Source organism: Rhinopithecus roxellana, chromosome 10 (assembly GCF_007565055.1).
Source record: "Rhinopithecus roxellana isolate Shanxi Qingling chromosome 10, ASM756505v1, whole genome shotgun sequence".
Taxonomy (NCBI): Eukaryota; Metazoa; Chordata; class Mammalia; order Primates; family Cercopithecidae; genus Rhinopithecus; species Rhinopithecus roxellana.
The window spans coordinates 82,645,984-82,757,325 of NC_044558.1; the positions used below are offsets into that span (position 1 = coordinate 82,645,984).

General features: G+C 50.5%; 3 protein-coding genes and 1 pseudogene across 7 annotated transcripts in view; 2 read left to right on the top strand and 2 right to left on the bottom strand.

Annotated features, from left to right (window-relative positions):
• Nucleotides 1-3,250, top strand: part of ABCB9 (ATP binding cassette subfamily B member 9) — a 45,412-nt gene extending 42,162 nt beyond the window's left edge. Inside the window, exon 14 of the mRNA XM_010368373.2 lies at nucleotides 2,069-3,250. Coding sequence (XP_010366675.1) covers nucleotides 2,069-2,329 — 261 coding nt within the window. The 3' untranslated portion in view covers nucleotides 2,330-3,250. The remainder of the gene's footprint in view (nucleotides 1-2,068) is intronic.
• A 36,402-nt stretch (nucleotides 3,251-39,652) lies between these two features.
• On the top strand, nucleotides 39,653-73,183 carry VPS37B (VPS37B subunit of ESCRT-I). 3 transcript variants are annotated; one of them, XM_030939834.1, is made up of 5 exons: nucleotides 63,985-66,267; nucleotides 66,785-67,021; nucleotides 67,124-67,295; nucleotides 69,922-70,004; nucleotides 70,882-73,183. In XM_030939834.1, exons 2-5 carry the CDS (start codon nucleotides 66,806-66,808, stop codon nucleotides 71,371-71,373), a joined length of 963 nt encoding a protein of 320 aa, XP_030795694.1. In that variant the 5' UTR covers nucleotides 63,985-66,267; nucleotides 66,785-66,805; the 3' UTR covers nucleotides 71,374-73,183. The 3 variants fall into 3 exon arrangements, with proteins under 3 accessions (XP_010366673.1, XP_030795694.1, XP_030795693.1); XM_010368371.2 differs by lacking the exons at nucleotides 63,985-66,267; nucleotides 66,785-67,021 and adding an exon at nucleotides 39,653-39,866; XM_030939833.1 differs by having other exon boundaries at nucleotides 63,985-67,021.
• Nucleotides 41,643-41,720, bottom strand: LOC115900240 (annotated as a pseudogene).
• A 2,224-nt stretch (nucleotides 73,184-75,407) lies between the features above and the next one.
• Nucleotides 75,408-103,569, bottom strand: HIP1R (huntingtin interacting protein 1 related). 3 transcript variants are annotated; one of them, XM_010368370.2, is made up of 32 exons: nucleotides 102,403-102,613; nucleotides 89,571-89,634; nucleotides 89,062-89,204; nucleotides 88,818-88,874; nucleotides 87,693-87,773; nucleotides 87,200-87,276; nucleotides 86,828-86,889; nucleotides 84,195-84,335; nucleotides 83,425-83,482; nucleotides 83,265-83,340; nucleotides 82,987-83,127; nucleotides 82,784-82,845; nucleotides 82,492-82,564; nucleotides 82,229-82,412; nucleotides 82,048-82,136; nucleotides 81,844-81,960; nucleotides 81,666-81,767; nucleotides 81,177-81,371; nucleotides 80,120-80,267; nucleotides 79,942-80,028; nucleotides 79,425-79,532; nucleotides 79,177-79,313; nucleotides 78,840-78,950; nucleotides 78,554-78,612; nucleotides 78,307-78,337; nucleotides 78,164-78,226; nucleotides 77,849-77,949; nucleotides 77,588-77,693; nucleotides 77,333-77,456; nucleotides 77,183-77,244; nucleotides 76,861-77,067; nucleotides 75,408-76,658 (listed from the first exon to the last, which is right to left on the bottom strand). In XM_010368370.2, exons 1-32 carry the CDS (start codon nucleotides 102,493-102,495, stop codon nucleotides 76,611-76,613), a joined length of 3,207 nt encoding a protein of 1,068 aa, XP_010366672.2. In that variant the 5' UTR covers nucleotides 102,496-102,613; the 3' UTR covers nucleotides 75,408-76,610. The 3 variants fall into 3 exon arrangements, with proteins under 3 accessions (XP_010366672.2, XP_030795695.1, XP_030795696.1); XM_030939835.1 differs by having other exon boundaries at nucleotides 79,425-79,595; XM_030939836.1 differs by lacking the exons at nucleotides 75,408-76,658; nucleotides 76,861-77,067; nucleotides 77,183-77,244; ... (10 more) ...; nucleotides 80,120-80,267; nucleotides 102,403-102,613 and adding an exon at nucleotides 103,065-103,569 and having other exon boundaries at nucleotides 81,066-81,371.
• Between the last annotated feature and the right edge of the window lie 7,773 nt (nucleotides 103,570-111,342).

The window sequence follows — 111,342 nt, forward strand, 5'->3', positions numbered from 1 at the left end:
AAACAAGCATGCATTCACCCCGTGGCCTGTGCTACGAAGCAAATGAAACAGTGTTGGGGCACCAGGAGACTGGGAGGGGACACCGTTGTCAAAGATGAGCACAGCTGGGCGCCGGCAAAAGTCATGGAAACAGATTTTATGCAGTGACTCCTGACAGTGGGAAAGGAGCCGTGTGCCATCCCAATTTGGTGGTGACAGGCATTTTAAAGGGAGAATGAGGGGGTAGGGAGGGGAACAGGCAGAGGCCCCCAGGAAAAATAAAAGCAAGCCCAGGGGACAGCCAGGAGGCCACCTGTGTCTAGCTGTCCATTTCAAGGGCATGGCTTTCAGGTCCTTAAGAGAGACACTTCTGAGATGCAGGAGATCACATACACATCTCAGAGGGACAGAGGAAGGAGTCACAGTTGTAAGCCCTTTTTAGTAAACACTCCAAGAAAAAGAGGTTGGGGCCAGTCAGCAGGTATTGACTAAAACACAGCAAATTCTCCTTGCCAAGGTGAGCTTTCTCACACAGGCACTTGAATGGGGGCTGTGGTCATCCCAGGGATATGGCTTTCTGCTGCTAGAAGCCATACTAGAGTTTGGTTACTTGGCACAGCAGTTTGGATGGAGTTACCATGTGCCAAGAGTTCTGTGGTTCTCATCATTAGAACCAAGGCCATCAGGTGCCATCTGAGCTGAGACATGAAAGAAAAGAAGTCAGTGGTGGAGAGTTCTGGAGGTAGGAACGTGCCAAGAGGAAGGGTCAGCAGGTGCAGGCCCAGAGTGGGGAATGAGCTTGGCAGGTTCAAAGCCTTAAGGTCAGTGTGGCTGGTGGGTGGGGATTGAACGGAGAGGGGTGAGGACAAAGTCGCAGGGAGGCAAACTCCTCGGCCTCTAGTACAGAGTTTGGATTGTTTGTAAAAAATAATAGGCTTTATTTTTGTTGTTGTTGGTTTTGTTTGTTTTGAGACAGGGCCTCACTCCGTCACCCAGGCTGGCATGCAGTGGCACAATCACAGTTCTCCCGGGCTCAAGTGATCCTCCCACCTCCCAGCCTCCTGAGTAGCTGGGACTACAGCTGCACGCCACCACACACAGCTAAATTTTTGTATGTTTTGTAGAGATGGGGTTTCACCATGTTGCCCAGGCTGGTCTCAAGCTCCTGAGCTCAAGGAATCCACCTGCCTTGGCCTCCCAAAGTGCTGGGATTAAAGGTGTGAGCCACTGCTTCCAGTGGCTTTATTTTTTAGAGCGGTTTTAGGTTAAAAAAAAAAACAGAGGCTGGGTGTGGTGGCTCACACCTATAATCCTGGCACTTTAGGAGGCCAATGCGGGAGGATGGCTTGGGGCCAGGAGTTCAAGACCAGCCTGGGTGACATAGTGGGACACCCATCTCTACAAAAAAATACAAAAATTAGCTGGGCATGATGGTGCATGCCTGTGGTTCCAGCTACTTGGAAGGCTGGGGCAGGAGGATTCCTTGAGGCCAGGAGGTTGAGGATGCAGTGAGCCGTGATCACGCCATTGCACTCCAGCCTGGGCCACAGGGAGAGACCCTGTCTCAAAAAGAAAAGAAAAAGGAGGGAGGCTGGTCACTCGAGGTCAGGAGTTCGAGACCAGCTTGGCCAACATAGCAAAATCCCACCTCTACTAAAAATACAAAACAAAATTAGCTGGGCATGATGGCATGCACCTGTAATCCCCCAGCTACTTGGGAGGCTGAGGCATGAGAATCAATTGAACCCACGAGGCAGAGGTAGCAGTGAGCTGAAATCGTACCACTGCACTCCAGTCTGGGTGACAGCAAGACTTAGTCAAAAAAAAAAAAAAAAAAAAAAAAAAAAAGGCGGAGGAAGGGAGGGGCCAGAAGACTGCAGGGCCAGGGTAGGGCTGATCCCTCATTCACCAGGTGCCTCCCTGTGTCTGACCCTGAGCTGTCTCCCTTTAAGAAAAACCGAGGAAGCTGGCCATCCTTTATGAACTGAGCCTCAAAGAGGTTAAGCTTCAGCCCATAGGTGGTGGCATGGAGCGCGGTTGCGGGTGGGGTGTCCGTGCCATGCAAGCCAGGTCCCCACTGTCCCCGCAGATCCAGCAGGCCATCCACGGCAACCTGCAGAAGCACACGGTACTCATCATCGCGCACCGGCTGAGCACTGTGGAGCATGCGCACCTCATTGTGGTGCTGGACAAGGGCCGCGTAGTGCAGCAGGGCACCCACCAGCAGCTGCTGGCCCAGGGTGGCCTCTATGCCAAGCTGGTGCAGCGGCAGATGCTGGGGCTTCAGCCCACCGTGGACTTCGCAGCTGGCCACAAGGAGCCTGCAGCTAACGGCAGTCATAAGGCCTGATGGGGGGCCCCTGCTTCTCCTGGTGGGGCAGAGGCCCCGGTGCCTGCCTGGCAGATGTACCCATGGAGGCCCCTGGTGGCCCCCAGCTGCCCGCCAAGCCCAGGCCTCCAGCACTGGAGGGCAACCTGCCATGTCCCATGGATCACCGCTTCCTGCATCTTGCCCCTGGTCCCCGCCCCATTCCCAGGGCACTCCCTACCCCTGAGCCAACACCTTCACAGACCTCCCCAGCCTCCTAAGCAAAGGTAGAGCTGCCTTTTTAAACCTAGATCTTACCAGGGTTTTTACTGCTTGGTTTGAGGCACCCCAGTCAACTCCTAAATTTCAAATACCTTTTTCTAATTGGGAGTAATGGTGGGCACATTCACCAAGATGTTCTAGAAACTTCTGAGCCAGGAGTGAATGGCCCTTACTTAGTAGCCTGGGGGATGTCAAGAGACTAGGCCTCTCCCCTTTACCCCTCCAGAGAAGGGGCTTCCCTGTCCCGGAGGGAGACACAGGGAACGGGATTTTCCGTCTCTCCCTCTTGCCAGCTCTGTGAGTCTGGCCAGGGCGGGTGGGGAGTGTGGAGGGCATCTGCCTACCATCGCCCGCTACCAATCTAAGCCAGTCTCACTGTGAACCACACTAAACCTCAACTGGGGGAGTGAGGGGCTGGCCAGGTCTGGCGGGGCCTCAGGGGTGCCCCCAGCCCGGCACCCGGCACTTTCGCCCCTCGTCCACCTACCCCTGGCTGGCAGCCTCCCTCCCCACACCTGCCCCTGCACTCTGCTGTCTGGAGGCCATGTGGATGTTCATGAGATGTGTTCTCTTCTCTCTTTGGTGGATGGGATGGTGGCAAAGCCCAGGGTCTGACTTTGCCAGAGGTTGCAACATGTTGGGAGAACCCAGTCAATAAAGTGTACTACCTCTTACCCCTAACCTCCGACTTCTCCTTGGGCCAACTGCCTCATTGCCCAGTTAGGTTTTTCTACCAGACCACAGCCCTCCTCTCAGCCCTCTCTGGTGGAGTTGCAGAGAGACTTTGGGTGGTCCAGGGCCTCCTCCTATGTCTGGGAGCCCCATCTGCACTCCTCCCATCCCAGGGTCTCTGGTGCAGACATTCCTGTCTGCCTGTCTCCACGAGGATTGTGCAGGGGAATAGAGACGTTGCCTCGAAATCCCAGGGGCCTCTGTTCTTCCCATGACAGCTGAACTGAGGCCCAGCAAATGCCACCTGTTCTTTTCCATCGGGGTCCAGGCACCCAACACCCACCCCAATCCGTGCAGCAAAGAAATATTACCCGGCAGGACAGCTCAATCAGCAGGGAGGTTTGGGCCCGGACACGGGAAGACCCCTATGGTGGTTATTCTTCCTTGCTGAATTGTGAAGAAGTCCGGGGTCACAGGAGGAGGGCTCTGTGCCAACTGGTAGAGTAGTATTTCCATTTTTTTTCTTTTTTTTTTGAGACAGAGTCTTGCTCTGTCGCCCAGGCTGGAGTGCAGTGGCACAATCTTGGCTTACTACAACCTCCACCTCCCAAGTTCAAGTAATTCTTCTGCCTCAGCCTCCTGAGTAACTGGGACTACAGGCACCCATCACCACACCTGGCTCATTTTTGTATTTTTAGTAAAGACGGGTTTCGCTTTGTTGGCCAGGCTGGTCTCGAACTCAGATGACCTGCCCACCTCGGCCTCCCAAAGTGCTGGGATTATAGGCGTGAGTCACCATGCCGGGCCAGCCTTGCTTTTCTCTTCTAAAAGCACTTGTCATTGGATTTAGAGGCCACCTAGATAGTCCGGGCTAATTCCTCTAGAGGTCCTTAACTCAATTGCATCTGCAAAGACCCTTTTTTCCAAATATGGTCACTTTACAGGTTCAGGGGTTTGACAAGGGAAGCTTTTGGGGCCACCACTCAGCCTGCTACAGAGGGGAACTTGCAACTTTGGTTGAAGTTAACCTCAGGACTTCCTTTTCGATTTTAGGAAGCAGAGGGGGTTAAGTTTTCAGAGACTTAGCATATCTTCAGATGTTTCCAGAGAAGTTGGAAATTCCAATTTTCATGTGAGATCAGCTGTTTTTTATATATTGGCTCAAATTATTTTGACAAAACCAAGGACCAACACAGCACAGGTGTAGGGGTGCTCTCCAGCCTGCGGGTCTCTAGTTTACAGCGTCAGTGTTGGATATTCCTGTTCTGCAAAGTCCCTCCCAAGCAGCTGGCCCGAGCCCAGCCCTGTTCCAGTCTAAGCTCCTCTCCCATCTGCCTGTCTCTTCTCATCCCTCCACTTTCAGGCTGAGAATTCCAAATTCTTCTCCCTCTCCTATGGAGTCGGCTCCAGCACCTTGATTTGTAAACCCACACCCAAAAATGTGCCATAGGCAGACAAAAGAACCTTCCAGAGACCGAACTAGCTTCTTTTTAGGAGGTACATAGGAGTTTTAAAAAAGTAATGTTTAGGCCAGGTGCGGTGGCTCATGCCTGTAATCCCAGCACTTTGGGAGGCCAAAGTGGGTGGATCATGAGGTCAGGAGTTCAAGACCAGCCTGGCCAACATGGTGAAACCCTGTCTCTACTAAAAATACAAAACTTAGCTAGGCGTGGTGGCGCACTCCTGTAGTCCCAGCTACTCGGGAGGCTGAGGCAGGAGAATTGCTTGAATCCAGGAGGCAGAGGTTTCAGTGAGCCGAGATCGCCATCACTACACTCCATCCTGGGTGACAGAGCGATTCTGTCTCAAAAAAAAAAAAAGTTTAATTTTGAAATAATTACAGATTTACAGAAAAGTCACAAGACAATACAGAAAGTTCCCTATGGCCTGCCCCTCACAGTTTCCTCTTGTCTTAAAATCCCACAGTACTGGGGTACATTTGTCACAACTAGGAAACCAACAGAGCATGTCACTGTCAGTGAAAGTGCAAGCTGTATTTGTGTGTCACTAGTTTTCTCACTAATGTCCTCTTTCTGTTCCAGGGTCCCACATTACATCTAAGATAGGAGTGTGTTGTTGTTGGTGTTGTTTGTTTTAGAGGCAGGTTCTTGCTCTGTTGCCCAGACTGGAATGCAGAGGTGCTATCACGGCTCACTATAGCCCCAACCTTCTGGGCTCAAGTGATCCTCCCACCTCAGCCTTCAGAGTAGCTGGGGCTACAGGTGCACATCACCATGCCCGGCTAATTCTTTTTTTTTTTTTTTTTTTTTTTGTAGAGACAGGGCCTTGCTCTGTTGAACAGGCTGGTCTCAAACTGCTGGCCTCAAGCAATCCTCCCATCTTGGCCTCACAAAGTGTTGAGCTTATAGGCGTGAGCCACCACACCCGGCCAGAGATAATAATGTTTTATTTTGTTTATTTTATTTTGGTGGGTTTTTTTGTTTTTTTGTTTTGTTTTGTTTTTGAGACAGGATCTCTCTCTGTCATCCAGGCTGGAGTGCAGTGGCACAATCTTAGCTCACTGCAACCTCTGCCTCCCTGGTTCAAGCAATTATCCTGCCTCAGCCTTTTGAGTAGCTGGGACTACAGGCACCTGCTACCATACCCAGCTAATTTTTTTGTATTTTTAGTAGAGACAGTGTTTCACCATGTTGGCCAGGCTGGTCTTGAACTCCTGACTTCAAGTAACCCACCTGCCTCAGTCTCCCAAAGTGCTGAGATTTAGGTGTGAGCCACTGCGCCCAGCCTAATGTTTTTAAAATTGTTTTTACTGCAGCAACATGCAGATGATATAAAACTTATCATTAGTGACATCTAGTACATTTATGATGTTGTGTAACCATCATCATTATCCAGTTCCAGGACATTTTCATCACCCTAACACAGAACCCTATACCCGTTAACAGCCACTCCCCAATTCTTCCTCCACACAGCCCCTGGCCGCCAGCAATCTAAAATCTGGCTCTGCAGATTGGCCCCTCTGGCCTTTTCGTGTACATGGAACCCTATACTACGTGGCCTTTCGTGTCTGGCTTCTCTCATCATGCGTGCAAGGTCCAACCATGCTGTGGCATGAATCAGCACTTTATTCCTTTTTATGGCTGAATAATATCCTATTGCATGGCTAGGCCACATTTTGTTTATCCGTTCATCTGTTGGTAGATATCTGGGCTGTTTCCACCTTTGGGCTATTGTGAATAGTGCTGCTGGGAACATTCATGTTTTGTTGTTGTTGACGGAGTCTCACTCTGTCGCCCAGGCTGGAGTGCAGTGGTGCGATCTCAGCTCATTGCAAGCTCTGCCTCCCAGGTTCACGCTATTCTCCTGCCTCAGCCTCCCGAGTAGCTGGGATTACAGGTGTGAGCCACTGCACCTGGCCCAACATTCATGTTTTTTTGTGGGTGTTTGCTTTTGCCTCTCTTGGGCAGATGCCTGGGAGTGGAATTGCTGGGTCCCATGAGAACTCTACGCTCAACGTTTTGAGGAACTGCCAGACTGTCTTCCACAGCAGCTGCACCATTTTGCATTCCCACCAACAATCCACAAGGGTTGCAATTTCCCCCACGTCCTCACCAACACTTGTTATTTTCTGGTTTTGATTTTGTTTTTAATTATCACCATCCAGGGCTGGGAATGGTGGCTCGCACTTTGGGAGGCTGAGGCAGGCAGATTGCTTGAGCCCAGGAGTTCAAGACCAGCCTGGGCAACGTGGTGAAGCCTCATCTCTACTAAAAAATTCAAAAACTAGCCGGGCATGGTGGCACACACCTGTGGTCTCAGCTGTTAATGAGGCTGAGTGGGAGGATTGCTGGAACCCGGGAGGTGGAGGTTGTGGTGAGCTGATATCATGCCACTGCACTGCAGCCTGGGTGACAGAGTGAGACCCTGTTTCAAAAACAAACAATATAAAATTGTCACCATCCTGGTGGGTGTGGAGAGTTATGACTTTTTTTTTTTTTTTTTTTTTTTTTTTTTTTTTTTTTTTTTTTTTTGAGACGGAGTCTTGCTCTGCCACCCAGGCTGGAGTGCAGTGGCCGGATCTCAGCTCACTGCAAGCTCCGCCTCCCGGGTTTATGCCATTCTCCTGCCTCAGCCTCCCGAGTAGCTGGGACTACAGGCGCCCGCCTTGTCGCCCGGCTAGTTTTTTGTATTTTTAAGTAGAGACAGGGTTTCACCGTATTAGCCAGGATGGTCTCGATCTCCTGACCTCGTGATCCGCCCGTCTCGGCCTCCCAAAGTGCTGGGATTACAGGCTTGAGCCACCGCGCCCGGCCCCGAGTTATGACTTTTAAAACTGACTTTTTTCTGTTACAATTAATTTAGCAAATGTCACTGTCCTCCTTCTGTCCCACACAGTGTGCTAGGTAAAACAGGAGAAAGTCATTGCAGTCAAGGGCTTTGGGGACAGCACAGTTGGCCAGAGAGACAGATGAGGAAACAAGCAGGGATGAGAGAGAATAAAGAGGAGCACGGCGCTCCAGGACTGGCTTAGTCCTGGTGCCCGAACTTAGTTTACTCTGTCATTGTTTCTTTCCCACATTAGATTTTGTCATGGTCACTGCTGTATTCCCCAGTGCCTAGAACAGTGGCTGACACATAGTATGTACTCAGTAAACAGCCATTAAAGAAATGTTTGAGCTGGCCAGGCACGGTGGCTCAAGCTTGTAATCCCAGCACTTTGGGAGGCTGAGATGGGTGGATCAGGAGGTCAGGAGATCGAGACCATCCTGGCTAACCCAGTGAAACCCCGTCTCTACTAAAAAATACAAAACACTAGCCGGGCGAGGTGGCGGGCGCCTGTAGTCCCAGCTACTCGGGAGGCTGAGGCAGGAGAATGGCGTAAACCCGGGAGGCGGAGCTTGCAGTGAGCTGAGATCTGGCCACTGCACTCCAGCCTGGGCGACAGAGCGAGACTCCATCTCAAAAAAACAAAACAAAAAAAAAGAAATGTTTGAGCTGAGCCTAGAGGCCCATGCCTGTAATTCCAGCTACTCAGGAGGCTTAAGTGGGAGGATCGCTTGAGTCCACGAGTTTGAGGCTGCCGTGAGCTATGATTGTGCCACCGCACTCCAGCCTGGGCAACAGAGCATGACTCTGTCTCTACAAAACTTGAAAAAGAAAGAGATGACTGAACTCTTGGACACACCATAACATAGTGTGAAAACAATGAACACAGTCCAATCACCTCAGTTAACAGACAGGGAAACTGAGGCCCAGAGAAAAGAAATGACTGCGGGGTTATAAATATATTCAGCAGAATGGCTGAGGCTGGAACCCAGGTGCCCACACTCACTGCTGTTGCCTTTGTCTGGAGAGTGTATTTCAGTTTCCAACTTGCCAGGGCTAAAGACAACCCCGATCCCAGGAAGACAGCAGCCCAAGTCAATGGCGGAAGCAGCTGCTGAGCCATGAGAGGTCCCCGAGGTGCCTTGGGGTCTAGGAGCCCACAGGGACCCTGGTGATGACTTCAGGATGAAGATGTGCACGAAGAAGCTTGCGGGGCAGAGCCCCTTCCCCGTGCCCCCTGCTGTCTGCTGCGGCTCCCCTGTCGACTGGACTGGTCTGTGTCAACTTCACCCTGTGTCGGTAGGTTCAAAAGCCACACCTGAGAAAACAGAAACAGCACAGAGGAGGGCGAAGCCCAATGACCCTGGCTCTTCAGGGTTTTGTTCCAGAACTATTGGGGTCATAAATCCCTTTGGAAATTTATGAAAATTCTAGAAACTCTCCCTAGAAAAATGCCCATACACATAAAGCATTGTATGCAATCTGTGGGAAACGTGGTATTTTACAATTCCTCTGTAAGGGGGCCCTGAGTTAAGGACCATTGCTCCACTGGGATTAACAATTAAGAATTTAAGAATTAACCAATAAGAAGTATTGGTGTGGCCGGGCGCGGTGGCTCACGCCTGTAATCCCAGCACTTTGGGAGGCCGAGGCAGGTGGATCATGAGGTCAGGAGATCGAGACCACAGTGAAACCCCGTCTCTACTAAAAATACAAAAAAGCCAGGTGAGGTGGTGGGCGCCTGTAGTCCCAGCTACTCAGGAGGCTGAGGCAGGAGAATGGTGTGAACCCGGGAGGCAGAGCTTGCAGTGAGCGGAGATCACGCCACTGCACTCCAGCCTGGGCGACAGAGCGAGACTCCATCTCAAAAAAAAAAAAAGAAGTACTGGCATAAGGCAGGACACAGTGGTGCACGCCTGTAGTTTCAGCTACTCAGGAGGCTGAAGCGGGAGGATTGCTTGAGCCTGGGAAGTTGAGTCAGCAGTGAGCCATGATTGCACCACTGCACTCTAGCCTGGGCACAGACTGAGACCCTGTCTCAAGAAAAAAAAAAATTGCCAAGCACTGTGGCTCACAACTGTAGTCCTAGTACTTTGGGAGGCTGAGGCAGGTGGATCACTTGAGTCTAGGAGTTCAAGACCAGCCTGGGCAACATAGTGAGACCCCATCTCTACTAAAAACTTAAAAAAGAAGAAGAAGAAGAAAAATTAGCCAGGTGTGGTGGCGTGTGCCTATAGTCTCAGCTACTCCAAAGGCTGAGGTGGGAAAATTGCTTAAGTCCAGGAGTTCGAGGCTGCAGTGAACCCGTAATTGTGCCACTGCACTCCAGCCCGGGTGATAGAGCCAGACCTTCTCTCTAAATAATAAAATAATAATACATTGGAAGGCTACACAACCAGTTCGTGTTGGAGTTTGGGGATTGGAGACAAAAATATGAATATATGCAATACCTTACTTCTTTAAGAATAAAAATAGACTTGGCGGGGCATGGTGGCTCACACCTGTAATCCCAGCACTTTGGGGAGGCTGAGGCGAGTGGAATACTTGAGGCCAGGAGTTCGAGACCATCTTGGCCAGCATGGCATAACCGGTCTCTACTAAAAATACAAAAATTAGCTGGGCACGGTGGCACATGCCTGTAGTCCCAGCTACTCGGGAGGCTGAGGCAGGAGAATCACTTGAACCTGGGAGGTGGAATTGCAGTGAGCCAAGATGGTGCCACTGCACTCCAGCCTGGGCAACAGAGTGAGACTCCATCTCAAAAAAATAAATAAAGTCCATATTTCTTTTTTTTTATTATTATACTTTAAGTTCTAGGGTACATGTGCATAACGTGCAGGTTTGTTACATATGTATACTTGTGCCATGTTGGTGTGCTGCACCCATCTAGTCCATATTTCTAAAAAAAGAAAAAAAAGACTCAAAGCAAAGAGAGGAAACCGTTAGCAATGGCTAGTCCCGAGCGGTGGGCACCATGTGTTTGTTATATTGTTCTATGTACATTTCTGAATACTAGAATTTTCTTCAGGGGTTGGGGAGGGAACACTGTAAACAAACTAAACAAACTGTGGCATGATAAGTGCTGCTGTGTCCCAGGAAGACTTCCTGGGAGAAATGGAAAGCAGCTGTTCTGACTTCTGTTGACTGAAAATAGCAGTTGTTAAGCCACCCAACAGCAAGCCAGTGCATCCGGCTGAGAACCTGGCCCAGACCTCAGCGGCCTGCCGGGCATCTCCACCTCCTCCCTCCCTAGCTCCCTCTATTCCCTGAGCCCAGCCTGAAACAGGGGCCTGGCATTCTAGACAGTTCCACAGAGAAGAAACTCTGGACACAGCCTTTGCTGCTGACCATTTATTTCTGGCTCCAGGTAAGGAGCTGCTATTTCACATAATAATATGGAAATTTTTTTCATTTTTTGTTATGGCAGACGGAGGTCAGAAGGAGGTTAATTCTTTAACGTTTGCTTTTTGTTTTGTTTTGAGACGGAGTCTCACTCTGTCTCCCAGGGTAGAGTGCTGGGGCGCAATCTCGGCTCACTGCAAACCCCGCCTCCCACGTTCAAGCGATTCTCCTGCCTCAGCCTCCCAAGTAGCTGGGATTGCAGGCACGTGCCACCACACCCAGCTGACTTTGGCATTTTTTTTTTTTTTTTTTTTTTGAGACGGAGTCTTGCTCTGTCGCGCAGGCTGGAGTGCAGTGGCCGCATCTCAGCTCACTGCAAGCTCCGCCTCCCGGGTTCACGCCATTCTCCCGCCTCAGCCTCCCGAGTAGCTGGGACTACAGGCGCCCGCCACCTCACCCGGCTAGTTTTTTGTATTTTTTAGTAGAGACGGGGTTTCACCGTATTAGCCAGGATGGTCTCGATCTCCTCGTGATCCGCCCGTCTCGGCCTCCCAAAGTGCTGGTATTACAGGCTTGAGCCACCGCGCCCAGCCCGACTTTGGCATTTTTAATAGAGATGAGGTTTCATCATGTTGGCCAGGCTGGTCGCAAACTCCTGACCTCAGGTAATCCACCTGTCTTGCTCTCCCAAAGTTTACAGGCGTGGGCCACTGTCCCCAGCCAATATTTGCTTTTTAAATTGTGGTAAAGTACACATAACATAACATTAACCATTGCATTTATTTATTATTGTTATTTTTCAGAGACAGGGTCTTGCTCTGTTGCCCAGCCTGGAGTGCAGCAGTGCCATCATAGTTCACTTCAGCCTTGAACTTCTGGCCTCAAGTGATCCTCCTGCCTCAGGCTCCTAAATAGGTGGGACCACAGGCCTGTGCCACCATGCCTGGCTAATTTTTAGATTTTCTGTAGAGACAGGGTTGTCGTTATGTTGCCCAGTCTGGTCTTACACTCCTAGTTTCAAGCGATCCTTCTGCTTCAGCCTCCCAAAGTGCTGGGATTACAGATGTGCCCCCTCACGCCCAACCAACCATTTTAAATTGCATGATCCAGAGGCATTAAGTAGACTCCCAATGTTTCCTTTGACGTTTAGCTAGCGTATTTATTATCTCCTTTGATCTGAACGACCAGCCTGCAGATATCAGAACCGAGATGGATTGATGATGATGGTGACGATGATAACTATTCAGGTATAAAACATTTTCAGTGCAGCAAACATGAGTCTATGCACTTTATGTGATTTTTTTTTTGTCTTTTGAAGACAGAGGTCTCACTCTGTTGCCCAGGCTGGAGTGCAGTGGTACGATGTTGCCTCACTGCAACATCTGCCTCCCACATTCCAGTGAGCTTCCCACCTCACCCCCCCAAGTAGCTGGGATTACAGGCATGTGCCATCACGCCTGGCTAATTTTCTTTTTTTTTTTTTTTTTTTTTTTTGTATTTTTTGTAGAAACAGGGTTTCACCATGTCACCCAGGCTGGTCTCAAACTCCTGACCTCAAGTGATCCTCCCAGCTTGGCCTCCCAAAGGACTGGGATTACAAGCGTGAGCCACTGTGCCTGGCCCACTTTATGTGACTTTAACACCTTTAATCCTCACAACACATCTGTGAAGCAGCTACTATGGTTAATGCCGTTTTTTTTTCTTTTTTTTCTTTTTTTTTTTTTTGAGACGGAGTCTCGCTCTGTCACCCAAGCTGGAGTGCACTGGCCAGATCTCAGCTCACTGCAAGCTCTGCCTCCCGGGTTCACGCCATTCTCCTGCCTCAGCCTCCTGAGTAGCTGGGACTACAGGCGCCCACCACCTCGCCCGGCTAGTTTTTTTTTTTTTTTTTTGTATTTTTTAGTAGAGACGGGGTTTCACCGTGTTAGCTAGGATGGTCTCGATCTCCTGACCTTGTGATCCGCCCGCCTCGGCCTCCCAAAGTGCTGGGATTACAGGCTTGAGCCACCACGCCCGGCCCGTTTTTTTTTTCAAGAAAGAAAAATGAGGTTAAGTAACCTGCAAAAATGAAGTGGCACAGCACTGGAAACTGAACACAGGCAGCCTGAACTCTGACCGGAGCCCCTAACCTTTTCCCTAGACTAGATAAGCAGGTTTATATGCTTATCTAATCTCCACCCCAATCATTTTCCACCGTTGCCTTTTTTTTTTTTTTTTTTTTTCCTTTTGCAGTTGTCAGTAAGGGCTGCCTGTTGCACCTCGGGAGCTGGGGGTAGTAAAGGTGATACCTGTGCTGAGTCACTAACAGGAAAGGACTGAGAAAGAAACATCACCAGTGGTTTCCCTTTCCTGGTTTTTATTCTTTCCTCAGAGAGGAGGAGGTTGACCATTTAAACAGGTGAGTTGGCCGGGCGTGGTGGCTCACACCTGTAATCCCAGCACTTTGGGAGGCCGAGGCAGGCAGATCACTTGAGATCAGGAATTTGAGACCAGCCTGGCCAACATGGTGAAAACTTGTCTCTACTAAAAATACAGAAATCAGCTGGGTGTGGAGGCTGAGGCAGGAGAATCACTTGAACCTGGGAGGCAGAGGCTGCAGTGAGCTGAGATTGTGCCTCTGAACTCCAGCCTGGACGACAGAGTGATAAAATAAATAAATAAATAAAACAGGTGAGTCACCCCAGGGGAGGTCCTAACAGCGACCCATGGTGACAGTGACAGTGCCTCACATTGTTACAGCTCTTTACCTTTATTACCTGAGATCAGTCATTCAGCAAGCATTTATTGAGAACCTCCGCTTACCAGGCACTGTGCTAGGCTGTGGGTCACGGTGGAGACTAATAGGTCTGAGATCACCTACATCCTACTGGGTAATAAACCCCAGATGGTGAAAAGATGGTGGCAGATAAGAGAGTGATTTGGGAGAGGGACACTGTTTGAGCCGGGGTGGTCTGGGGAGGTGATATGGGAGCTGAGCCCTGAATGACGAGGAGGTACCAGCTTTGGGTATCTAGAGGAAAGAATGATCCTGACCACAGTCTGGCACTTCCTCAAAAAGCTGAACATGGACCTGGGCACAGTGGCCCACAGTTGTAATCCCAGCACTTTGGGAGGCTGAGGCCGGAGAATTGGTTGAAGCCGGGAGTTTGAGGACAGCCTGGGCAACCTAGTGGGACCCCATCGCTACAAAAATTAAAAAATTAATTGGGCGTGGAGCACATACCGTAGGTGGTCCCAGCTACTTGCATGGCTGTGGCAGGAGGATCCTTTGAGGTCAAGGAGGTTGAGGCTGCAACGAACCGTGATGGTGCCACTGCACTCCAGCCTGGATGACAGTGAGACTTCATCTCTAAAAATAATAAAATAAAGCCAAAAAGTACAAACAATCCAATGTATGAATGGATAAACTGTAAACTGTGGTATGCGCATACCATGGGGTATGATTCAGCTGTAGAAAGGAATGAAGTACTGGTACATGCTAGAATATAGATGGTCCTTGGAAGCATTATGCAAATAAAGGATGCCAGGCGGGGAAGGTCACATATCATATGATTCTTTTTTTTTTTTTTGAGACAGAGTCTCGCTCTGTTGCCCAGGCTGGAGTGCAGTGGCCGGATCTCAGCTCACTTCAAGCTCTGCCTCCCGGGTTTATGCCATTCTCCTGCCTCAGCCTCCCGAGTAGCTGGGACTACAGGCGCCCGCCACCTCGCCCGGCTAGTTTTTTGTATTTTTTAGTAGAGATGGGGTTTCACCATGTTAGCCAGGATGGTCTCGATCTCCTGACCTCGTGATCTGCCGGTCTCGGCCTCCCAAAGTGCTGGGATTACAGGCTTGAGCCACCGTGCCCGGCCCGTATGATTCTTTTTACATGATATACTCAGAATAAGCAAATCTACAGGGACAGAAAGCAGATTAGAGGTTACCAGGGCATGGGGAGGGAGGAATGGGGAGTGACTGCTTGCTGGCTACAAGGTGTTTTTATGGGGTGATGAGAAAGTTTGGAAGCTGGAGAGACCTGGTGTTTGCACAATATTGTGAATACATTTGATACCAATGCATTTGTATACTTTAAAATTGGTAAGTGGCCAGGTGCAATGGCTCATGCCTGTAATCCCAGCACTTTAGGAGGCTGAGGTGGGAGGGTCACTTGAGTCCAGGAGTTCAAGACCAGCCTGGGCAACGTAGGGAGACCCCATCTCTACAAAAAATAAAATATGAGTTGTGCATGGTCGTCCGTGCTTATAGTCCCAGCTACTTCACAGACTGAGGGGGAATGACTGCTGGGCCCAGGAGTTTGAGGCTGGAGTGAGCCGTGATTGTACCACTGCACTGCAGCCTGGGCGACAGAGTGAGACTGTCTCAAAAATAAAAAGGAAAGAAAGGTTAAGTGCATGTTATGTGAATTTCACCTCATTAAGGAAAAAAAAGATAAGTAGGGGAGGAGATGGATCCCACAAAGGATTGTGAAGTACAGAGACCTTGAGGTAGCAAGAGGCGGGACATCTGCCAAGCAGGACACAGCCAGGGGACAGAGCGGGGGGCACCCAAGGGAGGAAGGAGGAGGGGACAGGAAGGCAAGAGCTCCTGGGGCCATGGTGAGGTGGTTGACTTTTATTTAATGAAAACGGGGGACACTGAAGGGTTCTGATCAGGGTGTGACCTGATTGATCCTCTGGGCTCAGTGTGGAGAAGGTACTGGATGAGGACCAAGAGAGGTGACTCCCCCCACACCCCAGGCAGCCAGGCCTGGGCTCACCCCACTCTGTAGATAAGGAAATGCTGCCTGCAGAGGCTGCAGCCACGGTCTCATTGCGGAACCTTCTGCAACCCCTTATTCAGCATGTGCTGCTGTTATTTACAGCTGAAGAAACCTTGTGAGTGGAGGATGCATTGAGAAATGCTTCAAGGAATTTTCTGCTCTGCATTCAGCAAAAAACACTGTTCGGCAAAGGCCCTGGGGCAGCAGCACAGGGCCACACAGACATCCGACAGAGGCCCTTTACCTCCCCTGGACCCAGGTCTGTGCTGGGCACGCCCTGGCTGGGAAGAACTAATTCAGGGCAGCTACACAAGCCCTGCCCAAGGCCCTGTGTTGACAAGGCCTGGTCAGCTGCCAGATACAATTCCCTGACCTCTGGTCCTTAATGATCTGGCTTTTCTGGACAATGAATGGCCTAAAGAAAGGGAAGATTCTTTTCAAACTGGAGCCTGGCTGGAGGCCATGAGACGGTAGTGGTGACTGATGTGTGCTGGCTCTGGTTGAGGACGGGCTTCTCTGGAACAGGAAGATGGCTGCTTTGGGGACATCTGGATTGGACATCCTTCATGCACCACAGCCTCCAGGCAGTCTCCCCTGATTTCTGACTACCATAGCTGGTCTCCTCCATCTTCATTTATTTGGCCTGTATAGGCTTTTCTATCATGTTGTTTGCTCTTCAAACATTCTAGGAATTTCTTTTTCTTTTTTTTTTTCTTTGAGATAGAGTCTCGCTCTTCTGCCCAGGCTGGAGTGCAATGGCGCGATCTCGGCTCACTGCAAGCTCTGCCTCCTGGGTTCTGGCCATTCTCCTGCCTCAGCCTCCCGAGTAGCTGGGACTACAGGTGCCCACCACCACGCCCAGCTAATTTTTTGTATTTTTTAGTAGAGACAGGGTTTCACTGTTAGCCAGGATGGTCTCAATCTCCTGACCTCGTGATCCGCCCGCCTCGGCCTCCCAAAGTGCTGGGATTACAGGCATGAGCCACTGCACCCGGCCCATTCTAGGAATTTCTTAAAGGCTGGTACCTGTGTCATCATGTAGCAGGTGTGCTCCCTGCTCATAGTAGGTGCTTTTCTTTTCTTTTCTTTTCTTTTTTTTTTTTTTTTTTGAGACAGGGTCTTGCTCTGTCGCCCAGGCCGGAGTGCAGTGGTGCAATCTCAGCTTACTGCAACTTCTGCCTCCTGGGTTCAAGCAATTCTCATGCCTTAGCCACGCAAGTAGCTGGGATTACAGGCATGTGCTACCATGCCCAGCTCATTTTTGTATTTTTAGTAGAGATGGGGTTTCACCCCGTTGGCCAGGCTGGTCTGAAACTCCTGACCTCAAATGATCCACCTGCCTTGGCTTCCCAAAGTGCTGGGATTACAGGCATGAGCCACCACACCTGGCCTGATGGCTCCTTTCTGACTCATCTCAGACTCATCACGGTGGAAACAAAACCTCAAGATTTTCTCCCAAACTTGTTTTCCTTTTAGTCTGAGTTAATGGCACCGTATGCTGGTTGCTTAAATTGAAAAATCTCAGTGTCATGCCTGACTCCTCCCTTTCTCCATGACCTGTCAGAGCATTGGCTCAACTTCCTGTGTTGGAGTCTATTTCCCGATCCCTTCGCCCCACCCAAATCCAAGCTAACTTAGCACCTGCAGGGCTGCCCGGCTCTCCTAATTCATTCTGCACACGGCAGCCTTTTTTTTTTTTTTTACATCGACTTTATTCGACTTTACTTTTTAGAGCAGTTTCACAGAAAAATTGTGAAAATAGTACAGAGAATTCTCACATACCCCTCAGCCATTTTCCCTTGCTATTTGCATCTGATGTTAGTGTGCTGCATTTGTCACCATTGATGAACCAAGATTAACACAGTGTTATTAACTAAACTCTCTATTTTATTCAATTTCCTTAGTTTTTCCCCAACGTCCTGCTCTGTCCCAGGATCCTGAAACTGCCTTTACCAAATCATGACAGTTAAAAAAATCTAACATCGCTGACCGCATCTTGCTTCAGCCTCCAAGCTGTTCTTGCTCACTCCCGAGCACAGGCCAAGTAACTTTGGGAGGAATTTAGTTTAATCGTAAAACAAGGATGAAAATAGCCCTTCCCAAAACAATCCCCTCCTTGCTTGGGGATCAAAACTGCCCTTGTAAAACTAACAAATTAGCCACAAGGGTAGAAAACATGACTCAGAGCCAGGCACTGTGGCTCATCCTGTAATCTCAGCACTTTGGGAGGCTGAGGCAGGTGGATCACTTGAGGTTGGGAGTTTGAGACCAGCCTGGCCAACATGGTGAAACCTTGTCCCTACTAAAAATACAAAAATTAGCCAGGTGTGGTGGTGTGCACCTGTAATCCCAGTTACTTGGAAGGCCGAGATATGAGAATCACTTGAACTCAGAAGGTAGAGGTTGCAGTGAGCGGAGATTGTGTCAGTGCACTCCAGCCTGGGTGACAGAGCGAGACCCTGTCTAAAAAAAAAAAGAAATTATGGTTCAGGAATTGTGTAGCCAGAAGTCACAAGATTCATAACCTCCCCAATTGCTCCTAGAGATAACATCACTATCGTCAAGCCTAAGATTGGTGTTCGTGGTGTTTCTTAGACCCTACATTCTGATGGACCAATTGGCGCCACCCAGACTGGTAAACTGGCTCAACTGGTCTTGTGATCCCACCCAGGAGCTGAGGATGACAAGAAGACAGCTTGAACCTCCTGTGATTTCATTCCTGACCCAACCAGTCAGCATTCCCGGTTCCTTAGCTTTCTACCCACCATATTATACTTAAAAAACCCTAGTCTCCAAATTTTGGGGGAAACTGATTTGAATAGTAAACTCCCATCTTCCGCTTGATTGGCAGTGTGTTTACTAAACATCTTCTCTTTTTTTTTTTTTTTTTGAGATGGAGTCTCGCTCTCGCCCAGGCTGGAGTGCAGTGGCCGGATCTCAGCTCACTGCAAGCTCCGCCTCCCGGGTTTACGCCATTCTCCTGCCTCAACCTCCCGAGTAGCTGGGACTACAGGCGCCCGCCACCTCGCCCGGCTAGTTTTTTTTTTTTTTTTTTGTATTTTTAGTAGAGACGGGGTTTCACCGTGTTAGCCAGGATGGTCTCGATCTCCTGACCTCGTGATCCACCCGTCTCGGCCTCCCAAAGTGCTGGGATTACAGGCTTGAGCCACCGCGCCCGGCCTGTAAACATCTTCTTTATGGCAATACCTCTGTCTTGGTAAATCAGCTCTGTCTGAGCAAGGGGCAAGAAAAATCTGTTGCGTCATTACAATCCCACATTTACATTACATTACATTACATGATTTATTTTTGAGACAGGATCCCATTCTGTCGCCCAGGCTGAAGTGCAGTGGCATGATCTCAGCTCACTGCAACCTCCACCTCCCAGGTTCAAGCAATTCTCCTGCCTCAGCCTCCCAAGTAGCCAGGATTACAGGTGTGCGCCACCATGCCCAGCTAATTTTTGTATTTTTGGTAAAGACAGGGTTTCATTGTGTTGGCGATTCTCCTGCCTCAGCCTCCCGAGTAGCTGGGATTACAGGCCTGCACCATCAGACCTGGCTATTTTTGTATTTTTAGTAGAGATGGGGTTTCACCATGTTGGCCAGGCAGGTCTCAAACTCCTGACCTCAGGTGATCTGCCTGCCTTGGCCTCCCAAAGTGCTGGGATTACAGGCATGAGCCACCGCGCCCGGCCCAGACTGTGTCCTTTGGAAGAAAGTAGCTATGTACCATCCACACCTGAAGCATGAGGAGTCATGGAGACCTTTACAATGATAGATCAGTTCCTCTCACTTCTCTGCCTCAGATACTCTGACAGCTTTTCTCTTTCCTAAGAGTAAAGCTGACCTCCCAGGTCCTGGTGGCCTGGCCCTACTCCCACCCCTAGCCTGGTCTCCTGCTACTTCCTCATCACCCACCACACTCCAACCACAATGGCCTTCTTTCTTTCTTTTCTTTTTTTTTTTTTTTTGAGACAGAGTTTCACTCTTGTCGCCCAGGCTGGAGTGCAGTGGCATGATCTTGGCTCACTGCAACCTCCACCTCCCGGGTTCAAGTGATTTTCCTGCCTCAGCTTCCTGAGTAGCTGGGATTACAGGTGCGTGTCACCACACCCAGCTAATTTTTGTATTTTTGGTAGAGATGGGGTTTTGCCATGTTGGCCAGGCTGGTCTCAAAATCCTGACCTCAGGTGATCTGCCCGCCTCAGCCTTCCAAAGCTGGGATTACAGGCATGAGCCACTGCGCATGGCCGCAATGACCTTCTTTCTTTACATCAAACATGCCAACCTTGTCTCCACCTCTGGGCCTGTGCACAGCTCTTCGCTCTGCCTGGAACCCCCTTCCCTAATATTCTCATGGCCAGCTCCCTCTCATCATCCAGGTCTCTCTCTACTCAAGTGTCTCCACTCCTGGGGGAAATGCTGAGCCCCTTCGGAGTGTTCACCAATGTCAATTTGTTTTTGTTTTTTTTGAGACAGAGTCTTGCTCTGACCCCTAGGCTGGACTGCAGTGGTGCCATCTCGGCTCATTGCAACTTCTGCCTCCCGGGTTCAAGGGATTCTCCTGCCTCAGCCTCTGGAGTAGCTGGGACTGCAGACGCCTGCCACCATGCCTGGCTAGTTTTTGTATTTTTAGTAGAGATGAGGTTTTACCATGTTGGCCAGGCTGATCTCAAACTCCTGGGCTCACATGATCCTCCTGCCTCGGCCTCCCAAAATGCTGTGATTACAGGCAGGAGCCACCATGCCCAGTCCACTCTTGTCTTCTAAACTCCACCTTTGTGACTGCTCCTTGGTAATTTGGCATCAACCATGGTAGGAGTTTTTACACCACAGGAAGTAGTAAGTACTACAATTTTTTTTTTTTTTTTTTTTTTTTTTTTGAGACGGAGTCTCGCTCTGTCACCCAAGCTGGAGTGCGCTGGCCAGATCTCAGCTCACTGCAAGCTCCGCCTCCCGGGTTCACGCCATTCTCCTGCCTCAGCCTCCGGAGTAGCTGGGACTACAGGCGCCCGCCACCTCGCCTGGCTAGTTTTTTGTGTTTTTTAGTAGAGACGGGGTTTCACCGTGTTAGCCAGGATGGTCTCGATCTCCTGACCTTGTGATCCGCCCGCCTCGGCCTCCCAAAGTGCTGGGATTACAGGCTTGAGCCACCACGCCCGGCCAGTACTACAAATTAATACTCTTTCTCAGATAGTTCTTTTGTATTTTTTAATTTATTTTAATTTTTTAATCTTAGAGACAGGGTGTTGCTATGTTGGGCAGGCTGGTCTCAAACTTCTGACCTCAAGTGATCCACCCACCTCAGCATCCCAAAGTGCTGGGATTACAGGCATGAGCCACTCCACCCGGCCCAGATTCTTTTTCTTCCCCCAGGAAAAAAAAGGCCTTCTTCGGCCAGGCGCGGTGGCTCATGCCTATTATCCCAGCACTTTGGGAGGCAAAGGTGGGCGGATTATCTGAGGTCAAGAGTTCGAGACCAGCCTGGTCTCTACTAAAAATACAAAAACTAGCTGTGAGTGGTGACACACACCTGTAATCCCAGCTACTTAGGAGGCTGAGGCAGAATTGCTTGAACCCAGGAGGCGGAGGTTGCAGTGAGCCGAGATCGTGCCACTGCACACCAGCCTGGCTGACAGAGCGAGACTCTGTCTCAAAAAAAAAAAAAAAAAAAAAAAGCCTTCTGATTACTTCATTTTCTGAATCCCCCTGGAGTAAGTCATTCTTATTCATGGTGTTGGTGAACTTCCTATGACCCGTCTCAAGTTGGTTGCTGGACTAGGTGCTTTTTTAGCCTTGGTTCTGCCTCTGTTTTACATAGAACATACACAAGTCACTTAACCTTGTTATGTACAAAATATCAATATCATGAATATACTGAGAGAAATAAAGGTGAAAGCATTCATGAAAATAAATACCTGGGAAATACCTTTTCCCAAGTATTTCCAGAGGTAGCTGATTGCTAAACATTTATTTGGATAACCACTGAGGGATATTGCTGACCCCAACCTCAGGGGACAGTAAAGAAGCTTTCTTTCAGGCCGGGCGTGGTGGCTCACACCTGTAATCCCAGCATGTTGGGAGGCTGAGGTGGGTGGATCACCTGAGGTTGGGAGTTTGAGACCAGCCTGACCAACATGGAGAAACCCCGTCTCTACTAAAAATACAAAATTAGCCGGGTGTGGTGCTGCATGCCTGTAATCCCAGCTACTCAGGAGGCTGAGGCAGGAGAATCGCTTGAACCTGGGAGGCAGAGGTTGCAATGAGCCGAGGTCGTGCCACTGCACTCCAGCCTGGGCAACAAGAGCGAAACTCTGTCTCAAAAAAAAAAAAAGAAGAAATTTTCCTTGACGCTGCACAAACCAGAAAAAGGAAAAGGAAGAAGGAGAATAAATAATTCCTGAAAGATTGTTGCCACTGGCCTGCCTGCCCATGGATACACATCAGCACAGGGAAGTAAAGCCGAGAACTCGATCTGAGGCTGCCCTGACTGGCGGTGCCCAAGAGTGTGGCAGAAGCAGGTACATGCCTTCTCCAGAGGAGAGCTCCTTCCTTCTAGGCCTCAGATAATTCCCCACAAATAACTTTTCCAGGGCAGTAACTAACACACATGGTCCATAGGGAAACAAGGCCATGTGAACAGGAACCAGAAGAAACAGGCAGCAGAAACAGACTCACACAGACCTCAGACGCTGAAATTATCCAACACACATTCTAAAACAGTTATGCTCAACAATTTAAAAAAGTAATCATCAGGGCTGGGTGCAGAGGTTCATGCCTGTAATCCCAGTGCTTTAGGAGGCCAAGGCAGAAGGATTGCTTGAGGCCAGGAGTTCAAGAACAGCCAGGGCAACATGGCAAGACCCCCATACTACAAAAGATTTTTTAAAAAATTAACTGGGCATGGTGGCATATACCTGCAGTCCCAGTTACTCGGGAGGCTGTGGCAGGAGGATCCCTTGAACCCAAGATTTCCAGGGTACAGTGGCTATGATTGTAGCACTGCACTCCAGCCTGGTGACAGAGAGAGGCTCTGTCTCTAGAACAAACAACAACAAAATCATCAAGCTTGAAAACATTTACAGGAAATATAAGGCTATAAAAAATAACATAACCGATTTCTTTTATTTTTTTGAGAGGGAGTCTCGTTTTGCCTCCCCAGGCTGGAGTTCAGTGGCTCACTGCAAACTCCGCCTCCTGGATTCAAATGATTCTCCTGCCTCAGCCTCCTGAGTTGCTGGGATTACAGGCGCGCACCACCATGCCTCGTTAATTTTTTTTGTATTTTAGTAGAGACAGAGTTTCACCATATTGGCCAGGCTTGTCTCAAACTCCTGGGCTCAAGCGATTGGCCCTCCTCGGCCTCCCGAAGTGCTGGGATCACAAGTGTGAGCCACTGCGCCTGGCCATAACATATTTCAAAAAGAATAAAATAGAACTTTTAGAAACTTAAAAAATAAATAAGGAATAAACTCAATTATTGTATGTGACAGAAGATTGTTCATGGTGGAAGAATTAGTGAGACATCAGAAGTTATGGCTGGGCAGTGGCTCACGCCTCTAATCCCACCACTTTGGGAGGCCGAGGAGGGCCAATCACTTGAACCCAGGAGTTCGAGACAAGCCTGGACAACATGGTGAAACCCCGTCTCTATTAAAATACAACAGCTGGGTGCGGTGGCTCAAGCCTGTAATCCCAGCACTTTGGGAGGCTGAGACGGGCGGATCACGAGGTCAGGAGATCGAGACCATCCTGGCGAACACGGTGAAACCCTGTCTCTACAAAAAAATACAAAAAACTAGCTGGGCGAGGTGGCGGGCGTCTGTAGTCCCAGCTACTCGGGAGGCTGAGGCAGGAGAATGGCGTAAACCCGGGAGGCAGAGCTTGCAGTAAGCTGAGATCCGGCCACTGCACTCCAGCCTGGGTGACAGCACGAGACTCCATCTCAAAAAAAAAAAATTTTTTTAAATACAACAACAGGCCGGGCGCGGTGGCTCAAGCCTGTAATCCCAGCACTTTGGGAGGCCGAGACGGGTGGATCACGAGGTCAGGAGATCGAGACCATCCTGGCTAACACGGTGAAACCCCGTCTTTACTAAAAAAATACAAAAAATTAGCTGGGCGCGGTGGCGGCACCTGTAGTCCCAGCTACTCGGGAGGCTGAGCCAGGAGAACGGCGTAAACCCGGGAGGCGGAGCTTGCAGTGAGCCGAGATCGTGCCACTGCACTCCAGCCTGGGTGACAGAGCGAGACGCCGTCTCAAAAAAAAAAATGCAACAACAAAAATTAGCCAGGCGTGGTGGTGTATGCCTGTGGCCCCAGCTACTCAGAGGCTGAGGCAGGAGAATCGCTTGAATCTGGGAGGTAACGGTTGCAGTGAGCTGAGATTGTGCCACTGCACTCCAGCCTGGGGGACAGAGTGAGATGCCGTCTCAAAAAAAAAAAAAAAAAAAAACAGAAGTTAATCCAGAATGTAACACAGAGAGACAAAAAGATAGAAAATACCAAAGGGAGAAGAGGAGAGTTGGAAGGTTCTTTGAGAAATGTTGTAATATGTTTGTTTGGAGTTGCAGACAGGCAAGAGAGCATGGTATAGAACTCTCTGAATCGCCAACGGCCAAGAATGGTCCAGAGCCGACGAAACACAACCTGCAGGTTTAAAGAAGCCACTATTTGCTGAATGAATGAATGAATAAGTGGGGAGAGATGCCTTGATCAGCGTGCCTGCCGCCTCTCTTCCCCTCGCATGGGGGCTGCCATGGCCTGACAGCCCCTTCCTTGCCCTCCCAGGCTCTACACAGTGGGAGCCTATCCATGCCATTGAAAGCCCGTCTGCCTGCTGCCAGCCCTTCCTGCCAGATGTCCTTCACCCACTGTTCGGCCTTTGTCGTCTTGCCCGCACCTCCCTAGTTATCTGCATGGTTTAAAATAGGCCAGGGGAGGAATGTTGCCCAGCTACTCAGTGGAGACAAGCCTGCGACCTCAGACAGCTTCCAAAATGTACCCCTCAGGGAAGAGGTATGTGTCAACCTGGTTAGCAGTCTTTCTCTCCTGGAACAAAAGGAAACATTTCAAATTCAGAAAAACAATCCAAATACCCTTCCAGCTGAGAGGGTAGGAGAGAAGAGGGTTAGAAAGGACGCCTGGTGTTTTCCTTTTATCTGTTGAACCTCAACCAGGCTTCAGGGCAACCACACACCACTAACTGGCTGCCAAGGCCTGGCTGATCAAGGCGGCATGATCTGCCACATGCATGTTTTTCTGTCAATACAAAGCCTTGTTTTTGTGGTGGAGATAGGAATTAGTCCCATTTTTCAGATGGGAAAATTGAGGTCCCAGAAGCAAAGTCCTGTCATTTGCTCCTCCTCTAATGACCGCAATCCGAGTTATTTGGACTAGGTTGTTGTCCCTTTTTTTTGAGACAGGGTCTTGCTCTGTCACCCAGGCTGGAGTGCAGTGGTGCAATCTTGTCTCACTGCACACTCTGCTTCCCAGGCTCAAGTGATCTTCCCATCTCAGCCTCCTGAGTAGCTGGGATTACAGGCGCAAGCCACCATGCCTGGCTGATTTTTTTGTATTTGTAGTAGAGACAGAGTCCCATCACGTTGCCCAGGCTGAAACAATTGGATTTTATTCTCGTAATAAAATCCAACTGCGTCACTATAATGAAAACAGCTGTATATGATCTGGTTTTATTACCTGAAATTATCTTGGTTATATAACTCGTTTACTTGACTGGCATCTATTTGCTCTTCAGAGGAATGAATAGAAACTTCATGGGTGCAAAGGTGTTGCCTGTTTGGTTCACTGCTGTATTCTCAGTGTTTACAGCTCAAAGCGATCTGCCTACCTTGGCCTCCCAAAGTGCTGGGATTACAGGTGTGAGCCATCACACCCAGGCCTAGGTAGTTTCTTCTTGTTAAAACTGCATATCAGGCCAGGCGCAGTGACTCACACCTGTAATCTCAGCACTTTGGGAGACCAAGGCGAGGTAGGAGGATCGCTTGAGGTTATAGTGAGCTATGACAGTGCTGCTGCTCTACAGCCTGGGCAACAGAGCCAGACCCTGTCTCTAAAAAAAGAAAAAGACTGTACATCATCACCTACCACCATGAATCAAGTTCCTTCTGTAAGCCTGGGCAACATAACAAGACCTCATTTCTACAAAAAATTTTTTTAAATATGAGCCAGGTGTCGGTGGCACGTTCCTGTGGTTTCAGCTAATTGGGATGCTGAGGTGGGAGAGTCGCTTCAGCCCAGGAAGTTGAGGCTGCAGTGAGCTGTGATCTCACCACTACACTCCAGCCTGTGCAACAGCGTGAGACCCTGTCTCAGGAAAAAAAAAAAAAAAAATGTTTGTATTTACACAAATTGTGCTCTCAGATTCTGTAGAGAAGACTCTGGTTTTCCTGAGCCTCGAGTTTACAGCTAATTGGTAGAGACGGGTCAAATGCAGGTGGCAAAGGTTTCAGGCAGCTTATAAAAAAGAATGCAAACAAGCAGATGTCGATAGATAGCAAATGATGGCCCAGTGGCGGGGGAGTGGCACTGTTAGCACAAGCAACGCTGGCCTTCCACGACCCCTTCCCCACGAACAGCCAAAGGGGCCTTAAAAAAAATGGCTTTATTGAGATATAGAGGGACCGAAAATTGTGAATTGTCATTTCCCTGCTTAAAACTCTTCATTGGGCTGGCCGCAGTGGCTCACGCCTGTAAGCGCAGTGGCTCACACCTGTAATCCCAGCACTTTGGGAGGCTGAGGCAGGCGGATCATGAGGTCAGGAGTTCGAGACCAACCTGGCCAACATGGTGAAACCCTGTCTCTACTAAAAATACAAAAAATTAGCCGGGCATGGTGACTCATGCCTCTAATCCCAGCTACTCGGGAGGCTGAGGCAGGAGAATTGCTTGAACCCGGGAGGTGGAGGTTGCAGTGAGTGGAGATCGTTTCACTGACTCCAGCCTGGGCGACAGTGTGAGACTCCGTCCCCCCGCAAAAAAAAAAAGTATCTGGGCGTGGTGGCGGGCGCCTGTAGTCCCAGCTACTTGGGAGGCTGAGGCAGGAGAATGGCGTGAACCTGGGAGGCAGAGCTTGCAGTGAGCCAAGATGGTGCCACCGCACTCCAGCCTGGGCACAGAGCCAGACTCCATCTCAAAACAAAAAAACCAAAAACAAAAAAAAACTCTCCATTGGTCAGGTGTGGTGACTCACGCCTGTAATCCCAGCACTTAGGAGGCCGAGGCAGGCGGATCACCTGAGGTCAGCCTGGCCAACATGGCGAAACCCAGTCTGTACTAAAAATACAAAAATTAGCTGGGTGTGGTGGTGGGCACCTGTAATCCCAGCTGCTCAAGAGACTGAGGCAGGAAAATAGCTTGAACCCAAGAGGCGGAGGTTGCTGTGAGCTGAGGTTGCGCCACTGCACTCCAGCTTGGGCAACGAGAGTGAAACTCTGTCTCAAAAAAACAAAACAAACAAAAAATCCCAAAAACCCCTCTCCATTGTTTCCTACTGTTCTCATAATAAAATCCAATTGTGTCACTATAGTAACAAAGGCTGTATATGATCTGATTGTATTATTACCTGAAATTATCCTAGTTATATAGCTAGTTTATGTGATTGGCATCTATTTTCTCTTTATTGGAATGTAAACTTCATGGGGGCGAAGGTGTTGCTTGTTTGGTTCACTGCTGTATTCTCAATGTTTAGAACAGTGACTAGGTTATAGCAGATGCTCAATAAATTTATGAAAAGATGAATAAATGAAAGCATGCAGGTGAGATTTTTTTGAAAGAGGGAGGCTTAAACGATGGCATGGAGCTGACACAGTATTTCTTAGAGTATGTATTTTTTTTTTTTTTTAGACAGAGTCTCACTCTGTTGCCCAGGCTGGAGTGCAGTGGCATGATCTCGGCTCACTGCAAGCTCCACCTCCTGGGTTCATGCCATTCTCCTGCCTCAGCCTCCCGAGTAGCTGGGATTACAGGCACCCGCCACCACACCTGGCTAATTTTTAAAATATTTTTAGTAGAGACGGGGGTTTCACCGTGTTAGCCAGGATGGTCTCGATCTCGTGACCTTGTGATCCTCCTGCCTTGGCCTCCCAAAGTGCTGGGATTACAGGTGTGAGCCACCACGCCCGGCCCCAAGTATGTATTCTTTAATAGTGAAAAATGCTGTATCACTTTATATGATCCTCAAAACACTGTAGATATACATATTATTAATCCCCATTTTATAGATAAGGAAGTTGAGAAGGCACCTTAGAGGATTTGTACAAGTCCTTGTGGGCACTTTATTTATTTATTTAGTTTTTTGAGACAGAGTCTCACTCTGTCACTCAGGCTGGAGTGCAGTGGCATGAACTCGGCTCACTGCAACCTCTGCCTCCCAGGTTTAAGCAATTCTCCTGCCTCAGCCCCCCGAGTGGCTGGGATTTCAGGTGTCTGCCACCATGCCCAGCTAATTTTCATGTATATGTATATATATATATATATATATATATATATTTATATATTTATTTATTTTATATTTAAGTTCTGGGGTACATGTGCAGAACATGTAGGTTTGTTACATAGGTATACACATGCCATGGTGGTTTGCTGCACCCATCAACCCATCATCTACATGAGGTATTTCTCCTAATGCTGTCACTCCCTTAACCCCCAACCCCCTGACAGGCCCTGGTGTGTGATGTTCCCCTCTTGGTGTCCTTGTGTTCTCATTGTTCAACTCCCACTTGTGAGTGAGAACATGTGGTGTTTGGTTTTCTGTTCTTGTGTTAGTTTGCTGAGAATGATGGTTTCCAGCTTCATCCATGTCCCTGTAAGGGACATGAACTCATCCCTTTTTATGGCTGTATAATATTCCATGGCTTAATTTTTGTGTTTTTAGTGATCTGCCCGCCTCAGCCTCCCAAACCTGAGCCACCACACCCAGCCCCTCGTGGACACTTTAAAAATACAGCAGAGGCCGGGCGCGGTGGCTCACGCCTAAATTCCAGCACTTTGGGAGGCCAAGGTGGGTGGATCACCTGAGGTCAGGAGTTTGAGACCAGCCTGGCCAACATGGTGAAACCCTGTCTCTACTAAAAATACAAAATTAGGCCTGGCGCAATGGCTCACACCTGCAATCCTAGCACTTTGGGAGGCTGAGGAGGGCAGACTGCTGGAGCTCAGGAGTTTAAGACCAGCCTAGGCAACACAGTGAAACCCTGTCTTTACTAAAATACAAAATAAATTAGCTGGGTGTGGCAGAGTGCGCCTGGAGTCCCAGTTACCCCGGAGGCTGAGGCAGGAGAATTGCTTGAACCCAGGAGGCGGAGGTTGCGGTGAGCCGAGATTGCACTACTGCGAGCCGAGATTGCGCCACTGCAGCCTGGGCAACAGAGCAAGACTCTGTCTCTAGGGAAAAAAAGAAAAAAAATTAGCCGGGTGTGGTGGCACATGCCTGTAATCCCAGCTACTTGGGAGGCAGAGGCAGGAGAATCGTTTGAACTTGGGAGGTGGAAGTTGCAGTGAGCTGAGATCGAGTCACACTACACTCTAGCCTGGGCAACAAGAGTGAAACTCCATCTCAAAAAAAAAAAAAAAAACCGGCCGGGCGCGGTGGCTCAAGCCTGTAATCCCAGCACTTTGGGAGGCCGAGACGGGCGGATCACGAGGTCAGGAGATCAAGACCATCCTGGCTAACATGGTGAAACCCCGTCTCTACTAAAAATACAAAAAACTAGCCGGGCGACCTGGCGGGCGCCTGTAGTCCCAGCTACTCGGGAGGCTGAGGCAGGAGAATGGCGTGAACCCGGGAGGCGGAGCTTGCAGTGAGCTGAGATCTGGCCACTGCACTCCAGCCCGGGCGACAGAGCAAGACTCCGTCTCAAAAAAAAAAAAAAAAAAAAAAAAAAAACCACACACACACACAACAGCAGGGGTCAGGTGTGGTGGCTCATGCCTGTAATCCCAGCACTTTGGGAGGCTGAGGCAGGCGGATCACTTGAGGTCAGGAGTTCGAGACCAACTGGGCAACGTGGCAAAACTTGTCTCTACTAAAAATACAAAAATTAGCTGGGTGTGGTAGTACGTACCTATAATCCCAGCTGTTTGGGAGGCTGAGGCAGAAGAATTGCTTGAACCCAGGAGGTGGAGGTTGCAGTGAGCCAAGATCTGCCACTGCACCCAGCCTTGGTGATAGAGCGAGACTCTGTCTCAAAAATAAATAAATAATAATGGTTAGAATGGTAAATTTTATGTATACTGTACCACAATAAGAAGTAATTTTTTAAAAGTGGTAACTGAATTAGTTTTATGTGTATTAATAGAGATGGATTTCAAAACAGAGACAGAAGCATGTTGCAGAATAGGATGCCATATTTTTTAACAAAAATACTACCCCAAACAACACTAAATAAAGCTGTTGTGCATTCATATGTGTATATGTTAAAGAATAAAAATGGTCTGGAAAAATTCACACCAAGGAGTGTGAACAGTGGTCGCCCCTGGGGAGAAAGGATGAATAGTTAGGTGGCCAAGGAGAACTTAGTTTCTTTGTCCTAATTTATTTATTTGTAAAGGAGGATGGCGTGGAAGACTAAATAATAATTCCCCAATTACACCCACATCCTCGTGCCCTGCCAGCGCTGTTTTGTGTGGTACAAGGTCTTTGCAGATCTGATTAAGCGAAGGGCCCTGTGGTGGGGAGCAGCGCCTGGGCTAGCCAGGTGAATCCAATGTCATCACAAAAGGCTTCCTAAGAGGGAGGCAGGAGCATTAGGGTCAGAAAAGGTGATCTGAAAACAGGTAGAGATTACCGAGGCCTCTAGAAGCTGGGAGAAAAGCAAGGAAGCCGAGATTCTCCCCCTCTGAGTTTGCAGAAAGAACCAGGGCTGCCAACACCTTACCTTGACTTTAGGACTCCGTGATTTTGGACATCTGACCTGCAGAACTGTAAGAGAAGAAATGTGTGTTGCTTAAGCCACTAAGTTAGTGGTTGTCACAGCATAGGAAGTGAATACAGAAGGATTCATAGCTTCCCTGTAAAATTAAACATTATGCAGTTATAGAAATAGAAAGGCTTGGGAGGAGGGAGTAGATTTTGAGTGCATCAGATAAGGCACCCCCTCTTGAAAGAAGAACATAAACTGGGTGGGTTTTGGTAGCACTGACATTGGGGGCAACAAGTCCAGGAGGTGAAGAGGTCGGGGTGACTGAGGTGTGAGCTGATGTAAGATCATTAGCATATGCAGAATTACCTCGAGAAGGACCGCAAGGTAAGAGCAGAATAAACTGGTATCTTCACACATTTTCTGCCTAAGAGGAGACATGCAAAATTTCACAGTGATTAGAATGTTCCAGATTTAGTGCCTGGATTAACACCTTCTGCCAAGAAGAATCTTCACTTGCAAAAAAAAAAAAAAAAAAAAAAAAAAAGAAGAAGAAGAAGAAAACACCCTGCACGGAATTCAAAGGAAAAAAACCACCAACATTATTTTCAGCACTGCTAGGGGAAAGGTAAATTCAGGCAATACCTGTTGAATAGGTTTCAAGGGTTTTTGGAACCAGCTGTGGGTCGGCTAATGTCACTAAAGAGTCATATTGGTTTGTCCTTAGCTATATGATTGCAAAGTGACATGTTCCATATAAGTAGAGTGTGATCTCTCTTGCTTAAAAAAAAAAGTAAGTGGGTAGGAGGGTGGATATGAATATAGTTGCTTGAACAAGCATTGAAAAAACTTCTGGAAGGAAACACAAGTTGTTAATGGTTTTTGTTTGACCCCCTTATCTACTGTTTGAATTTTATTTTATGCCATTTTATTATTATTTTGAGACAGGGTCTCACTCTGTCACCCAGGCTGGAAAGCAGCAGCACAATCATAGCTCACTGCAGCCTCCAAATCCTGGACTCAAGCAATCCTCCTGACTCAGCCTCCTAAGCAGCGAGACTATAAGCATGTGCCACCATACTCAGGTAATTTTTTTTTTGAGACAGGGTCTCATTTTGTTGCCCAGGCTGGAGTACAGTGGCATGATCATTGGAGCCTCGACTTCCTGGGCTCAGGTGATCCTCCCATCTAGTCTCCCAAGTGCTGAGATTACAGGCATGCACCACCACGTCCAGCTAATTTTTGTATTTTTAGTAGAGATAGGGTTTTTACCATGTTGCCCAAGCTGGTCTTAAACCCTGGGCTTAAGAGATCCTCCCATCTTGGCCTCCCAAAGTGCTGAGATCACACCACTGCAGCCAAGATCCACCTCCCGGGTTCAAAAGATTCTTGTGCCTCAGCCTCCCGAGTAGCTGGGATCACAGGTGCACACCACCATGCCTAGCTAATTTTTATATTTTTAGTAGAGATGGGGTTTCACTATGTTGGCTTGACTGCTATTTTTTTTTTTCTTTTCGAAAGACAGGGCCTCGCTATGTTGCCCAGGCTGGTCTGAAACTCCTGACCTCAAGAGATCCACTCACCTCAGCCTCCCAAACTGTTGGGATTACAGGCATGAGCCACCGTGCCCAGCCAAGGATCTTTTTAATTTTTTAAAATTAAAAAGAAGTCCTGGCATGGTGGCTCATGCCTGTAATCCCAGCACTTTGGGAGGCTGAGGCAGGAGGATCACTTGAGTCTAGGAGTTCCAGACCAGCCTGGGCAACATAGCAAGACCCTGTCTTTCAAAAAGAAATTAAAAAAATATAGCAGGGCATAGTGGTGTGTGCCTGTGGTCCCAGCTACTCAAGAGGCTGAGGTGGGAGGATCACTTGAGCCCAGGAGCTGGAGGTCACAGTGAGCCAAGATTGTGCCACTGCACTCCAGGTTGGGCAACAGAGAAAGACCCTGTCTCAAACAAAGAAAAAAAAAGTGATTCAATTTCTAGGAAATTATCCTCCATATAGTCTTAAGATATACACAAATATTATGTACACAAGAATGTTTTTCACACCATATTGTACGGACAAAGAGAAATCTCAGTGTCCCAGTAAGTCAGGCGTGGTGGCACATACCTGTAGTCTCAACTCAGGAGGCTGAGTAGGGTGAATTGCTTCAGGCCAGGAGTTTGAGGCTGCACTGAGCTATGATCTCATCACTACACTGTAGCCTGGCCTATAACATGAGACCCTGTCTCATAACTAAATGCATCCATGCATGCCACAGTATGCACTCTGGAATACTATACAGCAGTTAAAAAGAATGTGGTATAGCACTCAAGATGGTGCCGTCCGTGTTGCTGCGTCCCCTCTCCTGGCTGCTGGCCCCTGCCAGGCTCCCGAGCGGCTCTCATCAGACAACACAATAAAGATATTTTAGAGTACAAAAGAAGAAATGGGCTGGAATAAACTTTTGAAATACTAATGCAGTATGCTCTGTATAGTGATTTCAGCTGTTCCTCTGGATTCACCATCTGTTGAGTTGTAAATGTGAGAGAAAAAGATATGTGAATATATACCAAGTCAGCATTTGTATTTTGCATCATTAAATAAAAAGAAATAAAAATTAAAAATAAATAAATAAATAAATAAAGAATGTGGTATAGCCGAAACTACAGTACTGAAATGCCATTTGTACAGTAGTAAGATCCCACTTCTATTAAATGAAAAGTTAACTTATGTACATGTTTTTCTTTTTTGAGGTGGAGTTTTGCTCTTGTCACCCAGGCTGGAGTGCAATGGCGCGGTCTCGACTCACTGCAACCTCCGTTCACTGCAACCTCCGCCTCTCTGGTTCAAGTGATTCTCCTGCCTCAGCCTCCCGAGTAGCTGGGATTACAGGTGCCCGCCACCACGCCCAGCTAATTTTTTGTATTTTTAGTAGAGATGGGGTTTCGCCATGTTAGCCAGGCTGGTCTCAAACTCCTGACCTCAGGCGATCCACCTGCCTCGGCCTCCCAAAGTGCTGGGATTACAGGCGTGAGCCACTGTGCCTGGCCCCTACATGTTTATCTTTAAAAAACTTCTAGAACCAGAAGCAGAACTGATCACTGTGGCGACCTACCTCTGGGATATGGGTTCAGTAGGGTTTGTTGTTAACTTTTCAGTTTACACACTTCTCACTGTTTAGACAGTTTTTACAGTAAACAAATGTTATTTTTAAGGATTTGGATGTTAATTTGTATATTTTATTATAAATACTTCAAATTTATCAAAAGGAATAGAGAATAATATCATAAGCCCATGACTCAGTTAAGAAATTCAAGATGCGGCCGGGCGCGGTGGCTCAAGCCTGTAATCCCAGCACTTTGGGAGGCCGAGACGGGTGGATCACGAGGTCAGGAGATCGAGACCATCCTGGTCTACACGGTGAAACCCCGTCTCTACTAAAAAATACAAAAAACTAGCCGGGCGAGATGGCGGGCGCCTTTAGTCCCAGCTACTCGGGAGGCTGAGGCAGGAGAATGGCGTAAACCCGGGAGGCGGAGCTTGCAGTGAGCGGAGATCGCGCCACTGCACTCTAGCCTGGGCGACAGAGCGAGACTCCGTCTCAAAAAAAAAAAAAAAAAGAAAGAAATTCAAGATGCAAAGTACTTTTGTAACTAAAGAAACAAGCAAACAAAAACCTATAAAGGTTTCCTAAAAAAAAAAAAAAAAGAAAAAAGAAAAGAAAAAAATAAAACACCTTGAGAGGGTTTCAGTTTCTAGTTTCTCTCTAGAGAATGTGCAAACCCAATGCCTGGAAATCCTGTCTCTGTAGTTTTACCCACGTGTAAACCAACTCAAGTGTTATAACCACTTAGATGTAAGGGTTTTCAACGTTGTCAGGGTTCAAAGTGAATGTTAGAGCTGAGTTAATTTCTTGGTGGATGAACCTAATCTTCTTGAAACTGTCAGGCTTTTCACAATGCATATAAGCAGAGAACAGGCTGTTGTCTCTGTGGTTTATCTGCAGTGTCAAGGCAAATCAGGCAAAAAATGCTGCAGGGCCACTTTCTGAAGGCTATTTTAGTGAGCAAAGCAAGGTTCTGGGACTTGAAAACAGTTGGGGTTCTCTCTAGGGATGACCAGAGAAATCATTCATGAGGGAAGCAAAAGTTAAGTGGTCTTGCAATTGTTCTCCCTGGCTGGGTTGATCAGCACAAGAGGTAAAAATAGCTTTATCACCTTTTTTTAGATATGAAATAATGATGCAAAACAGAAGCATTTTTGTTGAGAGATTAAAAAAAGAGCAAGATTAAGACCCCCATCTTCCTTTAAGTAAATAGTAAGAAAAGTGAATTTTCAGTAACACTCCAGCAGGGAGTTTAGTGAAAATCAGGCTGTGAAAATCTGCCTTGCTTCGTTTCGTGGCATATTACCCAATACATTTTTATTTATTGTGGGTTGGTGCAGCACATAAGTTTGGGTTTGCGGGATTTTATTATTTTTGTTGGTAACCATTTTGGTTTTGCCAGTGATATTTAATAAAATCTTTTTTTTTCTTGAGGTTGTGAGCAGCTACATTTACATTAGTTACATTGTTTTTCTTCCTTTTAGTTAAAAAAAAAAAAAAAAAAAAACTTGGCCAGGTGTGGTGGCTCACTCTTGTAATCTCAGCACTTTGAGAGGCTGAGGCAGGTGGATCACCTGAGGTCAGGAGTTCGAGACCAGCCTGGCCAACATGTTGAAACCCCGTCTCTACTAAAAATATAAAAATTAGCTGGGCATGGTAGCGTGTGCCTGTAATTCCAGCTACTTGGGAGGTTGAGGCACGAGAATCACTTGATCCTGGGAGGTGGAGCTTGCAGTGAGCCGAGATCATGCCACTACACTCCAGCCTGGGCGGCAGAGTGAACTCTGTCTCAAAAGAAAAAAAAACAAAAACAAAAACACTTCAATCCACAAGCATTGTTGTAACCTTAAAAGAAAAAAGTTACTAACTTCTCCACTAACAAACACTTTGTTACCCTCGAGTCTTGGTCCTATAGAAATATAGCTTGTTCATGATAATCACATTCTCTATACACATTATATATGTGATATATATATATATATATATATATATATATGCACAGACACAGAGAGCGAGAGAGAGAGAATGAGAGAGAGAGAGAAAGAGACAGGGTCTTAATCTCTTGCCCAGGCTGGAGTGCAGTGGTGTGACCACAGCTCACTGCCACCTCCATCTCCTGGGCCTAAGCAATCCTCCTATCTCAGCCTCCCAAGTAGCTGCGACCACAGGCATGCATCACCAGGCCGGGCTATTTTTTTTTTTTTTTTTTTTTTTTTGTAGAGACAGAGTCTCCCTCTATTGCCCAGGATGGCCTTGAACTCCTGGACTCAAGGGACTCTCCCACCCCAGGCTTCCAAAGTGCTGGAATTATAGGTGTGAGCCACCATGCCCAGCCCACATTTAAATTTTGCCTTTGTACCTTAACTCATGTTGGTTTTTCCACATAGCTTCATGGTCTTTGTGTATCTTATTTTAATGGCTGAAAATATACCACTGATCAGATTTACCACAATTTACTTAACCTTTCCCATACTGTTGGACATTTAAGTTCTCATAATAATGGTCATTTATTTGCCCTCCCTTCCTGTGACCATTCTATAGACCTCCGTCTTCCAGGTCAAAGTGACTCTCCTGCCTCAGCCTCCCAAGTAGCTGGGACTACAGGCGTACGCCACCACACCCGGCTAATTCTTGTATTTTTGGTAGAGATGGGGTTTCGTTATGTTGGCCAGGCTGGTCTCGAACTCCTGATCTCAAGCAATCCGCCCACCTTGGCCTCCCAAAGTGCTGGGATTACAGGTCTGAGACACCGGGACTGGCCCCCTACCTTTGTAACACACCAAAATAACATCAACCCTAAATATAATTTTCAAAATACTATTCTATATTTGTATATCTTCTCTTGCTCTCCAAAGCAGAGACTGTATCTAATACTTCTTTTTTCTGGATGACTAGTATGTAGGTCATTTTGGACATGTAGGTATTAGTACATGACAGTGACGTGGCGTTGACATCAGGCTGTGAGTCCCCACAGAGGCATGGCCGTTCCACCTGACACCTGGGGGAATAATTCCTCTAGCGCGCATGCATAGTTTTGTAGCTATGTGTGCTATGCTATGGACACCTTCTTATTAATGGTTTCTCCCAGCCTCTCAAACTGGAAATTATTTCTGGATAAATCTACCAATGCCCATGGGAGAGAAAGAATTCTAATCCCAAGGCTAGAAGATTTTCAGGTTCAACTATGCGAAGGTTGTGTGTGTGTGTGTTTTAAGTATGCTTGCCAAACAATTCCCAATATTGTGCAACAGGAGATTCATCGCTCAGACAGCAACAATGCTCCCATTGAGAGTGAAGTTCTGGCACATGCATACATTGCCCTTGATTCATCAGAGCAAAATCTTAGTTAACCCACAAGCATTACAGGCAGATGTAGGTGCATAAAGAAACCCAAATATCGGCCAACCAAAAAGAGGAAAAAGACATGCAAATCCACCCATGCACTAAATTGACAGGTTTAACACTGACGTGAGCAAGCTTTGACATTTTCTTTTCTTCTCTCAACCCCTTTTAAGAGTGACAAGAAGTTTTTAGAGCAGCAGAAAACAAGATGATTTTGTGGTTTGCTCTATTTAACAAAGGAAGTGGTATATGACTCCAATAGAGAAGTGGTGTATGACTCCAATGGAGAAGAGTTATAAAAGGACTGGGCAAGGGAGGCAAGTGAGCCTTGTTTAAACTTAGTGCCTTTAGAGGTCACTGTATACAGGTATGCCATTCTGAAGCCAGTTTTGTTCCTGGGGTATGTTCTTGGTTAAATCACATCATCCCTCTAGATTCTGGAGAGCTCTGACCCTTAACCTTATTCTTACCTTCTGCGGGGACTATGAGAAATTCCTGGACATCTTAAACCTCATAGAGAGGATTTCCTGGAAATAGAGCTACTATTCTCAATTTGACAGGTCTGTGCTTCTGCTGGAGGAAAAGGAAAAAAGAAACACCAGCTTCCTACATCTCCTTCCCACTGCTGTCCTTTCCTCCTCAGAGCCATCTTTCTTCACCAAGTATAACAAGTTAGAAGGAAGAAAACTACTGAGTGTCCTTTTGAGCTCAATAAAACCTTTAGCTTGGCTGGGCGCGGTGGCTCATGCCTGTAATCCCAGCACTTTTGGGAGGGCGGATCACAAGGTCAGAAGATTGAGACTATCTTGGCTAACATGGTGAAACCCCATCTCTACTAAAAATACAAAAAATTAGCCGGGTGGGGTGGCGGGTGCCTGTAGTCCCAGCTACTCAGGAGGCTGAGGCAGGATTACGGTGTGAACCTAGGAGGCAGAGCTTGCAGTGAGCTGAGATCACGCCACTGCCCTTCAGCCTGGGCGACAGAGCAAGACTCCGTCTCAAAAAAACCAAACCAAACCAAACCAAACAAAAACCTTTAGCTTACAGATCATATGAAACAGTTCTTTTGGCCAGGTCCAGTGGCTCAGGTCTGTAATCCCAGCACTTTGGGAGGCCGAGGTGGGCGGATCACTTGAGGTCAGGAGTTCAAGACCAACCTGGCTAACATGGTGAAACCCCATTTCGACTAAAAACACAAAAATTAGCTGGACGTGGTGGCACAAGCCTGTAGTCCCAGCTACTCGGAAGGCTGAGGCAGGAGAATCACTTGAACCCAGGAGGCAGAGATTGAGGTGAGCCGAGAGCACACCACTGTACTCCAGCCTGGACGACAGAGCAAGACTCTGTCTCAAAAAATAAAAAAATTAAAAAAAGCAATAGTTCCCTTAACTTTCATCATTTTTCTGCAAACATGAGCCCTTAGTACAACGGGCTGGAAGGAGAGAAGAGGTCGGCAGAGCCCAGCCTAACGTATGGATGGAGAACACTAGACCTTATGTTTTACCCTTGGAGTTGCAGAAGCATCAGCTTCATACACAAAGCCCCTAAGTCTGCCGATAAGCATTTGCTGAATGCCTCGACTGTGTTCAGGGCTGAGTTATGCGACGAGGTCAGTGTGTTATGATGCCAGCGTGGTGGATGCCAGACTGGGAGCCAGGAGACCTGCCAATTACTTGATTTTCAGAAACAAAGCAAAAGCCCAAAAAACTTCTCCCTCCCAGGGCTTCAGTTTCTTATGTGTAAAATTAGGGGCTGTCATGGTTCACTTCAGCCTTAGGTTTCTTCCAGTTAGAACTGTGACAGATTGGATCTTAAGAGGCTTCCTGATAACTGGGAGACTGAGAGCTACTGCACCCTAAATCGTGTTGTTTCTGAAAGAGCACAGGTTGGCCCACCTGGATGTCTGGGCACCTTCCTCTGAGGTGATGCAAAGGGCCACTCAATGGGTTCTTGCTCACATGCTCCAGCCTTACTGGCCTTCTGTCCATTCCTGAATGCACCAAGCTAGTCCTGTCTCAGGGCCTTTGCACGTGCTGGTTTTGCTGCCTTGAGCTTCCTACAGGAATGGTGGCTGGTTCCTCCCTTCTCATCCTTCACATTTCCTTAGACGTCACCTTCTCTGCAAGTGCCATCTCTTACTACCCTAAAGGTCTTCTTATTCTCTTATTTCAGTGTACATTCCCTTATTTGTGATCTCCTAATTGTTTTCCTTATTTGTTTTGTTTCCCTCCTCTTTCATTCTGTTAGTTCCATTTAAGCAGGGGTCCATTTTGCTTTATTCAGAACTGTATACTCAATGCTCAGTACAGAGTAGGTCTCGAAACATATTTGTTAAATGAATGACGTGGCAGCTCCACAATTCCAAGGAACCAGTGACACTTAAAGTTGTTTCCCCATGAAGTCTCCGTCTTTTGGGTTCCCTGCATCGGGCTGGGCTCACAGGCTGCAGCAACTTCCTTCCCACTGCATGTTTTCCCTGGATCACAGTATCTCTCTTCCTGGAGGAAAAAGGCTCTTATGACCTCATGGCGCACTCTCCTGCGTCGCAGTGACGTCATTAATGCGCTCACAAGTCACAGCCCAATCCTAGGGCCCTTCCTCTCCCTTTAGAAGTTCCTACTGTCCCTGATACATTCCACTTCACGCGAGCCGCGACACTTACGTCACGTCCGCCCGCCCAATGATGACGTCACGACCCAGGGCTGGCGTCACGTGCCCCCCCCGCGGGGGGGGGCGGCCCTTGAGGGCGGCGCTTCCGGTCGGCGGAGCCTGGTGACCGGAGGGGTGGCGGCGACCGCCGAGACGCGGGGATGGCGGGCGCTGGGAGCGAAGCTCGGTTCGCCGGGCTGTCGCTGGTGCAGCTCAACGAGCTGCTGGAGGACGAGGGCCAGCTGACGGAGATGGTGCAGAAGATGGAGGAGGTGAGCCGTGCTGAGCTTAAGGCGGTGGCTGTGGGGCCTCGAGCGGGGTTCGCTCCTCGAGCGGTGGCCGGAGGCGGAGGCGACCGCGGCGCCTCCGGTGGTGTTGAGGGACTGGGTTAGAAATGGGGGCGCTTGGGGAGGGGTTCGGGAGCCAGGGAACCGCGACTGGTGCTTAGGCAGGAATAGGGGGCCTGAGAGGGGGTTTGAGGGACTGAGGGGACCGAGACTAGGGCGGAGGCGGGAAAAAGGGTCCTGAGAAGGGGCTTGGGGAGCCGATTGGGAGTCCTGAGACAAGATTTTGCGGGGCTGAGGACTTAAGGCTGGGTCTGAAATGGAGATTAGGGAGCCTGGAATGGGAATTTGGGGACTAGAGTGCTATTGTTGGGTCTAGGCGGGAGAGGACGGAATTGGGATCTGAGATTGGTTTGGCAGGAGGAGGGGAGAGTAATAGGGGCTGAGTCGGAGGCGAGGATTGGGGGTGACTGAGGGGAACCAATAGCTAGATCTGGTAGAGGTTGGGGGGTTTCCTTTGAGAGAAAAGGTTGGGGGCATCTAGGGGGACTGAGGCAGCTATAGGGGATCAGAGTAGGTTTTGGGGGACTGACTAGCCAAATAGGACTCTTAGGAGAGGATTGAGGGTTCCAAGATGGGTTCGGGTGGCCGAGGGTCTGTAGCTGAGTCTGGGAGGTGGTTCTGAGGGGCTTTAAGGGTTGGGCGAGGGTCCCCAGGGTTTGGAGGCAGGAGTCCATGGTCATACCATAGCCAGGGTAAGGTTTGAAGGTTCCATGTATCTAAGGGGTCCCAAGAGTGCCCCTGGAGTCCGACTTCTTTTGAAGTGGCCCCAGCAGACTTATGGGGGTTCGTGGATGGGCCTAAGGGTGGCGACAGGATACATTTTTCTTTAAGGGTTGCCCCCTCCACCGAGGAAGGGAAGGTGGGAAATTTTTTGTGGCTGGCTTTGTACCACTGTGTCCCACTGTGTCTGAGACTAAGAAAGGTTCCTGGAGCTGTTTCAGGAAGAAGATAAAATGGGGGTTTGGGGCTGGCTGCCAACCCTCACCTCTGAGAGTCAAACCCTGCCCAGCCCCTGGAAGGCATGTGCCAGCTCCTGTTTCTGGTTATCTTCCTTCATACCTTGAGGTGTGGCTTGCTCTGGGGTAGCTGACTTCATCCTTGCAGATTTGCAGTGTGTGCTCCCTTTCTCTCAACCAATTTGGACTCATTCTCGGAAAGTCTGATCTTATGGGTCTGGTTCTCCTCCAGGCAGGTGGGCCCAGGCTAATCCCAGCTCTTCCTGGCCTACCTACCACTCCTTTTTGTCTCTGAAGTCTGAGCCTTCCCACACCTACCGTGCTGAGCCTCTCACCCAGGAGCCGGTGTGGGGGCTTTTGGCTTTCTTTCCGAAGAGGGATTGTTCACCAAGCCAGCCCCCTTAAAAGAGAGCTTGTATGGAGGTTGCACATTCAAAATCCCTGGAAAACCCTCAACAGATCATTGTCCGGAGCTACAGAGAGGCCACTGTAGTAAGATGGTATCAGTCTTTCCATTAATACACCCCTTGTATTCATGGGCTTTGTAACTTGGCACATAATAACGTTGCTCCAAGATGCAATTTACCGCGTTTATGGTCTCCATGTGGCACCTTCCATTTTGGAGAATAATAAGTGACAAAATCCATCTTTCTTAGCTGAATGAGTTTCATGTCTCCAAAGAAAAAAATCTTTGCTTAGTTTCTCTGCTTTTCAGTTGCTGGGAGACCTTTTGTTGATTGTCAGCAGGGTTTTTCTGGTTTAATAATAAAATGATAGGTATATTTTTCTACACTTGATCTTAGCCAAAAGGCCGAGAAGCGATGATAGGTATATTTTTCTAATGTGTAACACTGCCTACAAGTTATTTTGGTATATGTGACCATTCCGTTGCAGTAAGAACTGAGTACTGTAGCTTTTTTTTTTTTTTTTTTTTTTTGAGACGGAGTCTCGCTCTGTCGCCCGGGCTGGAGTGCAGTGGCCGGATCTCAGCTCACTGCAAGCTCCGCCTCCCGGGTTCACGCCATTCTCCTGCCTCAGCCTCCCGAGTAGCTGGGACTACAGACGCCCGCCACCTCGCCCGGCTAGTTTTTTGTATTTTTTTGTAGAGATGGGGGTTTCACCGTGTTCGCCAGGATGGTCTCGATCTTCTGACCTCGTGATCCGCCCGTCTCAGCCTCCCAAAGTGCTGGGATTACAGGCTTGAGCCACCGCGCCCAGCCGAGTACTGTAGCTTTGTTGGTGGAACGTTAATAGAAATAAATTGCATTTAGTGGAGGGAAGATTGTGGAAAGAATCAAGTTCATTCTGTTCACTTGGAGGCTGTTAGGGACAACCTCACCTGTTTTCTCTACCTCAGAACCTGGAGATCATTTTTTAAAGAGAAAGGTAAATTCATCTGGCAGGATTTTTTTTTTTTTTTTTTTTTTTTGAGTAAAAGTGACCTTCATACCCGAATACCCAAGAGAAGTATTGAGGCCTGAGTGACTCCACTTGATAAGCCTGCATAATTCACGTTAAATTACTCAGCAGTAGTTTGCTTTTCTGGGTGTAGTGCTTTTAAAACACGGAAGCAACTTGAAAACCAAAATATCTTAGCTCACCTAGGGAGGATCACTGTCAATCCTGTTGTCCTGGTCATGTGTGGTGCCTTTCTCAGGGAATGGGTGTAATGTGAACAACCAAAATTTTTGTTCATGGTAGCTTCACTCACCTGGTAATGCTATGCATTGGCTTATGTTAGGGGTGATTGTGAGACACAATAGAAGAAAATATTTTATGAACTGTCCACTGTTGACCAAATGGAACATTTGCGATGGCGTGTTAAAGAACATTCTGGCTTTGGAATCACACACTCCAGACTGGACTTGGCCGCTTCCCAGCTGTGTGATTGCAGGCAAGTCACTTCACCTGCCTGAGTATCTGTTGGAAAAGGATGACGGTAATACCTATTTTATAGAGTTAGTGTGAGGATCAGGTGAGATAGTGCCTGTTAATACTTAACACAGCCCATCAGTAGGGCTCAATAAAAAGTAATTGCAATAATTAATCACTTGTATTAATAGTTCTCTCTTTCTGAAAGATGACTGACATTCATTAATACCAGATCATCCTGAAAGTTACTAGGATCCCATTTCAAGAATGTTGAGTAAATTATGATTTGCAATTAGCCTAAACAACATTTACCTTTTCCTTGTTTTTTTGTGAAAGGAGCTTGCTCTTTTGCTCAGCTGGAGGGCCGTAGTGCAATCTTGGCTCACTATAACCTCCACCTTCTGGGTTCAAGTGATTCTCGTGCCTCAGCCTCTTGCATAGCTGGGCTCACAGGTGTATGCCATCACACCCAGCTAATTTTTGTATTTTTAGTAGAGACAGGGTTCAACCATGTTGGCCAGGCTGGTCTTGAACTTCTGGCCTCAAGTGACCCATCTGCCTAGGCCTCCCAAAGTGCTGGGATTACACGTGTGAACCACCATGCCTGGCCCCTTTTCCTTTTTTTAAAATTAACTTTTTTTAAGAGATAGTTTTACTCTGTTCCCCAGGCTGGAGTACAGTGGCAAGATCATAACTTACTGTAGCTAGAAACTGTTAGGCTGAAGCGATCCCCCTGCCTTGGCCTCCCAAGTAGCTAGAACTACTGATGCACGCTGACACCAGGTGTATTTATTTATTTATTTATTTTGGAGACAGAGTCTCATTCTGTCACCCAGGCTGTAGTGCAGTGGCGTGATCTCAGCTCACTGCAGCCTCTGCCTCCCGGATTCAAGCGATTCTCCTGCCTCAGCCTCCCGAATAGCTGGGATAACAGGCTCCCGCCAGCACTCCCTGCTAAGTTTTTGTATTTTTAGTAGAGACAGGGTTTCAGCATGTTGGCCAGGCTGGTTTTGAACTCCTGACCTCAGGTTATCCGCCCACCTCGTCCTCCCATAGTGCTAGAATTACAGACATGAGCCACTGCACCCCACTGCCACCAGCTAATTTTTTATTTTTGTTTTTTTGTAGAGATGGGGTCTTGTTATGTTGCCTCTTGAATTCCTGGCCCTAAACCATCCTGCTGCCTTGGTTTCCCAAAGTGCTGGGATTACAGGCATGAGCCACCATGCCCATCCAAACATTCACCTTTCTGTGGTCAAAATGAGTATGTATTTGAGTAGGTATAGGATGAAATGGTAAATAAAACAGACCTTTCACAGAGTAGAATCTCTTAACCTGAACCGAAGGATTTCTTTCTTTTTTTTTTCTAATTGGCGGAAGGAAGTGTTTTAAATTGTAGAGTAAGGCTTCTTTAAGCCTGAGGGGATGTTTTGTGGCGGCTGGAAAATGTGGCTAGGTTTTGAAGGCATTGGCTGTTAGGTTTAAGTGCAGCTGTTCATTAGGCTTCACTTACATTGTTGTAATTGTGGCCTGTGAGTTTCAGTGCAGTTTAAGTAGTGAATATGATTTCGGAGCTACAGTCCTCATTTTCTGGGCTTGTGTGTCAGTTTCTCTCTTCCTGTTCCTCCTGTTCATTATGCAATTCCCTAAATGTAGTATATCCTGCATGATCTTATGCTCTTGCCTGTGCTGCAGGCTGATGTTTCATATGCATGTATTTTATTTTTATTTAAAGTTATTTTTACATGGCAGTGGAATGCGCCTTCATCTGCCCACATTAACCCCATTGGACTTGCAGGGCACTCCCTTAAAAGGAACTGTCGCTTACGGGATTAGGCAACTAAACCGGACCTCTTGAATCACTTCTTCACTGTGCTTTCTGAGGAAGTGCTGATTGGTTGCTGCTGACTAAAGATTCCACTAACGATTCAAATTGGGGATCTTTGTTCCCATGGCTTGAAAATGCCCATGCCCGTGTGAAAAAATGCTGAGGGTCTGAAAGACAGATTGTTTTGTAGAAAGTAAAGAGCTCTGGTCTGGAAGAAGCTGTTTCCCTAAGGCGTGTTCCGGTGTGATTTGTGTGTGGGGCTGAAAGCTACTGCATGAATCATAATGGCTCATTGAAACGTATTGACCTTGCTTTAAATCCAGGGACCGGCTCCTGAACACTCTGAATCCTGGTGAGACTGTATTTTAGAAGCTAAGATTTGCACTCCGAGTATAATACTACTGGAGTTTTTTATCCATGTTGTATAATCATTATGTACGTATAAAGGCTTCAACTTTTACGTTTAAATCTTTTCCATGGACCTTTTACGTGAGTAAAAAATTACTGTGCCTAGGAATAGTACTGAAGTTCAGTTGTATGCCAGTTTATCGGTAAGTGAAGCATCAAGATTTCATGGAAAGCACGGAGCTGAGTTGTGTGACCTTCTTTAAGTGACTTAAACCCTTGCTTCAGTTTCCTCAACTGTAAAGGAAGGATAATATGCCTGCCTTTCAGGGTACTTGTAAGGCTAAATGTCACAACAGAAGTGGTACAGAAGAAGCATTCAGTAGAGGCCAGCTCCCTTTTTTTTAAGATGCAATTTTCAGAATATGTAGACTAGCTTAGATGAAATTTGATCAATTTATTTAGTTGCTCTTGTGCATTTGCTAAAAGTGCAGTGGGGGTGGCATCCCACAGTGGTCGGAGTCAGAACTGGCTTTTGATACCAGCAGTGTGACCTTTTGACGAGTATTTAGTCTTTTTAATTGTAGTTACCTCACTGGAAATTAAGGAGAAAATAACAATAACTTTTTCATAGCATTGTTGGGTAGATTAAATGAAATCAGTATGTAAGCTGCCTAATACCGTACTTAGCACAGAGTGAACACTTGGTAGATAGTTATTGTTAGCTAAAAGGCATGGTCTCCTTGATGCCCAAATGGAAGATTCCATTTCAGTTCCACAGCTATTGCACACTTCCATGTGCAGGACATTGTAAAGGATAGATACACAAGTGGGACATAGTCCCTAGGTTATAATTTGGGAATAAACTAAATACAGAGATGTCTACAATACAAGAGGGAATAGGGAGTTTCAGTTAGATGAAGTGCTCTAGAGGAGGATGGTGGTGATGTTGGCATAATAATGTGAATGTACTCAGTGCCGCTGAACTGTCAATTGTTCTCTTAAAAATGGTTACGATGGAGGCCGGGCGCGGTGGCTCAAGCCTGTAATCCCAGCACTTTGGGAGGCCGAGACGGGCGGATCACGAGGTCAGGAGATCGAGACCATCCTGGCTAACACGGTGAAACCCCGTCTCTACTAAAAATACAAAAAACTAGCCGGGCGAGGTGGCGGGCGCCTGTAGTCCCAGCTACTCGGGAGGCTGAGGCAGGAGAATGGCGTAAACCCGGGAGGCGGAGCTTGCAGTGAGCTGAGATCCGGCCACTGCACTCCAGCCCGGGCGAAAGAGCGAGACTCCGTCTCAAAAAAAAAAAAAAAAAATGGTTACGATGGAAAATTTTATGCATATTTTACCACAGTTTTTTTTTTAAAAAAGAGAATAAGAAAAAGGCCAGGCTGGGTGCAGTGGATGTAATCTTAGCACTTTGGAAGGCCGAGGTGGGAAGATTACTTAAGCCCAGTAGTTTGAGACCAATCTGGGCAATATGGCAAAACTCCATCTCTCCAAAAAATAAAAAAATTAGCCAGGCATCGTGGCACACACCTGTAGTCCCAGATATTCCAGAGGCTGAGGTGGGAGAATTGCCTGAGCCTGGGAGGTTGAGGCTGTGGTGAGCCATGATCATGCCACTGCACTTTAGCCTGGGTGACAGAGTGAGACTGTAAAAAAAAAAAAAAAAAGCCAGATGTGAATTCTAAATGACATTGAAGTTCAGATGTAAAAGCTCTCTGGCTGCGTTATGTTTCTGATGCAAGAGGCAGACTTTGTTTTCTTTTTTTGTTGTTTTTTAACTTACATCCCCACAAAACAAGAGACAGACTTTGATAGGTAGGTAAGCATTAAGAAAATAAATTATTAAATAGGTTAATATCTACCAGAGGACACAGAGAATAAGGAACATTGTGTACCTGCCACCCAGCTGAGGAAGTAAACACTGCCAACCAGTGGAACCTCCCGCCTCGTGCTCTGCCCTCAGTGTGCTCTTCCCCATGCCCACTGTCGTGAATTAGTTATTTCTCTAAGTAGGTCTTTGATGGACAAAAATGGGGGCTTGGGAGGAAGTGACACAGGCACAGAGGCAGGAAAGCAGGGACGGGTTGTCCGGCGAGCGAGTTCTCGTCTACTTTGGCCAGATGGCACGTACTTGTGTGTAGAGAAATGACAAGAAATAGGGCTGGTGAGGGAGAGTGTCAGGGTGTGCGCCCCGTGGTGGTTAATTTAGGAGGAAACGGGGAGCTTCGTGACCATTTTGGAGCAGAGAAGCAGTCGGGTGAAACTGCTTTTTTTGTGTGTGTCTGTGAGACGGAGTTTCACTCTTGTTGTCCGGGCTGGAGCGCAATGGCGCAATCTCGGCTCACCGCAACCTCTGCCTCCCGGGTTCAAGCAATTCTCCTGCCTCAGCCTCCCGAGTAGCTGGGATTACAGGCACGCGCCACTACGCCTGGCTCATTTTGTATTTTTAATAGAGACGGGGTTTCTCCACGTTTATCAGGCTGGTCTAGAACTCCTGACCTCAGGTGATCCGCCCATCTTGGCCTCCCAAAGTGCTGGGATTACAGGCGAGAGCCACCACTCCCGGCCTGAAACTGATCTTTAGGAAGGTTAATCTGGCAGCAGAGCGTGAGTTGGCTTGACGTGGCAGGACCAGGTTGGCTTCGGAAATGGAGGTTAGGAAGAAATTAGGATTTGAGCTAGGGCTCTGGGAGAGGTATTCGGACCAGCTGGCCAGACTCCCTTTCTCATGTCCCTTCTCTTGCTGACCTTCCGAAGTGCTTTTCCCACCTCAATCACAAGCACATGGTCCCTTAGCTTCTTTGTATACCTCTCCTGTGGCATTTGACACACATTTTATAAGTCACTTCCCTGTGTCTCCCACTGGCTTGGGTGCTGCATTTTGTCATGTTTGTCTTTTTGTCCTTGGCACTCAGCACAGTGCCTGGCACCCAGGATGTGCCCGGTTAGTGCTGCTGAGTGAGTGGTAATAACCGGGCTTCAAGTGGAAGTGAGTAGGAGATGGGGCTCTGGTGAGCGGGGAGGGGAGGGGCAGTAGGGGTGCAGGAAGGATGGAGTCATTGAGGCCGGGTTAGGCTGAGCATGAGGGATGGGCAGGGCTCTGTCCCGCAGGCAGTTGGAGTGTGGTTCTGGAGCTCAGGGAGAATGCTCTGCTTGGTGATAGAAATTCGAGCCACTCTCCTCCAAGTGCTTGTGGAAATCAAGAAGAATATAAAAGTTTGAAAGGCCACTAGGAGCTATTAGTGGGCTGGGAGAAGGAAAGAGGTGCCATGGAAGGGATTGGAGAAACGAGAGAAACAAGTTGGATGACCTAACATCCTGTTAGAGACTGGCCTGAAGAGGAACCCAGAAGTAGATTGCACTTGTTTGACCCTCACCGGTCGGTTGTATGCAGAGTGGTTGTGCTCTTGAGCTGAGGAAGGCCAGCCTTGTTGCCTGTTTGGCTTCGATTACAGTATTTGTAGCAGAATGTTGCTATTCATGCCAAGTATGCAGTGGGAGGTGATCTAGAGACCGCGTGTAAGCCACTCGTAGGTAATCACTGGCGCTCAGAACATGCCCAGACAAGAGTTCTCGTTGGTTTATTTCCTTCCCCAGCTATGTGAGTTTTCAAATTTCATCATTGGAAATGATGTCTTACCCAGTGATACAAAAGCAGAGGAAGGGTCTTTGTAGAATTTCTTCCAAGCGAAGAATGAAAGTAGAGAGGTGACTTAGCTTAGCTTTGTTGTCTCTAGAATACATTACAGTGTGTCAAGGGAAAGCTTTTCAAAGTATTTGTCATGAATTGTGAGAAACATTGTTCATTACTTTGTCAAAGAGTTTATGTGAAAAGTGGATATTTGAATAATTTGTTATATTTCAAACAGCGTTATAGCTAATGCTTCTTTTAAATCAAACCTTTTATTATATCCAAGGTTAACTAATGGCACCTCGAGGTTATATTTATATCTGCAGCCCAGTGTCTAGGATAGTAGAGGAACATAGTGCTAATTAATGTTTGTCATCAGCGCTGGGTGTGGTGGCTCACACCTGTATATCCAGCTTCTCCGAAGGCTGAGGTGGGAAGATCTCTTGAGCCCCACGAGTTGGAGACCAGCCTGGATGACATAGTGAGATCCTGTCTCTTAAAAAAAAAAAAAAAAAAAGTGGGCTAAAATGTTTGCCATCAAACAGCAGTTTTCATTAATGTGACCATGACTGAGGTCAGGAAGTTTATTCATGTACCCAGCCTTTGCGGAGCACCAGTGATGTGCCACTTGGGGGATGTGAAACCAGTAAACCACATAGTTTTCATCATTTAGGATCATGCAGGTGTACAGGGTACCCGTGAAACCCAGTAGTGAGGCCAACATGCTGGTGGGGGGAGATCCAGTAAGCCTTTGGAAGGGGGGGGTCAGCAGGGAGTGTTTCCTGGAGAAGATGAATGACTCATAAGTTGTGATTCAGAGAATGAGTTAAGAGTTAGCCAGGTAATGAGGGAGAAGGGCTCCCAGGCATATGGGAGGAACAAAGGCACTTAGGGAAGAAGCTGGGACAGAGGGAGAGTGTGTGTGTGTGCACAGGAATATTACAAGCATTGCTGGAGGGACCAGGGCAGGGCGTAGTGGGGGCTGAGGCCCAAGAGGCAGCCAGGGACCAGATGGCCTCATAAGCCCTGTTAAGGAGCTTGGGCTTGATCCTCTAGGCAGGGAGCCGTTGGAGGATTTAAGCCAGGGAGTGCTGCGGTTGGTCACACTCACTATTTATGTAGATGAATCTGGCAGACAGGGGAAGGATGGATTTGAGGGGATGAGATTAGAAAGCTGGGATATGAGTTAGGAGGCTGAAAGATGGTTGAGAAAAATGATCTTTGGGCAGCTGAGATAACTGACTTCAAGGACACATACTGGACTCGTAGCAGAGCCTGCTGAGTCTTGCTTTGCTCACAGTTCAAATAATTCACTTAGTCATATGGTTTATCTACCAGTGGCAAATGTTAAGACTAGGGAAAAACTAGAAGAGCCAGTAACATCATCAAGAAATAAGTGACAGAAAGAGGAGGCAAAAGTCATAAAAGCTGCACAAAAATTGGAAAGTTAACTGTTGAGGCATCGCGGTTAAGACAGGATTTGGGTTGCTAGGAAACTTTGGGGCAAGTATTTAACCTTCCTAAATGTCAATTTACTCCTCTTTAAAATGGGAGTTAGTAGTACCATCCTTATTGAGTTATTCTGGGGATTAAATCAGATAATGTGTATAAACTGCTTTACACCATGCCTGGCAAGAAAAAGAACCCAGTAAGTGGAAGCTGTTGCTGTGAATACATTGTGTGGCTGTTTGACTAGGGCAGTGTTTCCCTTAGATCTCTAATTTTGTGGATGTTAATTGTATTATAATTACATTAAAAAGAGTTCCATGGTAAATAAATTTGGGAATTAAAGAGGGGTTTGTGTTTTGTTTTTTTTGAGACAGGGTCTCACTCTGTTGCCCAGGCTAGAGTGTGGTGGCATGACCATAGTTCACTACAGCCTCCATCAAATGAGTCTCCTGAGTAACTGGGATTACAGGCGCTTGCCAGTATGCCTGGCTAACTTTTTTGATTTTTGGTGTAGATGAGGTCTTACTATCGTTGCCTAGGCTGGTCTCAAACTCCTGAGCTCAAGCAGTCCTTCTACCTTCGCCTCTCAAGTGTTGGGATTGTAGGCGTGAGCCAACACACCGGCCAAGAGGGGTTTTATTTTGTTTCTTCTGCTAGAGTGTGTGGTGAAGTTCCAGAGGGGCAGCTTACACAGTATTTCTCATTCACACTCGATTGCAGAGCTCTTAGAAAAGCTCACAGGACTGGGTCCTTGGGGGCACACTTTGGCAGGTGCTTATTTAGGGGAGAAGCATACCCGGCTGCCTCCATAGCCCGAGGGCATTGCTCTCTCAGAGCCAGCACCACAGTGACTTGATATTCATCCTGACAATTCTAGATCCTCAAGGAAAGCTACCTTAGTTCATGTACTCTGTTTAATAAGGCAGGGAAGTATAATAGTATGTTTTATTTCTGATCCCAACTAATCAAACTTTTAAAAATAATATTTTTTACATGTTTATTATAGAAAATTTGGAAAATACAGAAGTCCATAGAGAAGTGTAATCACATCATATCACTACCCAGAGATAAACAGTTAAAGCATTTAAGTTTTTTTCCTTTGTTGTTTCCTTTTGGGATGATTTTTAAGAGTTTTTGTAGAGGTTTTTGTTTGACTTTAACCTAAAGTTATACTCTGGGTATTTTCTTATTTTTTAAATGAGAGTATTCTTACATGACATGATTTTTAACAACTACATGATATTTCATGTGGATTATATCATTTATATAACCATTCCTTTATTGGATATTTAGGCACTTTTTTGCTGTCATAAATTATAATGCAGTTAACATCTTTGAAATGTGTTTAAAACAAATCTGTTAAAGTAATCAACATTTAAACTTTTTTTTTGTCTTAAGTGTCTAGGCAGTTTTTAGGTAAAATATCTGATCCCTTATATGAGATATGATTATATAGGTTTTTCATTATGAAATTTCAGTGGAGTAATCTCAACAGATTCTCTTTTGACTAATCCCTTTCCCTACCCACAGACTGAAAACAAAATTTCATTATTAGAATAGCATTTTCTCATTTAAACAGAATAGAAGATGAGTAATTGGAGTCATGTGAGAGTTAAATTTTATCTGTTGAACCAAATTCCAGGTCAGGTGTTGGAAAGTTCATGTCATGATGTATTTTAAATGTAAAAACAAAATTGTCAAAAGATACAGTCTTAATAAACGTAAATCCAGGGTCCACCTGGATAGGCACTTTCTTATTTGCACCTGTGTAAAGACTAGTCCGAAGAATTCTTAGACATGAATTTCCAGAAATCGTGGTAAAAAGGATATAAGAGATGAGGGGGAAAAAAACAAACCAAACAAACCAACCCTAAGCTCTTCCTAAACAAATGAATGCTTTGGTCGTTGGTCCTGGCCAGAAACTATTAATAAGAAAATCAGAATTTAGGAATTCTGTCTTCCATAAGCTGCTTTTTTTTGGAATGGGAGGGGAGTAGAAGCTATTAACTGACACCCCTCATGGTCATGTGGTCATGACTAGGTGTCTGGATGTTTCTGCTCCGACACTGGAATCTCATACTTACACAGGGTCAAATGTGTTCACTCCCAGATGTGTTCATTCTGGTTTTCTTATAGTAATTCTGTGATTTCATTAAATCCTCGGGCAACTGATGAACCATGAGTGCAAGGAGAAAGTTATTTCTACAAAAACTGTCAACTGAGTGCTTTGGAAAGCATTGATATGAATTGATTCTCTTGAAAGAAAACTTGGTGGTGCATTAGTTGTGGGCTAGATAGGGGGAAAGTGGAAGAATTCCCAAAGGATTCTGCCCTCTGATTGCTTATCCAGTGTCCAGTTCTCACCCCACATGAAAAGACCTGGTCTATTTGAAAAAGAACTTTTGGAACTTGAACTAGTGGACCCATTCTCTTAAGAAAAGACCTTTACCTTAAATAAAACATTGACAATAGATCTTTAAAATGTTTAGTGTGTGCTTTAACCAAACTGCTCAGTTACAGGCCCTAACTGGTTCTGATGACGTGGAGTGGAGGGCCCCGCTGTGCATTTCCTGGCCATTACTGCTGAGATTCTAGTTCAGAAGGTCTAGGATAGGGCCAAGGGACAAAGGCAGTTAACTTTGTGATCCGTGTGGGTGTCCCATCTTGTCTTCTGATCCTCACTCCTGCCCTCCTCCATCCAAGGTCTCCAGTTATTCTAAAGCCAGTTAGGACATTTTATAACATGTGCCAGTTACCAGAACCATTCACACCTGTTACTATATTTATTTATTACTGACACCATTATCCACATAATAAGTCCAAGAAGAAGGGAGAGCTTGTTTTTCCTCTGGGTCTTAGAAAATAAGTCTTCTGGCCGGGCGCTGTGGCTCACGTCTGTAATCCCAGCACTTTGGGGAGGCCAAGGCGGGCGGATCACGAGGTCAAGAGATTGAGACTATCCTGGCCAACATGGTGAAACCCCATCTCTACTAAAAATACAAAAATCAGCTGGGTATTGTGGCGCACGCCTGTAGTTCCAGTTACTCCGGAGGCTGAGGCTGGTTGAACCTGGGAGGCAGAGGTTGTGGTGAGCTGAGATCGTGCCACTGCACTCCAGCCTAGTGACAGGAGTGAGACTCTGTCTCAAAAAGAAAAAAAAAAATGTCTTCTAGGAAAAACCAAACCCATCCCTGGTAAGTTGTGCCTGCCAGCCCTAGAAACTGTCAAGTGTGTCACTTTCCATCTTCCCTAGGAATAGTCCATTTATTTTTGAGCCTAGCTTTTTGTGTTTCTGTGGTTAGCTGCACTTAGACATACCAATTTGTAGACTCACGTTGGCTACATATGGAGGGGATCGTTTGAGTCTAGATGCCACTGTCTGCTCGTTTTTGAGGGAAGCAAGTTTTCTTTCAAGAAGGATTTTGATGTCTCTGATAAAAATAGCTATCTTTATCAATCTAATAGTTGGAAGTTAGAGGTTCTGTGTGTTGAGTGCGTTGTTTGGTGGAACATTCGATAAGCAGCTGGTAAGTTTCCTTCCTGAGTGGGCTGTAGCCTTGGAGATGGTTTCACACAGCCCCCAGGATTGTCATATTTTAGGACTGTTTCATAATGTTCTCCGATTCTTTAACTTTATTTCTGTATTTTCAGATCTTTAAATTTTGTCAACATGTTAAATAGTCCAACTCTGCAACTGTTTTTTTCAGTAAAACTGAAGATTTGAATTGAATTAAGCCACATTAATGTGTTTACAGCACATCTGTGGGACACCGTAGGCTTGGATTACAGGGTTCACCCGAAGGCCGGAGTTCAGGTGGAGACTGGTGAAATTAGTTTGTCATTGGGAATATCTTTCTACTGAATGAAGGTGAATTTGGGCTTTTAAGTAACCTAGTCTTTAATGTAAAGCCCAAACTCAAATTGCATGTTACTTTGGTGAAATTTACCTTGAAATTAGTTGGTACGATAAATCAAATATAGTGAAATGAAAAGAGATGCAGTTAACCTAGCTGAATATATGGCAGCCTTTCTTTTTCAAACCTAACCCATAAGCCTGCTGCATTTAAGGTCTTTTTTTTTTTTTTTTTTTTTTTTTTTTTTTGAGGCGGAGTCTCGCTCTGTCGCCCGGACTGGAGTACAGTGGCCAGATCTCAGCTCACTGCAAGCTCCGCCTCCCGGGTTTACGCCATTCTCCTGCCTCAGCCTCCCGAGTAGCTGGGACTACAGGCGCCTGCCACCTCGCCCGGCTAGTTTTTGTATTTTTAGTAGAGACGGGGTTTCACCGTGTTAGCCAGGATGGTCTCGATCTCCTGACCTCGTGATCCACCCGTCTCGGCCTCCCAAAGTGCTGGGATTACAGGCTTGAGCCACCGCGCCCGGCCGCATTTAAGGTCTTAATGCAATTTGAGAATATTTCTAGCAGTAGAATAGTACAAAAGCTAAGATTTGTTTTACTCCTTTTCTTTGTGTTATAGATAACTTTGAATTTAATTTTATCTGGAGAGGAAAAGATCAAAATCAAATTTCACACCAAAAGGAACTAGTATTCCTTTGAGAGGGGCCAGCTCAGCTTGGGGGCAGCAAATGTACCGGATGGGTCTTAGACATATTTTACTGGAGAGCAGGACAGCAGTGGTGTCCCAGAACAGCCTTTTATCGGAGACAAAAAATTCGTTACTTCGTAATGATACTCCCAAAAAGCTTATTGGTCATTTTTGGAGGTTGCTCAGGTATGAAGTCAGTCTTCCAAAAGTTAGTTTAAAAGGAAAAAAAAAAAAAGCATTTATGCTGCTTTTCCTGTAATAAACTGTATTTCACATAGTCAAATAGATGAGGCAAAAAGCCTTTTATAGAAGAAATTGAGCCAACACATGCAGAGGATATTAAAAGATTATTGTTAATTTTGCTAAATGTGATTATGGCATTGTAGCTAGGGTTAAAAAGTTCTTACCTGTTAGAAATATAAAATTTTTAAGTGTGAAGGATGATGTTGCTTGAAGTCTGCTTTAAACTACTTTCAAAAAAGCAGGAGTATAGATGAAGTAAGATTGGCAAATGTTGCTAATTGTTGAACCTAGGAGATGGTTATACATTGTTTCATCATACTCATCTCTCTACCTTTACTTTTTTTTTTTTTTTTTTTTTTTGAGACGGAGTCTGGCTCTGTCGCCCAGGCTGGAGTGCAGTGGCCGGATCTCAGCTCACTGCAAGCTCCGCCTCCCGGGTTTACGCCATTCTCCTGCCTCAGTCTCCCGAGTAGCTGGGACTACAGGCGCCCGCCACCTCGCCCAGCTATTTGTATTTTTTAGTAGAGACGGGGTTTCACCGTGTTAGCCAGGATGGTCTCGATCTCCTGACCTCGTGATCCGCCCGTCTCGGCCCCCCAAAGTGCTGGGATTACAGGCTTGAGCCACCGCGCCCGGCCATACCTTTACTTTTTTGAAAGTATCTTTAATAAAAGGGTTTTTTAAAAAGACATAAATAGGAATGAACCTTAGATGATTGTTGTTATAACTTGAAAATAGAGAAATAGTAAATTAGTAAGTTTCCATTTGACCCTCTGCTGGAGTGCAGTGGTGCGGTTATGGCTCATTGCAGTCTTGCCCTGCCTGGCTTAAGCAATCCTCCTTCCTCAGCCTCCCCAGTAGTTGGGACCACAGGTGCGTGCTGCCACGCCTGGCTCATTTTTTATTTTTTGTAGAGATGGGGTCTCACTCTGTTGCCCAGGCTGTTCTCCAACCAACTCCTGGGCTGAAACAATCCACCTGCCTGGGCCTCCCAGAGTGCTGGGATTATAGGCATGAGCCACCATACCCAGCATAATTTATTTTTAGAGATAGGGTCTCACTATGTTGCCTAGACTGGCCTCAAACTCCTAGGCTCAAGTGATCTTCCTGCTTCAGCCTCCCAAGTAACTGGGGCTACAGGCGTGAGCCACTGCACAGTGTAAGATCCCAGTTCTGGAGGGTGTTGCTAGCAGTTGTAACTTTGACAGCTCATTTAACCTTCCTAAGATTATATTTCCTGTCTCTTGAGTAAAATGAGGACAAATTTGTCTGTCACAGAGGATACAATGGAGAGAGTGGAACTAAGAGAAGGTGGCACATGCTAGCCATGCTTAACAAATATCAGCAAATTTTGTTGAAATGTGGAAGATGCTGACAAGAGCAAAGTTTTCAGATCAGCACCAGTAACTTGTCTTACTTAAATCGTTAAAATCACATCTGTTTTCATTTTTCCCCTTTTTCTCTTTTGAGCCTTTTATTGGAAGAGCAGATGCAGTCTGTGCGGGTATGCATTGCTGCAGTACAAAGTGAATGGCACCCTCTGGAGTTGGGCAGTGCGCAATGCTCCGTGCCTTATGTGGGAGGATGGGCTTGACTGAGACTCTGAGCCAGACTCCCTGTGATGGTGTCTCCCCTGAGCCTGGCACACAGAGGTGCTTCCCAAGTATTTCTTGTATGAATGAACGGACGGACAAATGGGCCAACCACTGTGCTGGGGCATGTTGCTGTGGCCCTGATGAGCTGTAGATATGGAAGCTTGGGATTAGAGTGTGTGTGTGTGTGTGTGTCTTTTTTTTTTTTTCCTGTGCAGAAAGAATGGTGCCTCACTCTGTTGCCTTGGCTGGTCTTGATCTCCTGGGCTCAGGCAGTCCTCCTGCCTCTCCCTTCCTTAGTGCTAGGATAACAGGCATGAGCTACTGCACCCGTGTGTAAATTACACATGTGTAAATATAGTGGCTTCGAGGCTCTCATGACAGTAATGTTACTGTAACGTTCTGATATGCTAGCTAAGTGGGAGAGGGCTGAATTTCAGCTGAAGAGGAGCGTCGCACATAGCCGCTTGTGTCTGTGTCTCTGTGTGTGTTGTGTGTCTCACGTTTCACCACAGTTAATGGGTAGCTTCGCTTTCCAGCCATCAGTGCCATCTTCATTTTTCCCCTTTCCATTTCACTGCCATACTGTTACCACTGCTGGCGTAAGCTAGGAGTGCAAGTAGTTTCCCAGTTTATAGCTAGTTGTATCAACCCATGATGTTACTGTTTACGAATTTAAACATTCAAAAAGGCTAATCTTCAAAAAAGCTTTAGCAGGGTTTTCACAATGACTGACAGATAGTGGCCTGAGGCCCCAATATGAAGATTCTTATGTTTGAAATTGAGCAAGTTTTTATTTTGGAGTGCATCGGCATGATTTCGGCTCATTGTAGCCTCTGCCTCCTGGGTTCAAGTGATTTTCCTGCCTGCCTCAGCCTCCCAAGTAGCTAGGACTACAGGTGCACACCACCATGCTTGGCTAATTTTTGTAGTTTTAGTAGAAACGGTGTTTCACTGTGTTGGCCAGGCTGGTCTCCAATGCCTGACTTCAAGTGATCTCCCCGCCCCAGGCTCTCAAAGTGGTAGGATTATAGGTGTGAGTCACCGCACCCAGCCAAGCAAGTATTTAGCTATGTGCCTGTGTTAGCCTGGGTACTGTGCTAGGTTCTGGGCACAGGGGAATGATTAAGACGTGATTCTGCTCTTAAGGGGCTTTATGGTCACCATTAAAAGAGTGGATGTGAGCTCAAGTGTCATTTTGTGTCATGGGGTAAACTGTTCTGGCTATTTCAATCAGGCTTCTGGCAAGACATGGCACAGTCAGCATTAGGGATTGGCGAGGAGCTGAATAAAGGGATTCTTTACAAGGAGAGGGCAGCGTGGAGACCCCCAATGCCTGATGCAGGATTAGCAACAGCCATGCACTTCTCACTTCCAGGCCTGAGGGAGGGGCAGGGGAGAGGGCTGCCTTGGATGAAGGGAGGGCTGGAGGACCTGGCCCAGCTGCAGCCCCTCCTCAGCCGAGGCAACCTGGGGAGCACTCCCCATCCCCGCTGTCCCTTTTCATCTTTCTCCTACCCTTGATCCTCATTGCTGAATCCAACCAGAACCTGAGGATGAGTGTCCCCGTGAAGGGTTGGTATAGTTCAGCCAGGTGGCTGCTGGGGCACAAAGCAGGATAGACTGGTTTTCAAGAACAGGTGGAAGATTCCAGCACTGTACTAGTTTCCTGTGGCTGCTGTAACATGACCACAAACTAGGCAGCTTACAACAACAGAAACTTAATTCTGTCACAGCTCTGGAGGCCAACAGTCTGAAATCAGGGTGCCCTCCCTGTTCCCCCTGGAAGCTCTAGGGGAGGACTCTTTTTTGCTGCTTCCAGCTTCTCATGTGTGCTGGCGTCCTGGGCTTGTGACCACATCATGCTGCCCCCAACTTCACATGGCTTTCTCGTCTGCCTCTGTCTTCTCCATGTGTCTCTCTTTTTTTTTTTTTTTTTTTTGAGACAGTCTCGCTGTGTCGCCCAGGCTGGAGTGCAGTGGCTGGATCTCAGCTTACTGCAAGCTACGCCTCCCGGGTTTACGCCATTCTCCTGCCTCAGCCTCCCAAGTAGCTGGGACTACAGGCGCCTGCCACTGCGCCCGGCTAGTTTTTTGTATATTTTAGTAGAGAGGGGGTTTCACCGTGTTAGCCAAGATGGTCTCGGTCTCCTGACCTCGTGATCCGCCCGTCTCGGCCTCCCAGAGTGCTGGGATTACAGGCTTGAGCCACCGCGCCCAGCCTCCATGTGTCTCTTAAAAGGACTCTTGTAGGCCAGGCGCGGTGGCTCACGCCTATAATTCCAACACTTTGGGAGGCCAAGGCTGGCAGATCACTTGAGGCCAGGAGTTCGAGACCAGCCTGGCCAACATAGTGAAACCCCATTGCTACTAAAAATACAAAAATTAGCCAGGCGTGGTGGCGCACACCTGTAATCCCAGCTACTCGGGAGGCTGAGGCAGGAGAATCGCTTGAACCCGGGAGGCGGAGGTTGGAGGTTGCAGTGAGCCGAGATCACACCACTGCACTCCAGCCTGGGCGACAGAGCAAAACTGCCTCAAAAAAATATAAAAGGACTCTTGTCATTGGATTAGGGCCACCTAAATGATTAAAGATGATTGCCTCATTTCCAGATCCTTAATTAAATTTGCAAAGACCTTTTTTCCAATAAATGTAGGTTCCAGAGATTAGGATGTAGACACATCTTTTTGGGGGAGGGGCACACCATTCAGCACACCACAAGCATCCTGTTGCTCCCAGGAGAGTTACAACACCTTCGTGACACAGCAATAGACAGGTTTTTAATTTTGTTTGTTTTTTTGAGACGAAGTCTCCCTCTGTCACCAGGCTAGAGTACAGTGGCACAATCTTGGCTCACTGTAATCTCCGCCTCCTGGGTTCAAGCGATTCTCCTGCCTCAGCCTCCTGAGCAGCTGGGACTACAGGCGTGTGTTACCCTGCCTGGCTAATTTTTGTATTTTTAGTAGGGACGGGGTTTCACCATGTTGGCCAGGATGGTCTCAGGCTCTTGACCTCATGATCCACCCTCCTCGGCTTCCCAAAGTGCTGGGATTACAGGCATGAGCCACTGCACCTGGTCTCGCAGTGGACAGATTTTATGATTCTGTTTGTCATATTTAGTAGCTCCACTGTCCTAAGGACAGGGACTTTACCTTCCTGTTCACTTTTCTGTCTCCATTGCCTGTACTTCCCAGAGCCAGCCCATGATGATGCCTGAAAAGAAATTTTTTGATGCATGAATAAATAGATGAACAGACAAGCACAGAAGAATACAGTGTGAATACAGTGAAGCCAGAAGTATCCTCTGTGAATACATGGGACACTCTTGAGTGGAATGGTTTCAGTAGATGGATTGTATGAGGTGTGAATTGCATCTCAATCAAGTGGGGCCTCAGGGAATGCCCACCACTAAGGGTCTAGCTCTGTGTGGCGTTGGTGGGGCTGGGAGAAGTTTAGAAAACGCTCTGCCATTGCTAAGGCCTTGGTTAGGGTAGAGTCTGCAGCAGAGATTTGGATAGGAGGGCATTCTAGGCTGCATAGCCAGTGTGAACAGCCTTGGCGGAAAGAGCGTTTTATATTCCTGGAACTAATGCTTGTTTAACAAGATGCTTGCTTATGGCTGGGCACAGTGGCTCAAGCCTATAATCCCAGCGCTTTGGGAGGCTGAGGTGAGAGGATTGCTTGAGCTCAGGAGGTCAAGGTTGCAGTGAGCCATGATTACACCACTGCATTTCAGCCTGGGCGATAGAACAAGACCCTGTCTCTAAAAATAAAAAATTACGATAAAGTTTGCTTGTTAAAGTATAATTTATTTACTTTGCATAAATACTATGCCTTCTGAGAATGCTGTAGGGCATACTTTGTTTTTATCCTAAAGCAGCCCAAATTCCAAGTACACACTGGATTTTGGGCATTTAAAGGACTTCTTGTGCTATTAAGGATTCCCATTTGCTCATTTAAGTTTGCTAACCTGATTCAGTCATGTCACTTACTTAGTTGTTACAAGTATTATATTACGGTGTGAAGGGGAAAAAAGAACTGCTATGAGTATGTTTCCATGAAGAAGATTTAGCTTGGAAATGTGGGCAGATTTGTCTGCCTTTGTGTTTAGGAAGGCACAATTATAATTACAGATGGAGGAGCTAGACTCTGGCCAGCTGGAATCAGAAGTTCACATTGTACAAGTGTCTGGTCTGGAATGCATCCACGGGAAACCTACACCCTTGACCCAGCATTGGCCACAAAGCTGCAGGCAGTCTCCTGCCCCTGCCTCTACCCTGCATGCGTCTCCTTTGTAGCAGCCATGGCATATGCAGAGGGGACTGTAGCTCTCTTTTCTTTCTTGCTGACTTTATTTTCTGCCACACTCCCCCCACCCAAATAAATAATGACATGCACATTTGAGAAAGTGTGTGTGTGTGTGTGTGTGTGTGTTTTCTCTCTCTGTCTCTGAGATGGAGTCTTATTCTCTTGCCCAGGCTGAAGTGCAGTGGCACGATCTCGGCTCACTGCAACCTCCGCCTTTCAGGTTCAAGCAATTCTTGTGCCTCAGCCTCCCCAGTAGCTGGGATTATAGGCACCCACCACCACAGCTGGCTTAATTTTTTTGTATTTTTAGTAGAGGTGGGGTTTCATCATTTTGGCTAGGCTGGTCTTGAACTCCTGACCTCAAGTGATCCACCCACCTTGGTGTCCCAAAGTGCTGGGATTATAGGTGTGAGCCATGCCCAGCCAGACTCTGTGTTCTGAGAGATTTACATATATTAATGTAAGCATCCCAAGAGATAAAAGAGCCCTCCACATTTCTGCCTGGATAAGTGTATATGATACTTTTTTTGTTGTTGTTTTTTGAGGTGGAGTCTTGCTCTGTTGCCCAGGCTGGCGTGCAGTGGCGCGACCTCCGCTCACTGCAAGCTCCACCTCCCGGCTTCACGCCATTCTCCTGCCTCAGCCTCCCGAGTACCTGGGACTAAAGGCGCCCACCACCACGCCCAGCTAATTTTTTGTATTTTTAGTAGAGATGGGGTTTCACTGTGTTAGCCAGGATGGTCTCGATCTCCTGACCTCGTGATCCGCCCACCTCAGCCTCCCAAAGTGCTGGGATTACAGGCATGAGCCACCACACCTGGCCATAAGATACTTTTTTAACTTAAAAAAAACCCTTTTTCTACAAAGTTATGTGTGCTTGCTCTAATGAATCAAACACTGTGATAGTTAAAAGTAGAAAGCGGAAAGTAAAAGAACCACACTCACTCAGGCTGCTGCCGTTGCCCTGGGGTGAGCATGCTTCCAGAGTTCACTGTGCTCATGCACGGATAGGTGGGCAGAAGTAAGTTTAGACAAGCCAGGTCCTACTACAAATGCTGTTATCAGGCATCTCATTTTTCTTCACTTATGAGAAATGGAAACTGAAGTGAAACTGAGTAAATGTATAAGAATGTTCCTTTACCACAGAGAGATTATTTCCTGAAAAGACTTTTCTATGGTTAACAAAAAGGATCATGAGAATGATCAAGAGGTTGGCATCACTGTTTTCAATTTCAGGTATCTGTTGGTGCCTGCCATGAAACAAAGACAGTGGCAACCTAAGATTATTATTATTATTTTTTTTAAGTCAGATGGTTCCTAAAATACCTCTCTAAGCATTCTCAGATTTACTATACAGATTTGGCCACAGACATTGAGGCTGGAATCAGTCCCAGAGGGGTGGAGAGTCGGGTGTATGTGGCCGGAGTGACTGCCATCTGGGCCTTGCTGAGTGGTTTGTGCTGCGCCCATGGAGGCCTCCCGGGCCTGTCCTGAACAGTTTGCCTTTGCTTTGCAAATGAACAAAGCTGTTGTTTCTCCTCCCCCTCTTTTTTTTCCAACTGTAACAACGAAAAGATTGAGGAAAGAGTTTCTCCACTGATTGTAGCATCCAGGGTATGTTCTGGGGCAGGTTTTGGTATTGAAAAATTTTATCCAATGCTTAAGAAAAGACATCCACCTTCAGCACATGCATCCTGGCCATTGTCCCCACTGCCATTATCCTGCAGGGTGCTGTGGGTATACTCTGGGTGGCCTCTTAGAATTTACTGTATTTGTTGGGGTGTGGTGGCTCATGCTTATGATCCTAGCACTTTGAGAGGCCGAGGCAGGGAGATTACTTGAGGTCAGGAGTTCAAGACCAGCCTGGCCAATGTGGCAAAACCTTGTCTCTACTAAAAATACAAAAAAATTAGCCAGGGGTGGTGCACACCTGTAATCTCAGCTACTCAAGAGACTGAGGCACAGGAATCGCTTGAACCCTGCAGACAGGCTGCAGTGAGCTGAGATCACGCCACTGCATTCCAGCGTGGGTGACAGAACGAGACTGTCTCAATTATAAAAAAAATTATATTTATTTATTTAAAAACATCTGAATACCCAAAGGATATAAAAAAAAAAATCACTGCCAGTTTAACAGTCCTCAGTTGGAGGGTTTTTTTGTTTGTTTGTTTTTGAGACAGTTTCACTCTTGTTGCCCAGGCTGGAGTGCAGTGGCGCTATCTCGGCTCACCGCAACCTCTGCCTCCCAAGTTCAAGTGATTCTCCTGCCTCAGCCTCCGAGTAGCTGGGATTACAGGCATGTGCCACCTTGCCCGGCTAATTTTGTATTTTTTGTAGAGAAGGGGTTTCTCTCCATGTTGGTCAGGCTGGTCTGAAATTCCTAACCTCAGGTGATCCTCCCGCCGCGGCCCCCAAAAATGCTGGGATTACAGGTGTGAGCCACCACACCCAGCCTCAGTTGGAGTTTTATTTGGCCTCTTTTGATGCCTGGTGGCTTATGTGTGTCCTATACAAAACAAATTACCTTTTTTCCCCAGACCCCAGAAATGTGGACAAATGAGTTGTCTTTTTATTATAGTTCACACTTTCCTTGTGTTCCTCTCCTCTAGGACTTTCTAATATGTAGGACACGTGATTTTGACTTGACTTAAACTCTACAGAAGTAAGATTTTCTTGGTAGATGCATTTTTATGGTGAAACTGAAGCAAAAGTTTTCAGCTTAAAAAAAAAAAAACAAAAAAAAACAAAAAAAAGTTTTCAGCTTAGCGATCTGTATCAACAGGGAGCTTTGAAGACAGTATCCATGCCTGGGCCCCCTCCTGAAGAGCTTGACAGGTAGGGGTTGGTTGGGACGTTGAGATTTTTAACAGCAGCCTCCCTACTCCCCAGTAAACGGGGATTGTAAGGCACAGCTGAGGCTGAGACTGCTGTGGAGTAGTCTAGGCCGCCTGCTGGAATGTCGGTCGGTGCTGCATTGAGTGCTGTCTTTCCTTTTTTTTTTTTTTTTTTTTTGAGACGGAGTCTCGCTCTGTCGCCCAGGCTGGAGTGCAGTGGCGCGATCTCGGCTCACTGCAAACTCCGTCTCCCGGGTTTATGCCATTCTCCTGCCTCAGCCTCCCGAGTAGCTGGGACTACAGGCGCCCGCCGTCTCGCCCGGCTAGTTTTTTGTATTTTTTTAGTAGAGACGGGGTTTCACCGTGTAGACCAGGATGGTCTCGATCTCCTGACCTCGTGATCCACCCGTCTCGGCCTCCCAAAGTGCTGGGATTACAGGCTTGAGCCACCGCGCCCGGCCGAGTGCTGTCTTTCAAGTGGTTGCATGGGAGACCTGCACTTGCTGTGTGCTACCTTAACTGAGGACTTTTGAGGAAATTCTGTTTGACAATTGCTTTAAGGTCCAGTGTGACACCCTCCCTCAGATTCAGTCTCTAGTGACTTTCTGCTGGAAGCACCTCTACTTCATCAAGGATTGGAGGCACTTAGCACTCAACAAACGTAACTCGCTTTTTCTTCCTCCACACTTTTTTACCTCCCTTATTTGCCAGGCTTGCCTTTGAGTGAATTTTGGCTTTTGGGGGGGTTGTGGGGGGCTCTCTGATTCATTCAACAGATCTTCACTGAGTGGCAGACGTGTGCAAAGTGCTTAGGATGCCAAAGGCAAGTGTGTCATCTGTATTTAGTGTTGGGACGGACAGTGACTGAGACACCAGATTTTATCTTCACTGATGCAGAGGGTGGCTGCTGGTGTAGGCAGGATGGTTAGGGACCTGCTTTCTCAGAACTGACCGGGAAGGGATGGTTGGGGACCAGGCCATTTGGGGCCTCACAGATCAGGGCTGATGAGTTTGGCTCCATTTATGCTGACTCAGTTTGAGGGTGGGAGCATTCCTGTTTCTCAGAATTCCTTGTGCCTAACTCCAGGCGTGGCAGATGATACTTGCTCAGTAAATGTTTATTGAGCAAAGAATTGACTGAGAGTGATGGAACACACACAACTGTGGGGCTGGGAGCAGGAGCACGAGGCCTGTCTCTCGGTGCAGCCTGGACCAGTTGCCCCCTCTCATCCGCCAGGTGAGACCAGCAGGAAAAAGCCATCTCAGCAGTGGTTGGTGGTTATATTTATGGTTAAATTTTATTTCGAGATGCTCGTAGTTTCACATGCAGTTGTAAGAATACAGAGAGATCCTGTGTCGCCTTCTCCCAGCCGCCCCCTGGGGTAACATCTGGTGAAATTCAGTGCACTCTCAGCACCAGGATGGGGCACTGATACTGCCAGGACACAGAACATCAGGACGGCTCCGTCCCCATGCAAATCCCTCATGTCGGCCTTTTGTAGTACCCCCACACACCGCTAATCTGTTCTCCATTTTTGTGATTTTGTATTTCGGGGGTGTTGTGTGCATGGGGTCGTGGAGTGAGGGGTCCTTTGGGGTTGGCTGTTTTCACTCAGTGTGATTCCCTAGAGCGTTATCAGTCCCGCCAGTCAAGTTTCTTCCTTTTGCTGCTGAGTGGTATTTTGCAGCCTGGCTGGCCTGCAGCTTGTTTACCCATTCACCTGTTAAAAGACACCTGGGCTGCTTCTAGATTTTAGTTGTTACAAATAAATGTTGCTGTCAACAGTCCTGGGCAGGTTTTTATTGAATGTAAGTTCTCATTTCTCTGATATAAATGGCCAAGAGTACAATTTCTGGGTCATACGGTAGTTACATATTCAGCTTTATTAAAAAGCGCCTATTTTCCAGAGTGGCCATACAGTAGTTTTTGTTTGCTCTTTTAAATGTCTTAACAATGGAAGAAAGATGCTTCTGCTGGTCCGGCATAGAAAGCCCATGGAGAGCCGCCCGGTGGGTGGGGAAGGGGGTGTCGGGAGCCCCACTGCTTACCAGGAACCCGAGTGAAACTGGGTCTTTCCAGTCCCAAGATTCTCCTTTTTTGCTAAAGGCATCAGAAGAGATGAAAGCATTTCTACCACCCACATTTCCGGGACACTCCTAGCTTTTACTTCAGAGTTGGGAGAGAGGTTTGATTTTCACTGTCATTTAAATCCTATCGGGTTTTCAGTGGAGCCTGATCTTTAGGGCTCTGGGCGCAGCTGTTGGTCTGGAGATGCAGATCACTGTCTGCTGAACAGAGCCCTCCTCCTGGGGTTAGGGATCTCCTGATTGAGGCATGGATCCAAGGGCTTCTTTCTTTGTTCTCTGATTCCCTGAGCCTCTTCCTTGTGTGTGTGGTGTGTGTGCATTTGTGTGAGCGCACCAGGAACTATGACAGCAATCAATGGGTATGACTGGGGGTGGGGAGCAGAGGCAGCATGGCCAGGAATCTATACTCCAGCTACCAAAAGGAAGGAAGTAGCAGCAAAAATAGCCTGGGTGGGGTGGTAGAAAATATTAAGGGGAAAATACGATGGGTGGGGTTGAAGAAGGAGCTGCTTCAAGAGAAACAGACACACACTGGGTAAGGAATCGCGTGCTGTTGAAACTGACGGTGTGGAAGGAAAGTGAGGTGGCAGTGGCTGGGCTGTGGTAGAGGAAGCCGATCACCGGTGAGTGAAGAGGGAACTAGGGTACCCATGCGTTTGTGTTTTTTATGTAAACTTTGGCTAAGCTTTGCTAGGAGCGTTTTGCCTTTTTTTTTTTTCCTCAGACCTTCTACCACTGTCTTTCTCCCCTAAGTTCTGGGCATGTGGCTTCTTCTCTACCTACCAGGGTAGCCTGTCATTGCTTTAAAGGACAAAATGAAACCCCTGATGGGCAAAATATGTCTCCCCTCTTCCCCCAGCTTTTGGTCGGCTTTGCTTATCCACCAACAGCTAGGAGCTAGAAGGCTCAGAAGAGCTGGGGTGGGCATGGGAGAGATGGAGGAAGCCCGGTGGCTGGAAACACAGTTCCTTCCCAGGGTCTCTTCAGCTTGCTGGTAGAACCTCTTAGCCTGCTTATGAAGCCTGAATTGACATCATGCCAACTGCTGATGGCATGCCAACTGCCGATAAGTGGTTCTTTAACTTCCTCTGGAGCAGCAGAAACTTGTTTTGAAAACAATCAAATTCTAAATCTTTACAGCTGTTGACTTCTACAAGCACAATGGCCGTAGTAAGGAATTCAAGTCACAGCGCAGCCGTGGCAGGGAAGGCTCTGTCTGCATGGAGTCACAGGACAAAGCCTGTCCTGGAAACGTGCTGGAAGGAAGTCGGCCTCATTCTTTGCGACGGGCAGCAGCTCCAAATGAGAAACCAGGGGTTTGGCTCTGGGCCGGTAGCATCTGCCTGGCATGCGGTGCCAGCTGTGGAGACCAGTGAGGTGGCAGCAGCCACAGCGGGCTCCTGGGGTGTGTGTGGGGACCTCCAGGGGTCTAGGAGCTGATACACTTTTGGTTCTCATCATCTCGTGTGTTCCTTGCAGACGCAGAATGTTCAGCTTAACAAAGAAATGACACTTGCCAGCAACCGGAGCCTGGCAGAAGGAAACCTTCTGTACCAGCCCCAGCTGGACACATTGAAAGCACGCTTGACCCAGAGATACCAGGAACTCCAGGTTCTCTTTGAAGCCTATCAGATAAAGAAGACCAAATTAGGTAACTTTTTAAGGATGATCACTTGAGAATAAAGAGTTGAGAGAAGGACACATTTCAAGCTATTGCCCCACCAGGAAGGAAATATTATTGAAAAATTTCAGATTAAGGTAGTGACTCTACTGCAATGAAGAAATGGCTTATGTATATTATTTATTTATTTTTAGAAACAGGATCTTGCTGTCTCAGGCTGGAGTGCAGTGGCACAACCATGGCTCAGCACAGCCACTCGACCTCCTGGGCTCAGGTGATCCTCCTGCCTCAGCCTCCTGAGTAGCTGGGACCACAGGTGTGCACTACCCAAGCAGGCTAGTTTCTCATTTTTTTGTAGAGAGGTCGTCTTGCTATGTTACCCAGGCTGGTCTTGAACTCAAGCCATCCTCCGGCCTTTGCCTCACAAAGTGCTGCTATTACAGACATGAGCCACTGTATTGTACTAGTTTATGTATGGAATGTGGAGGGCCCCCAGACCTGCAGCCTCTCTTGTGGTTCGAGAGGGCAGGGTGTATAGCAGGACTGCCCCCTCCTCCCAGTGGCCCTGCCTGGTGGCGATGACTGCTGAGGTCAGCCCAGGTCCACACACACCTCCAGGGTTTGCAGCGTGGAGCAGGTGGCAGAAATGTGGGTACCTCGGGGCATTTACCAGAAAAGGGGCTGGGGATTAGGAGGAAGCCAGCCAGTTTAGCAGTCCCCAGTTTAGAAGAGACTTATCACTTTTTAAATTCAAGACCCCACCTTCTCTAAACAGCATAGAAAAAGCAGTTTTCTGAATTATGATATTCAACAGATGTCTTATGCTGTTTGCCTGTTTGTCTTATGCTGTTTGTTAATGGTAAAAAAAAATACACATCACTGGAACATTTTATTTTAATGGCATACTTTAATTTGCAGCCATTCGGAGGAGACATCAGAATTAAAGATTGTTGAGCATCCTGAGTGCTTTTGATAGTTCTCAAAGGGACATTTAGATAAAGTTGGAGCTGGGTGTGGTGGCACATGCCTGTGGTCCTAGCTACTTGGGAGGCTGAGGAAGGAGGATTGCTTGAGCCTTGGAGGTTGAAGCTGCAGTGAGCCATGATTGCATTCCTGTACTCCAGCCTGGGCGACAGAGTGAGACTATGTCTCCGCAAAAGAAATGAAATAAGCCGGGAGTGGTGGTGCTCGCCTGTAGTCCCACCTACTCTGAAAGCTGAGGCCACAGTGAATTGTGATTGCATTACTGTACTCCAGCCTGGGTGACGGAGACCCCATCCCTTGAAAGAATTTGGGTTAAAAATCACCTTCTGCAGTGAGGTTTACAGTGATGTCTGTCACTACTTGCTATCATCTTGTCATTTTCTCCATTAACTTCAGTAAAAATTTACAATAACACACTCAAACCAGAATGATGAAAAGTAAAAAGACCGGCAGTACCAAGTGCTAGTGAAGTGCCATGCATCTGTTGCTGGTAGGAGTGTCCGTGGGTCATTTGGGACTTAAAGGTGTGCGCCACCACAGCCAGCTCCTTTTCTCATTTCACCTCGGGAAAGTTGGTGGGTAGTACCTACTGAAATTAAGTGTGTGTGTGCTGCAGTTAGCTTTGCTCCTGGATGTATACCCACCAGAAATGGACATTAATGTCTCAGAAGGTAGGTACAAGAATGTTGTATCCTTATTACCTTCCTTATAATAAAATTTGGAAACAATAAAAATGTCCGTCTACAGGGTGATGGGCACGTAAAATTATTTACACAATGGAACATTACACAGCATTGAAACGAACTGATTCACAGACCTGAGCAGGGTCTCAGAGACGCGGTGCTGAGTGGAAGAAGCCAGCAGAGTATGGCCTGTACTCTGATTCCAGGATGTGGAGTCAAGACCAGGCAGAGCTCCTCTGTGGTGGTGGAGGCCAGCGTAGGGGTTACCTGGCGGGTGCAGTGGGCCTATGGGCGCCCGGTGGAAACGTTCTGTGTCTGGATCTGGGGGGTGTTGGTTGGGGGTTAAAATTTGAGTTACGGCCGGGCGCGATGGCTCAAGCCTGTAATCCCAGCACTTTGGGAGGCCGAGACGGGCGGGTCACGAGGTCAGGAGATCGAGACCATCCTGGCTAACACGGTGAAACCCCGTCCCTACTAAAAAATACAAAAAACTAGCCGGGCGAGGTGGCGGGCGCCTGTAGTCCCAGCTACTCGGGAGGCTGAGGCAGGAGAATGGCGCGAACCCGGGAGGTGGAGCTTTCAGTGAGCTGAGATCCGGCCACTGCACTCCAGCCTGGGCGACAGAGCGAGACTCCGCCTCAAAAAAAAAAAAAAAAAAAAAAAATTTGAGCTACACACTTAAGATGTGTATACTTGATGTAAGTTACCACTCAAAACATAAAGGAAATACAAAATGGTATGATGACAATGTCACTGCCCCATATTGGAAAACAGTTGGCTCTAGAAGCAGCTCATGACACAGGTTGTTCTGACATGGGATGTTGGCCCCTGGGCACTGGCTTGGTGCACTTGTTCCTTATAGGTTTTCAAGCCTTTCACATTCAGCTTCTTGGAAAGGAAGGTGCGATCCTGCCATGGTCTGTGTGGACGGCATCATGAAGGGCTTTACCTGTATGCCTGTCACTCTTGTCATGCCTCTTCTTTTCCAGACAGACAGTCTAGCAGTGCTTCCTTGGAGACCCTGTTAGCACTTCTTCAAGCAGAAGGGGCCAAGATTGAGGAAGACACTGAGGTAAAGCCAACCAGCCTTGGTGGAATCCTTGGGGCACTTTGGGCAGTCAGTGGGCCCGCTGCCTCCAGGGAGTGTGAGCGCCACACTGCCACGGCCAGGAGGTGGTGCCTCCCAGGTGTGCAGGCTGTATGCCAGCAGGCAGCCTGGTCTGTGTGCTGGGGAAAGTGCCAGGCAGGGGTCCAGGGAACAGCAGGGTGAGTGTGGGCAGGTCTGAGGGAGGGCCAAAAGAGGGCATGTGTGCCACCCTGAGAACGCCAGCCCCTGGGGCCAGTGGTGAATTACCACTTGCCGTGGTTCAAGGGCCAGCTGGGGGCTACAGAGCTCCTGGGACACTTCCAGCTGCGCATTAGAACCTTGAGCCTCGCCAGGCGATTAGGAAATGAGTCAAGGTCGAATGTTGCAGTTGTCGCAGGCAGGGCCTGGCAGGGTCCTGCCAAGACAGGGCTGGGTTCGATGAACTCTGAAGCCTTGGGGGGCCCCAGTGGGCACAGGTGTTTCTGTCCTGCTGATCCACCCAGGGCGAGCCTGTCAGGGTGCGGGCGGGTGGAAGCAAGGAGGTGTTGGACTCCATTGGGCTCGAGAGAGGCCTGGGACCCAGGAGTCAGAGCCCTCACCCAAAGGCCAGCTCCTCTGCCTGTCACGCTGGTGGTGGGGTGCGCAGCAGGACTGCCCTCCTCTCTGCCCAGTGGCTCTGCCTGGTGGCAGCTCATGCTGAGGCCTGAGTCCACAACCTCTGGGGCCTGGAGCAGGAGCAGGGCCCTCCACAGGGAGGGGCATGTTGGAAGTAGCTGGGCATTGCCTCTCCTTGTGCCTAGACCATGAAGGGAGCATCCTCCCCATCTGGCTGTCCCTGTAACCAGGTTTCTGCCTCTTTCAGAACATGGCAGAGAAGTTTCTGGATGGAGAACTTCCTCTGGATTCCTTCATTGATGTCTATCAGAGCAAACGGAAACTGGCCCACATGCGACGGGTGAAAATCGAGAAGCTCCAGGAGATGGTGCTGAAGGGGCAGAGACTCCCGCAGGCCCTGGCCCCGCTGCCCTCCAGGCTGCCCGAACTGGCACCTACCGCCCCGCTTCCCTACCCTGCCCCAGAGGCCAGTGGGCCCCCCACCGTTGCGCCTCGGCGCATCCCCCCACCACCACCCCCAGTGCCTGCAGGACGCTTAGCCACCCCGTTTACTGCGGCCATGAGCTCAGGACAGGCCGTGCAGTACCCAGGATTACAGTGCCCGCCCCTGCCCCCCCGCGTGGGCCTCGCCACTCAGCAAGGATTCTCTTCGCAGTTCATGTCCCCGTATCCGCCAGCTCTCCCCCAGAGACCCCCGCCCCGGCTCCCTCCGCACCAGCCGGGTTTCATCCTCCAGTGAGCGCCGCGCAGCCCTTCCTGGGAGACTCCTTCCGCCTGCTGTGTTGTGCTCCGCACATGGGAGGGAGGCTGGAGGTCCGCTCTGTGCCAAGGGCTCTGGGGCCCTGGGCCAGCGTGTCTGTCTGATTTTAGAAGTGTAGGTCAGTGGTGAGTAGTAGCAGCCCAGGCTTTGGGCAACGAGGCAGTTGTGTGTGCCGGGTTGCAGCCTGACACCTGTGCGTCGCATTGGTTTGCATTCTCCGTGTGATTTCGAAGTATCTTAGCGTTGATGAACTCGTATTTGGGAAGAAACAAGGCCTCTCCCCCGTTCCCATTTAGAATCTTGGTCCTGCCATTGCAGTTTTATTTAACGAGCATGGTTCATAATACTTATTTTATTTTCGAAAGTCCTATGTGTCTCACCCACCGGCCACTGCAGCCCTGGTGAGGGCGGGTTGGCGCCGGCCGGCCTGGAAGAGCGCCGTGGCCGGCCACCACCTGCGGCTGCGTTGTTGCTCACTGACTGCTGGGGAGAGGTCGTAATAGTCCCGCCTGACCTGGGGAGAGGTCATCGTAGTCCCTGCCTGACCTGGCTGCTGCTCTTGCTTCAGAGCCACAAGCAAAGTTTGCACTGGGCCCACTGCCGAGTCCAGAGGCCGGAGAACGGTCGCCGGTGTGGGAGGGGACCGCACGAGCGGGACTTGCACAGCAAATTGTGTCCCCTGCTCCTCCTCTCCCTCCTGCCTCGAGCCGGCCCTGAAGGTTTCTATGAAGAAATAATCCCCCAATATTTTTACTACGTGTGTGATTTTCCTGTTTTATATTGAAAACACTTTTTTGACACTCCCAAGACCATTCAGGGAAATTTTATAGAAAATGCAGATACTGTCTTGAGCAGATTGAAATGCTGATGGAAGTGGATGTGATTTCCTTCCGTGCAAGCAGTGCACGGTCCCACCCTCGGGTGTCCGTGCTGTGCCTTAGCTTCCCCAGGTGCCAGGACTTTACACCTGCTAGGGGCTGGGCAGGGCCCCGGCTCTGCTTTCTCTGAAGGGCTTGTCCAAGTTCATTGCCCTGTTACAGGTGGTCAAGACATCCGGCCACCTTGACCCAGGCTACCCTTAGCCAATATCCTCTGCCCCTGGCTGGCTGGTGGCTCAGGGTGGGCAGCGTTAGGGGTCTGGTGAAAGCCCACCCCATGGAATTGAGGGACAGGGCTACACTCCGACCGCCTGTACCTGCTCTTCCCTCCACCCCTGTGGGACCTCATCTTCACGTGCCATGTGTGCTGAAGGCCCAGGCCAAGCAGGGGGCAGTGGCACCTGTTGACAGAAAAGGCCCAGGTGCTCACCGGTGGACCTTCTGGCCTGCCTCTCCCCTGTCACTTGTCAGGCATCCAGGGCCCTGACCTGTGCCTAGCCGCCAGGGTGACAGAAGGCAGAACTGAAGCGGGATCTGTCCCAGTGGGCCACGGACCAGGCCACTGCCTTTTGTCCTCAGTGACTGTACATTCCTGCTCTTGGACTTGAACTCTACTGTAACTGTTTTCTTAAAAGAAATGAAGCTGTACGGGATGATTCACTGCCATGCCAGTCAGGCGGGCTTGCCATGTTCTGTGAATCTCGATTGAGCGGTGCCACCCGCCCCCATACCTCCACCAGCGGCCGCTGTCGGGGATGCCACAGCCTGGCCACGGTCGCAGCCAAACGTGAGCTCGGCATTGGAGTTGCAAAGGGCCCCCTGACCGGGCTCGCCATCGCTGTTCAGGGCCGTGTACGGTGCTGTGGCTGTAAAGCTGTAGGACCCTTTTTAATAAATAGAGAATTATTAATTACAGGCCTGTCACTTACTTACTTGGGGATGTGGATGTTCATGATGTCTGGTTCTGAAACATCAGTGATCAAAGTTCCAGCAGGGAAGCTGGCTGGGATGTCTGTTTTTGAAGCTGAAGACAAAAATCTTTGCCTGTCCAGGGTCCTGGCGCAGGCGGGACCTCTTACCCTCTTGGTCACCAGAGTCTCATAAACAGCAGTCATGGACAGAGCATGTTCTGTGCGTAAGAGAGCGTGTCTTCAGGATCACAGCCACTGTGTCCAAGTAGGGGACTGAGGGTGACCTCAGGGCTCAGGCTGTGCCTCCTCTCTGTCCATGAGGTTGCCACCGTGTGCTATGTGAATGGTGAAACTTGTTAGGATGTTCTGTGGTGGTTTTTAGTGGGAAAACCAGTGGCTCTGACGTTTTGCTTTGGGGACTTGCCAGCAGGTGTTTCAAGAAGGCAGTTGCCTCTGCCCACTTCAAAGTCCAGTGGGTGTTGCTTCCTTCTCTAGGCTGAGAGGAGGGGAACCCGCAAGCCCTGCCTCTTTGCAGAGCTATAGAATTGTACCCTGTGCCTGCTGCCCTGGCTGAGCTGTGTGCCTGCGTCCTCACCATCCCAGCTGAGCTGTGTGTCTGAGTCACAATGCCCCTGCGAGTGACTTGAGGAACTGAGATGAGAGCAAGCTCACCTGTTGCTGTCTCCTCTAACAGCTGCCATTCCTGGCACATCATTGTCCTATGAGGATGTGAAGGAGAAATTTCTGTGGTTCTTCTGTGAGGAAGAGGGAAGCATTTCCTGAGAAGCCAGTTTGCCTTAAAGAAAAAGTGTCTGATAGTTTTCTCTCTTCCCAGTGGCTGCCAGGAAGCTTACAGCCAAATCTGTTGTCCACTTCAGTGAGGATGCTGGATTTCACAGTCTTGTGGCTCATGAACCTTGCCTTCTGGGAGCCTCTCCTCCCGCTGTGTGCGCCGTTCACAAGGAGGACCAGGGAGAAGCGGGTGGAGGAGCAGGACCAGACCCCAAGCTCCTGCTTTCTAGCCCCACAAAAGGCAGCCTTTCCAATGAAAGGTTTTAGCCAGGCGCAGTGGCCTGTAATCCCAGCACTTTGGGAGACTGCGGGGGGCGGATCACTTGAGATCAGGAGTTCGAGACCAGCCTGGCCAACATGGCAAAGCCTCATGTCTACTAAAAATGCAAAAATTAGGCATGGTGGTGCACATCTGTAATCCCAGCTACTCAGGAGGCTGAGGCAGAGTTTCTTGAACCCGGGAGGAGGTTATAGTGAGCCAAGGCCCACCACTGTATTGCTGCCTGGGTGACAGCAAGACTCCATCTCAAAAAGTTTGGTCATTGAGAACTCAAGAATTATCAGTCAAGTGGTGTCATTGCCTGTGGATTTTCACTGGTCTGTATCTGGTGGAGAATCAGTTCCGTTAGTGTTTTCTGAAGCCATCTTGCCGTGTAAACAAGAGCCAGGCATGGGGGTCTGAGCTTCGTGGTCAGCTTACAAGGCCCTTTCACATACATGGTCCTAGCCACCTGGCACAAGCACCCTGGCTACGCAGCCCCAGCTGAGGCCCCACTTCACCCTCCAGGAGACCTGGGCACAGGTGGGAGGCTTGTCTGAGGCCATACAGGAGCCAGCCAAGGGGACTTTTCTCTCCCCTGACCCACCCTGTCCTTTTTCTCCATAAATGCCAGTGATCTTGGAAGGGGGTGGGACAGGGTGAGCTCACCCACCTCAGCCTTCTCTCTGGCATGTGCTCCTGGGTAAAGTGGGTGCTTGTAAGGCTGCCACACACCCAGGGACCGAATGCCCTTCCAGGTTTCCGGTAAGTGCAAAGGCTGTGTGTGGTCATGGCTCAAGTTCAAGCCAGCTGGGAGTCAGGGTCTCCACCTTAGGAACTGTCAGCCATGGTCTCAGACACACTGAGGGGGTCAGCAACTGCTGGGAACCCCCGGGAAGCTGTGGGCATCGAGGCTGGGAGTGGAGGTGGCCCCTGTGGAGGCAGCTGGCTCTTGGCCTCCTGTGTAAAATGAGGGCCCCGAGGCCCATAAATCTCCCAGAGGTGGAAGGCAGACAGCCTGTGGCCCTGCTGAGCTTTTCTGCAGTCCTGAGTATTCTAGCATTAAATGCAGACACAATGGGTCCCCGTCCCAGCGCCTGACCAGGGTCTAGACAAGGGAACATGCGTCCCTAAAGGAATGAAGAGCCAGGCACAGCCCCTCTGGGGCATCAGTGACAACAGTCAGTGCATTTTATTGCCAACACAACACTTCAACAGGAGGAAATGCTAACACAAAGCCAAGGGGCTGGTTCTGGCTCATTTTTACTGCTCCTGACCTTGGCCAGTATTTGGTAGCCTTTCCAGAGCACAGGGTGAAGGGCTAAGGGGCTGGGGCCTGGGGCCTGGGGCCTGGGGCCTGGGGCCTGGGGCGGGGGTGAGGACAGGAGGACATGGCAGCTGCTGGCTCTGTCCTCCCAGCCTGGTCCCACCCCTCCTGCCGCTCCCCTCGGGCTCAAGGGACACACATTTGTTCAAATCTGATGGGCAAAGCCAGGGCCCAGCTCGCTGTAGCTGCAGGGTCCCCTCCCTGAGGGCCCCGGTGCAGCAGCTGGATTTCTGGGCTTTTTCTGGCTGAGCTGGAGGGCCTAGGGCCAAGCCCACTCTCCGGAGGGCTGGAAACCACCCCTTCAGGTGGGCAGTGGGGCGCGGCCAGAACGGGGGAATGGAAAACAGGAAATGGGGGTGGTTGCATATTCCAGCTGGAAATGGAAACTCCAGGAGTAAAGGCAGCGCCTGGGCCGCTGTCTCACCTCGCTCCCCAGAAAGCGGCCCCTTCCAGCATCTGACCCCTCCTGGGGGCTCCCATCACGGAGGCCCAAGGGCCAGGCCTGAGGAGTAATGGGCAACATTCCTCCAGCCCACCCAGAGCCTGGTCTGCGGAGGCCACGCAGCTGGAGGGCCGGGTAGAATCGGTGCCCCAGAAGGCCACAGACAGGATGCCTGACCCTCATCCCATTAGCCAGCACGGTCTGTGTGCCTTCCGTCCATCCACAACCTTCAGGAGTCCGGAAGGCAGGGAGCTCCACACTGGCCCCGTTTCCCAGTGTGCTGAGTACAAACGTAGGAAGAAGAGCTCTAGCTCGGAATATTAAAAACACTCATTTCCTGAATAGTTGACACTCAAGCCTACTGGGTCCTGGCTGCACCCAAAAGTTCCTTCTGCAGATAAATAAGAGACTCACATCCAGAAGCACCACCCACGTGGCCCAGGCCCCTGCAGGTTCAGTAAGGGCCAGGGGCCTTGAGGACACTGATCGGGACGGTGGGGCAGGAGGCTTGGGCACCAGGTGGAGGGGCGAGGCCCCTTGGTCCTGTCAGGGCAGTCGCAGAGGCCCAGGCCTGTCTTCCAGCTGCCCTGCTGGACCCCTGGAGGGCCTAGTAGTTCACAAGTTGAGCTGGGTAGATGCCATCCTTTTTGTCAAGCTGCAGGGGTTAAAGGTGGGGGGGGTCAGTGGTCACAGCCAGGCTCCTGGGGCCCCACCTCTCCCTTGAGCAAGGTCCTCCTCCCTGCATGCCATGTCACCAGGGGTTTTCAGGGGTCCCTGACTTCCCCAGGGACGTGCCCCTCCGGGGCTGGGCACAGCACCCCCCTCCAGGAACTCCCCCATCCCAGTGCAGATGGCACCTGGTGGTCCTGTCTGGGGGCCACGCTGGGCTTCTGGGCCAGGGGTGGTTTCTTGGTGATTACACTTCGGGGGGCAGCGCTGGGCTGGCTGGCCGCCTCCTCGCCAGGGCTGCCCGGTGTCCCAGCCAGCACGTAGTGTTGCTTCCGCAACTCCCCTAGCCGCATGCGTTCAGCCTCCAGCGTCTTCTCCAGCTCTAGGACACGCACCTGTAGCCACACAGCCTGCTCAACCCAGCTCAGACTCCCCAGGGAGCCCTCTCCTGGGTCCAGGTTTCGCCCGAGGGATGAGCTCAGAGGTCACGGGGCAGCCATGGGCGCTTACCTGGGTCTCCATCTCCTGCTTCTTCAGCTTGATGAGGGACAGGCCAGAGAAATCCATGGTGTCTGTGGTCGGAGGGCAAGGTGGTGAGCATCTGGGCACCCACGCCCAGTCTTGGGAGCCAGCAGCCCCCACTTGGCACGTGGCACTCACCTCTGTCCTCAATCTGCTCCTGGCCTGACTTGGTGGAAGCCACGACATTGGCAGCCCTCTCATTGACTGTGCGGGAGCATTCCTGCAGACGGCTCAGGTGGGGGCTGTGCTTATCAGCCTTCACCTAAGGGGCGAGGGGTCAGGGTGGGCCCAGGTCTCCCAGCTCAGGGCAGCAGCAGGCCTGGGCTTGGCAGCCACAGCCCAAGCCAAGCTGGGCCCAGAGCCTGGTGTGCTGCTGTCAGCGTGTAAGCTCACCTTGGAGGCCGCCACCAGCTGGGCCGTGCTGGCCGCGATCTCATGGGAACAGACGATGAGCTCCTCATACTTGCCCATGTGAAGCACCACCTTGTCAGCCGCCTCCCTGAGGGGCAAGGGCCAGTCAGGGCCAGAGTCTCTGACCCCATGGACAGCTGGCGCCACTCCACACCCCCTCTACTCCCCGCACCCTGTTGACCCCCAAACTGTTCCAACTGGCAGGAAGCAGCCCCCCGCCCATCCCTACCCAGGGCAACCTACACCAGCTGCGTGGCTCCCCAGCCCACAGCCTTGGAGGCCGAGATGAGGCCTTCGGTCCAACGCGAGTTCTTGGCGTAAAATTCCTGCTGCGTGGCTGCCCCCTAGTGACGACGGGAGAACAGGGCAGGACGTGCCAGTCAAGGACACGGAAGTGGAAAGGGGTCCTCAGGGGCCCTTCTCACCTCACTCTGGCAATAGGGTGCATCCCTCAGGCCTCCCTGTGGTAGGGGGTGGGGGGGGCCTCATGCCCAGGGTGGCCTGGGCTGGGGGTCAGGTTCCTTGCAGACTGTGCCCTGCTGCCAGCCAGCCCCTCACCCTGCCGCTCTCCACGATCTCCTTCTGCAGGCTAGTGGATGTCATCACCAGGAGCCGGATGGCCTGCCAAGACCAAGACAGCAATGACTGGTGGTCCTCCAGGTGCAGAACACCCACCCCCACCAGGGTCACAGCCCCCTCACCTTCATCAGGTCTGTGCAGGAGTTGAGGATCCTGGGGGAGAGAAGGGGAGACTTGGCTGCTGCTCTGCACGGCGGCCCACACGACACCATGGTGGGCCTGGCCACAGCAGGGCTCAGCAGGTGGGGAGGGAGTGTCTGCTCTGAGCCAGGCCTTCCTTTCCCGTGAGCAAAACAGTTAGGGGCAGAACCTCAGGGGCCATGGGAAGCCCGCCTCAGGCTGGGCCTGGGGGACAGAAGGGAGGCTCACCTCTCGTTCACCTCCAGCTTCACCCCTGAGCTGGCGTGTCGTGCCTGGTTCATCATGTCCTGCACCCAAGAACAGAGCCGTGAGCTGGCTGGGAGGAGGGGACTGTGGTCCTGGGAAAGCCAGGGCTGCCTCCTGCCCTCTCAGCTCTGACCTCACAGGCCCCTGGAAAACACCATCTGTCCCCTGCCTGGAGGCTGAGAGCAGGAGCAGGTGCAATCTGTACACAGCCAAGTTGGGGCCTTCGGCCCCCAAAGCTCCTAGGGGAATCCCCAGATCCCGTGCTCACCTCGATCCTCCGCACAGCATCTTCAATGGCTGCAGACGTGGTCGCCATCTCCTTGTCAACCATGGCCCCCAGCTCCTCCTGCCGCACATCTAGGCTCTTGGGTTTCAGTTCCTGGTGAGGATGGGAGTCAGACAGGGGTAGCCTCCATCCCCCCAAGCCCACGGGCAGCCGTGGAAAGAGGTGGGGGGCCACAGGGACCGAGGAGGGTGCATGGTTCCCACCCTGTGTCCTGAGGCTGCAGGCTCCACACACAAACACCTGTTCAGCCAACCCAGAGGTGGGTGCAGAGGTCAGAGGCAGGCCCAAGGCCCCAAACCCACACTCAGCTGCGCCTCACCTGGCCCAGCTGAAGGATGCCCTGCAGGGGTGTCCGCAGCAGGCTGGCCTGCATGTGCCGCAGAGCCTGCCGGTCCTGCAGCTGCCCCATGAACTCCAGAGCCCGGGCCCCACACTCCCTGCAGGTGTCTATCAGGCCTGGGGTGAGAAAGGACCGTAAGTGGCACACTCCCCACAGGCCCCATAAAGACCCCCAGGGCAGACAAGCTAGTGAGACAGACAGAACCTGCTATCCCGGGACCCACTTACGGTCGGCAGGGTCGGTGGGGGCCAGGTGGGAGGTGGCACCTCCATTGACGATGGTGTCCGCAGCCAGGTGGGAGAAGCGGGTCAGGGCTGCCACCAGGGTGGAGGCGTCTGTGCGGGTGGGTGGGGCCAAGGTTGGGGGAGGATGACACTGAGACACTAGCACTGGGACCACTGGCAGCGGTCCCAGGAGGAGGAGGAGGAAGAGGAAGAGGAAAGGAGGGCTCGACAAGACCGACATCCAGCAGGCAGTGGGAACCACACCGCAGTGTGTGTGGCTCCGGGCCCTTCAGTGCCCTGCCACCTGCATGCAGACACACGGTGGCCCAGGCCCCAGAGGCAAAAGCCTATTTGTCCACAGGGCAGGGCTGGGTTCCTGGGAAGGAGCAGGCAGGGGGCATCTGCTTAGCTTCCCAGAGAGGTCCCTGCTGTCTGTAAACCTCCCAAAAGGCAAGAGGTGGCCATGGGCGCTGGAACTGGGACACAGCCCCCGCCTCCGCCCTGCTCCGGCCACACTCACCTGCCAAGGAGGTCAGGTACTGGGCGTGGCCCTCCTCCAGGGCACTCACGGCATCCAAGGCCTCCTGGGCCCTGCTCACCAGGTAGTCTGCAAGCACAAGGAGAACCCAGGCCCCTGCCACCCGCTGCTCAGGGTTGGGGGATGGGAAGGAGCGGCTGAGTGTGGCCCCACCATCTACCTGGGGAGCTGGTACAGCGCAGGTGCAGGGGGTCGTCCAGCTTGCTCACAGCATCCTGCAGGATGCCTGCGGCCTCGGCAGCAGCACCCTGCAGCACTGCAAACTGCTCATCCAGCAGCCGCTGCCGCAGCCCCTGCTCCTGAGACTCCTGGCAATGGGGGCAAAGAGGGCAGCTTAGAGACCCTCCCTAAGGCCAAGGATGTGCCCCAGCCCTGGACCGACCCATGGGCTGCCAGTTGGAGCCCAGCTGAGACCCTCACTGGTCAGGAAGGTGGATATTTCCAGAAAGAGGCTTCCCAGGGTATACAACTCAATAATAAAAAGATAACCCAATTAAAACATGGGCTCAAGGTCCTAAAAGACATTTCTCAAAAAAAAAAAAAAAAGACATTTCTCCAAAGATAAACAAATGGCCAGTGAGCTCATGAAAAGATATGTAGCACCGTTTGCCATCAGGGAAACACAAATCAGGACCATAAGAAACCACTCCACACCCACTAGGATGGCTAAAATAAAAAAGAAGACAATAATAAGTGTTGGCAAGGATGTGGAGAAACTGGAACATTCATGCATTGCTAGTGGAGTGTAAAATGGTGTAGCCACTTTGGAAAACACTCTGGTAGTTTCTCAACAGGGTAACAGAGGTGAGACCCAGCGGTTCCACTGAGTTCGACGCACATCAGTTATCTACCCAAGATAAGTGACGGCAAATGTTTACACAGAAACTTGTGCTCAAAGGCCCACAGCAGCGCTATTCACAACAGGCAGAAAGTGGCAACAACCCCAATGTCCACCAAGTGATGAAGATAAACACAACGTGGTCTGTCCACACAGCGGAGTATGATTCAGCCACAAAAGGAATAAGGTGCTGACACAGGCTACGATGTGGTGACCCTTGACAACATGATGCTGAGTGGAAGAAGCCGGACACAAAAGGATGCATTGTGTATGATCCCCTTTATGTGAAATCTCTAGAACAGGCAGATCACGGAGACAGATCGATGGCTGCCAGGCGGCAGTGAACTCAGTGGTGCTGTTGCGTCTGGGGAGGCCATACCTTCTCTGCCAGCCGGCCCTGCAACTCGCCCTGCTCCCGGGAGCTACGCTGCTGCTCCCGGTTCAGCGCTGCCTCTGTCTCGCGCACCAGGGTCTGCGCTGCCAGCAGGTCTGCCTCCCGCTGCCGCACAGCTCCACTCAGCGCGTCCTTCTCCACACTCAGCGTGTCCAGCCGTGAGCTCAGCTCCGACTCGCTCTATGGACAGACATGGACACCTGGCATGTGAACAGAGCTCCCAGACCCCACCCACCCTGCCCCCACGCTTACAAATTGGGCCCTGGGGGTTAATGATCACTCCCATCAGACTCAGGGCTCCCTGAGGACCAGCGGTAGTTCCTGTATCCCATGTAGGCCCTGGGTCTGGGTGAGGGCTGCATCCCAGGACCACCAAGTGGCACCCAGGTATGGCCTGTTCACGGGAAAGAGGACCCGACTTCCACCCAGGACTGGCCCCAGAACCCCACTCCCAGTCATCAAAGCCAGATGCACCTGCTGTGTGTGGCTCAAGGCCTCCTGCACATGGGCCAGCTCTCCGGCCTTGGCCTCCAGCTCCCTCTTGAGCTTCTCCAGCTGGTCGCTCTGCTCCTCCAGCTGGGACAGGACAGCGTGTCACTGGGGCAGTGGGCTGGGGATGCTGGGGCAGGGCCCTGTGCCACAGGGGACATACCTTCAACTCTGACTCCCGTTTCACCTGCTCCACCTGGAAGGCCAGCTGCTCCTTCACCCGCGCCACCTCCTCCTGGCTTTGCTGCGTCACCGTCAGCTGCTTGGCTGTGTCTGCGTTCTGCATGGGTAGGGGAAGGGCTCACGCTCTGCTGCCGTCCCTGAGAGGCTCTGCCACCAGCTGGGATGGAGGAGGGGCTGGACTTACCTTCCTGAGCAGCTCCGCGTGCACATGGACGAGCTCACTGTGCTTTTCCTTCAGCTTGTTGTAGCGTGCCTCCGTGGCACTGGCCTTCCCTGGGGGTGAGAGGAGAGACAGTGACGCCCCATGTTGGGTGACAGGGGCTGGGGACATGCCCTTGGACCCCTGTGGCCGAGGCCCCACGCACTCTCAGCCTCCTCACGCAGGCCCTGGCTCCGCTCGCCCTCCAGCTGGGCAGCCCTCAGCTGGGCCAGCTCATGGCGGAGCTGCTCATTGTCCACCAGGGCCTTCTGCTTCTGCTTCCGCTGCTCCTCCAGCTCGCCCTCCAGCGCGTTCACCTGGCTCTTCAGCTGCGAGATGTACCGCTGGGCCTGCGGGAGGATGGGTGATGTGGGGCCCCTGCCTGGGCTTTTGAGGGGCCCGGCCCCTGCCCATCCTCACCCCCGGCACCTCCAGCTTGATCTTCTCCAGCTCAGAGCGGAGCATTTCCACCTCTCTCTTCAAGCTCTCAATCTGGAGGTCCCTGGGGACAGAGGTCCTGGGGTTCAAGTCAAGTCAACCAGAACACTCAACAGACCCAGGCACAGGAACCTGTCTTCTCCTCAGTGGCCACTCAGGATTTGGGGACCTCACAGGTTCATGTTCCCCACCCGTGGCCTTTCTAGACAAAAATGTCCAGAGCACAGCTCAGCTGAGGCCATTTCCAACCACCCCCAGCCCAGTCGGCTCCTCCAGCCCTCACCTGTCGTCCTTCACGGAGCCATTGGGGGGTCCGAACGTCTGATCGAAGAGGTCAGCCACCACCTGCCACAGGAAAGCATGGTGACCCCTGCCCCACTCACCTGTGCCTCCAGGCCGGGCAGTGGGCAAAGGGAGGGCTGGCCACCCAACACTCCCCTTGGCCTCATGCTACAACTGGGGGACATGGGCTGGGTAGGGGCTCACCACTGGCTCCCCCGCGGGGGGCCCCGTGCTGATCTCAATGAGATTCTCCGGCTCCTCGTCCTCCGGGGCCTCCTCGGGGATCACCACCACTGGCTTGATGTGCTCAGCCAGGGCTGAGGCCCGCAGGAAGTTAGGCGGTCCCTGCAGGGGCGGCAGGTGGGATCTGCTCAGCTGTCCCCCAAGGAGGCCCTCCTTCCACCATCTCCATAGCCTGTGTGGGGCCCCAGCCAGGTGCCTGGGGTCCTCAAAGGGCCTCGGGGCCGTCTTCGGGGAGGTACCTCGGGCAGCCGGGGGATCTGGATGAGCCTTTTGAAGTACAGCATGTCAGAGGCTCTGCGGAAGAAGTTTCTGAGGCTGCAGAGATGGTGGGAAATTCAGGAAGGGGCCACAGAGCCTCTCCCCCACCAGCCTTGATCCTGTCCCTGTCCCAGGCGGTACCTGTGAAACTGCTCATGGAACCGGTCCCTGTGGCCTTGCAGGGTGTCTGCAGGGAGACCTGGAGGGTGGCACAAGTGTAACCGGACTTCTCTGCACACTGCTCAAGGGCTCGCTCACCTGCCCTGCCTTGTTCTTCCGTATGCTACAAACTCACAGATTAGAGATCACCCGAGACTGGGCCAGGCCCGCTCTCCCATCGGGAGGGGGAGACCTGTGGGAGATGCTGTGGGAGGGCTCAGTTCAGACTGAGCTAGAGAAGGAAACAGCGAATGGAAAGGATGGCACTGCGGCCACATCTCACCTAACCCACACCAGGCTTCGGGAGGCACTAGAAAGCCGCTTTCACTAAACACCATTTGTCCCGGGCTGACACTAACGCAGTGACTCTCAAAGTGTGGTCGAGGGACAAGATTCTTTCAAGGGGTTGGTGAGATGAAAACTCTCTAAACACCCCAGACACCTTTTGTCTTTTTGCGCTCGCAACCCCAGGGTGCCTGATGGGAGGTTCCCGAGAGCAGGTGGGGCCTCCGTCTTGGCCAAGCCAGGCATTCAGCTGTAAAAATGAAAACTACGCCACTCACTAAATTTTTTGCTTGGTAAAATGGTGTTTTTTTCATAAAATGTATGTTATTTCTATTAATGGGTAGTGGGTTTATTACTGCCATTTTTAAATGAATAAACCTCTAATTTTTTGATTTTCCTTTTTCACAGTGAATGTCTAAGCCACATAAACACAGCTTCCGGGGCGGCGGCCGCCCCGGGCCACTCACAAGAGTGTAGCTTGAACAGGAGCTTGACTGTGTAGTGGTAGAGGTGGCTGCAGTCCTGGATAACCTGGATGAGCGGGGCCAGGCGGCACTGGCCTGAGGACATCTGGGATACGGCAATAGCTGTGTTGAGCTGTCGGAAAACTGTGCAAAAGATGGGCAGGAGGAAGAGTGTGAGCCCTCGTGAGCTGGGCAACTTGCCCAAGGTGGTCTGGCTGCAAAGCACGGCCCTAAGCCAGCTCCCACACACCAGTGTGCCCCCCGCCTCGAAGATGCCCACCAGCCTCCTGTGCTGGTGGCTGCCCCGGGTCAAGACCAGATGCTCCCACGAAGGAAATCAAGGGCAACAGCAAGGTCAGGGCAAAGCAGCTCCAGCTCAGCTCAGCAAGGGCTTCCAGAGACCTCCACCTGGGAGCCCAGGACGAGGTGCCCAACTGACAAGGGTGACGGACAGCTCCATGCCCACGGGCCTCAAACCCGCACTGAATGTTAGAGCAGGAAGGAGGCTCACGATGCAGCACCCCAAATGCCTAACTTTACAGATGTGGGAACAGGCAGGGCTACTTCCAAGTCACATGGCAGTAGGGTCACAACTTGGCTCTGCACACCCCAAGTGACACTGAGACCTCACTTGCCCCCAAGGCCCATCTCCCCTGCCCCTGACAATCGGACCTTGTATCAGAACTACCAAGTGGGAGGGACAAAGGACAAACACGAGGCTGCCTCCTTCTTGGCTGGCAGCTTCTCTGGGGCAGAGAGAATGACAAAGTGCAGGCAGCTGGCCAGCACGGGAGAGCGGCCAGGCAGTCCCTGCTGCACAGACCTGTGCCCCGGCCCCTCAGGTCCTGCTCTCGCCTTGCCTGTGATGGGACCACTTGCAAATCTCTGCAGTGACAGGAGACAGCCTGGGCGGGGAGTGCTGCCCCTTTGCCTTTAAAAAATTAATTTCTAATTACATGTCATGCTAAGTGTTTTCCTTGCAAAAAACTGCAGCACGCATAAAGTACTGCTTAGATCTTAAACACGTATATCCACGCTGTTCGGCAGTCTGCTTGATTTCACACAGCAGAATGTTTTCTAGATCTTCCCGGCCATCCCAGATTCGACATGTCTCTCTTCCCGCCACCCTCCGTTCTCCGCTCTGCACAGACAGCGAGAGGCAGCCAGGCCTCCGCCATCACAGATTCGACACGTCTCTCTTCCCGCCACCCTCCATTCTCTGCTCTGCACAGACAGCGAGACGCAGCCTCCGCTGAGGCATGTTTAAGACGTTTCTGTTTCTTTGCTGTTACAGGCCCTGAGACAGGGAAGCCCCTGCACCTGTCACCTCTGCAGATCTGGGAATTTCTCCAGCAGATGCTGGTACACCCCTCCTTTGTGCTTCATCAAGACACCAGCGTCACAAGGTAGGGAGCCTGCCTGTGAGTGTTCTCCACTTCCCTCGTGGGGCCACTGCCTGCCCACACTGGCCTTCTCCTATGCCAGGGGTACCTGGCTCCCACCTGGTAGCCTCTGTGCTGAGAGGCTCAGGCTCAGCACATCTCTGCCAGGACACAGAGCCTGGGAGCCCTGTCCTGCTGCGCAGCTGGGGCCGCACCTTTGGACATCTGCCCTCTGCTCTCCATGTCAGATCCTGAGCAGGCTCTTCCCAGGCACAAGGGTCCAACTCTGAGCCCACCTCTCACCCACTAGAACTGAATGCCCATCAGGCTCGCCCAGCTGCGAAGGCCAGACCTGGGATGTCAGGGAGGCTGCCCAAACTGCCTCTGACTCCCCATTTTCCCTTAAGGAGGCATTTGCTTCCTGCCCTCTGATGGAGAACACTGAGTCACCCATGAGCTGTTCTGAAGCTGCCACCCAGAACAAGCACTTCTCCAGCCTGGAAGCGGAGCCCGCTGACATTTCCCGTCTAACAGCTGCCGGGTTCCCCGCTAGGAAGTCGGATGTGACTCAGAGGCTTTCTAGAGCAGAAAACGGGCAGGACGACGCAAACCACCTCTCTTCCAACTGGGTGCTGCAGATGGCCCAAGACTGGGGCAGGAACCTGGCAAGGTGGCTCCTGTGCACACCTCCTCATCCTCCCCGTCTTGGGGCTGATGGAGTGACACTCACTGGATGGAAGGGTCCTGGATGTACCCACTGGGGCCTGCCATGCTTTGGAGGTACCAGGAGGCCCCATTACCTATCCCTGGAGGCGCAGGGACCCCGGGAGGGGCAGGGACACTTCTGTTTTTTTTTTTTTTTTTTTTTTTTTTTTTGAAACGGAGTCTCACTCTGTCGCCCCGACTGGAGTGTAGCGGCACGATCTCCACTGCTTGGGTTCAAGTGATTCTCCTGCCTCAGCCTCCCAAGTAGCTGGGAATACAGGCATGCACCACCACACCTGGCTAATTTTTATATATTTTTTAGTAGAGACAGGGTTTCACCATGTTGGCCAGGCTGGTCTTGAACCCCTGACCTCAAGCAATCTGCCTGCCTCGGCCTCCCAAAATGCTGGGATTACAGATGTGAACCACTGCGGCCGGTCAGGGGCATTTCATAGTGATCACTAACGTCTTCTTTCTTGTTTCTTCTTGTCCCATCTCTGGGGACTTAGCAATACACTCAGACCCCCGCATCCCCTCTTTACAACTCACCTGATTCAGAAAGCTTCAGCTCACAATCCATGTAATCAAACATCTCCACAGTGAGCTGGAAGCTACGCAAGAGAAGTGCGGAGAGATGAAAAGGGTGGCGGGCCGCCAACTCGTCCTGAAACTCCCTCCCGGGTGGGGATGGGAGTACCGCTGACACCATGGCTCTGGTGAGTCAGTGTGCCTCTGCCAGGACGACGGTCCTCAAGTACACCCCACCCTTCTAACTTCACCCTCTGTCCCTGGGAGCGTGAGCGTCAACCAACAAGGCCATTCAACCCCACTGCCCCACGCAGACGCCTGGGTGTGAGACACGGTAGGAAGGAGTGGGGAAGCCGAGGAGAAGTGGCCATATAGCCATGCAGAGTGACTCACATGTTGTTGACATCGGTCCCAGCTGACTTCTCCAATACCTCGTCTGTCACTTCCAGGCCTGCGGGAAACTGGGGATGCTGTGGAGAGAACCCCCACCCAGCTGCCACTGAACCAGGGGCCCCATGCTGGGCCCTGGGCCCTGCTCTTGGCAGACCCAGGCTGTGGTCCACATAGGTGGCAGAGGGCAGTGGAGGGGGTTGGGAGGAGGGGAGCACCCGGCCAGGACAGCGGAGACTGAGGAAGCCCAGTGCTCATGTCCACGGAAACGCCCAGGGAAGCCCGTGCACACGTCCACGGAAATGCCTGAGGTGTTCTAGGAGCTTCGTGACGCCCTGGCTTCCGTCTCCCCTTTAGTCACAGTCGGGACAAGAAGGTGAGTGGAAAGACTCATGGAGAGGACAGATCCCATCTTCGATGTCCCAACATGTGCCATAACGTCACAGTGGGAAAAGCCCACGAGTCCCTCAGCCCCATGACTCCCCAGGGAAACCACCTTGAGGTGGAAGGAGATCTTGGTCAGCAGCAGCTTGGTGTAGACATTCACCAGCTGTCCGTACCGGTCATGCAAATGTCCCTGTGGGAAGACAGACAGGGTGAGGGGCCACAGCTCATGAACACGTCCAAAAGTCCTAAAGGACCTGGGCATGAGAGTGACCCGCCACCGGGCACTTCATTCAACAAATGTCTTCTCCTGGCCTCAACCAACCTCCCTCTCTGTCTCTAGCCTTTTCCCTTAATCTTTCTCCTTGTCATTCCTGCCAAAGGAACCCTTGTGAGAAGAGAGCCCTATGTCCAGGGCAGCAGGCCAATTCGGAGCGGGGACGCTTTATTAAAGTGCTGGTGTTGGCAGGGAGGCACATCCCGACGGGCGCCTGGACACATCCTCCCTGCTCCCTCCTCCAGCCCGTGGCCCCTGTGGCCAGGCCAGCTGGGCCTGCATCTGCAGATGGCACCATGGGCAATGTTTTCCTCGCTTCAAGGGACGTGAGTCAGTGCAGTGGTTCTGGGTTGGATAACGCTCTGGTCAGGCCTCCCTGTGGGTCCCCATTCCAGGGCCTGCCCTGCTCCTATGTCCCTGCCCAGGCAGACGAGCACCCCACAGTGCTCCAGAGAGAATCAGGCCAAGGCCCTCTGCCCACCAGGGACATATCTAAATCCTGAGGTCTTGTAGCACATCCAGATTGCAGGCTCCCAGGGCTCTCAGGCCTTGCTGTGTCTAAGGGTCATCCAGCAAGTGTGCTCAAAATGCAGACCCCCAGTCCTGATTCTTTAGCAGCAGGTCTAGGGGAGCCCAGAAACCTGCGCCCTGCCACAGGCTCTCTAACCACCACTGAGGTGCCCGGGCGGTGGTGTTGCCACATTTCCCAACTCGTGAGGACTAAAGGGCGCGGGTGACTTCGGAGCTGGAGGGCTGACTGGGGGGCCCACTTATCCGTGTGGAGCGCCCTGGGGCAGGCCTTCAAAGGCAGGCAGCATCTCCCCGTGCTGCCCCTCCCATCGCCCCTGGGAAAACCCAGCCACCCGCAGCGAACTGCCCATAGGGAGCCACCCTTCGCTCAGCCCCACACGCTCAGGAAAGCCCTGAAAGCCAGGCAGGACCTAGACTGGCTGGACCTACCCACAGGTCTCCGATCTCCCGGATGTTGCTGCGGTACCGCTGGCAGTCATGCAGCACCTGCAGCACAGGGAACACGGGAGAGGGGGAGTGTCCAGGACCCTTTGGTAGGGCCCTGAGACACGCACTCCCCACCCGAGGTGGGAGGAACAGCCCAGAGCTACGGGGACAGGAGTAGGGCTGGAGCCCGCATGTCCGCGGGATACTGTCCCACTTCCAGGGAGCAGAGGAAGCAGCTGCTACTCACATTGGGGTGCCCGTCTCGAAGGACCTTGTGGAGGACATGGCAGAACTTCCAGCTGAGAATGGAGCTGCTGGGTAGCGGCAGCCCGATGGCATAGGACCAGAAGGTGAAAGCCCCCTTCTCGTGGTGTGTGCCCAGGATGATGCCTGCAATGTCAAGGCCAAGTGTGGAAGCAGAGACGGCAGCGCGGGGGCTCGGCAAACCCGGTTGAAGAGAGGCCAGAGCCGCTGGAAGAGGGCTGGCCCCCAATCACATGCCCATCAACCCTGGGTCACCAGAGCTCCAGTGTCCAGTCAAGGAGACAGGAGATAGGGCAAGACAAGGAAACCTTCATTGGGCCCAATGGGGGGCGTTTCTGCGATGAGAACGAGATGGGAAGGAGCCAAGCTGCACAGGATCCTCCCCACCGCGCTGAGTGAGGGACCTTGTGGCCCCCGGCACAGCTGACTGCAGCACTACGCTGCTTCCACATCCACACCCGACTCCTGAGCCCAGGAGCCAGCCAAGGATACGCCGGGCGTGCTTCTCCTTCACGGGGGCCTCCTGGGTGTTGATGGCTTTGCTGATGCTGATGGCCTGTGAGGGACAAAGGAGTGTTTAGAGCCCCAGGCACCCACCCCAGGAGACACCACCCCAAGTGGGAGAAGCACAATACCGAACAGGATTCTGCCTGGGTTCAAGGCCAGTGGAGCGATGGGGGAGATAGGAATCCCCTCAACCTAAGCCTCCGAAGGACTTCCCTGTGCCTGATTGGTGCAGCTGGAACTACAGTGAACACCAAGAGCTCCAGGAGTCAGGGGACAATGACCAAAGCTGGGCTGTGGCTCCGGGAGGCCATCCTGCCCAAAACCTGCACGACCTGACTCTCCTGGCAGATGCCCTGAGCCCCAGGTCATGGCCCAATGTGGTGTCCTCCAGCCCCATCTCCCCTTGGGGAAAAGCAGCTGAGACTGGAGCTCCCGGCTGGGGCCCACTTGGCCTTTGCGGCACCCCATGAAGGGTGCACATCACATTGTCCTCACGCTCTCAGGAGGCATTCTCAGGAAACTTAGGCTAAGCCCAGGGCCTGTGGCCCACTGCCCCATAGGCTGCCTCTCTCCTGGGTGGGGCCTCGCCCTGACCAACTTTGTCAAGCTCCTGCTGCCACCTGCAGCGCAGCCAGGGGCCGAGGAAGGCAGGAGTGGGGTCTGCAGCCGCCACCCGGAGCTGTGCAAGTGGCACCCTCACACTTGACCAAGGCCAGAATCTCAACATCCCTCCCGCTCCACCTACGGCAGCGTTTCATCCCCTCCGCCATCCCCGGCTACTGCCTTCTTTTCCAAGAAGGCTTCCTGGACGTGACTGTGCTCTCGAGGAAGGCTCACGGAGGTACCGTCACTACCACCTGGCCCTGGCTCCGTGGGGGGTGGGGTATTTCTCATGCGGGAACAGGTCTGCTAAGCCTCTGTCCCCGCCCCCCCACCACCATTTGTGGACTGAGAAGAGCTGCTCAGGCCATGGGCAGGAGAGACAGGCAGACACCGAGATGGGACACACAGCTCCAGGCCAGTCCTTCTCCCCAGCCCCCAGCCTCAGCCAGGGCAGCTGGGCCTAAGCCACAGGCTGGCCTGAGCCAGGCAGGCCTTGCAGGGCAGGGAGCCAGCTTGCAGGACCATGCAGCACTCCTGCGCCTTCTTCCGGATGCTGCCGAGCTCTCCCACCCAGCACTGAAGCAGTGGACATCCAATTAGGGTCTACTGTGGAATTTCCTCTGTGAGAAAAGCCAGCCCAGGAAGCTGAGGGGCCCTTCCTGGTGGGACCTCAGATGGGTGCCAGCAGACTGTGGGGGCTGGGCCAGGCAGCCTCTGGGCCACCCCCGGCCCCTAGCGCAATGCTGGCCCCTTTCACACACAGGGCCCATTGTACTGGACCCCTCCCAGGCAGGTGTTCTGGGGCTGCCCTGAAATCTGTTCCCCGTAGTCGGGGAGGAGCTGCGGTCCCATCTCAAAGAACCAGGACCTGAGGAAACACACAAAGGCGCTGGTGAGCCTGACCCTGAGGGCTGCCCAGCCACTGGCCCCCAGGCCTCAACTCCTTCCTTCAACAAACTCGTATCCACCAACTGTGAGAAGCCATGGCCGTGAGTGGCACGCCCCCACCCAAGTGGAACACTGCCCATGACAGCAGCCGTGACGATGATAAGGATCCTGAGTGCGCAGCCCCAGCCAGGCGTGGGCAACTCACCTCCCAGCAACAGCCCAGGGAAGTGGTGAGGATCCCATTTTCCTGGTGAGGAAACTGAGGCACAGAAGGCTTATATACTTTTGTCTGTGCAGCTAATAAGAAAAAAGGCAGGGTTCAAAGCCAGGTCTGTATGACTCCACGACCTGTGTCCTTAGTGACTCTGAACAGTCCCCAGGCAGCTCCTTCCGTGGGGGAGGGCCTCCCAGGACAGGAGGCAGGGGCTGTGACTTTCCCCAGCTCATCCCCAAGCAGCCAGGCAAGCAGCTGTCCTGTTACAAGCCAGGCGTGTCCGTCTCCGGACTGTGTAACCCCATCCCCAGCTGCCGACATCTGAGCTGCTACCTGGTTCGGAAGATTCCTGGCAAGAAGGGTGGAGCCGAAGTGACTGGTGCAGACCTGGCTGGAGAAGCTGTGGACACAGAGATGCGGGGGTTTCTCCTGACACTGAGGAAGCCCCAGGACGGGGCTGAGCTAGGGACCCCAGAAGCAGATAACACATTCTGGGGGAATGGGCCGCCCTCTCTTTGCGAGTAAAGTCATGGTGAGGCCAAGGTGCAGCCACCCCGTGCCCCCAGGCCCTAGGCTCCAGATGCCCACGCAGCAGAGCTCCAGCTCCCCGCACCCGGCACCATCACACCCTCCTGCAGCCGCCCTGTTGAAATCTGCACCTCCTGGATGGATGGTCTCCGAGGACCGGGCACCCTCGGACAGTGGACTGTTCCCTTATTTATCACCTTTTCCCCTCACCCAGCAGTCAGCAACATGAGGGGAAGCAGATCGGCCTATAGGTGCTGCTGAACCCCCAGCTCCTCAACGGTGCCTGGCACACGATTGACTTTCGTGGCAGGAGGGAGGCCCCAGGAATGCAGTGTGACGGGGCATATCTTGGGCACATGGCATGGCCTGTTGTGCGCCTGGGCCTCAGTGCTGCCTGCTCCCCACGCTGGCGGCAGGGGACAGGATCCATGGCAGCAGGGCCCTCCCGGGCAGGGTGCCGGCTGGCTCTGGGAACACAGCCCCGTTGTGTCTAGGACGGGCAGATGTGTGCACCAGGCTCAGAGCGCCACACAAGGAGGCACAGTGCTTGCACAGTGGGAGTCTGTGGCTGCTCTGTGGGCCTCGCCTCTGACCAGGCAGTAGCAGCTAAGCCCTGTCCCAGGAGAAGCCTGGGCAGGTCCCAGTGATGTCCCACCTACTCCTCTGTCTGCTGCTGACCCTCCCTTGCAGAAGTGGCTCCAGGAGTCTGAGGGGCTGCAGCAGCGCAGGCACTCAGAGGCTCACTCTGTGGTGAAATCCACACAGGGTGTCCTTGACACAGCTCTGCTCTGAGGCTTACAGTCCCGAGGCAGGTCCAACTGCCAGCAATACCTGGTTCTGGGTGCTGAGGTTCTCAACATGCTATCCTCATAGCTGCTGAGTGGGGTGAATGTAGTTCTCCCCATTTTGAAGGTGGGGAAACTGCAGCGTGCCATGGGAGGTAGAGGGCTGCCCAGGCTCATCCCTGGGTTCTCTCCAGCCTGCATTTGTGCCCCGTGTGGCCCCTCAGGCCAGAACAACCCCAGCAACTCTGACACAAGCCAGAGGCTGCCACAGAGACACCCCTTCGGGGCAGCACAGCCTTTGAGGAATGGAAGGGATTGATTATGGACCTCAGCTCAGGGTGGAAAAACCCAGTGCTAGAGAAAGGAAGATCGTAAGGATACATGTGACCGCCCCGGGGTCTGTCCGCTACTCAGCACCCAAAGCTCCCATCCAGCTCCCAAGAAGAAGGGGCCTCACACAGAGCCTGGCAGGGCAGTTTCCAAACAGCTGTGAGTGGCCGTGGGGCCAGGGCTCTGCAGGGGATGCAGTGATAATGTGCAGCAGGAGAGCATGAGGAGGGGGATGCCGTTCTTCCCACTGCTGGGCACAACAGGGAGGGGTGTCTGGCTGGGTCAGGGGAGGTCTCTGGAGGAAGCAGGACAGAAGCGATAATGGAGGGGGACCAGGAGCAGTGGCGCACGTCTATAATCCCAGCACTTTGGGAGGCTGAGGTGGGAGAATCACTTGAGCCCAGGAGTTCAAGGCCAGCCTAACAAGACCCCATCTCTACCAAAAATAATTTAAAACTTAGCCGGGTGTAGTGGCGCACAGCTGTAGTCCTCTGCTACTCAGAAGGCTGAGAACTGCTTGGGTCCAGGAGTGCCTGGCTGCAGTGAGCTGTGATAGCACCACTGCACTCCAGCCTGGGTGACAGAGTGAGACCCTGTCTCTAAAAGTAAAAATAATAGGCCAGGTGTAGTGGCTCATGCCTGTAATCCCAGCACTTTGGGAGACGGAGGCAGACGGATCACTTGAGGCCAGGAGTTTGAGACCAGCCTGGCCAACATGGCGAAACCCCCATCTCTACTAAAAATACAAAAATTAGTCGGGCATGGTGGTGCGTGCCTGTAATCCCAGCTACTCAGGAAGCTGAGGCAGAGAATCACTTGAACCTGGGAGGCTGCAGTGAGCCAAGATCATGCCACTGCACTCCAGCCTGGGCAACAGAGCTAAACTCCATCTCAAACAAGACAAAACAAAACAATAATAATAGAGAGTTCCACAGCAGCCATGAGACACCCTGCAGAAGGGAGCTGGAGGGTCCGCAGAGACAGCAGAGAGGGGTGGAGTGAGGTCAGCTCCTGCCCGGCTCCACAGACCCTGCAGCTTTTCAGGTCTCGAAAAATCCTTGGAGTCCACACCCATGCCCCAGGGGCCACCTGCTCACAACTCTCCAAGTATGCTCTTATCCTGCGCAGTGCCGGCAGCAGGAAGGGCCTGACCTTTAAGGGCAGAGAGTGGGAACAAAGCTCAGGGGTACCCAGGGGCCCAGGGGGCAGGTGAGGCTCTGCAGATACACTCAGGATTGTTGGCATTGCCAAGCGTGTAAGAACATACTCTATGCCATAAGGACAGCAGACAGGTCTCAATAACCTATTAATAAAATCAATTTTATCGAGCTCAGCCTTGTACTGGGCCCTGAGCAGAGAGCATTGTTCGGATGTTACTTCATTAATGTTCATAAGGAACCTCGGAGCAGGCAGGTGAGGGAGGACATTGAAGCTGCAGGTTAACCACCTGTCCAAGGTCATAAATAACAAAAAAATGTGGGCCAGGCTCAGTGGCTCATGCCTGTAATCCCAGGACTCTGGGAGGCCAAGACGGGCAGATCACAAGATCAAGAGATCAAGACTATCCTGGCCAACATGGTGAAACCCTGTCTGTACTAAAAATACAAAAATTAGCTGGGTATGGTGGTGCACGCCTGTAGTCCCAGCTACTTGGGAGGCTAAGGCAGGACAATTGCTGAACCTGGGAGGCGGAGGTTGCAGTAAGCCAAGATCTCCAGCCTGGTGACAGAGCGAGATGCTGTCTCAAAAAAAATAATAAAGTGGCTGAGCACGTGCTCCATACTTGGTGCTGTTCTGAGCACCTTACATGTTGACTCAGTCCTCGTGCAACCCTCCAGTGTTAAAGCTGCAGCAGGTGGGCCGAGCAGCTGCCCAAGGGCCCCCAGCTACTAAGAGCTGGGCAGGACCCATGGCAGGCTGCCTGTTGGAGATGAACCCCCTCAGGTCCCTCCCAGGCGGCCCTGGGCTGCACGGCCTTCACAGTTCTGGGTGCGGGGGTAGGGCTGGGTGCAGGAGAAGTGTGTCAAGGTAGACATCCTTATTGTCCCACCACAGGAACCCTGTTCCCCAAGGGCCTGCTAACATGCCTCCAAATTGGGAGTGGGCTCTGGATCAGGATTTGTTCAAATCCTAACAAAGGCCTTGGGGCTGGTAGAGCCAAGGGGTCTCCCCACTGCCCCCATCCCTTGGGGCGAGGGCATCTGCCTCTGGGCTGCGGCCTTTGGATCAGTCCAGTGGCCAGGGGGAGCCCAAGCCCTCAGGATACACCTGCCCTGCTTCCAGGAACAATCAGGCCAGACGGGGCACTGACTCGTGAACAGCCCAGAGCTGCACTGGTCCCTGGCCAGCATCTCAGTGAGTGCTGTTTCAGAAGAGGGGAAATTGGGGTGAGGCAGGTGACACTCCCGAGAGGCTCCTGGCCCAGGCTTGACGTGGGCTCCAGATGGAAACAGACCGCAGGAACGGGCACTGACAGCAAAGCCAGGAGACCGAGCGGGGAGGCTCCAGGCAGCGGCCGCCCCACACGCCAACCCCGCAGCACCCTGTGGCCCAGGAGGCTCCGGAGTCGTCTGTCCACCAGTTATACTCTGTCCCCACCTCCAACCCCGAACACAAGAACATCTTCCTTCCTGCTATATCTCTAGGCCCAAACCAACATCTGGCTGTCAGCAAATCCCCACGGGGCAAATGGAAGGGTGAACACTCGAAGGAACAAGAGCTCTTTCAAAGACAAGTCCTGGACGGCTTCAGGGCACTGAGTCTCTCCTTCTCCAGCTAATAATGTATCCACTAGAGCTGCCGTAGTAAAAGTAACTGTAAAACAATTTCTATTTTTAAAATCAACCCTGAAATGAATCAGACCTAAGCATCCTTGTGCTGTTATCATGGCGCCTAACAGTAGCACTCGGCAGGAACAAGAACGTTCTTCAAAGAGCTGGGGCACATGGACGCTGGCAGAGTGGTGGGTTATTTTGCTTCAGCATTTCCAAAGAGTTGAAGGATAGAGAGATCTCATTCAAATGCATTTGCCCCCTCAAAGGCCATTGACGAGAGCAAACACAGGGTTTCTGTCACTGAGGAGGCCGGGATACGGCCACATGCAAACCAGCGAGGTGGACAGCTGGGTCAGCTCCGGCAGAGAGGAAGTCAGGGGCAACTGCTCTGCTCCATTTAACCTGTATATCCCCTCACTTGCACTCAGGTCTGCTTGGTCCTGGCCGCTCTGTCATTTCAGCGTTTAGGAAAGCTTCAAAGGGGAGCATGAGAGCCCAGGTTCCCCAGGACGCCGGTTACAATGTTGCCACCTGACCCACTGCCACCTCTGCCCCAGGCTTTGTGGGTGACACCCAGTAGTAGGAGGACTGTTCCTGCATCACCCCTCTGCCAGACTGGCTCTGGAAGTGACAGGCAGCCAGCTTGTGCAGTTTCGTTCCCTGGGCCCTGGTGACATAACTCCACAAACCCGTCTGTCCCAAAAGCCAGGGGGCTGAGTCACCTCCAGGCAGATGAACCTACTGCAGTTTGAGGATCATGTTTATTTTAGCCAGAGAAAAAACAATCTCGCCCCAACTAAACTTTTCTCTAGGGCTCAGTCATTCCCTAGAATGGATGGCCATGAGCCTTTCAGACCTCACCAAGAGGACAGCATCAAAGAAGGGAGACCACCGACCCCTGGGCATCCACTCATCCAGCCACTTACGACGCGACCCTGCCTGAGGACCCCAGGGCAGGTGGCCAGTGCAGGTCTGAGCAGTTGCTCAGGGAGCTCGGCAAGGAGGTGACACACTCCCACTTCTCAGGCAAGCCTGGTCTACACATGTACCCAGCCCATGTCTGTCTGCTTCCTCCCACTCTGCTGGGCCAGCCGCAGCGTGTCCGGGCAGATGTGGAAGCAGCGCAAATAATGTCATGAGGACTGGGCAGCACAGTGAGGTTTGGGCAGGAGGACGGCAGTGGGTGGCTGCACAGAGGAGGTGATATTCAAGTCAGCATCGCAGATTACCAAGTTGGGTGGGGAGCGGGGCAGGTAAGGGCATCACTAACAGAGCAGCCAAGTCATCTCAGGTTAGCTGACTGGGCATCCCTGTCCCTTGGCCAAGCAGGCCTGGACTCCACTCAGAGGCTTTCCACTTAAGCTGCTGGGATCCAGTGGCCAGCTGGGTGTCATTCACGAATGACCGGTGCAGCGCTGGCTGGAAGGCTGGCGTCTGGGTCAGGTCAGAGAAGAGGCCTCGGCTGCCCCGTCCCTATTCAGAAGGGCCAGCAGTTCTGCCAGGCAAGGCTCCTGCTGGCCTTGCCCGCACCTCCTGAGGCCGTCGTTCCCCCAGAATACCCTCCCAACCCTGGAGAGCCTTCATAATGTGGCCTCTCTGGGCTCAATCTTAAAGGGAAGGGCTGTCCCCACTTGCCTGAGTCCCCAACCTCTGTGCACATCTGCTTTTCTGCCAGCTGCCCCAGCACACAAGGCCTCCGCTTACAGCTAATCTAAGGCCGCCGGGCAGAGTCCAACAGGGAGCTTGCTTCTCTCTTTCAGCCCAGCCTACTCTTCCAAACACAACATAACAGCCCACACTTACACGGCATTCACTACACACTAGGCACTGTGAACACTTGTAAATCTTCACAACCACTCTAGAAGGTGTGTAGTACTATTGCCCCCATTTTATAGATGAGGAAACTGAGGCAGAGCGGTGAAGGGACAGAGCCAGGGGCTGAACCTGGAGCTTGCTCTTGACTGCCCTGCCATTCCACGCATGGCCACAGTTCACACCTCTCCACCTCTTAGAGGGGACAAAGATGACTCGGACCTTCCTGGGGCATACCCCAAAGCTACAGGAACAGGCCAAATGGTAAGAGAGCAAGTGGCGCTCAGGAATGTGTCATGGGCATCAAAGCACATCAGAGACAGGGAGGGGGAGGTCAGGGATGGGCGGCCCCTTCCCACCCAACCTGGACCAAGAACAGCTTCTGGAATACCTCTGCCAGGGGGGCAATGTGCAGCCCAGGGGTCGGAAAGTCAGTGGCCTGCCAGGCATCGTCACGAGGGCATTGCCCTGTGGGCTGATGGGGTGGAACCCAGCAGAGAATGTCACAGGACGAGACAACTGCACATGCCCAAGAAGAACCAGCTCAACGTCCGTGCCATGCTGCGGGCAATCACTCCTACACACCTAGACGCTGCCCTTTCCTAACAGCGCCGGGCGATTCTACCACTTGCATTGTGTGGCACAGTAGCCACTGGCTGGCGGGGGCTGTGAGTACTGCAAAGGTGGTGAGTGCAGACTGAGATCAGCTGTGAGTGTCCCCTACACACCTCTTTCAAAGATTTAGTAGGAGAAAAAGAATGTAAATTCTCCCATTCATAATTTTTGTGGCAATTACATGTTGAAAGGGCTATATTTTGGATATAATGGGTTAAATAAAATATGCAATTACAGTTAATTTCACCTGTTTCTGTTGACTTTTCTAGTAGTTACTAGACAATCTAAAAGTACACATGTGGCTTGCCTCTGGTTCCTACTGGGCAGCACTGCTGTGTGCCCGGGCTGAGAAGCCCTCAGTTGTTAATAAATGTTAATCTTGACAGGATTTTGGTTTCACAGGGGATGCTAAGCATGTATGTCACTAACCTGGAAAACTGGACCTATGAACTGTTTCCACATATTGCTCCCCTAGACAGTCCCTGCCCTGCAGGAACCCCTCATACCTGGGTAGTTTTATGTCTACAGTTAATGCTCACCTGCCAGACTTGGCTCATTCAGCAGTGGCCAGAGGCCTTGCAATGTAGTAAAGCGTTTCTCTCATCCTAACGTGAGAGGAATCTTCTGGGCTTGATCCCATCCTCTGGGCCTGCAGGGGAAACTGAGGCCCGGTGAAGCAGAAAGGTTCACAGATCAGGAAAAGGCAGGACTCACCATTAGCATTTCCAGTACTCCTGAGTCCTTCTCCATGATATGCTTCAAAGATGCTTTCTTATCTAGATTTTAAACTTTTCAGCCCGGGGAGGGAAGGGAGAAAGATGGTCGGGCCAAGTATCTGCTGAGGCCCTGCTATGCCCTAGGTGCTGTTTCATGTTTACATACTGGATGTATTAGTTCCTTATGGCTGCCATAACAAATCACACAAACTCGCAGTTCTGGAGGTCAGAAGTCTAAAACAGGTCTCACAGGACTAAAAGCAAAGTAACGGAAAGGTTGTGTTTCTTCCTGGAGGCTTTAGGGAAAAATCCATTTCCTCTCCTTTTCCAGGTTGTGGAGGACGCCCATACTCCTTGGCTAGTGGCTCCTTCCCAGAAGTAGGCAGTAGTCTTTCTCACATTGCCTCACTCCGACCTCCTCTCCTGCCTCCCTTGTCCACATTTAAAGACCTTTGTGATTACACTGAGCCCACCTGGTTAACCCAGGCGAATCGCCCCATCTCAAGGACCATCTCAGCTGATGAGAAACTCTAATTCCAGCTGCAACACCTTACTAACTCATTAACATAGTCACAGGTTCTAGCTGCCACACGGTCTCTCTCTTACACCTTACAACAGCCCTATACAATAGATGAAATGATCCGTATTTTTTTTTTCAGACAAGGACACAGATTTACGAGTTAAGCAACTTGCCCAGGGACACAGGCTAGAGCCTAGGTCTACCTACCTACTAGTGCCTTTATGATACCACACCCTCTTTTTAAATGGTACAGGCAGTGTTCAGGTTCCAAATACAGGCATGCTGTATTTTGTAGTATTCTGTATTCAGAAAACAACAGCAACAAGACAATAAAAGTTTGCACCTCCATTTTGAAAAGGGTTTTTTTTTTTTTTTTTTTTTCCACCAAAGGGACTACAGTCATAGGGAAGAAAAGCATACACTGGTTTTCTGGACACTCCCCTGGGATTATATACACACACCATGCAACAATCACAGGCACCAGCTCCCAGCAGGCACATGATAGTCTCCCTTCCCACTCCTGAGTGCTAACCCCAGAGATATTTGCAAACAGGGTGTGTCCTGTCAAAAAAACCTCACAGGAAGGCAATTATCTTCCTCCTGACCCAGGAGCCCAGGGGAGGAAAGCGAGGCTGGCAGGCTAGTGAAGATTTACATTCTATGCCAGGCTAGTGCTCCCGCACAGCACACAGTGCTGTGGTCAATGCAAGACAAGCAGCGTATTACAAAGGAAGCCAGGTCCCTGGAATGCATGTGCTATTTTCTGTCCTGAAAGAGACACGGAAGTAGCAACCTCAGCTCTCCAGGTCCTTCTCCACCACGGGGCCTGGCTGGCGGCTCACTTGATTATTTCTGGGAACGATCTAATTAAATATTAACCACGTACAAAACCTCATTCTTACATTCCTCAATAAGTCACTGTGAAGACGAGCAAACCCAGACAATGAACTCAAACTCCATCTTTCCAGAAAATGGGTCCCTGGAATAGGTGAGTCCTGTGACATTCACCCATTACAAAGTTATTCATTGTAAGTGGCCCTCTTAGCCTCTGAGAAAAACCCAAAGCAAAACAAAACAAAACAATCCACCTTCAGCAAGGCGCCTGTAATCCCAACACTTTGGGAGGCCGAGGTGAGGCGGGTGGATCGCCTGAGGTCAGGAGCTTGAGACCAGCCTGGCCAACATGGTGAAACACAGTCTCTATTAAAAACACAAAAAAATGTGGTGGCGCATGCTTATAGTCCCAGCTACTTGGGAGGCTGAGGCAGGAGAATCGCTTGAACCTGGGAGGCGGAGATTGCAGTGAGCTGAGATCGTGCCACTGCACTCCAGCATGGGCGACAGAGAGAGACTGTCTCCAAAAAAAAAAAAAAAAATCCAGCTTCTTGTGTATCAAACCAACCACTAAAATGTGTGGTTGTATCAGAGATTATCTCTTTGACACTCAGGAAGGTTGCTCTTGATTTCTTATCATTTAAGAGTAAGATCAACGAAGTTGGTCCTTCACATCCCATCTCCTCCATGTAGCAATCAGACCTCTTTATACCTCCTCAAGGGCACGAGAAAAAACTCAGTGAATAAACAAAGTTTCTGACAACATCCAGATCTGTCTGCCAATTAAGGTTTTCTCCCTGTGATCGATCTACAAGTTCCTGGCACAATTAATTATGTATTGGTGACTTTAAATTAAAAGCCATACCTTTTTTTTTTTTAATGACGGGCTATCCGGGCTGAACCAGATGATGGTGATGATGATCACAAGGATAAATTGATAATTTGTGGCCAGGTGGGTTCCAGCACCTGGCATTTCTAAAGCCTTGATATCCTCAGGATTTATTATCGCTTTCTGGGTCAATCCCAAGCACAAAGGTTAGAAGGTGTCCCTGAGTTCTCTCTCATTTCAAAACGAAAGCTGTTGTAGAGTGCATGTGCTAACTAGATGTGAAGGCAACCGCAGAAGTCATCGCTCTCTGCAAGGACAAGTGGGACGGAACTTGCAAATAGCCGCCACAAACGCAAATATCACCAACCTGCTTTAGACAGAGGTGGGAGGGATCCTCTGGCTTCCTTTATCTCTAGAGTAAAATTTTTCAGCCATTTCAGTCTTGGTTGACTTATTTTGGCAAATAAACAATTTGCCCCCCCTCCACCGCCCATCCCCCAAGCCTGACAGCACTTCAAGAGTTTGTAAAATAAAAAGCAACAGGAAACCAGAAACGCAGCAACGTCTCCATCGTGGGTCTCCGGCACAAACACAAGTACAAAATGCACACCCGCGCCCTTATTTAATTTTAAAGCCTTCCCAGGATAGGCATCATCTGGAAAAGATACAGGCGTGGGAGGCGCAGGAAGGGAGCCCCAGGAAGTTTCTGTCTGTCGGGCGCCGGTATTTAATGAGGGGGTGTGCACCTATTTATACGTGGGCAGCGCTCGGGCAAACAAGTCTGGCGACATACGAGAAGCTTTTCACCCAGCAAATAATTGGAGACTATGCAGCCCTAGGAAACCGCTCACGAGAGAAGGAAGCTGGGAGTTAAGGAATTTCCTTTAAGGAAACTGCCCGTGGGGACATCGGTTTCAGGGGGTCGGAGATGGGGGCGGGAGCCGGCAAGGAGCGGTACGGAGGGCGGGGGCCCCAGTCGGGCCGCGCCGGCCCCGGGAGCACCTGGATCCCTAGACCCCCGGCGCGCTGGGCTCGCGCACACCCAACCCCCAGCCCCATCTCCGTTCCCCGCCGCCTCACCTCCGGCGCTCCCGGCCCGCGCACACCCTGACCCCGGCCCCCTCAGCCCCGGCGCCTCTGGGCCCGAGCGCCCGGCGGGAGCGGGGAGCGCGGCTTCCGGTTCACCTGCGCGCCGGTCGGCTCGGGCCGCGGAGGCCGGCGAGGGGCAGCCGCGGAGCTCTCGGAGCGCCCGGGCGGACACAAGCCCTGCCCCCACGCTGTCCCCCGCCCCTGGCCGGCGCCTCCCGGGCCCCAGCGGTTCGCGCGTGAGAGGAAAGGGACGCCGCTTGCCCGCCCGCCGCCCGCTCGCCTGAGTCTTGTCGAACTGCTCGCGCTCGGCCTCCAGGCTGTGGCCCGGCCTGCGGCTCAGCACCCGCGCCGGCACGTTCTTGATGCTGTTCATCCTGCCGCCACCGGCCGCTCTTGCCCGGCTCTGTCCGCGCGACTCAGCGCCTCACAGTCCAACAGCCCCAGCCTAGGCACCGCGAGGCCGCCGCGCCGCGCCAGGGCCCGCCCGCCGGGGAGGAGCCCACCTCGCCCCGCCCCCGGCGCCCGCAAACTCCTCGCCCGCCCCCGACTCCAGGGCACGCCCCTCCCCCCCGCACACCTCCAACCCCGCCCCCCGCGCCCGCATTCGCCCCGCCCGCCCCCAACTCCAGGGCACGCCCCTCCCCCCCGCACACGTCCAACCCCACCCCCAGCGATCCCGGGACACGCGCCTCCCCCCCGCACACCCCCAACCCCCCAACCCGCGGCGACCCGGGCACACGCTCCGCCCCCCGCACACCTCCAACCCCCATCTCATTCACAAGGTTGGGGCGCAGGCCAAACCCCCCCCAGCTCCTCCCCACCTCTAATCCCCTCCCTCAACCCGGAGAGGAGGGGAGAGGGAGGGGAAACCCCTCCCTCCTCCTTCCACCCAGGATAGGGACCCCGGCCAATTCCCTCTCCCCACCCCTTACCCGAACTCACTAAGTCTTGTCTGCACCAAGGCAAGATCTGGTTAATTGGAGAAAATCTGGCCTCCATGAGTCTGGTCGGTGGCAGCACAGATAGACTTTTTTTTCCTTTTTGGTCTTAACGTATGTGTCAAAAGGCACACAATGACACTCTCCCCTCTTTGTGCATCTCTGACATAGCTGCAGCTGTTATCCATGCGGGGTTGCAGGATGCATTTCCAGAGACGCAGCCGGCTCCGCAACCGGACACCTCGCCAGCGCCAGGGACAATGGGGGCTGAGGCCGGGCAGTATTAGGCTGGGACAGAAGGCAGGCGGATCTGAAAGCAAAGTACACCGAGGAGATGCCGCCGGAGGTGGCGTGAGGCTTTTAAAAAACATTATTATTGGCTTCCCCTTAAAATTACTGGTCACAAGACTGAAGTAAAAAAATAAATAAAAGCCCAGAGTCCTCTCTAAGCGCAGCTCAGATGGGTATTTTGTTTCTGCTCTTTCCCTTTCCTATCGGAATGCAGATGTGGAATCGTGCATAAAGGTCCCTTGCTTTTGAAGGGAGAGAAGCACCGCCTGCCTGTAAGGAGGAAAATGACGCCCACGTAATCCTGACCCTTGTCTCCCTAATGAGGCTGTAACCTGAGGTCAGGGACCCTTTTGTTTCCTCTCTTTCCTTTCTTTTCCCTCCCTCCCTCCCTTCCTTCCTTCCTTCTCCTTCTTTCCTTTCTTTTATTTTCTTCTTTCTTTCTTTCTTTTTCTTTTTTTTTTTTTTAACCGAGCTTCACTCTTGTTGCCCAGGTTGGAGAGCAATGGCACGACCTCACCTCACTGCAACCTCCGCCTGCTGGGTTCAAGCAATTCTTCTGTTTCAGCCTCCCAAATAGCTGGGATTACAGGCATGTGCCACAATGCCTTGCTAATTTTGTATTTTTAGTAGAGACAGGGTTTCTCCATGTTGGTCAGGCTAGTCTCAAACTCCCGACCTCAGGTGATCCGCCTGCCTCGGCCTCCCAAAGTGCTGGGATTACAGGCGTGAGCCATTGCACCCAGCCAGGGACCCTTTTCTTTAATAACCGATTCCTCACCTTCCAGCCCAAGAGCTAGAGCTGACCCCAAAAGATACATTTGCCAAGACTCTCCTCTCACTCCACCCAAAGGAGAAATTAATCCTGTTTTCTCTCATTCCAATCACTAAAAAGCTCCTTTATCAGAACAACAGTAGAATCGCAATAGCTGATATGTATTGAATGCTTATTATTTGACAGGCACTGGGCTTTACTCTTCATATATAAAGGGTTTTTAATCCTCGGCAACTTAGTCAATAGCTGTGCTCAGATAAAGACCACAGTAAATGGGCCTTTTGCTGTACTCCAGCTGTTTCTCACACTCCTTTTTCCACACGGAACAAAAGTGGTTCTCCTGTGACCTTTCACGCACATACAGCATACCTTTTCAACCAGGCAACAGCCCCTCTAGGTCTAGCACATCTGCCACAGTGACTTCCCCTTAGCAACCGGCTTTTTAAATAATCATAGAGCCTATCACTGTGCTGGGCACCAGGCTCAGCATTTGTTAAACAGTATCTCACTTACTCTTCTTTAAAGTTATTGATGAGGTCGGGCACAGTGGCTCACGCCTGTAATCCGAGCACTTTGGGAGGCTGAGGCAGGTGGATCACTTGAGCTCAGGAGTTCGAGACTATCCTGGGCAACATGATGAAACCCCATCTCTGCCAAAAAATACAAAAATCTTAGCCAGCCATGGTGGCGTGCCTGTAGTCCCAGCTACTCAGGAGGTTGAGGTGGGAGGATCACTTAAGCCTGCAAGGCAGAGGTTGCAGTAAGCCGAGATGACACCGCTGCACTGCAGCCTGGACAACAGAGTGAGACCCTGTCTCAAATAAGTAAATAATAAAGCATAACAACTTTATTTTTATTTATTTATTTTATTTTTTATTTTTTTTTGAAACGGAGTCTTGCTCTGTCGCCCAGGCTGGAGTGCAGTGGCTGGATCTTGGCTCACTGCAAGCTCCGCCTCTCAGGTTTACGCCATTCTCCTGCCTCAGTCTCCCAAGTAGCTGGGACTACAGGCGCCCGCCACCTTGCCTGGCTAGTTTTTTGTATTTTTTAGTAGAGACAGAGTTTCACCGGGTTAGCCAGGATGGTCTCGATCTCATGACCTCGTGATCCGCCCATCTCGGCCTCCCAAAGTGCTGGGATTACAGGCTTGAGCCACTGCACCCAGCCTATTTATTTATTTTTTTTGAGACAGGGTCTGGCTTCGTTACCCAGGCCGGAATGCAGTGGCATAATCATAGCTCACTGCAATCTCTGCCTCGTGGGCTCAAGTGCTCCTCACACCTCAGCCTAATAAGTAGCTGGAACTAGAGGGATGCACTACCATGCCCAGTTAATTTTTATTTTTATTTTTTTTTTTTTTGAGATGGAGTCTCGCTCTGTTGCCAGGCTGGAGTGCAGTGGCACAATCTCGGCTCACTGCAACCTCTGCCTCCGGGGTTCAAGCAATTCTCCTGCCTCAGCCTCCCAAGTAACTGGGACTACAGGCGCCTGCCACCACGCCCGGCTAATTTTTGTATTTTTAGTAGAGATGGGGTTTCACCATGTTGGCAAGGATGGTCTTGATCTCTTGACCTCATGATCCACCCGCCTCAGCCTCCCAAAGTACTGGGATTACAGGCGTGAGCCACCGCGCCCGGCCATGCACAGCTAATTTTTAAATTTGTTCTGTAGAGACAGAGTCTCGCTATGTTGCCTAGGCTGCTCTCAGATTCCTGGGCTCAAGTGAATTCCCCCACCTGAAAGTGCTGGGATTACAGGCCGAAGCCACTGCACCTGGCCTCTTGATGGTACTTTTACAGACCAACAAACAAGCTCAGGCTCAGAGTTTAGCCCAGGTTCATACAACTGATAAACTGTGCGTTTGGGATCCAGACCCAGATGTGCCTGATTTCAAAGCCAGCGCTCCCAGCACCCATGCCATTTGGGCTACATTTTGTGGTGGATGATTTTCAGTACTATACTACCTTGGGCTTGCTGTTTGGGGCCCAAGAGCACTCTCCTAATATATCTCCAAGGGACTGTACTTTATGTGTAGGTAAGATTTTGAGCTATTAGAGGGCCACCCTGTCTTACTCAGTTTTATGTACTCAGTGCCTAGTGGGGCACCTGGCACATTGCAATGTTCAGTAAGTGTATGTGAAGTGAAGGGCTGAAAAAGTGAGTTAACGAACACCCCATTTGGTATACTTCAACATACAGCTGATCTCACAAGAGAGCATCACTGGGGACATAAGGATACAAACTTCCCCACTCGTTTATTTGTTTGTTTGTTGATGTTTTTGAGACAGGGTTGCCCTCTGTCGCCCAGGCTGGAGTGCAGTGGCACGATCTCAGCTCACAGCAACCTTCACCTCCTGGGTTCAAGCAATTCTCCTGCCTCAGCCTCCTGAGTAGCTGGGATTACAGGTGTGAGCCACCATGCCTGGCCCAGACTTCCCCACTCTTAATTTTTCTGGTTCATCTCTCTAACATCTTCAGACAGGAGGCCTGGTCTACTATTGGCCCTGTCACTGATTGGCTTTTTATTTTTTTAATTTTTTTGGATACAGGGTCTTGCTTGCTTTATTATCCATGCTGGAGTGTAGTGGCTAGATTATGGCTTACTGTAGCCTCAATCTCCTGGGCTCAAGTGATCCTCCCACCTCAGCCTCCAGAATAGCTGGGACCACAGGTATGTACTACCATGCCTGGCTAATTTTTTAATTTTTTGTAGAGACGGGGGTCTCACCACATTTCCCACACTGGTCTTGAACTACTGGACTCAAGCAATCATCCTACCTCAGCCTCCCAAACTGCTGGCATTACAGGCAGGAGCCACTGCTCCCAGCCTGAGATTCTTCATGCCATCAGAATCAGGGTCCTGTTTTGGTGTATCTCCAGGGCTGTTGAATTCCTGCTCACCCCTATTACAAAAGCAAAGCAATTGGAATACAAATAAGACCTTGTTTGAAGGAAAACCCAAGACACACAGGAGAGTTTACATCATCTGACCCACTAAAACATGGTATGCTGCCACACCCACGGTGACTCATTGACTTGTATGCATGATCTGGCCCCAGCCTCTGTCTCCGGCTTCATCTTGCACCATCCTGGCCCATCAGGTCCCAGATGCATCATGTTCCCTCCCACCTCAGAGCCTTGGCACATGCTGTTCCTACTGCCTGGAATTCTCTTCTGCTTCCTGTTAGCCCTACTTAGCATCCACCTGTCTTTAACTCTTGGCTCAGATGTCACTTCTTCAGGGAAGCGTTCTCTGAACACTCCACGCTTTGCCTGAGTCCCTATTATAAGCTGTCATCATATCTCAAAGCTTTCTTTTGTAACACTAACCAGTCTCTCGTGAACTATTTATAGGATTCTTAGATTACTGTGTCTCTACGACTAGATTGTCTGCTTTGCTCATTGCTGTGTCTCCAGTGGCCAGCAAAGCACCTACTATGTGCTCAAAATTCTTTGATTCTGTTTGTGTTGGGTTTCTTTTTGTTGTTGTTGTTGGGTTTCTTAAGCATGCATCTGGCTGAGAACCCAGACATCATCCTTTAGAGGACTGATTCATGTACACTTTTCATTCACTCAACTTCTCTCTCTCTTTTTTTTTTTTTTTTTTTGAGACAGAGTCTCGCTCTGTCGCCCAGGCTGGAGTGCATGGCTCAGTCTCAGCTCACTGCAACCTCCGCCTCCCAGGTTGAAGTGATTCTTGTGCCTCAGCCTCCTGAGTAGCTGGGATTACAGGCACCCACCATCACGCCCTGCTAATTTTGTATTTTTAGTAGAGAGGTGGTTTCGCCATGTTGGCCAGGCTGGTCTCAAACTCCTGACCTCAAATGATCCACGAGCTTTGGCCTCTCAAAGTGGTGGGATTACAGGTATGGGCCACTGCACCTGGCTGCATTCTGGTTTTTAAACCTCCTTGTCAGCTGCAGTCTTGATGAATGTGTCTGGTTTCTTATTTTGATCCTATTCACTCTGTTCTCTATCACACCGGAGGTTGCTAAGATTATTCTGTTGAAGGCCTAGAATGATGAACTTTCCTGCAATGTATCCTAACAAAATCGTCATCAAATGGCTCAAGAAAAACAAAAGTACAACACTGCAAACCCACCACCCCAGCTACAGGTGTCAAACCACACAAAGCCACAGAAGAAAACTCCAGGATCAGTTTGCCAGAACATAACAAGGTTTCAGCCTTCAGTCTCCTTCCTGAAATGTCTAGCGACAACCTTATCCCATGCAGCCAAGAAGTTCTATGCATTCTATTGACACTTTTGGGGTAAAAATGCTTTTAGTGTTTATGTATTATCTTAATTCAGAACTTTTTTTCTTTGAGGATATTTCTATTTGTTTTTAAAAAAATCTGGTGGCCAGGCACGGTGGCTCACACCTGTAACCCCAGCACTTTGGGAGACCGAGGCGGGTGGATCAAGAGGTCAGGAGATCGAGACCATCCTGGACAACATGGTGAAACCCCGTCTCTACTAAAAATACAAAAATTAGCCGGGTGTGGTGGCACACGCCTGTAGTCCCAGCTACTCGGAAGGCTGAGGCAGGAGAATCACTTGAACTTGGGGGGCAGAGGTTGCAGTGAGCCGAGATCGCGCCACTACACTCCAGCCTGGTGACAGAGCGAGACTCCATCTCAACAACAACAAAAATCTGTTCACTGGCCAGACACAGTGGCTCACGCCTATAATCTCACCACTTTGGGAAGCTGAGATGGGTGGATCACTTGAGCTCAGGAGTTCAAGACCATCCTGGGTAACATGGTGAAACCCCATCTCTAGAAAATAAATAAATAAATAAACTCTTCACAGGCCAGGTGCGTGCAGTGGCTCATGCCTATAAGCCCAAGAGCTTTGGGAGGTCAAGGTGAGAGGACTGCTTGAGGCCAGGAGTTCGAGACCAGCTTGGTCAACATGGTGAGACTCTGTCTTCATGAAAAATAAAAAATTTGGCCAGGCATGGTGGCTCATGCCTGTAATCCCAGTACTTTGAGAGGCTGAGGTGGGCAGATCACTTGAGGTCAGGAATTCAAGACCACCCTGGCCAACATGATGAAACTCCATCTACTAAAAATACAAAAATTAGCCGGGCATGGTGGCAGGTGCCTGTAATCCCAGCTACTTGGGAGGCCGAGGCAGAAGAATCTCTTGAACCTGGGAGGCAGAGGTTGCAGTGAGCTGAGATCGTGCCACCGCACTCCAGCCTGGGTGACAGAGCGTGACTCCGTCTCAAAAAAAAAAAAAAAAAAAAAAAAAAAAAAAATTAGGCATGGTGGCATGTGCCTGGAGTCCTCGCTAATTGGGAGGCTTAGCCCAAGAGTTTGAGGCTACAGTGAGCTATGATGATACCACTGCCCTCCAGCCTGGGTGACAGAGTGAGACCTTGTCACTAAAAATAAAATTAAAAAAAAAATCCGTTCACAGATTCTAAAAATACCCTTATATCAGTCTTTTCCAATGCTGAGATTATTACTAGCAGGCAGATTGTAGTAGAATTCATTTGCCTCCTCTTCGGATGTGTTGATCTTAAGAATGTTGGTGATAGGCCGGGCGCGGTGGCTCAAGCCTGTAATCCCAGCACTTTGGGAGGCCGAGACGGGCGGATCACGAGGTCAGGAGATCGAGACCATCCTGGCTAACACAGTGAAACCCCGTCTCTACTAAAAATACAAAAACTAGCCGGGCGAGGTGGCGGGCGCCTGTAGTCCCAGCTACTCGGGAGGCTGAGGCGGGAGAATGGCGCAAACCCGGGAGGCGGAGCTTGCAGTGAGCTGAGATCGGGCCACTGCACTCCAGTCCGGGCGACAGAGCGAGACTCCGCCTCAAAAAAAAAAAAAAAAAAAAAAAAAAAAAAAAAAAAAAAAAGAATGTTGGTGATAAAACATAAATGCTAAAATCTAGTTTTATCTTGTAACTATTTCAAATACGCTGTGGGACTGCCTCTCTGCATCCATTAAAGTACAGAAAAAAAAAGAAGGAGACCGCCTCTCTAACAGAAATTTCTCCAACCTTAGGGGAGGAGGCATCTGCACTCCATGTTCACAACAGCCAAGATGTGGAAGCAATAAAATGCGCAACAGATGAGTGGATAAAGAAATGCGGTGGCTCAAGCCTTTGATCCCAGCACTTTGGGAGGCCGAGATGGGTGGATCACGAGGTCAGAAGTTCAAGACCAGCCTGGCCAATATGGTGAAACCCGTCTCTACTAAAAATACAAAATTTAGCTGGGCACGGTGGCTCATGCCTGTCATTCCAGCACTTTGGGAGGCCGAGTTGGGAGGATCACATGAGGCCAGGAGTTCAACACCAGCCTGGCCAACATGATGAAACCCCATCTCTACTGAAAAGAAAACAACACAAAATTAGCCAGGAGTGGTGGTGGGCACCTGTAATCCCAGCTTCTTAGGAGGCTGAGGCAGGAGAATTGCTTGAACTCAGGAGATGGAGGTTGCACTGAGCTGAAATTGAGCCACTGCACTCCAGCCTTGGCAACAGAGCGAGACTCTGTCTCAAAAAAAAAAAAAAAAAAAAAAAGTAGTATATATATACACAATGGAATACTATTTAGCCATAAAAACAAACGAAATCTGTCATTTAAATAACTTAGGTTGGGCCAGGTGTGGTGGTTCATGTGTGTAATCCCAGCACTTTGGGAGGCCAAGACAGGTGGATCATGAGGTCAGAAGTTCAAGACCAGCCCGGCCAATATGGTGAAACCCCATCTCTACTAAAAATACAAAATTTAGCTGGGCATGGTGGCACACGCCTATAGTCCCAGCTACTTGGGAGGCCGAGGCAGGAGAATCACTCGAACCTGGAAGGTAGAGGTTGCAGTGAGCCGAGATTGCGCCCCTGCACTCCAGCCTGGTGACAGAGTAAGACTCCATCTCAAAAATAAATAGATAAACAAAAAATAAGCAAAATAAAATAAATAAATAACTTAGGTTGAGCTAGATACAATCCCAAGTAGCTGGGATTACAGGCGCGTGACACCACGCCCAGCTAATTTTTTGTATTTTTAGTAGAGAGGGGGTTTTGTCATGTTGGCCAGGCTGGTCTCGAACTCCTGACCTCAAGTGATCTACCTGCCTCGGCTCCCAAAGTGCTGGGATTACAGGCATGAGCCACTGTACCCGGCCAAAATTTCTCATTGCTGAATTGCATATGGAACAATAAGGTGGTGGGATACAATAGGTGTCAGGTATCGCAGGTACTATAAT

Bases quoted from the DNA above. Each gene is read 5' to 3' on its own strand.
- HIP1R (XM_030939835.1), bottom strand. From the start codon at position 102,495: ATGAACAGCATCAAGAACGTGCCGGCGCGGGTGCTGAGCCGCAGGCCG. The intron at 89,205-89,570 runs GTATCCTTGGCT...TTGACATTGCAG, and splicing joins GAAGGAGAAGCACGCCCGGC to GCATCATCCTGGGCACACAC. The intron at 82,413-82,491 runs GTGCCGGGGGTG...ATCCTCCCGCAG, and splicing joins TGGAGAAGATCAAGCTGGAG to GCCCAGCGGTACATCTCGCA.
- VPS37B (XM_030939833.1), top strand. From the start codon at position 66,806: ATGGCCGTAGTAAGGAATTCAAGTCACAGCGCAGCCGTGGCAGGGAAG. The intron at 67,022-67,123 runs GTGGCAGCAGCC...TGTTCCTTGCAG, and splicing joins CAGCTGTGGAGACCAGTGAG to ACGCAGAATGTTCAGCTTAA. The intron at 70,005-70,881 runs GTAAAGCCAACC...TGCCTCTTTCAG, and splicing joins AGATTGAGGAAGACACTGAG to AACATGGCAGAGAAGTTTCT.